The sequence below is a fragment of the Eulemur rufifrons genome, chromosome 28 (assembly GCF_041146395.1).
Source record: "Eulemur rufifrons isolate Redbay chromosome 28, OSU_ERuf_1, whole genome shotgun sequence".
Lineage (NCBI taxonomy): Eukaryota > Metazoa > Chordata > Mammalia > Primates > Lemuridae > Eulemur > Eulemur rufifrons.
The window spans coordinates 70,370,656-70,492,551 of record NC_091010.1 but is presented as its reverse complement, the minus strand read 5'-3'; the positions used below and the strand labels follow the sequence as shown (position 1 = coordinate 70,492,551).

General features: G+C 54.2%; 2 protein-coding genes, 1 long non-coding RNA gene and 1 other non-coding gene across 5 annotated transcripts; 2 read left to right on the top strand and 2 right to left on the bottom strand.

Annotated features, from left to right (window-relative positions):
- Positions 1-8,642: 8,642 nt before the first annotated feature.
- Positions 8,643-8,744, top strand: LOC138376714 (U6 spliceosomal RNA). Its single transcript, XR_011231697.1, has one exon. It is a non-coding gene; the product is annotated as a U6 spliceosomal RNA (small nuclear RNA).
- A 2,111-nt stretch (positions 8,745-10,855) lies between these two features.
- BNIP3 (BCL2 interacting protein 3) lies at positions 10,856-26,946 on the top strand. The gene is made up of 6 exons (XM_069460087.1): positions 10,856-11,092; positions 18,094-18,244; positions 21,920-22,004; positions 23,301-23,407; positions 23,480-23,629; positions 26,132-26,946. Exons 1-6 carry the CDS (start codon positions 11,047-11,049, stop codon positions 26,175-26,177), a joined length of 585 nt encoding a protein of 194 aa, XP_069316188.1. The 5' UTR covers positions 10,856-11,046; the 3' UTR covers positions 26,178-26,946.
- Positions 26,947-31,018: 4,072 nt separating this feature from the next.
- Positions 31,019-32,823, bottom strand: LOC138376407 (uncharacterized). Its single transcript, XR_011231664.1, has 3 exons — positions 32,558-32,823; positions 31,410-31,527; positions 31,019-31,060 (listed from the first exon to the last, which is right to left on the bottom strand). It is a non-coding gene; the product is annotated as an uncharacterized lncRNA (long non-coding RNA).
- A 1,913-nt stretch (positions 32,824-34,736) lies between these two features.
- On the bottom strand, positions 34,737-72,335 carry PPP2R2D (protein phosphatase 2 regulatory subunit Bdelta). 2 transcript variants are annotated; one of them, XM_069460325.1, is made up of 9 exons: positions 72,192-72,335; positions 72,001-72,093; positions 50,652-50,749; positions 45,819-45,984; positions 45,299-45,417; positions 41,941-42,118; positions 40,376-40,540; positions 38,180-38,441; positions 34,737-35,092 (listed from the first exon to the last, which is right to left on the bottom strand). In XM_069460325.1, the coding sequence occupies exons 1-9, from the start codon at positions 72,196-72,198 to the stop codon at positions 34,813-34,815; spliced, it is 1,368 nt and encodes a 455-aa protein (XP_069316426.1). In that variant the 5' UTR covers positions 72,199-72,335; the 3' UTR covers positions 34,737-34,812. The 2 variants fall into 2 exon arrangements, with proteins under 2 accessions (XP_069316426.1, XP_069316427.1); XM_069460326.1 differs by having other exon boundaries at positions 45,305-45,417.
- Positions 72,336-121,896: the final 49,561 nt, after the last annotated feature.

Below are 121,896 nucleotides of genomic sequence, written 5' to 3'. Positions count from 1 at the left end.
CGTGAAAACGACGCCCTGTCTTCCTTTCAGGCCTCTGCGGAGATTGCCGTGTCCTGGCCTGTGTGACATCCAGACTCCCAGCTTTATTCTGAGTCGGACCCTCTCCCCTCCTGCAGCCAGGCCCCCGCGCCCAGAAACGGGGTGGGACAGGCTTCTTCCTCTTTCCTCGCCGCCCCTGCCCGCTTGCCCCCAGCCACGGCGCCGGGCCTCTGCAGGGTCAGAGTCGGGGAGCGGCAGGGGCCTGGGAAGGTCCCCGTGCCTACGAGCCACCTGGGCTCAGGCGGTGACCAACGCTGACTGCCCTTCTTGGGCCACCTTTTCGGGGTCTTTGGGGGCTCCTCTGCCTTTGCAGGAATCCCTACAACCTCGTTCTGTTTTGCCCTTGCAGGTGCCCCTTCAGCACGTTCTAGACAACCCCAGGCCGGGCCCCACCACACAGGGTCCATCCGGGCCCCGGAAATGAGCCCAACCTGCCGGCAGGGCCGCCCTGCTCACCATGCACACTCAGCTCTGCCCACCGTGTGCCGTGGCAGGCAGAGTTTGGGGCATAGGGGACAAGGGGATGCAGCGTGTTCCCAGCGGGGACTAAAAATCCTAAGCCCCACACCCAACTGAAAGGACCCCATCTTGGCCAACGGGACCCCAGAGAAACCTTTAAACTGACTTCCCAGCCACGAGGGATGGGAGGTCAGACAGGCCTCCTTGCGCTGCCTCCTTCGTTAGCTGCCACCAGGCTGTCCTCCCTACGGGCTCACAGAGCAGCCTTTGGGGGGGTTTGCTACCCGCTGACTTCAACCAACCGCTGACGCTGCTGCTCCCTTTTTGTGGTTTCAGACAACTGGCCAGCGTTCCTTCCTGGTGAGAGACCATGGCCCACGGAGTGGTTCCGGCCAGTCCACGGAGGATGCACAGCGGGGGTCTCTGTGTCCTCTGCCTCGCCGTTTGACGTCGGACAGCCGAGCGCCCCACCCTCGGACGGTGCCAAGGCCGCCAGGTTTGGACATGGGCCCCAGGAAGCAGCACGAAGCTCAGCCATGCACGCGTGTTTCTCCTTTCATGGATATTCCCGCTCCTCCTGTAGCCCGTCAAACGTGTGTCGCGCCCAGAGGGCGGCTGATCTCACCTGCTCTTGGCTGCGCCTGCAGCGCTCTGCTTGCAGCGACGCGTAGCGGGAAGCCCGGAACGCAGGATGGAGGCTGCACCCGGGCCGCGGCTGTGGGGTGAGACTCGGGATGGAGGCCACACCCGGGCCGTGGCTGTGGGGTGAGACTCGGGATGGAGGCCGCACCCGGGCCGCGGCTGTGGGGTGAGACTCGGGATGGAGGCCGCGCCCGGGCCGCGGCTGTGGGGTGAGACTCGGGATGGAGGCCGCGCCCGGGCCGCGGCTGTGGGGTGAGACTCGGGATGGAGGCCGCGCCCGGGCCGCGGCTGTGGGGTGAGACTCGGGATGGAGGCCGCGCCCGGGCCGCGGCTGTGGGGTGAGACTCGGGATGGAGGCCGCGCCCGGGCCGTGGCTGTGGGGTGAGACTCGGGATGGAGGCTGCACCCGGGCTGCGGCTGTGGGGTGAGACTCGGGATGGAGGCCGCGCCCGGGCCGCGGCTGTGGGGTGAGACTCGGGATGGAGGCTGCACCCGGGCTGTGGCTGTGGGGTGAGACTCGGGATGGAGGCTGCGCCCGGGCCGCGGCTGTGGGGTGAGACTCGGGATGGAGGCTGCACCCGGGCCGCGGCTGTGGGGTGAGACTCGGGATGGAGGCTGCGCCCGGGCCGCGGCTGTGGGGTGAGACTCGGGATGGAGGCCGCGCCCGGGCCGCGGCTGTGGGGTGAGACTCGGGATGGAGGCTGCACCCGGGCCGTGGCTGTGGGGTGAGACTCGGGATGGAGGCCGCGCCCGGGCCGCGGCTGTGGGGTGAGACTCGGGATGGAGGCTGCACCCGGGCTGCGGCTGTGGGGTGAGACTCGGGATGGAGGCCGCGCCCGGGCCGTGGCTGTGGGGTGAGACTCGGGATGGAGGCTGCACCCGGGCTGTGGCTGTGGGGTGAGACTCGGGATGGAGGCTGCGCCCGGGCTGTGGCTGTGGGGTGAGACTCGGGATGGAGGCCGCGCCCGGGCCGTGGCTGTGGGGTGAGACTCGGGATGGAGGCCGCGCCCGGGCCGCGGCTGTGGGGTGAGACTCGGGATGGAGGCCGCGCCCGGGCCGTGGCTGTGGGGTGAGACTCGGGATGGAGGCCGCGCCCGGGCTGTGGCTGTGGGGTGAGACTCGGGATGGAGGCCGCGCCCGGGCCGCGGCTGTGGGGTGAGACTCGGGATGGAGGCTGCGCCCGGGCCGTGGCTGTGGGGTGAGACTCGGGATGGAGGCTGCGCCCGGGCCGTGGCTGTGGGGTGAGACTCGGGATGGAGGCCGCGCCCGGGCCGTGGCTGTGGGGTGAGACTCGGGATGGAGGCCGCGCCCGGGCCGCGGCTGTGGGGTGAGACTCGGGATGGAGGCCGCGCCCGGGCCGCGGCTGTGGGGTGAGACTCGGGATGGAGGCTGCGCCCGGGCCGCGGCTGTGGGGTGAGACTCGGGATGGAGGCTGCACCCGGGCTGTGGCTGTGGGGTGAGACTCGGGATGGAGGCCGCGCCCGGGCTGTGGCTGTGGGGTGAGACTCGGGATGGAGGCTGCGCCCGGGCCGTGGCTGTGGGGTGAGACTCGGGATGGAGGCTGCACCCGGGCCGTGGCTGTGGGGTGAGACTCGGGATGGAGGCTGCTCTGCGGGGCCGGATATTCTGACAGTTCAGGGAGAACGAGCGTTTCCCTGAATGTCTGTCGGGGGAGCCACCCGGACACCTTTGCTGTGTGGGCCCTGGGCTCTGGGTCCCCACATCGCAGCCCGTCCCTGGGCACAGGTGGCCGCGGCGCGGCTCCCAGGCTCAGGCTGGCTTTTGGCATCACACGTTCTGGGGGTCCCGAGGCTTAATTTTCTCCTCACGCCCCTTATTGAAAGTGTTATTTATCAGTTAAATTTTGAATTTCATGAAGACAATTCTGTAACTCAGTCCTTTTGCTTTAATTTTTATTAATTTTATAAAAATGCTGTAAAGTTGTTAATTTCTTTTATTTAGTTTTTTTCCCTAGTTTTCTTTTAGCCCTTTTCTTTGGCCAGATTTAGTTTATTTTTTTTTTTAACTTAAGCACCCAGTTTCTTTATTTTATATCTTTATATCTTTTCCTTAAGGTGCATTTAATGCTATGCATTTTCATGAGTAGCATTTAGTATATTATTTTAATAAATTGCCGGGCGCAGTGGCACACACCTGTAATCCCAGCTACCCAGGATGCTGAGGCTGGAGGATCCCTTGAGGCCAGGAGTTCAAGACCAGCCTGGACAACATATGAGACCCCATCTATAAAAAATAATTAAATAAATACATTTTATTTTTTTAGAACTGTTTTAGATTTACAGAAAAATTATGAATATACTACAGAGCATTCTCATACACCCCATATCCAGTTACCCTGTATTAACATCTTATATTCCTTTGGTACATTTGTTATAATTAACCAACATTGATATGTTATTAACTAAAGTCCATTTATTTTTCCAGATTTCAATGGTTTTTCCCTAATGTCCCTTTCCTGTCCCAGCGTACCATCCAGGATGCCACAGGACTCTTTTTTTTTTTTTTTGGAAACAGTCTCGCTCTGTTGCCCAGGCTGGAGTGCAGTGGTCTCATCACAGCTCACTGCAGCCTCCAACTCCTGGGCTCAAGTGACTTCCTGCCTCAGCCTCCCAGGTAGCTGGGACTGCAGGTGTTCGCCACCATGGCCAGCTAATTTCTCTATTTTTAGTAGAGACGGGGTCTCGCTCTTGCTCAGGCTGGTCTCCAACTCCTGACCTTGAGCAATCCTCCCACCTCGGCCTCCCAGAGTGCTAGGATTACAGGCGTGAGCCACCGCGCCCGGCCCCCAGGTGTCACTGAGTCACATATGTCCTCAGGCTCCTCTTGGCCCTGAGAGTTTCTCAGACTGTCCTTGTTTTCCATGACCTTGAGGTGTTTTGCAGGGTCCCCCTAGTGGGATCTGTCTGTTTTTTTCCTCAGGATGGGGCTGGGGTTACCGGTTTCTGGGAGGAGACCACAGGGCAAAGGCCCTCTAGTCCCATCTTGTCCACACGTCAACACGACCATGCCTGACGATGGTGGCCATGGTCCCCCCAGCTGGGACTGTCAGTGACCTTCCCCCTTCCACACTTTCCTCTCTGGAGAAAATAACCGCCCCGCCCTCACTTAAAGAGAAGTTACGCTCCCCCACCTAGAGGGAAGAGTGTTTTTTTTTTTAATTTTTTACTTTCAAAAAAAATTTTTTTTTTTTTTGAGACAAGAGTCTCACTCTTTTTGCCCTGGCTAGAGTGCCGTGGCATCAGCCTAGCTCACAGCAACCTCAAACTCCTGGGCTCAAGCGATCCTCCTGCCTCAGCCTCCCAGAGTAGCTGGGACTACAGGCGTGTGCCACCATGCCTGGCTAAGTTTTTATATATATATATATTTTTAGTTGTTCAGATAATTTCTTTCTATTTTTTACTAGAGACGGGGTCTCACTCTTGCTCAGGCTGGTCTCCAAATCCTGACCTCGAGCGATACTCCCGCCTTGGCCTCCCAGAGTGCTAGGATTACAGGCGTGAGCCACTGTGCCTGGCCAAGGGAGGAGTAGTTATATCAGTTATTTGGAATTTTTCTGCATGGGAGATTTATCTTTTTCTCTCTTTATTTACTTTTTCGATTATTTATATTATGATTAGACTCATGAAAATTCATTTTATACATTGGGTTATAATCTGGTACTATTTTATTTGTTGCTCAAATTGTTCCAGTTTAGCAACTGAGAGCCTTTCCATTGGCTCCTCGGTCCTCTTGGCAAACCCTCATCGTTAAGGATTTAATATATATATGTGTGTATATATATATATATATATTTTTTTTTTTTTTTTGAGACAGAGTCTCACTCTGTTGCCCAGGCTAGAGTGCCGTGGCGTCAGCCTAGCTCACAGCAACCTCAAACTCCTGGGCTCAAGTGATCCTTCTGCCTCAGCCTCCCGAGTAGCTGGGATTACAGGCATGTGCCACCATGCCCGGCTAATTTTTTCTATATATTTTTAGTTGTCCAGCTAATTTCTTTCTATTTTCTTTAGTAGAGATGGGGTCTCTTGGTCAGGCTGGTCTTGAACTCCTGACCTTGAGCCATCCTCCCCCACTTGGCCTCGCAGTGTGCTAGGATTACAGGCGTGAGCCACTGCGCCTGGCCCGGATTTAATGTATATTTTTAATCAAAATAATATATGCACATGATAAAAATCCAAGTAATACAGGTCACGAAGTGAGAGGTGAAGACGTGTTAACCTCACTACTAAGAGGCAACCATGTCTAACCATTTCTGGTTTCGGCTCTGGAGTCAGTGACCAACAGAACTGTAAAAAGCAGAGGCTGATGTGTTCTTTCCAGCTTTAGACAATATCATCTGACTCCTTGAAGCAAAGTGTCAGGATTAGCTCATTTCCCTATCTAGCCTAATTTTTGGTATTCAAATTAACACTTCTTCCTATTTCGTCCTTTCAAAAAACAGTCTTCCCAGATACCTGTTTCTTGCTGCACAGACCGTGGACAGCGTCTCTCAGAGCCTGCTGTCATGCAGCGGGGACCGTGCCCGGGCGTCCCTGCCACCTTTCTGAGGGGCAGCCTTGCAAAAATAGCAGAGAAACACCCAACCCCACAATTTCCCAGTCCCAGTTAAAGGCCAGTTCTGTGAGTTCTCTAACAGGCACCGCCGGGGTTCTGCTTTGCACAAGCTCTGAACGGACAGAAAGGAGATGTACATCTCTCTCTTTCAAAATTGCTTTTTGAGAATCTGCTTGTACAGAGTTTCTGAGCAAACAGCAGGAGAACGAGCTCCAGCCTCAACCACACCGGAGCACAGTCACATCTGCTGTGATGATCCCGACTCCAAGGAAGGGAACCAGCTCTTGGACTGGGACATCCTCATGGTCTGTTACCTACCTGCTGCCACCTTCGTCACCAGCTGACAGCATCACTATTTTTTTTCTCTCTTTCTCTGTCCCTGTAGAAGCAGCGAGGCGCTTGGCCTAGGCTGGCCTCTCCCTCCTGTTTCTTTGGGATGCGACGCCCTCTCCCTGCTCTCTTCCTTCCCCCACCCCTCCTCTGAGAAGATAAACTTTTTTTTACTTATATATCTTAATCTCTGCATGAGAAATCTTCCTCCACCCTAACACTTTCGTCCTAACACGAGCTCACCCCCTGCGCCCTGCCCTCCGCAAGGCGGGGGTGGGGGTGGGGTGGGGGGGTGGGGAGCAGGCTCTCCACTCACTCGGGGTCCGCACGGTGTCTCCCGGGGCACCCAGAGACTGTGGGGTGGGGGCGGGGCTCGGACACAGTCAGGGGGATCCATTTCTTCCCTAAAGCTGACCTGAGGGCAGCTTCCTCTGCCCCCTCGCCCTGCCCACAGCGGCCCTCTCCCGCCTTAGGTGAGAAAGGGGCTCTCGTCCCCCAGCAGCCTGCGGCCCTGCAGGTGGGACCTCCAGACGTGACTGGCGACGGGGGCGTTTGGAGCTGACAATGGGAGTGATCGTAGCAGTGGTCACAAGTCCTGCAGGTCCAGGATCCTCCCTGTCCAGGGTTCGACAAGCCGAGGACAGACCTACCACCTCCTCAGCTGGTTGGTCATGCACGTTTCCGGTGAAAGGTTCCTGTGCGATGTTTGTTCTTTTTTTTTTTTTTATTTTTTTTATTATTTTATTTTATTTTATTTTTTTTTTGAGACAGAGTCTCACTCTGTTGCCCAGGCTAGAGTGAGTGCCGTGGCGTCAGCCTAGCTCATAGCAACCTCAAACTCCTGAGCTCAAGCGATCCTCCTGCCTCAGCCTCCCGAGTAGCTGAGACTACAGGCATGCTAATTTTTTCTCTATATATTTTTAGCTGTCCATATAATTTCTTTCTATTTTTAGTAGAGACAGGGTCTCACTCTTGCTCAGGCTGGTCTCGAACTCCTGAGCTCAAACGATCCGCCCACCTGGGCCTCCCAGAGTGCTAGGATTACAGGCGTGAGCCACCGCGCCCGGCCTGCGCGATGTTTGGCATGTAACTTAGGGGCTCGGAAATGAAGTGTCACAACTGCTAAAACACAGACAGCTCCTTCCCTGTCACCTGTACGTGAGTAAGGTTTCTCAGGACCCACATCCGCAAAACGGGAAAACTAGGAATGAAAGATGCCAACCGCATCTCACTCCTAGTAACTGCTTCCCGGCGTCTCGGATTGTCATTTATTTCGCAGAACTGTGAAATGTTCATTATCAGAACACTAAGTCTATCAAAAAGAAATTTTTAAAGAATCTTAGAGTCCCAGGATATATTTTTTATTATATTTAAATGTATATCCATAGGCATTTGACAGAAATGATTGAATGATCAATAAAAGACTTTCTAAAATAAAAGATACTACATTATGATAAATTATATGGGCCGGGCGCAGTGGCTCGTGCCTGTAATCCCGGCACTCTGGGAGGCCGAGGCAGGTGGATCGTTTGAGCCCAGGAGTTTGAGACCAGCCTAAGCAAGAGCGAGACCCCCGTCTCTACTAAAAAAAAAAAAAAATACAAGGAAATTAGCTGGACAACTTAAAAATATATAGAAAAAATTAGCCGGGCATGGTGGCGCATGCCTGTAGTCCCAGCTACTCGGGAGGCTGAGGCAGGAGGATCGCTTGAGCCCAGGAGTTTGAGGTTGCTGTGAGCTAGGCTGACACCACGGCACTCCAGCGTGGGCAACAGAGTGAGACTCTGTCTTAAAAAAAACAAAACAAAACAAAACAAAACATAGGGGTGTGGGGTTGGAAAAATAAATAAAAATAAAAATATAATGAAAAAAATTATATGGAGACAGTATAAATTGAAATGTAGGTTCAAGAAGAAAAATGAAAGATGTAAAAGTTCCTGCTAAAGGATGATTACTTATGTGTAATTGGATGATGGGACTATCAAATGACTTTGGTATTTAGCAGCCATTGTGTATGTTTAAAAGTGTTACAAAAAGTTTTATTAAATGTTAATAATTACAATATGTGAGAAATAACATCATTTGCAAAGCAGTTACATTTATGAGGAAAAACCTAGATGTCTACTGAAAATACGGAAGAATTTTGAAAAATTCTTCCAGGAAATACGGGAGGAAAAAAGTTTGGTGACCACTGCTTTAGAAAGTGACAATTTTTGCAAGGTAGGGAAGGTGAGAGGGGTGAGCCAATGATTGTTTCTTTTCCGTTGCCCACTTCATGGTCCCTGGTTCCCTGACCCGACCTGGGGCTCCCCTGGAAAGGCCACTCCACCTCCCCCCACCTCCACTGGAAACACACAGGCCCTTTGAAGGTTGTGCCTGGGGCCTACTGGTGGGGTCCTCCCAGGGAAGGAAGTTGCTGGAAGTTATAGTGAAACCAGGGTACAGTAAGAGACATTTGCACTTAAACATTTCTGGGTAACTGCTGGAGAGACCTCGAGGGCCTATAAATCCATGTTTGGGCGAGCCGAGCAGGTTGCAGGATACTGTATTTCTATACACTGGCAATGAACAAGAATGTAAAATTTAACAATAGTATTTATGTGCTTGCTTCGGCAGCACATATACTAAAATTGGAATGATACAGAGAAGATTAGCATGGCCCCTGGGCAAGAATGACACAAAGACAAAACAGTAGTGTTTATAGTAGGGCCAGGCACGGTGCCTCATGCTGGAATCCCAGCACCGGGGGCCAAGGTGGGAGTACTGCTTGAGGCCAGGAGTTCTAGACCAGCCTGGGCAACACAATGAGACCTCTACAAAAAAATTATTTTAATTAGCCAGGTGTGGTGGTGTCTGTTGTCCCAGTTACTCCGGAGGCTAAGACAGAGAGGCTAAGACAGGGAGGATAAGACGGGAGGATAAGACGGGAGGATCGCGGGAGGATCGCTTGACAAAGGACTTGTATCTAGAAAAAACAAAGAACTCTTAGAACTAAACAATAAGACAACCCAGTTAAAAAATAGACAAAAGATTTGAATAAATGGCAAGTAAGTATATGAAAAGACGTCAACAATAGGGAAATGCCAATTAAAATCACAAAGAGATAAGAGTACACACCCGTCAGTGTGGCTAAAATGAAAAGGACTGAGGAGGCAGCGTGCAGGGTGTGGAGGAGCTGGGCCTCTCCCAGGCTGCTGGTGGGGCGTAAAATAGCACAAGCACTTTGGAAAACATTATGACGGTTTCTTACAAAGCTAAATGTACACCCACTGTATGATCCAGCCATTCCATTCTAGTATTTTTTTCATATCCAGGAGAAATGAAAGAGCATGTATATAGAAAGACTCGTACATGAATACTCACGGCAGCTTTGTTAGAGGCAAAAACTGAAAACATTCCAAATGTCCATCAACAGGCAAACACATAAACAAACGGTGGCACATCCCTACAACGGAATGTACTTCCACTGTACGGAAAACTTTCCTCCAGAGATGAGGTCACACTCTGTCGCCCAGGCTGGTCCTGAACTCCTGGGCTCCGGAGATCCTCCCATTGTGGAAACCACAGGGACTTCTGGCCTGGGTCCCCTTGCTTGCGGCACAGAATAGCCAGTTTCTGGGACAGTGAGGATGGCCAAGGGAGAAAGGAAGTTTTTTGTTTTTTTTTTGTTTTTAGTTCAGGATACTGCGGGGGGTACCAGCATTTTGGTTACATGAAATGCATTGCCTCGCTCAAGCCAGGGCCACGGCGTGTCCCTCCCCCACACAGTGTGCCCCGTCTCCATTAGCTGTGGGTTACCCACCGCCCCACCTCACGGGCACCCAGTGAGTATTACTGCCACTGAGCACCTCAGTATGGGTCAGCTGGTGCCAGTTTGATGGCGAGTACATGTGGTGCTTGTTTTTCCATTCTCGTGATACTTCACTTCGTAGAATGGGCTCCAGCTCCGTCCAGGGTAGTACAAGAGGTGCTAGATCAACATGCTTCCTTATAGCTGAGTAGAACTCCATGGTGTACAGATACCACACTTTATTAATCCACTCATGTATCGATGGGCACTTGGGTTGTGTCCACACCTTTGCAGTTGTGAATTGTGCTGCCATAAACACTCTAATGCAGATGTCTTTTCTGGTTTTTTTTTGAGACAGAGTCTCACTTTGTTGGCCAGGCTAGAGTGAGTGCCGTGGCATCAGCCCAGCTCACAGCAACCTCAGACTCCTGGGCTCAAGCGATCCTCCTGCCTCAGCCTCCCGAGTAGCTGGGACTACAGGCACCACCATGCCCGGCTAATTTTTTTATTATTATTTATTTGTTTATTTCAGCATATTATGGAAGTCCAAAAGTTTAGGTTACTTATATTGCCCTTGCCTCCGCTTCCCGCCCCCATCAGAGCTTCAAGCGTGTCCATCCCCTAGATGGGGCGCATCGCACTCGTTATGTATGTGTACACCCATCCCCTGCCTCCCAATGTTATTCCTAAATGTGCTCTTAGGTGATGATCAGTGAAACCAATTTGATGGTGACCGGCTAATTTTTTTCTATATTATATTTTTAGTTGTCCGGCTAATTTCTTTCTATTGTTTTAGTAGAGACAGGCTCTCGCTCTTGCTCAGGCTGGCCTCGAACCCCTGACCTCAGGCGACCGGCCCGCCTGGGCCTCCCACAGTGCTGGGATGACAGGCGCGGACCACCGCGCCCCGCCCCGCGCCCCTCCCTGCCCCGCGCACGCGCCGCACGTGCCACACGCGCCCCGCGTCCGCGCGCAAGCGCAGGCCCCGCCCCGCGGCCAATGGGCAGCGCCGCCGCCCCGCCCCCACCCCGTGTCGCCCGGCCCGGCGGGTCGCTCAGTGCTGGGCGCTCGGCCGCGGCGCTCGTGCTCCCCGCCGCGTCTCCCGCTGGGCTCCGTCCTCGTCTCCGCTGCGTCCTCGTCTCCCGCTGCGTGTCCCGCTCCGGACCGTCCCCGCTCCCCACCGTCCGCCTTCGAGGCGCAGCCGCCCCCGCGCCATGTCGCAGAGCGGGGCCCCGGGGCTGCAGGAGGAGAGTCTGCAGGGTGAGGCCGGGCGGGCCCGGGGTGGATTCGGGGACCCCGGGGGAGAAGCCGGGGATGCATCCGGGGGGATCCGGGACAGCTGGGCCGGTCCTCCCTTCCCCCGGGCGTGCGGGGTCCGGCGGCGGCGGCGGCGGGGTCTGGTCCGGGCCTGACGGCTGGGACCGGACCGCCCGGCGCTCGGCCCCTCTCGGCGCGGCCTGGGCCTCCGCTCTCTGGCCCGCCCTTCCCGGTCCGGCCCGGTCCGGCGGCCGCGCTCTGCGGTGCGGGGGACGCTGCGGGCGCGGCCGCTGCCCCTGCCCGTGCGGGGCGGCCCGAACCGCGCGCTCCGTGGCCCAAGGGGCAGAGCGCGGCCGTGGCGCCCCGTCCCGCCGCCCGGCCCTGCGACCCCGCCGGACCCGGGACCGCCCTTCGCGCGGCGGACGCAGGCCCGAGCCCGGCGGGCGGCGGCGGCGGGGGTGGGCGAGACGCGGCCGGGGGCGCCCGTCCCGGGGCCGGCCTGGAGGCGGCGGGAGGCCGCGGTGACCTTCGTGTTCTCGGGGCCGGGGGCGCCACGTGAAGCAGCGTCGGAGGGTGAATCTCTAACCTGTGAGGTTTTCTAGAACCTCCCACTCGGGTCAGCTCAGCCAGGTGCCGAGTTCACCGCTCAAAGTGAGATTTTACTGGGCGGCACCGGCCAGGCTAACGCAGCGCATAATGTCCGTTTTGCAAAACACAACCACATTTTAAAAAATCCTGTGCTTCAGGTTTTTCTCTTGAAATTTAAAGATTTACTAATTCCTTCTTTGAAATAGATTAAGGGAGGTTTTTTTTTGTTTTTCATAAAATGAGATCCAAAGAATGTTTTGTAAACTTGTCGTGTAAAGTCCCCTTTTTCGAGTTACCACGCTGGTTATGTCTCACGTCTGCCTGCGGCTCGCTCGGCTGGGTCTGGGAAGAGCCGCTGGGGCCAAGGGGTCACCCGGGCTGCTGAGTCACGGGGCCAGACGGCCGCCCTCGAGTCGGGGGCTTTCTGTTCCCGGGCTGTGACTCTGGAAAGTGGCTGCACACGCGGAAGGTGGGGAGGCTCCTGGGCCGTCCCAGCGTACGTGTGTCCCGAGTGTACGTGCGGCGGGGCACTTGCCCACTGTCACCCAGCGCGCAGGACGGGCCGCTTGTCACGTGGGGCCCGCAGCTGCCCTGCCAGGCCGAGTCCGGCTTGGATTCGTGGCTGAGGCAGCACTTGCCCTGTCTGCCTGGCTCTGGTTCTGCTGCGGCTTGTTTACCTCCGCACAGAGCCTTGGTGGCCCCTCCCACAGACGGTGCGGCAGAGGCGGCCTTTGCTTGCACCCCCTGGGGCCAAATGCTTTGCTGCCCCCGAGGAGTTCACAGCAAAATGGGTTGACTCTGTTCCCTCTTATCTCTTGATAATTTCAGAGTTGTTGCTAGGAGGATGCTTGTGTTGGCCTCCCCGCCCCCCCCCCCCCAGGCTGCATTGCTCCTCAAGTGCAGGCAGGAGGTCCAGGCTGTGGTGGTACCGCGTCCGGGGTGGAGGGCCACGTGGCTTCCCTGAGGACCCTCTGTCTTCAGCTCAAGGGTGGCAGTTGAATAAGGAGCTTGCACTCCACTCTGAGCTGCAGAGGTAATGATTTAAGCCCCTCCTTACTGCTGTATGTGCCACTGGTCAGATGGTTCTGTTGTCATAGGCAACCCCCACCCCCATGGGCACAGTCGTGTGAGGAGCGAAAACACTAGTATTGCTTTTGGAGGGGGGTGGGAGCATCATGCACTTTCAGGATTTGAATGGGTTTCAGACATTGAGATTCCAGCCCAACACCTGCATTTTACAGATGGTCACCGTGGAGTCCAGAGGTGAAGTGGAAAGAGGCCAGGAGCAGCGGTTAGGGAGAAATCAGGGACTCAGCTAAGGGCCATGGGGATGCCTGGAGCCCGAGTGACCGGACGCGGGAGCCCAGGGTCCAGGATCCCGGACTGCCTGGCAAAGGGGAGGTCCAGGGAAACTGAATCCTATTGGAAGCCAGGAACCTGGATTATCTGCCAGGTGACTAGATGCTGACAGTCACTTGACAGTCAAGCCTCTTTCGGTCCTCTCCCACCTGCCCTGAGAAGCTTTTAAATGTAAACACAGCAATTTCTGAACGCCCGTCCTCACAGAGGAAGACGCCCTTTCTGTGATTTCGGGGCGCCGGTTCCCTCAGGCTCAGCAGCTGGCGAGGCCTCAGGGATGCTGCTGGGTGTCTGCACCCCTCTTTCTGGCTTTCCTCCCTGGTGCCTGCAGGCCGTGTGTGGGACCCCCGCCATTCCCGGGGGCAGCGGGTTTCAGCCCTGGCCTCATGGCTAGAGCTTTTTCAGTGACTTGCCTGGGCTCCACCCCAGCATTCCGAATCAGCGGTTTGGGAGTGGGTGGGGCTGGACTTGGGGGGCCGTGGAAAAGTACCACAGGCGGTTCCCCCTTCCTAGCCCAGGGGAGATCTGCACCTCCGACTGGGGCATGTGGACGGCCTTGTGCACCAGGGCCCCGAGCTCATGCTCCACGCGGCTCATGCTCCAGGCGGCGCTCTGCTGGCTGTGGGCGGTGAGTTGGCGCTGGGGTGGAGGCCAGCGGTGAGGCTGTCTCAGTAGAGGCCGGAGGTCAGATGAATTTTTTTTTTAAAAACAAAATGTGAGCATAAATGGAAACTAAAATGGATTAAGAACTTAAAAGTGTTGGATTGTATTTGATTTCTAAGGCAGACCTATCACTTTTTTTCCGGAATGTGATTTAAGTATTCTTAGCCTAGGCTTTCTGCTAATCTCATCTACCTTGTTTGGAGGGGAGGTTAAGATTTACTTGCTGTGTATCTGGTTAGCAATGTAAATTTTAAGTGAGGAGGGGGACATACAAAAATTAGGGATGGGGGCCAGGGGCGGTCACTCATGCCTATGATCCTACCAGTCGAGGAGGCTAAGGCGGGAGGGTCGCTTGAGCTCAGGAGTTCGAGACCAGCCTGAGCAAGAATGAGGCTCCGTCTCTACTAAAAATAGAAAAATTAGCTGGGCAGGGTGGCGCACACCTATAGTCCCAGCTACTCTGGAGGCTGAGGCAGGAGGATCACCTGAGCCCTGGAGTTGGAGGCTGCAGTGAGCTGTGATGACACCACTGCATTCTGTCAGGGTGCCATTGAGTCGCTGTCTCAGGAAAAAAAAAAAAAAAAAGAAAAATCAGGAATGGGGGCTTTTCCTTGGATCAGCAACACCAGCAACTTTCTGGGCTCTGATTATATTGAAGTTATTTGAAATAAATTAGTTGTGATTATGAGGGAGTTTTCTAAGGTCACTAAGCACCTTTAATCCCCTTCTTTCTTACTTAAAAAGACGGATGATCCTAGTTAACTGCGGCATGTAGGTCCTGTAGCATATTTTAGCATACGTATAAGTGTTGACATTATACATTTTTTTTCATTTTCCAGGAAGTGTACTTTCCTACCCAGTTGTTGCAGGTTAATAATAAAACTCTTGTCCCTTAGTAAATCACTCCCTGGAATACAACTTTTGGACCCAAAGATTTTAGCTGCAGACAATCCAGAATGGGGTTTTTCTTTCTCAGGGATGCTTAGGACTCTATGATTTTATAATGGTTTTATAAACAGCGCTCTGCTGTGGCCAATGTGAGGGGATTAAGAGGCGGGGCCTTTAAGAGGTGGTCAGGCCACGGGGGCTCCTCCCTTGTGAGGGGGTTTGGGTCCCTCCTGCCACGTGAGGGCATAGCAGGAGGTGCCTTGGTCTTGGACTTCTTGGTTTCCAGAACTGTGAGAAATAAAGTTCTGTTCTGTGTAAGTGACCCGCTGTGTGGGATTCTGCCCCAGCAGCACAGGTGGATCACGGCAGGGCCGTGCTTGTGTCCCGGAGTCTCCAGTCGCCCCTGCGGGATGCGGTATGATTGGTCTTTGGTCCTAGCTCCTGGCGCAGAGTGCCTAAGCCCTGGGATTTCGGAGTGACGAGTGGACTCGTAAGGAGCCCCTTTGGAATACGCTATTCTGAGTGGGGCAGCGGGACAGTTGGCTGTTCTGAATTTTATCTTTTTTTTTTTTCTGAAATTTATTTTTAAGTGTAGTGTGGTTCTTACTTTATTATAAATGAGGAGTCAATTAAAATTACAATCATTTATCAAATAACCTATTCTTTTATCACTGAATTGATTTTCCACCTTTCCATACTGGGTTCTGTTTCTAGATTCTATCCCAGACTACTCAACCGTTTGCCTAAGCTATTGTAGTAATGCTAACTTACAATATAGTAGCTTTACAACGAGTTAACATTTTGGTTTTCAGTAAGTACAATCCAACTGTTGCACTAAAAGGAGGACTATGACATTTCTCGGTTGAGGTCAAAGACAACAGGATGTCCTCTGTAACGTGCAAGGCTCAGCACACAAATGTTAACTGTTGTTGTCTTAAAAATGAACACAGAGAAAAAGAATACTGGGCTTGAAAGGCTGGACTGTTCTCTTTACATGACCATTCCTAGTGTAGGGACTGGGGCAGCCGACCCAGTGCCCGTCCCCAGCACTGGTGTGGCAGACGGGGCGGGGCAGGGAGAGGGTCCGCAAAGTGCTGCCCCCAGGAACTCAGGAGTCAGTTCCCGTGTCGCAGGACGGACTTGGGAAGAAGGGCTGGGAAGCGAAGGCCGGCAAGGCGGCTCGGAGCAGAGCAGTTCCTTGTGAGGAGGCTGCGGAGGCCGGGGCGGTGCTGGCTCCCTCTGAAGGCGGCGTGCTGGCGTGCTGGCGTGCTGGGGCGCTGGGGTTCCCTAGTGTTCCGGGAGCCGGGTGGCAGTGCGGCCTCCCTCACTGCCGTGTCCTGGATTGTGTCTTTTAAACTGGCAAACATAAGTGCGGTGTTTTCCTGAGTTCCAGGGTTCTAGCAGATCATTGAACCCGAGGGGGCTTGTGAGAACCCCTGAATAAGTAGCTGCCCGCGCAGAGTGTGGGGACCTGGACGCCACGTTTCGGCTTTCGTCTGAGGTGGGGCAGTCTTGTGGCCCCGAGCCCTTCACTCGGGCATCTGCCGCTCACGCCGGGTGGTCAGGACCGAACTGCCGGACCTGCGGTTGGTGTGGAGAACGGGTGCCCGCACCTGGCGTCAGGAGGGGTGTGGCGGGAAGGACAACGCACCCCCAAACCCCACGTGTGTCAGACACCTTGAGGTCTGGGCAGCTGAACTCAGTGGACTGGGCCGGGCCGGACTCTGAGCCCAGATGGGGCCTAGAAGGAAGGAACGGCCGTGGCCCTGTGTGGGGAGGGCGGGTGCCAGCGAAGGGCTGTCACGGTTCGAGTTCTGTGACGCTGGTTCAGCGTGAGTGGCCTGCGCGGTCGAGAGCGTTTGCGAGGGTGCTGTTGTGTGCGGGCCTCGGGGGCAGCGCGGCCTGGGCTTCCCTCCGGGGACCCCCGGCCCTGCCTTCCCGGGCACTGGTGATGCGCTTCACGTCGGCCAGGACAGCGTGCGGCCATGCGAGAGGCTGAAGAGAAAGATCACATGTTCATTTGAAAATCTGTGTCACTGTTTTGCTAGCAGCTTACCGGGGCTCTTGATGGCGGCAGCTGCAAATCTCCATTTCATTCCGGGGCCTTCGCTGTGCTCGGCTCCGGTTAGTGAGGCGCATGCGGGTGGCGCCCTGGGGCCAGGCCGGGCGCCTCGCTGCCAGCGGACACGAGGGCTGCGGTTCCCCGCAGTTTCGTGGTGTCGCTCTGTGCCTGTTGGGTGAAGGACACACAGCAGCTCAGGGTGGTTATTGTACTTAATAACATTATAGTGAAACAAAATTAGTTCGCTCAGTTTTCCTAGCATGTGAGTCCTCTGGTCTCCTGCAGGCTGCCTGCACCCTCCCCCGCGGCGGCCACCTCCGGCGTCGCAGGGCCCCCTCCGGCGCCGCAGGGCCCCCTCCGGCGGAGCAGGGCCCCCTCCGGCGGAGCAGGGCCCCCTCCGGCGGAGCAGGGCCCCCTCCGGCGGAGCAGGGCCCCCTCCGGCGGAGCAGACCTGCCACGCAGCGGCGCTGTCCCGGCCCGGAGCGGACCGTGCACGTGTGCGGTGCTTCTGGCGGGAGGCGTGCGGAATCTGTTCCGTGGGTGGTGTGTCTGTTTCTGAGCACACGTAAAAATTAAATCCAGGTGCATTTTAAATCTAAATGTGAATGTCAAAGCAGTAGAGTTGTTTGAAAATATTAGGACATCCTCAGCTTAGGAAGAGATTGCTAAATTCGACTGAATTAAGGTCAAGAACTCTGTGTGTCAGAGGACACCAGAGTGAAGAGGCTCGCCAGGGCGAACGGAATGTACTTAAATGAAGAAAACCGAATCTGGGGACGTAGAGGAGGAAGACAGTGGAGAGGAATGAGGGATTTGAGCAGCCAGGTTCCAAAAGATGCATCCACGTGGCCAGTGCACAGAAAAAGTGTTCAGCTCTTGAGAAATCAGAAATGCCACGTAAGCCACACAAGACAAGCGTGGCGAGTGTGGGTCCCCCCCAGAGGTCTGTCTGGGGGTCCCGAGGGCAGCTCGCTCTCCACAGGCCGTTGCAGTCACAAGTGGCCTTGGCTCTGCTCAGAGCAGCAGGTCAGCCCGATTCCTGACGGACACACAGCGGTCACGAGTGACCCTCACAGGGCCAGGTGGCAAGGGAGAGTTTAGACCTTTTCAAGAAAGTGTTAAATCCCTTAAGCTTCTGTTCGAATTGGCCTTTTCTTTTAAAAGTTGAGCACAAGAAAGCGTCCTGGCGGATTCTGGTGGCTCAGCAGACTTGGGGAACGTTTGCTGGGGACAGAGCAGACACAGGTGCATTGTCTCAGCAGGGGCTCCCTCCTGTGCCCAGGGAGTGACAGCAGGCCAGTGACCGTCAGAAAAGGGCCGGGAGTGGGCGCGAGGGGGCCGTGTTGCTGTCGGTGCCTCAGGAGGTGGAAGGGTGGGCCGGGGTGGGTGAGGTCGGGTTCCGGAGTAGGTGGAAGCTCACTCTGCCCTGGTTTTGCCCCGCCAGGCTCCTGGGTGGAGCTGCACTTCAGCAACGGTGGCAACGGGAGCAGCGTGCCGGCCTCGGTGTCTCTCTATAATGGTGACATGGAGAAAATACTGCTGGACGCCCAGCATGAGTCCGGACGGAGCAGCTCCAAGAGCTCTCACTGTGACAGGTAGGTGTGAGTGTCACACTGCCCGTGTCCCCGAGCTCTCACTGTGACAGGTAGGTGAGTGTCACACTGCCCATGTCCCCGAGCTCTCACTGTGACAGGTAGGTGTGAGTGTCACACTGCCCGTGTCCCCGAGCTCTCACTGTGACAGGTAGGTGTGAGTGTCACACTGCCCATGTCCCCGAGCTCTCACTGTGACAGGTAGGTGTGTGTCACGCTGCCCGTGTCCCCAGGCTCTCACTGTGACAGGTAGGTGAGTGTCACACTGCCCGTGTCCCCGAGCTCTCACTGTGACAGGTAGGTGAGTGTCACACTGCCCGTGTCCCCGAGCTCTCACTGTGACAGGTAGGTGTGTGTCACACTGCCCGTGTCCCCGAGCTCTCACTGTGACAGGTAGGTGAGTGTCACACTGCCCGTGTCCCCGAGCTCTCACTGTGACAGGTAGATGTGAGTGTCACACTGCCCGTGTCCCCGAGCTCTCACTGTGACAGGGAGGTGTGAGTGTCACACTGCCCGTGTCCCCGAGCTCTCACTGTGACAGGTAGGTGTGAGTGTCACACTGCCCGTGTCCCCGAGCTCTCACTGTGACAGGTAGGTGTGAGTGTCACACTGCCCGTGTCCCCGAGCTCTCACTGTGACAGGTAGGTGTGTCACACTGCCCATGTCCCCAAGCTCTCACTGTGACAGGTAGATGTGTGTGTCACACTGCCCGTGTCCCCGAGCTCTCACTGTGACAGGTGGGTGTGAGTGTCACACTGCCCGTGTCCCCGAGCTCTCACTGTGACAGGTAGGTGTGAGTGTCACACTGCCCGTGTCCCCGAGCTCTCACTGTGACAGGTAGGTGTGAGTGTCACACTGCCCGTGTCCCCGAGCTCTCACTGTGACAGGTAGGTGAGTGTCACACTGCCCGTGTCCCCGAGCTCTCACTGTGACAGGTAGGTGTGAGTGTCACACTGCCCGTGTCCCCGAGCTCTCACTGTGACAGGTAGGTGTGTGTGTCACACTGCCCGTGTCCCCGAGCTCTCACTGTGACAGGTAGGTGTGAGTGTCACACTGCCCGTGTCCCCGAGCTCTCACTGTGACAGGTAGGTGTGAGTGTCACACTGCCCGTGTCCCCGAGCTCTCACTGTGACAGGTAGGTGTGAGTGTCACACTGCCCGTGTCCCCGAGCTCTCACTGTGACAGGTAGGTGTGTGTCACACTGCCCGTGTCCCCGAGCTCTCACTGTGACAGGTAGGTGTGAGTGTCACACTGCCCGTGTCCCCGAGCTCTCACTGTGACAGGTAGGTGTGAGTGTCACACTGCCCGTGTCCCCGAGCTCTCACTGTGACAGGTAGGTGTGAGTGTCACACTGCCCGTGTCCCCGAGCTCTCACTGTGACAGGTAGGTGTGAGTGTCACACTGCCCGTGTCCCCGAGCTCTCACTGTGACAGGTAGGTGTGAGTGTCACACTGCCCGTGTCCCCGAGCTCTCACTGTGACAGGGAGGTGTGAGTGTCACACTGCCCGTGTCCCCGAGCTCTCACTGTGACAGGGAGGTGTGAGTGTCACACTGCCCGTGTCCCCGAGCTCTCACTGTGACAGGGAGGTGTGAGTGTCACACTGCCCGTGTCCCCGAGCTCTCACTGTGACAGGGAGGTGTGAGTGTCACACTGCCCGTGTCCCCGAGCTCTCACTGTGACAGGGAGGTGTGAGTGTGTCACACTGCCCGTGTCCCCGAGCTCTCACTGTGACAGGTAGGTGTGAGTGTCACACTGCCCGTGTCCCCGAGCTCTCACTGTGACAGGGAGGTGTGAGTGTCACACTGCCCGTGTCCCCGAGCTCTCACTGTGACAGGTGGGTGTGAGTGTCACACTGCCCGTGTCCCCGAGCTCTCACTGTGACAGGTGGGTGTGAGTGTCACACTGCCCGTGTCCCCGAGCTCTCACTGTGACAGGTGGGTGTGAGTGTCACACTGCCCGTGTCCCCGAGCTCTCACTGTGACAGGTGGGTGTGAGTGTCACACTGCCCGTGTCCCCGAGCTCTCACTGTGACAGGTGGGTGTGAGTGTCACACTGCCCGTGTCCCCGAGCTCTCACTGTGACAGGTGGGTGTGAGTGTCACACTGCCCGTGTCCCCGAGCTCTCACTGTGACAGGTGGGTGTGAGTGTCACACTGCCCGTGTCCCCGAGCTCTCACTGTGACAGGTGGGTGTGAGTGTCACACTGCCCGTGTCCCCGAGCTCTCACTGTGACAGGTGGGTGTGAGTGTCACACTGCCCGTGTCCCCGAGCTCTCACTGTGACAGGTGGGTGTGAGTGTCACACTGCCCGTGTCCCCGAGCTCTCACTGTGACAGGTGGGTGTGAGTGTCACACTGCCCGTGTCCCCGAGCTCTCACTGTGACAGGTGGGTGTGAGTGTCACACTGCCCGTGTCCCCGAGCTCTCACTGTGACAGGTGGGTGTGAGTGTCACACTGCCCGTGTCCCCGAGCTCTCACTGTGACAGGGAGGTGTGAGTGTCACACTGCCCGTGTCCCCGAGCTCTCACTGTGACAGGGAGGTGTGAGTGTCACACTGCCCGTGTCCCCGAGCTCTCACTGTGACAGGGAGGTGTGAGTGTCACACTGCCCGTGTCCCCGAGCTCTCACTGTGACAGGGAGGTGTGAGTGTCACACTGCCCGTGTCCCCGAGCTCTCACTGTGACAGGTAGGTGTGAGTGTCACACTGCCCGTGTCCCCGAGCTCTCACTGTGACAGGTAGGTGTGAGTGTCACACTGCCCGTGTCCCCGAGCTCTCACTGTGACAGGTAGGTGTGAGTGTCACACTGCCCGTGTCCCCGAGCTCTCACTGTGACAGGTAGGTGTGAGTGTCACACTGCCCGTGTCCCCGAGCTCTCACTGTGACAGGTAGGTGTGAGTGTCACACTGCCCGTGTCCCCGAGCTCTCACTGTGACAGGTAGGTGTGAGTGTCACACTGCCCGTGTCCCCGAGCTCTCACTGTGACAGGTAGGTGTGTGTGTCACACTGCCCGTGTCCCCGAGCTCTCACTGTGACAGGTAGATGTGTGTGTCACACTGCCCGTGTCCCCGAGCTCTCACTGTGACAGGTAGATGTGTGTGTCACACTGCCCGTGTGCCCGAGCTCTCACTGTGACAGGGAGGTGTGAGCATCCTGAACCCTGCAGAGCTGTTGGACGGGGTGTGGGCCAGGTTCGGGGGTGTCCGCTGCTGCAGTCCTTGCCATCGGTGCGAGGACGTGACCTGGAGCTCTGTCTGTGGCAGGACACGTGAAAGCCCGGAGCAAACAGACAACAAACAGCCCCGTCCTGTCAGCCACCTTTGTAAAGTGGGTCACGTCCGCAGGGTTCCTGGTTAGCGGCACTTACGAGCGGAGCCCAGGCAACGTAGCTGAGTCAGTGGCCAAAGGTCAGGTGCTCTCGAGGGCTGTGTGACAGACCAGGGAGGCGGCAGGTGACAAAGCCAGCCACCTGCCAGCTGTTCTTGCCTCCTCCGTAGGAGATGCCTTCTGAAGGACCGGGGGACAGTTTGGGCCTGGCCTCACGCGGGGCAGAGGGAAGCCACGCAGGCGGGCGGGAGCCCTTCCCCATGGACAGTTCCCCTGCCTTTGGGGCTTTGGCTTCTGACGACAGCGTGTTAACATGACCTTCTGTGTTTGCGTTCTGTTCACGCCTTGCCAAAGCCCACCACGCTCACAGACGCCACAGGACATCAATAGAGCTTCCGAGACAGATTCCCACAGCATCGGAGAGAAAACCAGCTCGCAGGTGAGCGGGAAGGACACGGTGCAGCCGTGAGCGCCTGTGATCTCCTGGCACGGGCAACAGTGTTAAATGTAACTGAGCACACTGTGGCTTCCAGGGTGTCCCTGCCCTTTCTTTCTGGAACTGTGTGGGTGGGGACGTGGCAGCACCCGGCTTCACCCCCAGCTGGCCGGGGTGCCCAGGCGCAGCGTGGGCCCCTACCCTGCCTGCATCCAGGGCCTCGAGGGCCGTGGGGGTCCCTGGTGTCCGCAGCCTGAGCGAATGGGTGGCCGAGGGCCAGCGATTGGGTCGTGTGTCTCTCCCTCTTGGCGGTGGGCTGGGCAGAGTGGATTTCACTCTCTGTGAGCTGCTGGGGTCGGGCGTCACCTGCAGGTCGCGCAAGGCCATTCTGCCCTGAGGTGTGATGGAGGTGCCCTCCCCAGCAGGCCTGGCGCCTGCCCGCCGGGGTCACACCCAGCCTGCTAAGACGCGGTGCCGACGGCGCTCGGCCCGTTAGGCATCAGTAGCTCACAGCCTGGTCATCCCTGTGTGGTGGCTGCTCTGACGTGAACTCGTGTTTAACGGGCCTCACACGTCAGCCACTTAGGTGGTTGTGGGGCCACAAAACCTCCTGCAGACGGCAGTCCGAGGGAAAGTGTACCTGGCCTTTTGCCTTAATTTTTCAGGAGTTTTTCCTGCATTTATTTCCAAAGCTGTCTTAGGAAGTGTGGGCCCCTCGGGGCCAGCCCCTCCCTCCTCTGCTGGTTTTCCCTGGAGGCAGCCTTCGCCGGGGCCGCCTCATCCAGACTTTCTGGGGACGTCGCCCGGGCCCGCCAGGACTCCACAGGACTCCACAGGCCTCCGCGGTGCAGCAGGCCCCAGCTGTGGGCGCACCCGGGGTGTGGGGCCCAGGCCTGGCTTTGGTGCACCCAGATGTTGGGCAGGTTGGGTAATTAATTCTAGAGTGTTTTCACTATTTCAAACGATTTTTCTCCCGTTTTAAAAAGGAATTACATATGCAGGTATGGAATTGTGAAAATCCAGAAAAAGTAGAGGAAAAACACTTACAATCCCACATTTTAAAATGCCTTTTAATTAATATTCTGTCCTGTTACATACCTTGGAAAGTACAGCAGGAATTGTAGTTAGATAAATTTCTGTCTTTTCCTGCTACTTACCCCGAGAGCATCTTCAAACCTACAGGAGTGGCCCGCTGGGGTCTGGGTTTAGCTCGCTGGTCTGAAGCTCGGGTGGGAGGAGGGTGCTTTCTGGGGTGGATGGGATCCTTTAATCTGCTTAAATTGCTTTGCTTTGTCACAGTCTGAGGAGGATTACATTGAGAGAAAGAAAGAAGTAGAGAGCATCTTGAAGAAAAACTCAGATTGGATATGGGATTGGTCAAGTCGGCCAGAAAACATCCCCCCCAAGTGAGTGTTTTCGGGGTCTGGGGTCTGCCCGTGGCAGTGGGGTGCTGACCGACTCGGCGTGTCCCCACGCAGGGAGTTCCTCTTCAAGCACCCGAGGCGCACGGCCGCCCTCAGCATGAGGAACACGAGCGTCATGAAGAAAGGGGGCATATTCTCGGCCGAGTTCCTGAAGGTTTTCCTTCCGTCTCTGCTGCTCTCTCATCTGCTGGCCATTGGCTTGGGGTAGGTGACGGCACTGGCTCCTGGCGCAGCGTGCCTGGGGGCGGTTCTGTTCTCGGTGATTATTTTTAAATGTTCTAGTGAGGTCAGGGGTGAGTCAGGGTTGGTGTATTTTCACAAACATGCCCACGAGGTCACATCTGGGTCAGGGGCGGGAGTGGCTGCAGCTCCGGCAGGGCTACCCCTCCAGGGATCCCCACTGGGCGGCCGTGGCGAGGTGTCCCCAGAGGCGGCCGCCTGTCGTGGCCCGTCGTGTTGCGGGGCTGGAGCAGCAGCGCGGTGTCGATGTCCCTGTCCGTGTCGCGTGTGGTCTGGTCAGTCTGTCTGTGGGCTCCGCCTTGGACTGGCCCCGCCGACTGCGCGGAGGGTCTCGGTGACTCGCGGCTCCCGCTGTGGGGCAGGGTCGTTCTGTTTAGCTGCCACCAGTGTTGGAGCAAGTGAGGTTTCTGGTTTTCTGGCTTCTGCTACTAAGTAGCTCCGCAGAAAACACAGCGGGAGCCCAGGTGGGTGCGGCTGTGAAGACCTCGGTGGAGCCGATGCTGAGGGGCAGGGCAGGGAGCCCAGGGCACCCGGGGCCTCTCCTCGCCCACGCCCGTCTCCGTCTAGGCGGGGACCTCACCAGCCTGCTGTGCCGGGACAGGCGGGGATGCTGCCGTGGGCTCCTGGCCACCCTGGGCTTCTGGCCGGGGCAGAAGGAGGCGGGAGAGACAGCTGTAGCACAGCCGCCTCTCCCCAGTCAGCTCTGTGGCACGGGAGGCTGGCCTGTTCTCTGTCTCGGGGCACATGGGGTCTCTGCGCAGGCTACACCCAGCTCTGTAGCTCTGGGGGAGGTGACAGCATAGGCCCTTCCCGACCTCGGCTCTGGACCCCAGACCCAGGGGCTCCACACAGATGTCACCTTGTTCAAGATGGAGCTCAGTCCATTCGGTTTCCTGGGCCAGGCCCCGGGTGGGCCCTTGTCCCCAGTTTGTGCCCGTGGCTGTCCCTGGGCTTGTACCTGCTCTCACTGGCAGCCCCGTTGCCTTTACTGTGGCCAGAGCATCCGTGGCACCATGGAGTTTGTTAGAGGCTGGTCTCGAGAGCCTTTCCCAGAATGAGCAAGCAGATCTCTGTGTTTTAAACGTCCGGCTCAGGCCTCCTTTTCAGGGTGGAGCTCTGCAGCCCCTGCCAGTCTCAGAGCCTCATGGTGCCATCTGCGTACCGCCTCCTCCCACCCCAAGCCCTCAGCAGCCTCCCCAGTTAAAAGGCACGTCAGACTGATTAACATCTTACAGGGGAAGATCCGCCCCAGAAACCCCCTGGGCCGTGCTCTCCAGCCTAATTCCCGCTGCCCACGGCCTGGCCAGCCAGGCTGCTGTTCCCGTCCCCCTTCCTGGAGCCCATCCTGCCTCCCCGCGGGACGCCTGCTGCGTTAGCTCGAGCAGTGCCGTGGGAAGCGTCCCTGACACCCTGCGGCAGGGCTGGGGCACCTGGACTGCGAGGCGGGGCTTTAAAGACGGGCGCAAAGGCTCTGCACAGTGACCCACTGCAGGTTGGCTGGTCTTACACCTGCATTTAGCGCAGGGCACTGTGAGAACGCAGTTGGCTGTTTTTCTAAATTAGATTAATATAAAATACATTGATGAATAAAACACTTGATAAAAGATTACAGCTGGCCGGGCGCTGTGGCTCACGCCTGTAATCCTAGCACTCTGGGAGGCCGAGGCAGGTGGATCGTTTGAGCTCAGGAGTTCGAGACCAGCCTGAGCAAGAGCGAGACCCCGTCTCTACTAAAAAAAAAAAAAATAGAAATTATCTGGACAACTAAAAATATATATAGAAAAAATTAGCCAGGCATGCGAAATCTAGCCTGGCATGGTGGCACATACCTGTAGTCCCAGCTACTCAGGAGGCTGAGGCAGGAGGATCTCTTGAGCCCAGGAGTTGGAGGTTGCTGTGAGCTAGGCTGACGCCACGGCACTCTAGCCTGGGCAACAGAGCGAGACTCTGTCTCAAAAAAAAAAAAAAAATTACAGCTTTGTCACAAATTTCTTTTTTTTTTTTTTTTTGAGACAGAGTCTCACTCTGTTGCCCAGGCTAGAGTGAGTGCCGTGGCGTCAGCCTAGCTCACAGCAACCTCAAACTCCTGAGCTCAAGCGATCCTCCTGTCTCAGCCTCCCGAGTAGCTGGGACTACAGGCATGCGCCACCATGCCCGGCTAATTTTTTCTATATATATTTTTAGCTGTCCATATAATTTCTTTCTATTTTTAGTAGAGATGGGGTCTCGCTCTTGCTCAGGCTGGTCTCGAACTCCTGAGCTCAAACGATCCGCCCACCTCGGCCTCCCAGAGTGCTAGGATTACAGGCGTGAGCCACCGCGCCCGGCCACAAATTTCTTATAGTACGGATTGAATAGCCAGTCCCCTTCCATGAGCTATAACCACAGTGACTTCCTGTTTCTGCTGTGCAGAATCACTCAGGAATGGCAACACGACATTAACTACTAATTGCTTTTTCTGTTAAGGATCTATATCGGAAGGCGTCTGACGACCTCCACCAGCACCTTTTGATGAAGATTCGGAATCCGGCCTTGTTCACGCAGTGGGGATTTGTATCTGAGCTTGCGACATAGCTGACTCCTGGGTGGCGGCATAGCTTGTGTTCATTTGTTCTGTGAATGCTGCGTTTCTTTTAGTGAAATGAAAGAACAGACAGTAAAACCACGCTGGCCTGTAAGTGCACCTGTGGGATCAATTAATAAGCATGTCAGGCTGATCAATATCTACTGTAACAATTCGGTAGTCAATTTTATTTGGATATTAGATACTAAATATAAACAATTTTAATATACTAGTTATGATACATGTAGTATTTTAAAAATTACGTGTAACCTTAATTGAGTTAAAACACTTTCTATTTCAAAAGAATGGATAGCATTGATATTACAATTACTACTTTTAAGGGGTTTGTCTAAAATATTGTGGCCTTATATCTAACCTATTGTAGAACACACTGTCTGAGGGGACGCAGTTGTCTGTAAAGAAGACACGCAGCTGTGCCCATTGTTCTTAGGTAGTGACTAGAAATCGGGGACAGCTGCCCCGCCCTGGACAGTCCTGCTCTGACCTGGGCTGGCAGTGCAGGGACCGCAGCATCCGGGTGGCGGCGTCTGTCCGAGGCACCTGCTCTGCGTCTCGCAGTGCTCTGTCACCCTGGGCCGCTGGTTAACCTGTCGTTTGCTCTCAGCTCGTGTGCTCCTGAGTTCGCTTTATTCTGAGTAAATCTGTGTCTACTGCAAAAGACTGGAAAATGCAAAAAATAAACCTTTGCCAAATCCTTCAGAGACTGCTGTATTCACATATTGTTAAGAACCAAATGTCATAATCACTTCTTAATTAAACCAGGCCTGTCCTTCAGCATTACGTTCGTTATCTGGATATTCTGTAGCATGACTGTATCTGCCATTTTGTTTTACCTTTCCACACTTAATTCAGATGTGCTAAAATAAAATCTAACATTTTAATTTTTTATTAGGAGGGTCTTGCTTTGTTGCCCAGGCACATGTTGTTGCAGAGACAGGGATCTCGCTATGCTGCCCAGCCTGGTCTTGAACTCCTGGCCTCAAGTGATTAGCGGCCTTGACCTCCAAAAGTGCTAGGATTACAAGCACGATCCACCATGCCTGACCCTTAACATTTTAATTTTTCAAAAATCTCTATTTAGCTGTAAACGATTACCTTGGAAGCAGTAGTTTATAAGCCTTTCACTTGGAGAAAGCCGATAGAAATGGCACCAGAATTCTTAAATTTATCCTCACGATACTCCGTGAGGTCACATTGAATCACACTGGCCCAGCGAATTCCCTTTTGTTTCAGAGCCAGCGTGTGTCTCCCACCACACATAGGATGGGGTGTCGGTACCCACAGAGCTCCGAGGGTCCCTGCCCGCCTGTGGTGTGGGCGCCTGGGGCACGTGCCAGTCATGTCTGCCCCCTCCCTGGCGGCGTTGGCTGAGCTGACGGAGTGCTGTGGATAAGTGCGACGGGAGAGAAAGAATCAGGTTTTCTGGGGGATGTTTTTTGTTAGACTAACATCACGGTACACATTTTACTCATTTGAAATGAAACAAGCTCAATACATGTCTGTGCATACCTGTCTGTATCTATATTGTACATACAGTTATCTGTCAGGTAGGAAAACGGCAATACGATAGTTGAGCCTTTCTTGAATAGCGTTTGCAAAATCGCCTTTCTACTGTGAACACAAGTAACTGGCCACACCATTACTCACCTTATTCATTGAGTAGTTGGTTTACAAAATGTTTGACATAATCCAAACAATTTTGTCTCAGAAAGTTAACACTTGGCCACTACTTACCAGTAAGTGCAGTTTCCTGATGCAGTTTGCGCTGACCGCAGAGCACGAGCTGGCAGACTGCAGCACGTGACACCCACACCTGGCTGGGCGTGCACGTGGCTCTGGCCCTGGAGGGGGATTAGGCAGTGCCTTAAAGGCCACGTAAGTACTTTCCTTTGGGCCCAAAACCCACTTCTAGGAATTTACCCTCAAGATAAACCTATAAATTTTAAATTAAAGCTTTGAAACAACTGAAGTGGTCAAACATAGGAGAAAGACACTGCTGTGAGCTGCGGTTCTGCCACACCAGTGTGGTCCTGTGCAGCTGCTCGGCACGCCGAGGGGCAGTTCAGTGACCTGGGCGTGACGTCCAGGGTATGTATACCAAGTTTAAAAAAAGAGAGATAAGTGCAAAAAAGCATATGTATCCCCAACAAAAGGGAAATAGCATTTGGTGGCGGGTGTTTGGACAAACTTGGAGTTTTGAAACAGTCCCCCCTAATATTTTGACCTCACAGTGACATCTGTTACTCTGGATTACTTGGCCTGTAGGATAAGGAGGATGCAATGTGGCCCGGTTTCTGGGCCCACCTTGCCTGGCACTACTTCCCGTCTCTTGGGGGTGTTTGCTCTTGGAACCCAGCCTCCATGCGGGGAGGAAGCGAGGCGGCCCAGTGGAGAGGCCCACCTGGAGCCGACAGCAGCCAGCACACCCGCCAGCCCTGTGTGGCCATTTCTGAAGACCCCAGTGCTAGAAGGACAACCCTGGCGCACCCTGCCTGGAGTGGGGATGAGCCGGCCTTGCTGAGCCCCGCCCATGTGGCAGATTGGTGAACAAAAAAGGATTGTTTTAAGGAAAATAGTATCCTTTATGCAAAAAGGAAAAGGCTAAAGAAAATACTTATGCTCATTTGGGCCCAAAAAAGGGGCAGCAAATAAGCAAGAAATGACATTGGTTACCTACACAGGGTGGGTGGGGACGGGAAAATGAGAACAGGGTGAGAGTGTGACTTTTTGCATAACTGACTCTTAGAACCACAGTAATGCTTCACATACTGCTGAAATCAACAATTAAAACCATTTTGGGGGCCGGACGCGGTGGCTCACGCCTGTGATCCCAGCACTCTGGGAGGCCGAGGTGGGCGGATCGTTTGAGCTCAGGAGTTCGAGACCAGCCTGAGCAAGAGCGAGACCCCATCTCTACTAAAAATAGAAAGAAATTATATGGACAGCTAAAAATATATATAGAAAAAATTAGCCGGGCATGGTGGTGCATGCCTGTAGTCCCAGCTACTCGGGAGGCTGAGACAGGAGGATCGCTTGAGCTCAGGAGTTTGAGGTTGCTGTGAGCTAGGCTGACGCCACGGCACTCACTCTAGCCTGGGCAACAGAGTGAGACTCTGTCTCAAAAAAAAAAAAAAAACCATTTTGGGGAGAATCCAAAATAGAATCCAAGCAGTAAGGAACCCTACTAGAAATAATAAAACCACACTGGGGGTGGGGCGGCAAAGCACTGAACAACTGGAAAACAGCATTTGCTCTGGATACTATAAGGTTAAAGTAAAAATGAACTCTTGCTAGTAAGTTTGTTTTTTGGGTCAGCAACTATGAAACTGCATACTAACAGTAAGCAAATAAATATATTGTGGACAATGAGAGCCTGGTTTCTCCCTGCTGGACAAAGGGGTCGAAGTGTGGGGGTGGGGGTGGAAGGCTGGAGCGAGGCCTGTGGTGGTGCTGGGTTGGCCACAACCTGTGGTTTGAAGAACAGGTGTGTGCGGTCACGGGGCAAGGGGGCAGTGGCCCTCCAGGAGCAGTGAGCGCTGCCGGCCCCAGCCTCCTGCCCTCCAATCCCGCTCTCCAATAAAGGAACCAGGGTGCATCTGGTGCCCGAAAGCGAGGAAGTGCTCAGAAAATGGCGTATTCAGAGATGCAGGAGCCGGTGCACCGTGGAAGAGCTCCCAGTGGCCCAAGCTGGGACAGCTCGAGTAACAATCACGATAGCAACTCTTGTAGCCATGGACTAAAGCAGGCATCCATGAGTCCACACTGACAGGTAACCAAATAAATGTGGGGAAAGGGATGGTTCCTCCCAACAATTCAAACTACAGATACGGAACAATGGGACGTCACTAGGCAGACACTACGGTGCCTGCTGACTCACCAAAGGGACTGGGGAACAGGACGTCAGGGAAGAGGCTGGGGAGCCGCCGTCCACCTCCCGCCTTGACGGACAGAAGCCAGGTCTCTTCTGCGTTCCTGGCAAAATGCATAAGCGCAGTTTAATCACAAAGTATCAGGCCAACCTAAATTGAGGAAAATTATACAAAGTAACTGTCCGCACTTTTCAAAAGTATCCAGGAAGGGACTGGAAGACGAAGACAGATGTGACCCCTGGGGACGCCACGAGGGACCCAGTCTCTGGGTCTCAGGTCCACGGGCAGAGACTGTTGGACACGTCAGCGACTCGCCTCAAGGACGTGGGGAAAACGCACAGCCAGAGCCGAGGCGCCACGTGCAGCATCGCGGACTGGCACCGTCAGGAGAGTTTTCAAACCACCAAATGGAAAATGAAAATTGAACACGTCACCATGTCACTCGCTCGACGAGACTGGGATCACTAATCCCAGGTTTCATTTACGCACGATACCGTCAACAACATGGAGTTGAAAACTTGAGCTTTCTTAGGACAATGTTGCGCCCACGACCCCGCTTTCCTCTCCATGTGACGACGCCCGTTTTAGCTGTCACTGCGAGCCACTTGGTAGAATTTAGTATGTGTCACCTGACGGCTACACTTATGTTTGAAGGGACTAGTTTCTGTTATATGAAAAAAGCATTAAGGTGTTCTAGGTAAAGATGTCTGTGCTCAGTCACTGTGCAGGTCGACTGCGGGCGCGGAGCTCCAGGCACCCCCGCTCCCTGCGCGGCAGCCAGCCTTCGGGCCAGCGTCCTTGCTGCTGCTTTTCAAATCCTCCTACGCCGGGCGCGGTGGCTCACGCCTGTGATCCCAGCACTCTGGGAGGCCGAGGCGGGAGGATGGCATGGCTGAGCTCAGGAGTTCGACACCAGCCTGAGCAAGAGCGAGACCCCTGTGTCTGTAAAAAAAAAAAAAAAATAAATAAAAACAATTAGAGTAAAGGCCAACATTAAAAAAAAAAAAAAAAATCCTCCTCCTCATTCTGGGAGGGCAGGGGGTGTGTGGAAATGCAGAGGCAGGAAATGGAATTAAAGACGGCTAGGAGGAGATTGGGCGGGAGTCTGTTAGTCTTAAGGTAACTTGAAAAAACCCCAAAGCGGCCGGCGCAGTGGCTCACGCCTGTAATCCCAGCACTTCAGGAGGTGAGGCGGGTGGACCACTTAGGAGTTCTAGGCCGGCCTAGGCATAGCGAGACCCTATTTCTACAAAAAATTTTTTAAAAATTAGCCAGGTGTGGTGGTGCTTACCTGCAGTACCAGTTACTTGGGAAGCTGAGGCAGAAGCATCACTTGAGCCCAGGAGTTTGAAGGTGCAGTGAGCTACGATGACGCCACGGCACTCTAGTACAGGTGACAGAGCGAGACCCTGTCTCAAAAACAAAAAAACCAAAAAGGACATCCAGGTTGTGTTCCTGTCCTGTGTGACCTCAAACAGCAGCCAGGGTGACACCACCACCTGCCCTGGACAGAGTCGCGGCTGCAGTACCCTCAGGTCTAGGTAACGGCGGAGCTGCCGGCAGCGCTGACAGCTACAGCCTGGACCACAGGCCACCCCTTCCTCACAACTTCAGGGGGGCCACAGCTCCCCGAAGGTCAGGGTCAAGTCCATGGCCTGCGTGAGCCCCCGCATCCTGTGTGCCGCTGCGCCACGGAGGCCCAGCTGTGTGCCGCGGCGGGTCCATCTGTAACCACAGCCAGACTGGCCCAGCGCCCGAGAGCAGAAAGCACCCGGGAGCCCAACCCCACGGCCCCCTGGCCCGGCCCCTGGTGCCGCGCCTTCCCCCTTCCCCACAGCCGTCCACACTTGGCCAGGGCACCCCCTGCAGACGCCCACGGTGGGAGAGCAGGGCTGGGTGTCTCTGCAGCGAGGGCAGGCGCCGAGGAGGGGGAGGCAGGGGTGGCCAGGCCGCAGGCGAGCTGTGGCCTGGCGCTGGCAGGCGGGTCCGAGGGCCCCTCCAACTCCACGCCTGGGTGCAGGTGCTCGCCCCACCTGAAGGCCAGGGACTGCCGTCTCAGCTGCCTGTGGCACCAGCTCCCACCTGACTCCTGGGCCTTCCTGGCACAGCACTGACGACACTGCTCCTGATGGAGACCATCCCCACTTGACACCCGCCACCCGGTCTGAGGGCAAAACCCGTCTCAGGGCAGCGCCCAGCACACGACAGGCCCTTCCTGCGCCTTCGCCCACAGCAGCTGGGGGGATGGATCCCCGGCCACGCCCACGGGGCTGGTCCACGGACGGACACGTTTAAGAGGGAAAAGGTGTAAGTGCCAGTCTGACACCCTTCTCATCCCCCTGTGAGACCAACAGCTGCTCCTGAGAAAGCAACAGGGCAACACGCAGTCCTCTGGGCCGGGCGGGTCCAGCCTCAGCCCATAGGGAACCGGACACTCACCGACTGACCAGGTGCGACACGGCTCTGGGAGTCCTGGTGTTGAAAGCCATCAGCTCCCACGGGAAGGACAGACGGACTTGCCGTTAGCTGCGCTCCAGCTCACCAGTGCCTGCGACCTGCGACTCTGGAAACCAGCCTGGAGGCCTGTCTCGTAACGGCACAGTGACCCGGCTCACAGCAGCAAATGCACGTCAGCTCTGCGTACGGATGAAGCTGACTCGCCAGGCCAGGCCATTAGCCCAGGGACCACCAAAGCGTGATGTGAAACTGAAAAAATTTCTGTAACTTTAAGCAGGAAAAGAAGAGAAAGTTTCAGAACAAGAAAAATGACATTTTGTATGCCTGAATATAAAAAAACTGAAAAATATAGCATTCTTACCTCATTGGGATAGAAAAAGGTTTACGTGGAATCAGAACATAAAAAGGAGAACAAGGTAGAAACTTCCATATCTTTTAAAAGTGTGTTATTTCTCAGAAGTGAACGCTGCTTTCGCCGACACGGAACTGCCGAGGAGAGCTCCCCGGAACCTCCCACGGACCAGGGAGAGCCACAAACGGCAGGGCCCTGGCCGGCGGCTTCCCGGAGTAGAGACGCCGGGAAGGTGCACACCGGGCCCGTGCGATCATGCCCAGCCCAAGTGCCACCAGGAGCCACCCGGGCACACTCACCTTCCGCTCTGCCCTGCTGAGGTGCACAGCTTAGTTTTCTATTAGTGGGAAACATGTTCTCAAGGAGAGATGGAAAAAGTGTCCAAATACACAGTGAAAATCCAGTTAAACATTTAAAATTTATTCAATTTTTTGGTCAAAATAGTTGAACAACTATATACAATCCCATTTTACTAGAATTGTTTCTTAAGGACCAGGGCTGACCAATGCTTAAGTAACTGTTCCACTCAGACTTGGTCTGTGTGTCACAACCAATACACAGTATAAGAATTATTTTTAAGTTAAAATAAAGGTACTTTTAGATTCTCAGTTTCTAACAATGTGAACTAAAGTGGCATTCTGTTAACAGTAATTCAGGGTGATGACATTTTTTTTTTTTGCACATTCGTATCATCAGTAATCAAAATACACCTTCATTCCAACGACGGCCAGGAGCCCCCTCCACCTCCTGGAGGACACGGACCAGGCTCGAGACAGACCCCACGGAAGCGAGCGCTGGTCACTGCCCATTGGTGCACTGCTGTGTCCGTCCCGGGGAATCCCGAGGTCTGCTATCACAGACACTACTTGTAAAATAAACCACCAAGACACTGGTGGCATCACATAATAAAATTGTTTAATTTTGCTGGTCTGAACTGCAATGTGAAATTTTGCATGCATATAATTTTAGCAATGCTTAAAAAGTTATATCCCCCCAAAGTACTTTAAAAGGCTTAGAAAGCAAGCCCGTCTTCCCCTGTAGTGAACTGGAGGCCTGCTTTACACCAGGCATTAATTTTACAGCAGCAGTTCTGTCCCCTTCCTTGCAGTTTTGTTTCTCAGAGGTGGCCTCAGTTATGGCTTTTCCCAGACCTTACCTGGTGCATCAGATGGACTGTTTTGACAGAAACAAAACAAAAGTTTGGCAGTCTGGGGACAGACGCACTCAGAGTCTGAAGCGCTGCACATGCTGTACCATCCTGCCACAGGACAGAAGCTCTCCAAATCGTTCCAAAGAATAATCCTGCACAATTTTATTATATGCAATTAAAGCAAATAAAAAGACGATACTTATGTTTGGATTTAAAAACACTTTGTATAGTGTGTTGTTTTTATTAAGTGGTTACACCAGAGGTGTGGCGGCAGACAGCGGGCGGGGAAGCTGCCGAGCCCGGCACGCACGGTGAGCCCGGTGGACAGCGTCACCCGTCCCACGCGAAGGCCCCAGAGCGACCGCAGAGAGGAGGTGGGGACAGGGCGGGGAGAGATCTGACAATAACTTTTCTCGTGGACGTTAGGCTTTTGGTCTATAACTGAAAAGGAAGGCTCAGACGTAAATAAATACACGTATCTCGAGTCATGGCCTTTACGGAGCGACGGCCGTCAACACTGCCTCGAGGGGCTTCCGCCGGAGCAGCAGCGCCCAGCCCGCCGCGCTGGGCACAGCCCCGCCGCGACTCCAGCCAGGGCCGCTTCTCGCCGGCGCCGTGCAGGGCGGGAGCGAGCGCGTCACTGTTGGTGATGGAGCGGACAATGATGCCTTTTCTCTGACAGAAAAACGACCGGCTTGACTATGCAAGGTGAGACTTGGTCCTCGAGTGAGTGCTCTAGTTGACTTTGTCCTGGAATATATACAAGTTATTGGTGGCAGCTACAGCAATAATGTTCTCCAGGGGGTGCCAGGCTGTGTGAAGGATCTTCTTATTGAAGTCCAGACTGTCCACACTAATCTCGTCTTTCTTTCTCTTACCCCCTGTACACACTTTCCGAGGCTTCAGGCTGGCACGGGGCTTGCTGTTCTCTCTCGAAGCTTCCAGGGTGACGTCCCTCCGCGCGTTTCTGTCAAACATTCTGAAGAAGTTGTTGTAGGACCCAGTCATGATAGCACTGTCCAAAACGAGAAAAAGCAACACAAGTTACACGAGGCAGGCAGCAGGCCCAGACCCCACCACCTGGACGCACAGCGGGGACCGGGCCTTGGTGCCCCCACTCCCAACCCCAAGCATTTTCAGAGATAAGGAACGGCAACAACACAGGCAGGAGAGAAGTGCAGTCAAGAGTCTCACTGAACTTCACATATCATCATATCAGTAAGAATTTCACAGAGTAAGAAAAAATGGATTCATCTTTTTTTTTAAAGACAGGGTCTCATTCTGTCACCCAGGCTGGAGTGCAGTGTCGTCTTCATAACTCACCGCAACCTCAGATTCCTGGGCTCAGGTGATTGTCCTGCCTCAGCCCCCTGAGTAGCTGGGACTGCAGGCGGGCGCCACTGTACCCAGCTGATTTTTCCATTTTCTGTAGAGATGGAGACTCGCTATGTTGCCCAGACTGGTCTCAAACTCCTGGCCTCAAGTGATCCTCCTGCCTCAGCCTCCCAAAGTGCTTGGATTACAGGCGTGAGCCACAGCACATTCTCCTCCATGTTTCTCAACATTTGATATTTTCCGTATCTACGGTGCTCTGGTCTGCATTTCTTCTGATTTTCCTTTAAGTTCACTAATTCAAGATCCCGTTAACCAAAACTGATCTGCTGCTAAACACACGAAGTGATTTTCATCTATTGTATTTTTCATTTCTAAAAGTTCTATTTGATACCTTTTCAAATCTCCTAGGTCATTTTTATTTTACTTGTTCGTTTGTTTGTTTTTCAGACAGGATCTCACTGTCGCTCAGGCTAGAGTGCAGTGGTGTCATCCCAGCTCACAGCAACCTCAAACTCCTGGGCTCAAGTGACCCTCCTGGCTCAGCCTCCTGTGTAGCTGGGACTACAGGTGCCACCACCACGCCTGGCTTATTTCTTTCTACTTTTAGTAGAGATGGGGTCTCGCTCTTGCTCAGGCTGGCCTCAAACTCCTGAGCTCAAGCAGTCCTCCCGCCTCAGCCTCCCAGAGTGCTGGGATGACAAGCGTGGGCCACCGCGCCCGGTCTCCTAGGTCATTTTTAATGGTCTTGTGGTTCCTTGCTCAGGTTTTTGGTTTCTTCCTTTACGCTGTAAATACATCAAAGCACTCTTACTTTATACCCTATAACTTACACATCTGAACTCTCAAAGGTTAAGTTCTGTTATGGTTTCTGCTGACTCACTCATGGTGACTTTTTCCTACACGTGCTCGGTAATTTTGACCCGTGAGCTCATATTTAACTGATTTTCATTCTTCTGAGGAATCCAGAGACTTGGGTGTGCTGGGAGGAGCAACCCACCACGGGGCCAAGAAGCTCTGCATGTTCTCGTGGTGTTTGCCATGGCGCCACTCCTGAGTGCCCTCGACCTGGGCCGCTTCTCAGGGCTGTTTCCAGCGAGCAACCTTGAGGCGAGGTAACGCCCCGCTCTGGCCCAAGTGGCCCCGCGCTCACCGCTCACTGTAAAAGCAGTGGGTTCTCTCAGCGTGCGTCTGCTGCAACGCCAACCCCATGCTTGCACGGCACCTGCCTGGCCCCCGTGGGGAGCCCGTGCCAACACGGACCCCGGGACGCAGCGTGTGCGGCCGACCTCCAGGCAGCCCTGCAGGCAGCACGCCAGTCTGCACACCCGGGAGCCGTCCCTCGGCATGCCCAGCACACGGCCCACGTGGAGGCTCCAGGTCCCCGGATGGCGCAGCCAGTGCAAAGGCGAACTCCACGTCCTTGTGAGAGTGCTGCAGCTGCCCACCTAGGAGTCCGGCCATCCCAGTCCAAGGTCTCCGACAGGCAGATGTGCCAATGTCCCCGACTCCACCTTCTCTCATTCCGCCTCCACACCCCATGTGGGCCTGAGGCCGTAACTGCACAGCTGGGCTGCGAGAACCCAGGTGGCGGGTTCCTGTATTGGCTGGTGCCCCAGGCTGGCCCAGGGCTTCCGAGTTTGCCCTGCGGTTTCCACTCCCTGTTTCTGGCCATTGTGGAACTTTCCCTGCTGACGCGTGGGCCCGCGTGAGCATCTGAGGAGACCCTTGTGCCATATCCTGCGAACCCAGATGTTCGTGCCACAGGGGTTTCAGAACGTCTAGCTGCTCGCTCACTGCCAGTAGCAGACTCCTCTGCTCAGTTCCATTCCAAACAAAAATGCTTTTTCTCTCGAGAAGGGGTCTCGCTGTCACCCAGGCTGGAGCGCAGTGGCGTCAGCACAGCTCCTGGCGGCCTTGAACTCTTGGGCTCAAGAGCTCCTCCTGCCTCAGCCTCGCTTGTAGCTGGGACTACAGGCGCCACCACCACAACTGGCTAACCTTTTTTTAGAGATAGGGTCTTGTTATGTTGCCCAGGCTGGTCTCAAACTCCTGGCCTCAAGTCATCCTCTCGCCTCGGCCTCCCAAAGTGCGGGGATTATAGGCATGAGCCACCTTCCCTGGCCAAAACAAAAATTCTATATAAAAATGATACAAGATAATTTCCTTCCATTATCTGAAATGTAATCTTTTTGTGTAACATTAAAGACACAAGTCTCAACAGCACTAGTAATATTATCTTTAAAGAACGTGTACAAAACAACTCATCAGGGCGGCATAACCATCGCATGGTGGATGACATCAGCACCTGAGACCAGCCTTCTCGACTTCCCGTCCGCACGCGGCAGGGCGGGCTCCCCCGCTGCTTCCGTGTGCAGGGAAGGGCGGACGGAAACGAGCCTTCCAGTGACGCCAGTCACGTCCCTCCTCCCTCCCTCTCCCTCTCCTCGGGCATAATAAAAAATAATAAACTATCTTCCATTCACTGAGCATTTTAAAAATAGCCGACATGTACGTAGTGTCACGCTTATTGTCTAAACACAGAGGGAATCAGGAGCTACGTGAGAAACTTACTCAGAAACCCTGTTTCCTCCCCTTCCGTACCACCACCAGGCAAACAGAGGCCTGGAAACAACTCCCAGCAGCACCCCTCCTCCCGCAGCGCGGACCACAGCTCGCCCCAGCGACTGTCCCCTCTGGGCACGGGGCGGCCCTGAGGCCCAGTGGGCCAAGCCGGCAGCTCTGGGTGGCGTGCCCGTGTAGCCCTTACCTATCGGAACCGTTCCAGCAACACTCAAACTTGTCGAAGATGCAGTCGTTTTCGTACAGAGAACAGAGCTTGCTGCGCAGGTACTCGTGGACCTGGTGGGTCTCCACCGGCCTGCTCTCCATGTTGAGGTCCCACACCTTCACAGACAGGTAGTCCCTGGTCATCATGTACCGGCCACTGTGGCTGAACTTCACGTCGGATATGGACGAGATGATTTCTGAGAAGAAGGACCTACTGCTAGGATCTTCTGGTTCTTCAAAAACTGAAAAACAAAATGAAATATTTTCAGCTTCTGTTTAAAAATCAGAGAATAATTCATTTAAAAGCTCAAGTAGGATGTGGCCCCCGCACTGAGACTCCGGAAGGGCCCAGCTACGTCTTCTGATCTTTGGCTTCGGTGGGTCCGAGGTTCAGACGAGCCGTTCCAGCGCCAGGCACCACAGAGGACAGGCCCGAAGCACGAACACCGAATCTCACCCAGGTGCTGAACCGGAACCCCTGGGCAAGGTCCTGGCGGCCGCCATCTGAGAAGGCTCCTCAGGGCATCCTGGTGCAGCCCCGGTTCAGGGCCACTGTGTCACCGTGCAGATGTCTTCAGGCCCCCACGGCAGCAGGCCTGAGCATGGGACGGTCTAGCCCGTGTAAGGCCACAGCAAGAGGGAAGCAGGGTCGTGTGATCTGCAGATGCACGCACAGGCCTCTGGGAAGGGGCGGCCGGCGGCCGGCGAGGGTCTGCTGGGGTGGTCCGCTGGCCACCGCCGGTTGACAGGGGGTCTGTCCGCAACCCTGAACGGTCACGTTCCAGTAAACAAAACCGAATTCCCATTTTCAGAAAGACCTGGCACTTCCTGAGCAGACCCTGCTGCCTGCTGCAGCTTTGCTCTCTCCGAGGTACCTTGACACAGTTCCCGCCACCTGTGCCCTGGCTCCCAGCACACCGTCCTGTCCCAGAGCTCAGGAAATCCCAGCCCAGGGGACACGCGCTTCCTTTACCGTAGGCTGCTTTAGCTTCCCCTCCTGTGTCACCCACACGAATCCACAGACCCTCCTTTGCCATGTCGCAGCAACCTGTCTGTCAGCTGTTTCTGAAGTTAACTTGAAGCCAGCTGTCTACTCTGGATGTGAGGGTGACCTGGCCGTGACAGGTCACCCCACTGGGTGCTGGGGCTGACTGGGCCGATCAGGTGACAGGCAGGTGTCCCCGTCCTCCCTCACCGCTCCACGTGTGCAGCTGCGGAGCGCAGGCGGCCGTCCCCGGCAGCGGGGCTGCTCTTCCGTCAGGGTGAGCTGAGCCGCCCCGCTGGCACCTCCAAACAAGCGCTCAAATACATTACTCTGATGACAAGGAAAACTGCTGGAACCTAGAAGTGTTTACACAAGGCCAACTGTTATAAACACTTATTCCTCACTGCAGGGATTCTAACAGAACTACAGAATTCTTAGAAACCCCCGTAGTTCCAGGGAAGGAGCCAGGCACAGAGGTTGCTGAGCACCGGTCAGCGAGTGCTGACCCAGCACCCAGCCGGGGCGGGGCTGGTGCCGCTGCAGGCGACAGGGGGCTCCAGAGCGGCCGCTAGGGACGTCCTTGAGAGAAGTGCCACAGGACGTGGGTCCGCCAGTCAGCAGGGGGAAGGGCCAGCAACGTTTCCAGGACACACGTCCCATGTCACCAGCACACACAGACAATGTACTATAAAGTGGAGCCTGTTCTTCACGGCTAAAAATACAAAAAAAACCAAAACTTCCCTCACCTAGAAGGAGCTCAAGGCTCAGCGGATTAAACTGCTAGACCTTCAGCTTAGGGAACTGGCTTCCAACCCACGAAAGCCCCCTATGAGCAGAGTTCGTCCTAACAGCTGAAAACGGCCACAGGTTAAACACGTACTAGCGGCCTTAGCCCAGGTCCTCATGACAAAGCTGGAGGCAAAAACGGTTCCTGGCTGGTCTCGGTGCCGACGCCCTCTGATGAGGCTCTGGGAGACGCAGACCCGCTGGCACCAGACCACGGCCCGACACTGCTGAGCCTGCGGGAGCGGGACCGAGTGCCACTGTGGACACAGCCACACTGGGGCGTATCCGGCAAAGGCGGGGCGCCCTACGCTCGCCAGGTCTATGGGGAACAGGAAGACACCGCGGGTCAGTGTCTGGAAAGCACAAGGATCCGAGGGAGGGGTCCGGAAGGCGCTGGGCACTTACACTTGGAGTGCCTGTCGCACAGGGCGGAGGAGCGCATGTCGCACAGCCGCACGGTGCCCTTGCTGCTGCTGTAGACCAGCACGTTGCACTGGTGCGGGTGGAACTCCGCCGCCGTGATCACCTCCGTCAGCTCCTCCATGTTCGCCGGCTTAATGTCGACGATGTCTGCAAGCGCAGGTTAAGGCCCGGCGCGCAGCCGTTTTTAACTGGCCCACGTTCAGGCACATGAAATGCGACGTGGGACAATCCATGCGGGGGGTTGAGCGATGAGGTAAAGGCCGATTAGACGCGCTGGGCTCCAAGGGAGCAGCCGGTAAGCGGACTGAGACGGCACGCTAATCAGACTCCAGGCACGCGCCTGGCTGGGGGCAGCGCCACAGACGCGAGCACGGCTTCCATCCTGTCACTGCTCCACCCCTACAGAACACCCCCACTAGCAAGACAGCACGAACGTGACGCTATTCAACATAAATGAGAAAAGCGCCGCCACCCTCGCCAAATCCCGTCCTCCTCTATGTAATCCCAGACACAGGAACAACACTGCCAGACGCCAAGCGTGTGCTATGCCAAGCACTGACGTCAGAGCTCGCTCGGAGCAGTCAGAGCAACGCCAGCAAAGGAGGCGGCCACATACAGAAAACATCCAACTGCAAAGACAGGGAAGGGCAGAGTTCAGCTGCGGGCTGATAGGAGCAGCAGGGCCCGGTTTTACCCTTCCAGCTGCCACAGCTGAGATCAGCGAACCGTGGGAGACTGAAGCTCGTCACTGGCCCCGGGGGGCCTGCAGACACACAGGTGACCCCACTGCCGCCCAGCTTGCGGGCTGGGGCGTGTCTAGCCCCGCGAGGGAGGGGAACCCAGGTGAGCTGAGACAGAGCTGAGAGTCCAGGAAGCTGAGGCTACTGGAGTCCACAGGGCTGAGTGCCAGAGAGCTGCTCCGAGAGCAAGGACCCAAGACCTCCAGGAGGCTCGGGGGTGGGGGTGTGGGTGGGGGGCTGAGCAGCTCCGAGCCCACAAGGCACAGCTGGGCAGCATCTGGACAGTGAGGCAGGAAGGCAAGAAGCACGAGGCACAGGCGGGCGACAGCAGGCAGAGCAGGACTGAGGCCGGGCTAGAAAGCAGCTCTGTGAGGGGACCGGGACTGCAGACCCCGCAGGGCCACAGAAGGCTGCACGGTCCTTCCACAAACAGCCGCGTCTCGGGCTGGTAACCAGGGGTCGTTCTCATTTAACCCAGTATCTTCAATTTCATTAGCAAATTTAGGGGGGGAAAAAAGCAATATTGATTTTTAAAAATATACCCTATTTAAAACTGCCTTTGATTAAACCAGGCAGGCAGTGGACTTCAGGTAATTTCCATTATACAGACAACTTTTCCCAAAGGCAGAAAAAAGTTAAACTCTCAGGGACAAACGCTTTAAATCACAGAAAACTTGCATCACAAGCCACTGTGCAGCAAACTGTATTTCAAAGCTACTTTAAAATATTTACTCTGAGACGGAGGAGGATAACGCACGTGGGTACGACCTACGTGAAGAGCCCCCCAGGGAAAACGCCGAAGGATACTGAAGCTTCTGTCTGTGATTTCTAAATGCCATAGGTTAATTCTCAGGTCATCTGCAGAGAGATACGTTTCATGATCACTATTTACCGAAATGGAATTTATATGATACGTGTGAGCATTTGCAAAAATTCGTCGTGGACTTGCTTCTACCATAAGGTCCATGGGCTTCAATATTGGGACCTAGAAAATGGAAGGAAATAGGAATTCAAAACAAGGATCACAAGAGATTAAACCAGAACAGTTATAGTAGACAACAAGAAGGGACAAATCTACATTCATAGTTAAGTGATAATTTTGTGGCGACAGTACCGCCAATAGCGAGCTAACAGAGCTGTGAAACAGGCCACAGCGTGGATACTGTCTGTTGCAAGTCCTTCCTCCTTGCTTCCTGCTGCAGAGGAGGAGCCGGCACCTGAGAGGCTGCCCCAGGTGCTGGGGCCAAAGGGCACAGCTTCCCTCCCTGCGTGTCCCCCACGGCCACAGCCCAGTCCTCCTGGGAGGCGCAGTGGAGACCCCCTCTTTGTCCCCTCTCCTTGTAGCTGGAGGCACAGACCTTCTCTCCCCTGACTAGTGTCTGCTTCTCCGCACAGAACCGTGCACCCCCGACAGGTGCAGGCTGGGCAGAGCAGGCAGGGCCCTGGGGACGGCAGGGCCCTGGGCGCCATTTCTCCACCTGGTGCTGGCTTCATGGCGTGTCCAGTCTGTGAACACTCACCGAGCCGGCCACTTACAGGGTGGGTGCGTTTTTGGATATGTGTTATATACTATACTTCGTTAAAGGTTAAAAAAACAAGTACAAGGTGCCCCCCCCCCCAAATCTCTGTGGTCAGGGAGGCTCCCCAGGGACCAGCCGTCTACGCCGCGATGGAGACGGTGGAGAGGGTGCTGGCTGGAGGGCACCTGGGCCAGATGCAGAGGTAAGAGGCCAGCTGTGAGGAAACGTCATTATGTGAAAAGAAGGACAAAGGCCTGCGTCTACTGTCCAGCTGCATGAAAAGCATAAGCTCTCAAATTAAAAGATAACAGCATTCTCTTTGTTGTTTCTGTTATCAGAAACCAAAAGGGAGAGCCTCGAAAGGGAGGAAGAACTCTCCCAGCTGAGTCCTCTCTGGCCGAGTTCTGTGACAATGAGCGGGGAGCGTGCACGGCGACTTCTTCTCGCACTTTGGCCCAGCTCGAGCTAGCCACGGCCCTGGCTTCTGCAGAGCAAGAACGTCACGCCCGCCACAGCGCGCCAACACATGGCAGCTGGAGACTGACAACAGAGAGTTCTTCTTTTCATCATAACCTTTTTCTGACACTAAAATGATTTAAAAGAAAAAAAATCTAAATAGCAAACTTTCTAACTCCTACCCAGTTAAGTTCAGATAAATTAATGGCCCATTCTGACCTTTCAGAGAGGCAAGAACTCAAATGCAGACCTAAGTCAAGGTTCAGAATCACCGGGCCTGCGACCGCTCCCCCACACGCCAGTGCTTGCGCGCGCCTTCACTCTGGCCCTCGTTACATGGGTTTTATTTAGGCTAAGCCTATAAACGCAGCCTTGAATAAAGCCAGGATTGAGCCTAATAAGGAACAAGTTTTCCAAAGTGAGCACGTAAGCTCATGGGGTGTCGGAAGGGTCTGATTGGGAGGAACCCGGGTTCCGGAGACGGGGGCGTGTGCGTGGCATGTGCATGGCGTGCGCATGCACTCGGGTGGGAGGGCTGGCCGTGGGAGAGAGCGCACGCCTGAGGCACCCGAGGTCTCACCTGTTTATTGCACCTCGGTCTGGCACCAGCACCCCCCCTGTTGGGAACTGCAGAACTAGCGTGACTGTCACCAATGCACAGGTGCAGAAGCAGCAGCACCGTGTCTTAGAAATCACCAAATTTTGGATCAAAACATCTCGGATCAAATTAGGGTGCTATGAACTGGATCTGGGCAAACGACACAGCGTCTCTCGGCTCCAATGAGCTCACCGGAGATGTGGCAACAGCAACACAAGAGGTCTGAGGCGGCCACTCCTCCCGGGCAACACTCGCCCTACTGCACCCCACACGGCAGCGCTCAGGAAATGGTATCAGAACAGACCAGGCGCATGCTGGGTCCAGCGCGAACCCCCAGGCCACCTGTGCGGGGCAGGCACCGGGAGAGGCTTCTGTGACCCTGCAGCATCCTCAGCTGCTACACTTTGGCCTGTGCTCACCCACCCGTGCTTGGCTTGATAAACAACTGTTTCCAAACACACTAGCAGCACTCCCTGGGACACGGTGGGGTTTTCTTCCAGGGACACCCGTGCACAAGGTGCTGTGCCGCCCGCAGCCTTGCCCGTGGGGCTCTCTGGCGTCTCACCGAGCCCAGAGTGCTGAACATGATTTAAGACACCATCAGGGGTGTGTACCACCAGGTCAATTATGAGACAACGAGATTTTAAGTTTTACGTAATTTCACAGATGCTAAAATGTGGAAAAAATCTAGGTATTAGAATTGATGAAACGTGCTCATTTCATTCACTGCACTAAGGGTACCAAAAAGAGAGGGAAGAATTTTAAATATTTTTTGTAGAGACAGGGTCTCGCTCTGTCACCCAGGCTGGAGTGCAGTGGCGCCATCATAGCTCACTGCAGCCTCCAGCTCCTGGGCTCCAGGGATCCTCCTATCTCAGCCTCCTCAGTAGCTGGGAGTAGGGGCACGCGCCACCACAACCAGCTACTTTTACTTTTTGTAAAGATGGGGTCTATGTTTTCCCAGGCTGGTCTCGCACTCCTGGCCTCAAGTGATCCTCCTGCCTCAGCCTCCCAAAGTGCTGGATTATAGGTGTGAGCCACTGCGCCCAGCCAGGGCTGAAAAATTTAATAATTAAAAATGAGTAACAATGCTCACGGGCTGAAAGGCAAAGCATTCTGAAGCGCCTGCCTCTCCTAAACTGACTCAGGAAACTCCACAAAGACCACCACTACTGAACCTTGGTGGTCCACAGTTCATCTGTCAACTTGCAACGTGTGCTATGTCACCTGGGAAGTGCTCTGAATTCTGCCTGAACCTCAACCTGCCCAGGTGCTGTTCCGAACCTCCAGAGTGAAGGGTGCTTGCTGCATTCAGAAAGATTTCTGTTGCAGAATTAAATGTGCATTTTCCCCTTAGTATTGCTGTATTTTCTGAGGCTAATGTGTAGCTCTCTGCCTTTGTGAAAATACGAGAAACCCCTGCTTTACACACACGGATGCAGAAATGATTATTATTACAAACAACATTCACGAATCAAGAAGGCAGATCACACGTTATTTCACTTAGCAGCATTCTCTAAGGAGCAGATTTTAAAAGCATCTTTCCTGATTAATTTCTTAAAAGTACTGGACAGTTTAAAGAAAAGGCAACGTGTACCCGCAGTGCTGTGATTCTAAATGGATCTCGAAGTCGTCCATCTTCATCCTTCAAGTTATAACCTTCTGCTCTTTTATCCCGTTCACTTATTTTCCATAATTTTATAGTTTTATCTGAAAACAAAAACCCCATTCTCCATATTAAAAGAAAAACCATAACATTCATCACTATTATTTGTGTAGTATATTAGAAAACTGTGTGGCCCTAAGTGGGTGTACAAGCTATGCGGTCTTTGGACATGAATATTTCCAGGTGAACATTTTGCTCTGCACAATAAACAACGATGTGGAAACACACACAGAGTAATGTAATTCTGGGGGTGCATGTGGGGTTTTTGTTGCACAGTTTGAATTTTCAATGTATCACTTGCTACCCTAGGTAATAGTTTACCCTCCCCTCAAAGTTTAAAGCAGAAATAACATCCAGAATGGGTTAAAATAAAAAGGAAGCCATACACACAGAAAATTAAAAATAAAAAATTAAATTAAATAGTTACTTAAAAAGCAATTCTTACCATTTGTAGAGAGTAGAAAATGAGCAGCATTCTGTTGTGGTAACCACCGAATTTTATTAATTTTTTCCTCAATTTCTAAACTTTTCAAATAGTCAAACTCTGGTTCATGACTTTGAAAGGTACTGTAAACATTATATTCTCCCCTAGAATGCGGGCAGCTTTTGTTCTGCAAGGAAACATGACAGGTGTTTTAATGAACAAAGCACAGCGCAGAGGAAATTTTACGACTATCAATCTGAGTATCAAATGACCACACGCATTCTTAAAAGTAAAAAAAAAAAAAAAACAAAACCTGGCTCAAAAAATAAAAAACCTCAAACAGATGAAACTCAGTTTAACATACTGGGAAAAAAGCAAAAATGAAGGCCCATCTCCCAGCCCTGCTACTCCACTTCTAGGTATCCTCCCACTCTAGGGTGGGGCCTGCCAATGTGTCCCGACGTGGTGAGCACAGTGCCACTGGCACAGCCAAGCTCACGTGCACAGGCGGGCCCTGGCCGTCCTCGCACCGCCTGGCAGAGGGGGCAGCTGCGAAAGGGGCCGGGTGGCCTGCGGAGGCGGCGACATCGGCGCTCCGGCCCTGGAGACACAGCGTCTGAGGGGCCCAATCTGGAGAAGAGCCGGCACAGGCCCGCGAGGGGCCACCCGCAGCGACGTGGCTGCCCCAGCCCTGCAGTGGCCAACCCCACCGCACACACGCCAGCCAGAGGGGACGGGAAACAGCCACAGGGCCGCGCCAGGACTGCTGCGGAACAAGTGAGCACGCAGACCCACCGCGCTGCAGCAGAGGTTGGCTGCACGGCGACACCAGAGCACGGCACTGCTGAGACAGCAAGTCCCCGTGTCACAGTACAAGCAGAAAAACATGCTTGGGAAGACATACGCCATCGTCAAAACAACGGGCAATCTGGGAAGGCAGACGGAGGATAAACAAGACGGGGAGGAAGTCGCCGCGTGAAACAGGGAGGGCGCGACGCGAGCTCCGTCTGCGTGCCACTCTCCTTTCACAAGGGGCACCTGTTAATCTCCAGAATCTTCTGTATGTCTGCAATGAAAATTTCTATGAAGTATTAGGTATTTCATAATTAAAAACTAAGAATACCAGTACTTTGTCTAACGCTTGCTCTATAATCAATACCTAAAATGTTACAATTTTTTTTAAGAGACTCGCTCTGTGGCCCAGGCTGGAGTGCACGGTGCGACCACAGCTCACGGCAGCCTCAGCTCCTGGGCTCAGGATCCTCCTGCAACAGTCTCCCAAGCAGCTGGGACTACAGGTGTGCCCCACCACACCCAGCTAATTATTTTACAATTTTTTTTGTAGAGATGGGGTCTCACTATATTGCCTAGGCTGGCCTCGAACTGTGGCCTCAAGTGATCCTCCCGCCTTGGCTGCCAAAGTGCTAGGACTATAGGGGTGAGCTACTGTGCCCAGCATAAAATCTTACGTTTTCAGCACTTTACTATGTATGCCAAGGAAACTGAACTAAACAAACCTTTATGTCTAGATAGATGCTTCCTTGTATTTCTGAATTAGGATCAAATATCATGAGAAGACATCCCAAAAAACTACTCATATCTCTCCACTGCATTAAAATTTTTTTTTTTTTTTTTTTTTTTAAAGACAGGGTCTTGCTCTGTCGCCCAGGGTAGCGTGCACTGGCCTCATCACAGCTCACTGCAGCCTCAAACTCCTGGGCTCAAGTGATCCTCCTTCCTCAGCCTCCCGAGTAGCTGGCACTAGGCATGTGCCACCACGCCCGGCCTGCGTTACATTTTTATGTGTTGTACATTCCTTGAAAGTAAGAGTTCAGTGGCAGGAGCCTGAAGCCCTTTGCTCCTGAGTTCCCCGAGTGTGTGGTGTGGTGCTGATGCCATCTAAACTGTGCCACCTCCTGACCACCCCACTCCCTTCCACACAAGGGCACAGTACACTGTCCAAAAGACCTAACTCGAAAGGGAGAAAAACGAAACTGAATTATTTACAAAGAAAAGTCTGTAGCGTCAAGTTAGTCCGATGCCTAAGACATTCCTCCAGCAAGAAAGAAGAGCAGAATATAAACAACTGAGTCAAATGCCCAAGTCACAGTGCTGCCTGTACCGCCCAGGCCACTGTCCCCACGAGCCGGACAGTCTCCACGCTGTAGGCTCGTCTCCCTCCACTAACTGCTCCCAGCTCCCCTCCAGACCCCCAAACCCCCAGTCGCCCCCTGCGTTCTCCAACACCCCGGGGTCTCATGGCGCTGCCCTACCTCGGGAGAGGGATTCTGAGGGAAGCCGCCACCCGAGCCCCTGGGGGCAGGGCAGCAAACAGGGCAGGGCAGACGGGAAGCTCGCTCTGTTCCTGGACATGCCGACTTCTAATTTCACTGGACGAACTTTCAAACAGACCTGATTCTGTGCCCGGGGGTGGGGTGGGGTGGGGGCAGGTCTTTGGGGTTCCAGCGCAGATCAGATCACAGAGCCAAGGTCGGAGGGGCAGGGGTCGCGGGGCTCTGTTTGCCTTAGTTGTACAACCGGGTCTCCCTTTAAAACTTAACATGGACAGAGGGTTCCTGCCACTCAAAACTGGAAAAGCTCGAAAAATCACACTGCTAACTATGCTTCCTATCTCCTGTCTTCTGCACAGCCGGAACTTTCCAAGGCATCTCTACGGACCTAACTCCTTAACCTCACGTCCTGCACGTTCCGCCGCCCAGCGAGCGGCCACTCCTCTGAGGCAGGCGCTGCACCTGTTCGCCCCGTGAAGCCCCCGAAACCCGGGCGCAGCCTGGCAGAGCTGCGGTGGCTGGACTGGCAGCAGCTCCCGCTTCCTGGTGCTGCTGCAGCGCCAACAGCCTCTCCAGCCGCGGCTGAGAATGCGCGCTCACACCCCTACCCACACGGGAAATCCAAGTCCGCGGCGAGACACATGCAGAGCAACCAGTAGCATATTCAAAAAGTAGACTATGAAAGCCCCTCTTCTGTTAACCAAAATATGAAGAAAAAAAAAAATTGCCTGGGGGCTTATCAAGTTGCAAGTGACCAGGTTTAATACATTTAAACTTTAAGGACCTATTCTCATATAAATCTGTCATTTCATGTAACGAATGAATACATCCTAAATAAACACTGAAAACTCTATCATACCCAACATAGTTTAGAACAAGGTGCTTGACTTTTATCATAGTCTATTTTATATTTGGGACTAGTATTTTAAGGTTTAAGCAATGATCCAAAAAACCAAGAAAAATTTCACTTTTATCCTAAGACCTGCTAGGGCAAGGGACGAGTATCTTCCATAGGTATCACCACAATGCCCAACATTTTCACGGAGCTCAAAGTGAAGTCTTCAATTTAAGACAGCTATGGCTCAGCAATTTGTTAAATATTCTTTCTGCTGAAAGTAATATTTAAACAATACCACCTATTTTTACTTCTGTTGAGAAAAGTAAGATATATGGTTCTTAAGAAGTAGCATTGTGTGATATTCTACCTCTGGGATAAGAATGCAAAATTATAAATGTATCCAATTATCTGTGAGGACATAGAAAGATCAATGATAATATATAATAAATACTGTTCACAAAAGAATTTCTCACCATCCCAAATCAGAGAAAATAGGATTTTAAAAACTCTTTAGGCCAGGTGTGGTGGCTCATGCCTGCAATCCTAGCACTTTGGGAGGCCGAGGTGGGAGGATCGCTTGAGCCCAGGAGCTAGAGGTCGTAGTGGGCTGTAACCGTGCCACTGCACTCCAGCCAGGGCGACAGAGCAAGACCCTGTCTCAAAAAAAAAAAAAAAAACCACAAACAAACAACAACAAACAACACTCTGCTTACATGGACATGATCAAGATGGAGCTGCCACAGGCGTGTTTCGATGGCGAGGTCCACCAGCACCCCACCCCATCAGTCTTCCCCAGGGGCCCAGGGACGGCCCCCCAGAGCCCTCACACCCTGCTCTCAGGGAAGGGCCAGCACTTGCTGTGCACAGGAGGTCTACATGGACGGGGACAAGGGCCTGCTGGCCTCTGAACCAGAGTTTTACTGCAAAATTTAGAGTCTACAATTTGGAGATGAAAAAGCAGCTGCCCCTCAATCTGCTAGGAAATGCAGAGAGAGGAAGAACGCAGGACCGTATTACAATTTGTTAGGGAAAAACAAGACAGATCCGTGACGGAGCCCCAGGCCTGGCTGCCCTCGCCCGGCACCCTGGCCTTCACAGATGGTACTTGCCTCATCACTCGTTACGAACTCCGAGCAGGCTCGCCAGAAATAAGCAGGGGTGTTGGGTTGGCAAGGACTGGCTCTATTGCCCACTCTCTTATGCATAACTGAGAAAGAACCGACCCCCTCCAAAAGAAATGACCTACGAGCCGGTGCTCAAGAGTGACAGTCATCTGTGGGCTCCTTCCCCTAGGGACAGGGGAAGCCTTGGGAGTGCCGCTCACCTCTCCCCTCTCCCTGGGTTGGGGTGGGGGAAGAATTCCCTGCAAGAAGTGCTCTGGGAGCCACTTCAGTAATTACCGAAGGGAGGCAAACAAATTCAGAACACCAGCGCCCTACAGCCTCCAGCTGTTCCTCACTGGAACCCGGGGGCAGGGCAAGGACTCCCCCCTACTCTGAAGAGGAAGGCCCCGGAGACCTCAGGGAGCGGAAAGGCCAGAGCTGAGGCACAGACCTTCTCACTCGTCCCTGAGATGTCCCTGAAAGAAGACTCTGCCTGGTTAATGTGGTACAACTGGACCTAAATGGAATCAGACACTAAGAAATTGATTTTGCTTCCTTCCTTCAAAGTGATATGAGAAAGGATGAATTATTTCATTTGGTTTGTGGATTGTAAATTACTGACCTCTTGTTCCCGCTGAAAAATAACAACTCTGCCGCCCTTGTCGCCTGTTGCAAGAAGATCTCCAGAGTAATTAAATTCAACGGTTGAAATGATGTCAGCTGTCAATAAAATACAGAGGCAATTTACCAGATTATGTTTTTGGGAGGAGTTACAATGAATATCAATTTAAAAGGATCAAAAGAAAAACACATATAAAACTTTCTCCCCAAATAAAGCAACATTTCTGTGGCAAACCTGTAACTACCAAGTTGCCACCTGTTGGTTCTGGTGTAGAGAATCTACCAGCACACGGAGATTTACTCCACTGAGCCAGTGCCTGGTGCCCTGACGCTCCAGGGCTTATCTAGACTGGGCTGTGCTCATATAAGGATAAAGTGTAGACATTTAGAAAATTAATTTTTAAAAGAAAAAAGAGAAAAAAATTGGTCCTAGAAGAATGTTGCCTGATTTTATAATGCATACCTAATGTTAACTTTTAAAATAAATCTGATTCTTACATAATAATGTTTTAATATTCTATGCAATAACTTTTGTTGGCTTCTGCACAAAATAGTATTTTAGAGCTGGGTGTGGTTGTGTGCCTGTGGTCCCAGCTACTCAGGAGGCTGAGGCAGGAGGATCTTTTGCGCCCAGGAGTTTGAATCCAGCCTGGGTTACATGGTGAGACCCTGTCTCTTAAAAAAGAAAAAAAAAAAAAAAAAAAAATATATATATATATATATATATGTATAAATATATATATTTTATATACAACTTCCATTTTGTTGTCTGGATAAAGTTACTCCCATTGATAACGACATTGTTACCAAGTGAGACAACTGTTAGCAAGAAACTTGAGATTTCTGACACCTTAACACAAAGATACCTGGACACCAGCTCACTGGAGGTAAAGACCACAGGGAACAAAAACAACAAAACTAAGCACTGAAAAGTCCTTAGGTACGCTGAGGCTAGCCCTTTGGTTTCAAGGGAACGCATCTGGATTTATGATAGAAGTTAATAAATCAAGAAAAATATCCAGGTCTGTGACTTGGACAAAGATTTTATATTGTTAAGAAAAGGTTCCACGATGCAGCTGGAGGAAGCTGGCTTCCCTGTAGCCCAGCTGGTTGTGTGCTGACCCAAGGAGGGCACGGCATGGGCACAGTCCCTGAGGGGCTGGCCGGAGCTTGTCCTAACACGACCGGAGCCTTCGCCTTAGTCAGCAGTGCCAGCAAGTCTCGGGCATGGCGGGGTCACTACAGACCCACCCCCTGGTGGGCACCAACTCGAAGGGCACCTCGCAGAGTGATCACGCTGCACACCCAAGGCCCACAGCATCATTGAAGCTGGAAGTTTTTAAAGACAGAAACTGCTAAATGGCTACTGTAAACAATTTGTCTACCAACAAGAAATGGACCCCAAAGTTGAAGCTCCTTGAAGAACTCCCCCAAAAGTGGCCACACTAGAACGCAATTCTTAAAGGTCTGCACAGATGTTTTGGTCACAGTCGTTGACAATGACTCCATCGGCACGTGCGGAACAAGCTCTCCTGGCACCGGGCTGCTCGCAAGCTCCACCCGAACAGAACCCACGGCCTGGAATTTCCTTCTTTCAAAAAATCTTTAGTTAGACTTGGAAAAAGGATTAGGCTGCTTCTTATTAGAAGTGTCACTCTATAGTACTCAAAATAACCTAATTGGCTTAAATGAAACTAAAGTATTCTGTATTGGATTAAAAGAGACAAAATCGATGTCATTTATACCCAAAGAATGTACAATATTATACAATTAGTGGTATTCTAGCTCTGTCAGTGGTTTTCAAACTCAATTAAAATGAACTAATCATTTAAAAGAGAAACTCCCGTAACTGCCAGTGCTAAGAAATAATTTTCATTAAGCTACGTAAATATGTATGAACCTAAAATTAGAAATACACTCTGTGGGCCGGGCGCGGTGGCTCACGCCTGTAATCCTAGCACTCTGGGAGGTCGAGGCGGGAGGATCGCTTGAGGTCAGGAGTTCGAGACCAGCCTGAGCAAGAGTGAGACCCCATCTCTACTGAAAAATAGAAAGAAATTATATGGACAACTAAAAATATACAGAAAAAATTGGCCGGGTATGGTGGCACATGTCTGTGGTCCCAGCTACTCTGGAGGCTGAGGCAGGAGGATTGCTTGAGCCCAGGAGGCTGAGGTTGCTGTGAGCGAGGCTGATGCCACGGCACTCTAGCCCGGGCAACAGAGCGAGGCTCTGTCTCAAAAAAAAAAAAAGAAAAGAAAAGAAAGAAATACACTCTGTAGAGCTTAGATAAGCTCTAAAACCAAAATAAAAGTACAAACTAAAAGCCAACAAAATTACAAAACCAACAAAATTTAAATTATCAACGTCAACTGAATCTGATGGCCATTACTGTAAGATCCAGACTGACCATAAAAGTACAAATCTGGCACGGAGGTGCCAAGCCGAGTACTTTGAAACTACCATGAACTTCACAAGGACTCAATTCTGCCTCCATCTTTCTGCTGGGGCAGGGGGATCCCCGCCCACAGCACAGCCTGGTATGGCCACGTGGCACCAGGCCTGTCTCGGCCAGAGGCTCCACTGTGGTGGCCACACCACTTGCCGAGGCTCTCTGCTACAGGGGGTCATGTGGCCGATGCAGACAGCCGGTGCGACAAGGTTAGAGCACCGTCGAGAGGCCCCCTCAGACTTCCCAGGGATGGGGGGGAGGGCTTATCTCCTTTCCTTCCCACTCCCCCAGGGGTCTCCTTCCCGCTCCCCCAGGGGTCTCCTTCTCGCTCCCCCAGGGGTCTCCTTCCCGCTCCCCCAGGGGTCAGAAGGAAACTGGAAACGCATCTGTGTGAGGCGGCTTCGGCGCAGCCAGCAAGGAGCTGGCACAGGGACGCGGGAAGTCTGAGCTGCTGGGTCCCCACCCGTGCCATCCCATCTTTCACTTCCCAAACTCTGTCCCGGGCTGCAGCGCACCCACCACCCCAGCACTCCTCCCCGAAACGCCACAGCCCGGGAGGAAGGACCTCCATATTCAAACATCTGGGGTCCTCAAAGACATGACCAACCACAGTGAAGCCCTCCTGCTGGAAAGCCCTCTGCTCAGAGAAGTCACCAGAACAAAGGAGGAACCCGAGGAAAGACAGTAGGTCAACAGTGTCTGAGAAATGACAATTAACGTCCCCAGGGAGCTGACAGCTAATGAGTCATGACATCCCCATGCTGGGATGTACTGGCTGAGGAGCCGGGTGCTGTTCTCAGCAGGCCCGATCCCTGCACCAACCCAGGTAAGCTTCCCAGCAGCCCCAGGACGCCGGGCTACTGTCATCCCTCCTGATGCAGAGGGGACAGGTGCTGCACTGTGCCCCACGTGCCACAGCGGCAAGCCCCGGGGGTGACGGGGCAGGACGCAGGCTCCCGCGGGTCTACCCCATCGCAGGCCAGCCCATGGGTACACTACTAGGAAGGACAAAGGAAGAGAAGCTCAACCTGAAATTCACACAGCAACAACAACAAACCCTCAAGACCTCTTCCAAAGGGAAGCAAAACAGAGCAGACAACAGGGAGGAAGGACGAGATGGGCTCTGGTGCCCGTCACCAGCGGACAAGATGGGAAAGAACAGAGAAAACGGAGGAACAAGGACCCAAGAGCTAAGGCGAGCGTCCCGTTGGGCCGCGGTGCACGGTCCCCAGGCTGGAAGGCCCACTGCCCGCCAGCGGAACCAGCCAGCAGGCCCAGGCCCAGGAAATCTAACCACAAAGGGTTAAAAAGGAGATTCCAAAAATTTCCAGAGAAAACCAGCAGGTCACATACAAAAGGAAGGGATTCAGATGGCATCACAAAGGTTGCAGGAAAAACGATGGGCAGAGTATCAACCACTCTCAAAATTCTGAGAAAAAATTAACTTGGAGTTCTGTACCTAGATAAATGTCCAATCGAGTTTGAGGGAGGAGTAAGAATGTTCTCAAACATGCACAGAGACAAAACAAACTCTCTCAGGAAACCACTGGGAGATGCTACTTGGCAAAATGAAAAAAAAACTGAGAGAGTGGAAGATCAGGGATCTGACTTCCAAAGAACGGTGAAGACGGCCCTGGGGCAGGAGCCTGCAGCCTGCAGGACCCGAGGGCACCGCCCGTGCAGGAATAAACACAATGTGGCTCACATCCACACGATGGAATGTTACCCATCCAAGAAAGGAACGAAGCGCCCGTCCACGGTACGACAGGATGAGCCCTGAGCACACCGTGCTGGCTGGACGTAGCCAGACATAAAAGGCCACCTACTATGTGACTTCATTTATATGAAATGTCAAGAATAGGCAAATCCACAGAAACAAAGTAAATCAGTGGCTGCCGGGGAGTGGAGTGAGGAGGAAATGGGGGTGACTGCTAAGGGGTTTGTCTAGGGGGCGATGGAAATGTCCTATAATTAGACAGTGCTGAGGGCTGCACAACCCTGTGAACTTACTAAACAAAATCCAACTACATCCTTAGAAGGGTGAGCTTTATGCTCCATCAGTTACGTCTCAGTGAAGCCGTTATAAATAAGTACACCACAGAAAAGAACAGATCAAGTCATTAAGAAAGCCTTACAACTTATAACCTTTCCCAAGTATATTCTAAAAGTAGACCAAATTATTTCAAAATTTTTAATAACAAAAATCTGCTATAAATTTGTTTTTAACAAGATTCTTTTTTTTTTTTTTTTTTTTTTGAGACAGAGTCTCACTCTGCTGCTCGGGCTAGAGTGCCGTGGCGTCAGCCTAGCTCACAGCAACCTCAAACTCCTGGGCTCAAGCAATCCTCCTGCCTCAGCCTCCCGAGTAGCTGGGACTACAGGCATGTGCCACCATGCTTGGCTAATTTTTCTATATATATATTTTTAGCTGTCCATATAATTTATTTCTATTTTTAGTAGAGACGGGGGTCTCGCTCTTGCTCAGGCTGGTCTCGAACTCCTGACCTTGAGCGATCCTCCCACCTTGGCCTCCCAGAGTGCTAGGACTATAGGCGTGAGCCACCACGCCTGGCCTCATTTTTCTATTTAAACCTAAAGGGACTCTGTTTTCTTTTTGGCTACTTTACTTCCCTTTTTTTTTTTTTTTTAAAAGAAACAGATAACATTGTATGTTATAACATATATAACATGATGTCTGGAAGTATATACACATTGTAGAATGGTTAACTCTAGCTAATTAACAAAGCGCATCACCTCACACAACTCATTTTTGTGCTGAGCGCACGTAACATCCATTCCCTTTGCATTTTTCAAGAATATGTCACCACTGACAGTCACCCTGCTGTACAAGACGGCTACTTTACTTCCTGCAAGCCTGTAGGTGAGGAGACCATTGCAGCGGAGGAAGACGGTGAATGTTTTATTGTGTTTTGTTCGGAAAATTAGCGTTTACATCATTGCATAACCAGAAGTCTTATCTAACTAATTTTAGTAGATTTCAAAATTTAGGAAACCAACATTTAACCTCTGCCATTAAAGCCCAACAAAGATTTAACCACTCTTTTCAAGGGAAGTATGATTTATTCAGAATATTCCATGCTATTTCTCCTACCCTATGCTGAAAAATGAAAATGTCTTAATCCAAAGGCTGTCTGGCTGAACATATTAACCTATCTCTAAAACACATTAAATGCCCTAAATTACAACTAAGCGATTCACACCTAATTTTACGCTTAGACATTGTTTTAGCAAGTAAGAACTGTGTGAGCCTTGGCGGTCTGACCTACAGGCAAGCCCACCACAGGGCAGCGTCTCTGCAGCACAACCGTCAACACACCAGGCTCTGTGGAAAACCAGGAATCCACTTTCCAGCTGAGCAACACCTTGCCTGAAACTGACTCCAGTCCACCTCTGTGCACTGCAGCCAGAGCAATTTTTATTTTAAACACAAATCCGATCCTGCTATTTGAACCCTCACTGCCCTCTGCTAGGACCAAACCCCTCATTTTACTCCCCCATTGCTTTCCAGGCCTCACGTGGCTTCTGGACCTGTCCCTCCCATGTTCTCCCCTCTGCCGCCCCTCCTGCCCCTCCCCCCGGCCATGCCCGGCCTCCACCATTCACATCTGAGCTCAGGGGTGCTGAGTCCAAGGGAGTCTCTGACGCCTTCCAGAGCCCTCATCAGAATGCAACTGAGAAACCAGCTAATTGCTGAGGTCTTAGGAGCCTGTGTGCTGCACAGCAGCCTCTGTGCTCACGGCACCTTCTGGGACACACCTGCAGGGGAGGATTCGCTCCCTGGGCGCTCACTGCTGGTCGGCAAAGCCTCATCTTGTAGGTCCCCTCCCCTGTTGCAGATCTAGACATGTAACAACAAATACAGATGTTTTTCAGGTATTTCAGACTCAAAGTAGCAAGAAGATAGTTTCCCCTCACTATAAAAAAAGACATCATTTTGGGAATTTGTATCAAAAGGGGAAGAATATATCTCAAACTTTGGGAAATGACCTTTAAACATGGCCCATCTTATTAGCAAAACAAGGCCGCTAATGTTTCTCTCCCAGTAACTGTTTCCTGAAGCTCCATCTTTGATTAGCATTTGTCAGGAACACACACAACCCTGAGATTCCTCCTTATGCTAAATAAACACAGTTAAGTACATTTAAAGACACATGCAAGAACCCCACAGATATTTCTAAGTTATAGAAATTCTAAAATAGGTAAGATTGTCAAGTAAGTTATACATTTATCAGGTAAATGATAAAACAAGTTTTATCAACGTTAAGCAAACAATAATAACCCGCGGCCCACCCCCCCCCTTTTGTAATTATTTACTTTAGAAAAAACTGTACAAGTTCCTTTTGACTGGGTCAATTTACTCCATGCATACAAATAATTCAATTTCCAACTAGCTTTTCAGGAATACATCTATTATGAGTAAAATTTTCAAAGGTACATTCAATGACTAAAAGCAACATAAATGAAAAAAGTATGTTAGAAATACATCTCTTACTTCAAAAAATTCATTTCTGCCATAAAAAGGAATGAAATTCTGACACATGCGATAACATGGATGGACGCTGAAAACATCATGGGTAATGTGAAGTAAGTCAGATGCAGATGGACAAATACCCTATGATTCCACTCACACGAGGTCCCTGAGAACAGGCAAATGCACAGAGACAGAAAGTAGAATGGCGTTTGCCACGAGTTGGAGGAGGGGAGAAGGTAAAGTTATTATTTAATGGGTACAAAGTTTTGGGCACAGATAGTGGTGATGGTTACTCAACACTGTGAACACATTTAACACCACTGAACTGTACACTTATGAATGGTTAACATAATAAATATTATGCTATGTATATTTTATCACAATTAAAAAAAATATTCCATGGCTCACGCCTATAGTCCTAGCACTTTGGGAGATTAAGGTGTGAGGATCACTTGAAGTCAGAAGTTAGAGACCCCATCTCTACAAAAAAAATTTTTTAATTGGTCAGATGTAGTGGTTTATACACCTGTAGTCTCAGCTACCTGGGAGGCCGATGGAGGAGGATCACTTGTGCCCAGGAGTTTGAAGCTACAGAGAACTACGATTGTGCCACTGAACTCCGGCCAGGGCAGCAGAGCAAGACCTTGTTTCTAAAAAATAAATAAATAAAAAAATAAACGATAAAGAAGAAAATTTAAATTATTTTAAAAAATATTCCCAAGGCCAGGCATGGTGGCTCACGCCTGTAATCCTAGCACTCTGGGAGGCTGAGGCAGGTGGATCCTTTGAGCTCAGGAGTTCGAGATTAGTCTGAGCAAGAGTGAGACTCTGTCTCTACTAAAAAAAATAGAAAGAAATTATATGGACAACTAAAAATATATATAGAAAAAATTAGCCGGGCATGGTGGTGCATGCCTGTAGTCCCAGCTACTCGGGAGGCTGAGGCAGGAGGATCGCTTGAGCCCAGGAGTCTGAGGTTGCTGTGAGCTAGGCTGATGCTATGGCACTCTAGCCTGGGCAACAGAGTGAGACTCTGTCTCAAAAAAATAAATAAAAGATAAAAAAAAATCCCCAGAACCAAAAAAAATCCAAGTCTATGCTAGCCTGAGTGTTACATTTCTCTCTTGAAACAGCCCCAACAATCCTAAGTTATCAGAACAAAGATACAAACTCGGGAGCCAAGTCCTTGAGGGGGGTGTGCTCTCTCCTTCACGGAGGTCATCAGGGCCAATGGGCAGGGAGGGGTCTGTCGACTTTTTAAGTAGCTCCAGCAGTAATTGTCAACATATTTCTGAAGCAACAATTTATATGATTACTATTTTAGCTAGTGACACAGTTCACCCTGACCAGCACTTTAAAGAGTATATAGAAAGCCCTAAGCAGATAATTTCATGACTCAAATCCCTTTACTACTGAATTTTGTATTTTTAATGGACAATAAGCACACTGAGAATGGTTCAAGTAGAAATATTCTCACTCTGTTTCCAGTTAAGATCATCATTACACACCTGAACTTAACCAGGGTTCTATGCCAGAAAATTAACGACAGCTCTAGTTAATACTACCTCAAGGATTATCTCTGGTATTTCAGACACCTTCAGCAACTGATACCTTCCCTTCTGGTATCATAAGCAAAGTCAAAATCTAAGAAATGTGACCTGTGACATGCAACTAAATCCTTAGGGTCTGACAAGCAAGGGAGTGGGAGGCAGAGCAGCTGCGGCAGCACTGGGGACGGCACATTCAGCTCTGCCTGGCGGGAGTCTGCAAGGCAACCCGCATCCCCCTGGACAAGAACGCAGCAGAGGCGGGCTGTGCGCACTCTCCCAGAAGCTGGGCTAGCGAGGGGCAAAGTTCAGGCAGTGGAACCACGGTTATTGTAGTTTGTACTTCAAATAAGACAGCTGTAAGCTGCTGAAAACATGGCGTTTATTATTATTCATACTACCACGCTAATTAATTTAATTATTTATTCTAAAAGCAACCCACAGGGTTTATTAAAACGTGAAGTGGCAAGTGACTGAGACTGCACAGAGGACCCTGCGAGCGGCAGGAACGAAGCCAAGCAGCAGCCCCAGGTGTAACAGAGTCAGGGACGTTTACGAACGCACTGAACCACACCGGGCATTAATTCCCCCTTCTTGATAATCGTTATTAGCTGGGTTTCTGTTTTGCCTTGTTTTAAATCCAGTTGTGGTACCAGAGCTTTTGGAACGAATACGCTTTTATGGATCTTTACTTTGCCATTCTAGATACCTAGAGCAGAATAATTAAGACTGAAAAAAAGTTTCAGGCATTTTCAAACATGACAAAATGGCAGCCTAAACAGTTTAAATTTAAGAAAACCAGAGCATGACACAAAGCGCAATGGTGAACCCGCACCGAGTTAGCATGAGGGGTTCACAAGCAGCGACAAGGGAAACCCCTCCTCTGACTTCCAGCCTCCTGTCCTTAACGGGTCCTTTTCTCCGCATTTCTATGAAACCACGCACCCTGAGTGTGGAACGGTAAACACAGATGTGTGCAGAGTAAAAGCAAACTCCCTGCTTTGTGCCAGCCTGACGTGCCACCCCCCACAGGCACTCCCTGCCCTGCCGACGGCGGGTATAGCCACACCTGGTCTCACATGGACCACTGTCCTGCAAGCTGCTTTTCACCCAGTGTGTCACAGACGACTTTCCAACGGGCACAGAACCCCTTTGGCCCACAATGTGTGTGAGCCGTGACACATTCAGTCGCTTCACTACTTTTCAGCATCTCGGTTTCCATGCTTTACTGCTGCAGTGCACATCTTTGTGAACGCGGCATGTTCCTGCAGGATTCCTACAAGTGAACCCTCGAGCCTCAACCCTTGCTTAAAGTTTGATCGATAAATGCTAAACTGCCCTCCAAGATACGGGTGCAGAGACACTCTTTCCAGAAATATAATGCAAAAGCAGAGCCTCGTCACCGCTTTAATTAGAACGTCTTTGCTTATTAGTGCAGTTTCTTGGTAACTTATTGTAACTCTCTCAGCCACTCCCCTTTTTAAACGAATAACCCATCAGATGTGGTTAAAAATGTGGACCTCTCACCTGGGTTTTTTTCACCCAAATGTTTCCACTAAGACACTTCCCACGTGCAGCGCTGTGCCAGGCACTGTGAACGGCATAGAAAAAGAAACACGCCCGAGTCCTCCCACAACTGCACTCCTATTTCAGGTGTGGTTTCATCATCTCTGCAGATCTAGACAGAAGCAGCTGAGTCTGTTTCATGCTCTGGGGTAGTCCAGAACCCTGACCAAGATTCCTGTGAATTCTCCAGGACTGTCTGTTTTCACGGTGCCCCTGCCTCTGAGCGCCGAACTCCGGACACTGCAGCCATGCGCCACGTCAACGACCTTTCGGTCAACGACAGTCCACGTACAGGACGGTGTCGCAAGGATTCTAAGGGAGCAGGCTGCGGCACCTGGGTGTGTGTGAGCGCTCTCTGCTGCTGCAGGACGAGGACAGCACCGGACTCCTGCTCAGAACGCATCCCTGGCAGTGCGCAGCACGACTATGCTCAGCGCAGTCCGTGAGCTGCTCTGTCCCACACACCGGCCCTCAGCTCTTTTTATTTTCAACAGCAGCAACGACAACAAAAAATCTAGTAAAAGATTCACGTGCAGTAGATTCAACTGAATTCTGGGGAGGAGAATGTGGAATGGGAGCAGAAGAATTAAAATTCAAGGTTAATACTAAATAAAGATCTCAAAGAGATTAATATTCATAATGTATAAAGAGCTTTTACAAACTATTTTTTTTTTATTATTTTTTGAGACAGGGTCTCATTCTGTTGCCCAGGCTGGAGAGCAGTGGTGTGATAATAATCACTGTAACCTCGAACTCCTGGGCGCAAGCGATCCTCCCTCGTCAGCCTCCTGAGTAGCTGGGACTATAGGCTTGTGCCACCACGCCCAGCTATTTTATTTTTTGTAGAGATGGGTCTGGCTATTTTGGCCAGGCTGGTCTTGAACTCCTGGGCCTCAAATGATCCTCCCACCTGAGCCTCCAAAATGCTGGGATGACAGGCCTGAGCCACCACCTCAGTTACACAACTGGTACGGAAATGCAAATCACAGCATTAGATTTACCACTCACATAGCTCAAGTAAAGGGACTTATGTTCTCAGTAAGAGTAGGGGGAAGGGGGACCTTTGGGGAAGTTTTAAGTTGCCACCACCTTTTGGAGGGCAGTTTGGCAGCATGTAAAGGCCCGTGCATCGGCTTCTGACACCGTGTGCCCACTCCCGGATGCCCACCACCCACAATGCCTGCACAGGGGCGCACGGAGGGACGAACTCTACCGCATCGTCAGTAATAGCAAACACGGGACAGGTAGATAAGTGAGGCAATACCATGCAGCCAGCAAAAGGACAAGACAGAGCCACATACGAAGGCAGCCTAATTGCAAATATTTAAATATGGGCTCTGGACTCATAGTGCATGGATGGAAATCATGACTGCAGCACCCACTAGCTCTGAGACCTTCACCAAGTGACTGAACCTTCCCAAGATTCCATTTTCTCGTTTGTAAAATGAAGGCAATACAGTAGCACGCACATCTCCAGGGGCTGGGCCAGAGTCCAGTGAGTTCAAGCACACACACAGCAGAAAGCCTGGTTTGTTCTAAGGTCTCAAATTAATACTGTTAATGAAAAAAAGCAGGTTGCAAAACAGTTTTTAAAATAAAATTCCACGTTTGTCAAATAAAAAACTATTGCTTATGCACAAACTAAATTTTAAACTGTAAACGATTAGGTAAACACACAGGGCATGGCCTAAACAGAGACACAGATGTAAGGGCAGTGACGCTGGGTGAGGACTGCAGGACAAGGAGGGGACGAGAGGGGCCTCACCACACGCTCCTGATACATCCGCATCATTTGATTTTCTTTAAATAATAAACACTCTTTTTGTATTCTGAGAGAAAAACAATAAAACCCAGTGCAGATGAGAGGGGGCCGTTATCCTGCCCTGGGATATTCCCACTGCTAACAGCTTGCCTTAGAGCAGCAGGTCTCTAAGGGTGGTCTCCAGACCCGAGAGTCCCCAAGAACCTCTGGGGGGGTGGCACGAGGTCAAAACTATGTTTATAATAAGACTAATACATTATCTGTCATTGTCACTGTGCTGTCATTTCCACGGGTGAGCAGAAGCAGGGGTGGGTGGAACTGCGGGCACCTCAGCACAAGTCCTGGCACAGCACCTAAGGCGCTGGCAGTCACTGTATTCTTCACACCCTGCGCATGCAGGAAAAAAAAAAGAAAAAGGAAACCAGTTTTACTTAGAAAGGCCTTTGATGAACAGTTAAAATAATTTTATTTAATTCCATGTCTTTTAGCATTCTTTGTGGCCAAATGGGCAGTGTGTGGAAAGTGTCTCTGCTGCATCCCGAGCCCGACAGCTGTCTCAGGAGAAGCACACGCAGTTTCTCCTGCTATGCTCTCCCGGCACACTTCCAGCACCAGGTGTGTGGGGATTCCTCCCCACCAGCTGGGAGTCTGCCAATTCGGTTCCATCCCAAGTGTCAGACCCCACTGAGGCTCACTCAGTCCCACGAGACTGTCCCCACTTCTGACGCCAACTGCAAGCCCAGCTGTTTCACCAGCGCTTCTGACACCGGCTGTACCTCAGGGCTCCCCCAAGCCCCTCCTCGAGTTCCATGAATCTGCTGGAGTGGCTCACACACCTCCAGTAAACATCCATGTGGATACTACACAGGACACAGAGGAAGAGATGCACAGGACGAGGTGTGGGGAAGGGACACAGGGCTCCCCCCATGCCCTCTGCAGGCCAGCACCCTCCAAACACTCCCACAGGTTCAGCCACCCGGAAGTTCTTCGAACCCCGCCCTGTATAGGCACAACTGATTAAATCATTGGCCACTGGTGATCAGTTTAACCTTCAGCCCTAGAGGCTGGGGCAGGGTGGAGCTGAAAATCCCAACCCTCCATTCCAGCCTAGGTCTTTCTGGTAACCAGGTCACCAGCCATCAGGCAACTCATTGGCACACACAAAGACACTTACCACTGAAGACCCCAAGAGTCTTAGGAGTTGTGTGTCAGGAAATGAAGGCAAACACCAAATATACATTTCACAATATAAACTATTAATAAAATTAAAATCCTAACCCCCCCCCCCCAAACTAAACAAACCCCATCTTAGCCAAAGGCTTAAAAGTGAGTTCTAGGCCATGATGGGAAGGGAGGTTGGACATGCCTCCTTGTCCCCCTCCCTTTTGGAGTTTAGCCACACCAGCATCAATGTCAAACCAGAGATCCTGAGACTAACTAAACAGACTCTTTGTGACAACGGCACTCTATTACAAACAGGACCCGAGGCCATGCCAGGCAAAGGTTAAGGCAGGCCTTACAAACCCTAAAGTCTCATTAAATGGGGTTTTTTATTAATCTGGTGTAATGTGGCATACTTTCCGCCCTGACTCTGGTCCAGCATCACATGACAGATGGCAGACCCCCTAACTCAAGCTTCCTCTCTACCGACTCCAAGTCTTCAGACAAAGCTTTGTTTCTTTAACCAATTACAAAGCAAAGAATCTCTAAATCGACCTGTATGTCCCCCCTTCGAGATTTTTCACCTTTCTGGGCCAAACCAACATATACCTTCTGTGTACTGATGTATGATCGTACCTGCAATTTCTGTTTCCCTAAAACGCACACAACCCAGACTGTAACCCGACAGCCTCCAGACCACTTACTCAAGGCCTCTTGGCTTTGCGGATTCCTGGGCCACGGTCACTCACAGTGATTCAAAATAAACCTCTTCAAATTATTTTATAGAGTTTAATGCTTTTCTGTTAACAACATCATATAAGCTGAACTAGCCATTTTTTTTTTCATGGAATGCCATTTTTCTTTGAAAGAATGACCGATCAACTTTGGTTATCAAGAATTTGGTGGCCAGGGGCGGTGGCTCAGCCCTGTAGTCCTAGCACTTTAGGAGGCTGAGGCGGGAGGATTGCTTGAGGCCAGGAGTTTGAGATCAGCCTGGGCAAAAGCAAGACCCTGCCTCTACAAAAAAATACAAAAATTAGCCCGGTGTGGTGCCATTCACCTGTAGTCCCAGCTACTCAGGAGGCTGAGGCAGGAGGATCACCTGAGTCCAGGAGTCTGAGGTTGCTGTGAGCTATGATGACACTACTGCCAGGGTGACAAGGTGAGACTCTCCCTGTCTCAAAAACAAAAAAATCCCCCATAGATTCTAATGTAACAGGGCATAAAAAGTTCATTGATTCCAAAGTGCAACTAAACTTGAACAAAAAACCAGCCACCTACCCAGTTATGTTGTATCGCTAAAGTACAGTTATCTGAAAAGGCCAGCGGTCACGCCTCCCTTCTCTAACTACATGTTTAAGTGTTCGGCCACACTTTCTTTACTTATTTCAATAAGGCAATTGTAACAGATTGAATTCGGAAGCAGGTCTGAGAATCCAGCTGTCATCTACTCAGCCATGTATTTTTAAAGGGTTTGCAAAAGTGTAAAACAATGGCACTCTTCTAGCTAAATCTTTGTTTTTCATTAAAAATGATAACATGTAGATTATTTCTGTTATTTTAAAGTGAAATAATAAATATTTTAGGTTGTTCTAACTTCAACTATAGTAAATATCGATAGAGCTCACACAAAAGTTCTCTGGATCCTCCGTAATTATTACAAGTATAAATGTGAGGCTGAGGCAGGAGGACGGCTTGAGCCATCTGAGGCTGCAGTGGGCCATGATGATGCCACCGCTCTCTAGGTAGGGCGACAGAGCGAGATGTCTCCAAAAACCAACCAACCAACCAACCAACCAACCAACACAGAGGATGCAAGTGTTCCAGAGCCAACCGTGCAGAGTGGGGTCAGCATCCTGCACCTGAGGGCAGATCTGGCGGCCGCCCACAGCCTGTTTCCAGGCGGGGCTGGCCCAGCAGGCCCACCACCCACCCTGCACGGCCCCCAGCTGCTTTCCTGCTGCAAGGACAAGGCGAGCTCAGAAGTTGTAATAGGGATGGACTGGCTACTATTTGGCCCTTTATAAGAAAGTCTGAGCTGAGCCCCCTTTCCGGCCTTTATCACGGCAGAACTCCCCGATGGGCTGCTGCCTTCGTTCTCACCTGCTACTGCCCATGCTCTGAAGGCCAGAGTGACGTTCCTAAAAACATAAGCGGATGTCACTTCTCTGCTCAGGACCTTGAAGGCTCACGATCACTCAAAGCGAGTCCTCAGGGCAGTGTTCAGGCCTTACTCATCACCCTCTGGCTGCCGCCATCCTCCCGCCTCATGACCACCCTCCTGGCTCTGCCGGAGGACAGTGTCCAGCACGGACCGCCCACAACGCACCACGCTCTCTCTAGCCTCCCCTCGGAGCCCTCTCCCCCCCCAGGACATTCTTCTCCCCTCCACTCCCTACCCAGTCTGTGCACGAGGCACTTCTGTCACATTCCTCAACGTCCCTTGTCCCAGCTACGGTGCAGTGACCCTCCTGCTTGATGTCTGTCTGAACAGGGAGCTTCCTGAGGGTAGGAACTGGCTCTCTCTTGGCAACACCCAGCACTAGCAGCCCTTCAGAACACTGCTGCGAGCTCTGTAGATGCACTACGCTGAGAGCTTGCCCCTAAAACACTTCATTTTTCTCAGCCCGGCTCCCTGGGGTGGAACAGAGTCAGCTACTCTATTATGCAAGAGTCTCTTAAGACAACAACATCTGAACAGTTTACCAGTTACTGTGTTTCTATCTGCCAGAGCTTTCTGCACCTTGTCTGCAGTCTTCGCAGCAACCCTGTCTGTAATGGTCGCAGATACAGTACCCCTGTTTCACAGCCGAGGAACAGAAGGGAAGTAGCTTGCCAAGCCAACACACAGCCAGTAAGGGAGAAGAATGGGATCTGTACCAAATTCCATCTGCACAGCGCCTTTCCATCTATCGTGACTCCCCATCCCCGATCAGCACCACGCTGAAGAGACAAGCCTAACGCACGCGATAAAATCAGGGAACCAGAGGCAGAACACAGCCACCTGCTACACAACACGGTGCGCTGAGTGAAACGAAGGCTCCGAGTCTGAGAACACCGGACGCCAAGTGCGGCTGGAGCTGTGATTCAAAGAAAGTGGAAGATGAGATGGAGTCAGGATTGGTAGGGTATGGAGAACAGACAGGAAATAAAAACAATATTCTAGGTTGGGAAAGAAACAGGAGCAAAGATCAAGGGATGCGAATAATCACTGAACAGTAACAAAAAAACCAAGAGGCTGAGCCCAGTGGAAAGGATCTGGGGTAAGCCAAGAGAAGAGAGAGGTCAGGAAAAAAACAAAAACTGTTATTTTTGTATTTATATATAGCTGAAACCAAACCCAAACACCTTAAAATACACAGAATTAATTAACAGTTGTCTCTAGCACCGGAACAGCACTTTACAGGTTATAAAAACACTGCACATTGTTTGATCTTAACAAAATTTTCTAATCTCACTTCTATTAGTAGATACGCAAGCTGCGGCTCGGAAAGGGGCCTTCTGAGCTGATAAACAGCAAATGAACTGAACCCTGAACTTCCCTCAAAACCACTAACTGTTTAAAATCAGGAATTACAAAAATCAAGAAATCTTAAGAAAGGCAGAATCTCCCTATGAAGTGCTCTCATAAAAACTGCAAGAATGTTACTAGACCGTGAGCCTATCTAATGGCCTTCCCCGCGGATGCGTTCCTGGAGGCCTTTTCCAATGGCACAGGTGTGATGGACATTCTACGAGGAAATGCAGAAATCAGTCTGCGAGTCATGCAAACCACCTGACACCACATCCCACTGAGAGTTAAAAAAAAAGAAGCTAGGGGAGGAGGAGGGGAAAAAAAAGAGTAAAAAAAAAAAATAAAAAATCAATGATAAATACCAAACGCCCGTTGTCTCCACACAAAAGAAATCAATCACAACACTCTAAAATAATGACTATGACTGAAAAGTTTTACATTCACCAATACTGTATTTCATTGATTCTAAGTATATTTTCCCTAATTTTAATATCTTTGAAATCAGATGTATCTTGTAGTCAATGAAACACAACAAATTCCTGGTACCGATGCCCAAGTCCCCTTACTTTTTGTTAGCCCCCACCTTAAATGTTTCTTTCACAAATACCTATGCAAACCCCTGAGAAAGGCTTATCCTACCAGATACCCCACTACTCACGTTACTTATGTAACTCCCCAGATTCAAGCTTGACTTAAGCAGACAAACCTTTAGTTTTGTTTAGTATTATTTCTTTAGAAAAAGGTCAATATCTAATTCAAAGCAGTAGATTAAGTCAAGGATTAAGAAACTGATTAAAGCAAAATCATCACAGAAAAAGTCAAAGTACTTAAAACTACAAACTCAGACGAAAGGAGCCAGCTGTCACGGAGCTGCGCAGAGCCACGCGAAACCAGGTTCAGCAGGAGCCCCTCCCACTGCTTCTCCGTAACACGCGAGACCCAAGGCTTCCCTGCAAGCCGGCAGACCGCAATCGCGTTCAAAGAAAATCCACAGGCGAGGGCAGCGCAGCACTCGTTTGGCATGCTGATGTTTTAGTTATTTATTGTGTCTGTGATATTCTTCAAATATTTTGAGAATTGCTTGGAAAATAATGCTGTTCTTGCACCCTTGTTACTCATCTCATATCATTTTGACAGGTACCTTCCTTTAAAGGAATTTCATTTTCATTTGCTTGAAAGACATTTGCATGCAATTCTTGGCAATGAGATCTTCACTGAGCTTTAGGACACCTCTGTCCCAAGGCTGGGCAGCCAATGGTCACTGAAGCAGGACGGCACACAGGGCTCTGGAGTCATTCTGCAAGACTTCCAACCCTGGCCCTGCCACACATTGGCTGCAAGACCAAGTTAATGGCTCTCTGTGCCTTCATTTTCAGATTGGGAAGAACGATATTTTCTGCCTCCCCAGGTGCCGTGGAGATTAAATTAACCGACACAGGCAGCACACCTGGGGCATCTCTGGCATGTAACAAGCCCTCAACAACTGTTAGCTATTGTGATCTTCTTGCTGGGTTCCCGGTAAGGGCTGGGGGAAGGGGGGAAACACTCAGGCTTCAAGCTTGAGGGGCTCACAGAGACAGCCAGCCAGGGATGGGAGCAGCCGTGTGACATGTGCAGAAGACATCATCTGCTGGAAGTGTGTTCCAGGAGAGGGAGCAGCAGCAGGGTGAACGGGACTACACAACATGCATGAAAAATCTGCACAAATGTTCAACAACTTCCAAAAAAGTGGTCACCATTTAGAACCATTTTGGATGTACGAGCTAGCAAACAAACAGCTTTTCTTCTCACTTCCTCGGAAGCTCCCCTGGTTTTGCTATTTTGCTCACCTAGTCCACCTTCCAGGAGAGGCAAGTCACCACTTACTGCTGCTCATACACCTGGTCACCAGCAGGACAGTTAGTAATTTCCTTGTGAGCTCAGCTCTACTCCCACTTGCAGGGAGATGGGAAATCTGATGGCAAGTGGAATCATAACTCTTAGTATGATGGTTGACCTAATCCACAGCAAAACTCAATTCTAAAAAAATAAAAAAGCATCAAAATTTTACACAGTCCAGTATTTGCATCTAGAGTTATGATTCGGGCCCCCAAAATTATTCATTTTAAAAACAAAAAGAAAATCAGAACAAAAACCAAAGGCTTTTTCCATGTTACTCCACGACCTTCAAAGCCAGGCGTGCCTACCCTTCCCTTGCACCAGCCTGTGTGCACCAGGCACTGTCCCCAGTGAAGTCCCAGCCTCAACCTCTAAGGCACTTTGTTTTTCTTTTGAGATAAGAGTATCGCCCTGTCACCCTGGGTAGAGTGCAGTGGCGTCATCACAGTTCACTGCAACCTCCAACTCCTGGGCTTAAGCGAGCCTCCTGCCTCAGCCTCCTGAGTAGCTGGGACTATAGGCATGCGACACCATGCCTGGCTAACTTTTTCTATATGTTTTTAGTTGTCCAAATAATTTCTTTCTTTTCTTTTTTTTTTTTTAGTAGAGACGGGGTCTGGCACTCCTGAGTTCAAACGATCCGCCCACCTCGGCCTCCCAGAGTGCTAGGATTATTGGCGTGAGCCACCACGCCCAGCCTGGTTCTTGTTGCTTAACATTCCTTAGTTACTAACAATTATTTTTCCCTTCATCATCAACTCTGTGGTAATAACACAATGCAAACTAACAATATCACAACCATTTGACAAAAAGGTGAAGAGTTTTAAGTGTGTTAATCCCAGAGGATTCCTATGGCCAAAGTGTATGTGGATTAATATAAAAAGCTTTGAATATACACAATAATCACAAAACACATGGGGTGCTTACCACAAAGCAATGTTATAAAAAGGATGACAATCTGAAATACCAGATTATATTCAAAATTTTAGATTTATTCAAAACTTTACTTAAAATAGGGGTTTAAAATTGCAAAAAGTTCCAATCAGTTTAATTCAGAGAACAAAGTATTTCTGTCCAGATTTTTTTAAGGGAAAGAATTCTATTTTCCTAAGTGTAATGTTACACTTTAGTTAGATTTAAATTTTAATTCCTTCAGCTTATCAAAAATTTCAAAAAAAAACAAACAAACAAAAAAAAGAGTACAGAAACCAGAAATTAATAAGGGCATTAAGGCCTCCTACCTCCCTACCTCTAAACAAACATTTTCTTTACTTGCCATAGAAATCACACCTGAGTAAGGGTGAACTATCACCCACTTGGCACACGCAAAATGAAACAAAAACAGGCCCGGAGCGGTAGCTCACGCCTGTAATCCTAGCACTCTGGGAGGCCAAGGCGGGAGGACTGCATGAGGTCAGGAGTTCCAGACCAGCCTGAGCAACAGCGAGACCCCATCTCTACTGAAAAAAAAATAATATAGAAAAAATTAGCCAGGCATGGTGGTGCATGCCTGTGGTCCCAGCTACTCGGGAGGCTGAGGCAGCAGGATCGCTTGAGGCCAGGAGTATGAGGTTGCTGTGAGCTAGGCTGATGCCATAGCACTCTAGCCTGGGCAACAGAGTGAGACTCTGTCTCAAAAAAACCCCCACAAAACCAAATGAAACAAAAACGTAATATATTTTAAATATAAAAGAAACAATCAATAAACTATTTAGGTTATATAAAAATGATCTTGTTTCAATCTCAAACCATATGCACCTTTACAAATTCCTCAGAGCAGTTTTACTTGCTCAATAACCTGGGTACTGTTTGTCCCTGGGCCAAGGATCTGCAGATGTCCTCGAGAGTCATGCGTCAACCCAGACACTGCCAAGGGAAGGTCCAGGGCCAAGGAGGAGGGAGTAAAAGGTCACGGGAGGGGCCAAGGTGCAGGACAGCGGACCAGACATGTGACCAGAGGCTGTTAGTAACCTTAGGCAGGGGAGGTGTATTTGGTGCAAAACCAAATGATTTTTAAGAAGAGGTTAAAGATTTACAATGTTCAGTAAGATGTACCAACAACGAAAAAAGTCACTATGACGCCAGATCTGAAATGTTAAACTCGTGAGTCTCTAAGAATAAGTTCCACACTCAATAATGCACCAGGAAACGAACACAGCTTTTTAACTTTAAGATGACACATAGGTTCACCTGGAGCTGGGGCAGGAGACACTCCCAGGGTCCCTGCCCATCATCCTTAAACTCTGCTTGGCTCATGTAAGGCTATGATTACGGAGACAAACAACCATCTTAAAGCAATACGATAAGGTTCAAGACTAAAATCTGGAGTAGGGACTTTAAAACATACCAGTGGAGAAGCAGAAAGACTTCATAGCAAAATTCAAGAATTTCAGAAGCTTAGAAAGTAACCTGAAGAATCAAGTAGTCCAACTCTCTTTCTGAAGATGAAGACACTGAGGCAAACAGCCTGCTCCAGACCACACAGGTGACTAGGACAGAGCTCCGAGTTCGAGGCGCCCTCCCATCCTCCGCAGCTATTGTGCTCCTTTTCCTCCGCACAGCCAGCCCGACTGTTTCCTGCGTCCCCAATGTCTGCAGCTGTTTCCTCGGATCCGCCCAATGCAGGAGGCACCGGAGAGCCCCAGGCCTGGGCTCGGAGGGCTCGAGGCCCGCGCAGTCCCGCAGCCAGCCCGCCGGTGACCTTGGTGGCTTACATAAGCCCTCGCCCACGGGACGGGCTCGCCTGCGCCCCGACCCCCACGAGCACCGCCGCAGCGGAGCCGCCGCCTGCTTCCCCTTCCGCCGGCCTCCCCTCCTGCCGTCCTCCCCTCCAGCCGTCCTCCCGCCAGCCTCTCCTCCCACCGGCCTCCTGCCGTCCTCCTATCCCGCCGGGCTCCCGTCCCGCCCGCCCGGCCAACCTCTCGCCGGCCTCCCGTCCCGCGGGCGGCCGGGCGGGGCCGGAGCGGCGCGGGCCTTACCTTCGGCCACGTCCTCGTCTATGGCCCCCTTGACCTGCGAGAAGCACCACTGGAAGTCGTTGCCGCCCGCGGGGCAGCCGCCGCCTCCGGCTCCTGCAAACACAACGGGGCGGTCAGGCCGGCCACAGCCGTCCGCCGCGGCCCCCGCCCGCCCCCGTCCCCGTCCCCGCCGGCCCGCGCGGGCCCCTCACCTGCCATGGCAGCCGGCGGCGGGACGCGCGGGACTGGCGCGCCGACCCGGGCTGACCAGGGAGGCGGCCGCCGCACCGCAGCCGCCCAGCTCTCGGCCCCGGCCGCCACCGCCGCCGGGGAGGGATTTTTTTTCCCTTTTCAAAATGGCGCCCAATGCCCGTCGCCCCGCTGGATGACGTCATCCCCCTCCGCCTCCTCGGATGGGCTGCGGGAGGGGCGGCCGCGGAGGCTGCTGGGTGGTGCCGACTGCGCCTGCGCGAGCCGCCCCCAAAACCTCTGGGTCGGGCGTCGCTTCGGTCCGGGGAGGGTGCGCTTCAGGGAGCGACCGAGGGAGCCCGAGGTGGCGGGCGGAGGCGGCTACCTCGGCCCTCGGTGGGCTCCAGCAACCAGGTGTGCGCCCGGCGCTCTCCTGAAGACCAGCGCCGCCTGCCGCTCGCTCCTCTCCGGAGGCTCCAGGAGGGCTTTCCCGGCCGGCTGACACCAGCCGGGCCGACCCCGCCCCCAGCCCGCCCCTCGGCCAATGGGAGTGTGGGCCCTCCCGGAGCAGCCAATGGAGGGCGTGCTCGGCGGCAGCGGGCGGGACATCCGGGCCGGCCGCACCTGGAGCGCGCGGCACCTGAGCGCGTCCTCCCGCCGATCGCCCCGCCCGACTGCCGGAGGCCGGGCAGGTCCCTGTCCACCTTTGCCAGCGGCCCCTGCTCAGAGCTCACCATCGCCCACCAAATGGCTACTTCAGGGGTTCCTGGGGCTCCCAGCACAGGCTCAGGAAACGCGGCCGATCGTTTTCACATTTGCGGGTGCGTAGGGAGGGGCCGCGGGCGCTCCCGGGGTCACCGCAGGGCCAAGTCCCGATAAACCCTTGCAAGTCAGCAATACAGTAGGTCGAAAACGCGGTGAGTACCCCGGTAAGCCCATCGTGAGGTCGACAATCGCAGACCCAGCCATCGTAAATCCGGCACCGTGTTCACCTGTGGGGTGATGTCGGTCTCACAACTCTCAGGGGCAGTGTGAAGTTGGCGGCGACCACCCCGCACCACCGCGACAGTCGCTCCGCAGATGTCCTTTATGGCCCGCTCCTGCCCCGGGCTGCGCACTGCCCACAGTCCTGGGCGCGTGGCGGTGAGCAGAGCAGACAGCCCTCTGCCCGGTGGAGCTCACATTTCAGCGGGGGAGACAGAAAGAAAGAAAAACGTGATAAGTCAGATGGAACTGGAGAGAAAAGCGGAGAAGGAGGGACAGGAATGTGTACCGGGAGGGCCGGCGTTTTAAACCTGGTGATCCGGTGAGGTCTCAGGGAGACGAGGGAGCAAGCCGTGCGGAAGCCTGGCAAGGGCTGTGCAGGAAGTGGGAACAGCAGGTGCAAAGACAGGAGGCAGGACCTCCTGGCATGTTGAAGAACATCTGGAAGTGGTGTGGGGGAGAATGAGTGGAGAGGAGTCTAGGGATCAGAGTGACGGCGGGAGGCCAGAGGGAGAGGACAGACGGTGGGCAGGCCATTTCAAGGACCTGGGCTCCGGGTGAGGTAGGCTGTGGTGCTGTGAGCAGAGGGTCAAGACTGATTGGGCTTCAATAGGGTTGCTGTGGCCACTCTGCTGAGAAGCCAAGGGGAGAGGCAGGGAGACCAATGAGGTGGCCAGCAGGGTTGTCTGGGCGAGGGGATGAGGGTGCACATGTTGTGAGTGTGGTATGGTGTGGTGAGAACCAGTCCAAAGCAGGGCCAGGCCTTTGGGGTGGAATTCATGCAGTGTGGAAGAAGGGACTGCACCCCGGTGGTCTGAGCACCTGGAAGGAAGGGGTTTCCAGGCCCTAAGATGGGAAGGGCTGCAGAAGGAATGGGTGTGGGGGTGCAGACTGCCCAGAGGTTGGCTCTAAACTTGAGCTGTTAGCACAGGCTGTTGCATGGGCGAGTCTGGGGCACACAGGGAAGTCAGCGTCAGAGTGTGAAATCCGGAGCACTTAGGGGCCATTTCAAAGCAGGAGAATGGGTGAGATCCCCTCAGGAGGGAGGGTAGATAGGGACAGGACCAAGGAGAGAGCCGTGAAGGCGGAGGAGACAGAGGAGAGGCAGCCTGTCTGTGGGATCCTGGACAGCCAGGGGCAGGTGGGGCTGGGAGCTCCGTGGAGATGGGAGGGCGTGGCCGGCTCTCAGACACCGTGGGAAGAGTGCTGAGGATGGGCCATTGTTTGTAGCTACCAGGAGGCCATTACTGATGGGGACAGAGCAGGGACTGTGAGTGGATGCACACAAGTTTGGGGAGGGTTTCAGAGAGAGTGGCAGGAGAGTGTCAACAGAAAAGAACCCAAACTCCGTAAAATAATTTAAAGAGGTTTATTCTGAGCCAAGTATGAGCGACCATGGCTCAGAGCCATGCCCAAGAAGCCTTGAGCAAGTGGTCTTGACATGGTTGGCTTACCGTTTGGTTTTATACATTTCAAGGGGACAGGAATTACATGTAAAGTCATAAATCAATACACGGAAGGGGTACATTGGTTTGGCCTGAAAGGGTGGGACATCTAGAAGTGAGGGATTACAGGTTATAGGTGGGTTTACAGAGTCTTTGATTTGTAATTGGTTAAAGAAATGAAACTTTGTCTAAAAGCTTGGAATGTTTTAAGTTGCGATAAGGAAGTCTGCTAATCAGAGACAAGCCACCAGACATACACCCAGACTCAAGTGATCTGTTAAGTAAATGGATGACCCGCAGGTGGAGTTCAAGCTTTGTCTTGCACGGCCTTAGACCTGGTAATGAGTTACAAAGAATATCTCCAAGAAGGGAGGGGGCATGACGAGGCGTGTCTGATCTCCCTTCTCATGGCCAGCAACTCAGCTTTTGGGTATTTCTGGGGTCCCCTTGGCCAAGAGGGGGTCCATTCAGTTGGCTAGGGGGGCTTAAGATTTTATTTTAGTTCACGATAGGAATTAGAAGAAGAGCAGAGAAATCAGTCTGTAATCTCCTTTTTAAAATGTAGATTTAGCCAGTCAGCCCAGGAATGCAATTGAGACACTGAACGAATTTTTTTTTGCCCCGCCCCCTCCCCCAAGACACTGAACGAATTATCAGGTGCTCTTATATATAATTGCTTTAGTGTTTGTTAAAGATACATGTTTGCAAACGATGGCAAGATAATTAGTTTTAGTTTAGAATGTATTTTTTGGTTAACTAGATACCATTGAATTAAATTTTTTACCCACCACTGAATTAAATTTTTGTTACTAAACATCCTACAATGCAAAATTAAAATTAAAAAATAACAAGATGTAGCCCACAAAGGTAACATTGTTGAAAATAGTGAGCTGCTTTCCTTGTGTCCCACTGCGCATTGGCTGACCAGCGAGAGGTTTATCCTATTTCTCTTATGATGCTAGCAACTTTGAGTGTCTCAGTGAGTTACTCCGTTTGAATTCTAACTGGTGTTTTCAGGTCCCTGGGTATTGCAAGACAATTTTCCTTTCTAAATTGTGTTTTTGATCTCACAGCTGTATTGTGAAATGCTGGTGTGCATTAGAATCTGGCCTACTGTGGTTGTATAAGGGAGTAGTACTCAGTAAAGAGAAGGAACAAGCTACTGACACAGACAACAGGGATGACTCTCAGGTTACAGGAATGAAAGGAGCCAGACAAGCACAAGCTGCCTGATTCCATCTGTTTTATGACGGCTACTCTGTGTGTCAGCTTGGCTAGGCACAGTGCCAAAACTAACCTCCGTGTTGCTATGAAGGTGTTCTGTAGATCTGCAGTCCCCAACCCCCGGGCCATGCACCAGTACAGGCCCCGGTACTGGTCCGTGACCTGTTAGGAACTGGGCCGCACAGCAGGAGGTGAGTGGCAGGTGCGAGTGAAGCTTCCTCTGTATTTACAGCCACTCCCCATGGCTCGCATCACTGCATAAGCTCCGCCTCCTGTCAGATCAGCGGCATTAGATTCTCATAGGGAGGCTGAGGCAGGAGGATGGTTTGAGCCCAGGGGTTTGAGGCTGCAGAGAGCTATGATGATGCCACTACCACTGCACTCCAGCCTGGGTGACAGACTGAGACCTTGTCTCAAAAAAAAAGGTTGAAAAAAATCACAGAGGGGCAGACCCTGTTAATTATTCTTTCCCTGAATACCTTTATTTTTTTTTTAATTTCTTTAATTTATCTAGATTTCAACTTATAAATATTTAAAATACCAAATGTGTATTATTTCAAGTTCAGATTTAGTAGCGAGCTCAGACTTACCACAGATGTACCTTACTGTAGGGTGTGCAATCTTCCCACGTAAAATATACCAAATTTAGAAACGTGGCCAAGTGAGCGGGTCCTGGCCTGCCCTTCCGGTGCCGGTGACAGCAGGAAGCCCCGGGCCCAGCTTCCCCAGCCCGTTTGCTTTGACCTGGCCACCCAGGCAAGGCCGCTGTGTGGCAGGGTGCAGCTGCGGGCCAGTGTCCCAGGCTTTTTACACCCCGCTGCCCCCTGCCTCTGGAGTGCAGCAAGACAGCAAACTCATCCCGCTGTTTCTCCTTACTCTGGCCCAAAAGGCTTAGATCCTGGTATGTTTCTCAATGCTGAAGGAAGGGGAGAAAGGAGGGAAGGAAGGAAGGAGCAGAACAGAGGAAGTTAGGAGGGAGGGAAAGCTATGATAAGTCCTGTTTTGCTGAATTTAGAAGGAAAACCCCACAGTACACCTGCTCCTGTCTCCTGGGCCTTTCTTCCCTGACCCTGGGGCATTTGCTTATTCCCCCCACCCCCAACTCATTCCTAAAAACAATCTTTACATGATGAAGTGAATGAGGAAGAGAGAACAAGAGAAATGCTCATCTGTGTGTGGTCAGCAGAATACTGGGCCTCCAGCTGTCTGTGCCCCAGTGCCCAGACTGTGGCTGTGTCATGTTGCATGGCAAAAGGGACTTTGCAGATGGGATCGAGGTGACAGACTTCAGCATCAGGCTGGGTTATCCCTGTGGGTCCGAGGAGTGTTTAAAAGCAGAGAACTTTCTCCAGCTGGAGTCAGAGAGGTGCAAGGCCTTCGACTTGCAGTGCTGGAGGCCGTGTGGACACAGGAGAAGGAATGTCGGCAGCTCTAGGAGCCAAGACCAGCCCCAGCTGAGAGCCGGCAAGGAGACAGAAACCAAATTAATCCAGACAACGACCTGAAAGAGCTCGGAAGGAGATTCATTACAACAGCTCTGCTGACGCCTGGATTCCGATTCCGGCCTCCTGTGACTTGGCGCAGAGGACCAGCTGAGCAAACTGCCCAGACGTCCAACCTACAGAACTGTGAGGTAGTAAATGGGTGGTGTTGTAAGCCGTTAAGATTGTGATCTGTTATGGCCGCAAAAGAAATACAAGGTGTATGAGCAGAAACAGATGCACTTTTGTGTGCTCACGCATCTTGCTGCTGCTTGCTGTGGGGCCAGGTGCTTGGTCCAGCTGCCGGTTCCCGCTGGTGCACTGATGCCGTGGTGGCGAGTGAGCAGCCGGCTGCTGACTGCACTGGCATGCACTCAGCAGAGGTGTGCGGCCCCTCTGCGCGCCCAGCAGGCGTAGGTGTGAAGGGGGCCGACCTGCGCTCTCAGCAGCACCGTGGACTCCCCAAGAGTCCAGAGCAGCACTGGGCACTTTTCGTGCTCATCACTGAATGCTCACAAAACCCTATGAGCTAAGTATTGTCCCATTTGTCAGATGATGAGATAGAGGCTTAGATTAAATAAGGTGCACATGGCTTCACCATCACCAAGAATCGGAGCCCAGTTCCAGCTAAATTCTAACCTCAAGCCTGGAGCACTTAACCTCGAGTCTAGCTATTATAAAACATGAAACAACGTGGGAGATTTTGCCCCAGAGCCCACCCCCCCGTGTGTCTACGGGGCTCTGATGGCCTGCGGGCTTGACGCCAACGCTGAACTGAACTGTAGAATGAGGCAATGGTTTGTCGTCTGATGTCTGCAGGATGACAAATGCAAACCCACTGGCACATGTAACGCGTGCACACCTGCTTTGTTGCGGGGAGGCCTCCCACGTGTGCTGGGCCCGGTGGGGTGCAAGAGTGCTGCAGGGGCGCAAGGACACCGCTGATGACCAGAGAAGGATCAGCAAGACTGACGTCCCACCCTCCTCCGTGCCTGTGGTCACTGTCAGAGATTTAGTCGAACAAAGGAGAAGGCAGTGATCACTTCTAAGCAGACGATGCTTCGCAAGAGGGTGTTAGAGCATGTGGGATTCCAGCAGGCACAGAGGCAGACACTCTGGGCAAAGAAAACCGCACATGCAGCTTGGAGAACTGTGAAAATACTAGTAAGAATCTAGGGTAAAGTTTCATGAATTTTTAAAAAACCGATACTATACCCTAATTGCTTTTTAAAATTAATAGACTTTATTTTCTAGAGCAGCTGTAGGTTTACAGAAAATTGAGCATCAGTACAGAGAGTTCCCATAACCCCTCCCTCCACACACACACTGCAGATTCTGCTGCGACTAACACGCTGTGGTGGTGTGGAACATTTGCTATGATTGATGAACCCATACCGAGATCATATTGTTAACTGAAGTCCACAGTTTACATTAGGGTTCACCACGGTGTTGTACATGCTGTGGGTTTTGACAGATGCATCATGTCACGTGTCCGCATTACAGTACCATACAGAATCACTTCTCTGTCCTAAATTTCCTGCGCTCTGTGTGTTCAACCCTCACTGCCTCCCCCAGCACCTGGAAACCATTGATTTTTTTTTTTTTTCAGAGACAGGGTCTCGTGCTGTTGCCCAGGCTGGAGTGCAGTGGAGTCATCATAGCTCACTGGAACGTGGAGCTCCTGGGCTCAGGTGATCTTCCCACCTCAGCCTCCTGAGTGGCTAGGGCTAAAACTGTGCACCACCACACCTGGCTAATTTTTTTTTTTTAATTTAGAATTATTAATATATATATACATATATATATGTTTATTTATTTTTTGAGACAGAGTCTCGCTTTGTTGCCCGGGCTAGAGTGAGTGCCGTGGCATCAGCCTAGCTCACAGCAACCTCAAACTCCTGGGCTTAAGCGATCCTACCGCCTCAGCCTCCCGAGTAGCTGGGACTACAGGCATGCGCCACCAAGCCTGGCTAATTTTTCTATATATATTTTAGTTGGCCAGATAATTTCTTTCTATTTTTAGTAGAGATGGGGTCTCGCTCTTGCTCAGGCTGGTCTCAAACTCCTGACCTCGAGCGATCCACCCGCCTCGGCCTCCCAGACTGCTAGGATTACAGGCGTGAGCCACCGCGTCTGGCCCACACCTGGCTAATTTTTAAAGTTTTTGTAGAGATGGGGTCTTGCTGTGTTGCCCAGGCTGGTCTCGAACTCCTGGCCTCATGCCTCCCACCTTGGCCTCCCAAAGTGCTGGGATTATAGGCATGAGCCACCGTGCCTGGCCCATTGGTCTTTTGATGGTCTCCATAGTTTGGACTTTTCCAGAATGTCATATGGTTGAAATATACAAGTGTGCAGTCTTTGGAGACTGACATCCTTTTACTAAGCAGTATGCATTTAAAGTTCGTCTGTGTCTCTTCATGGCTTGATCATGCATTTACTTTTATTGCTGAATAATACCTATTGCACGGATGTACGATGGTTTGTTTATCCATTCATGGAGGACATCTTTGTTACCTTGATTTTTGGTGGTTATAAATAAAGTTGCTATAAGCAGTCATGTTCAGGTTGCTGCATGGACGGGAGTTTCCAACTCACTTGGATAAATACCTAGGCGTGTGATTGCTGGGTCATATGGCGAGAGCGTGTTTAGCTTTGCAAGAAACTGCCCAACTATCTTCCAAGTGGCCGTGCTGTGTCACATTCGCACTGGCTATGCGTGAGAGTTCCCGTTGCTGCTGCTCCTCACTAGCATTCGCTATTGTCAGATTTCTTGGGATTTTAGCCATTTTAGCAGGTGTGCAGTGTTGTTTCAGTTCACAACTGCCTAATGACATAGGACGTCGAGCATCTTTTCATGTTTATCTCCGTCTGTATGTCTTCATCTGTGAGGTTCAGATCTCTTGCAGGGCCCTCCCCCCACAGTGACATCAACTCAGCAGAGAAAGGTTAACTGAGGACGGAAGCTTCTTTTGATGCAGGGGGGTGTCCAGTATGTTTAAAGGTTTTCACGGAGCTGGTTAAGTCGTGGAGCCAATGCAGGGCGGCCCCGCCTTCTGGCTGGCCCCCCTCCCACGCTCCCGTCCCGGAGTCTCTGCACACTTGCTCTGGAATCCGGCCCCTCCGAGGATACCGTTTCTTCAGAGTATACATCGTTTCACATGTGCACTTACATGCACGTGCACACGCACGCCCACGCACACCCCTCACACCTTCCAGGCGCGGCTGGAGAGACCATGTCCACAGTTAGCATTTTAGACACAAGGAAAACACAGGGCTGAGGGGTTGGTGGCTGATGCACCAATAGCACCTCCCCTAAAGCAGAACCTACAAGAACTGTGAGGGTGTTTTGGAGGCCGGGGAGGCCTGGTCAGCTGGGAGGGGCTTTCCCCCTCACCTCTCGCCCTGCCCTGGAGGCTGGGCCCGGAGCAGCTGCCAGCAAAGGTTCTGGGCAGCCGGGTCGGCCTCTGCCCTGGAGAGCCTGGTCTTCAGGCGGCTGGCTGACTTCCGGGCCCCTGTTTCCTGGCCCAGGACCGTGGCCACCTCTAGGGCAGTGGGAGGGACGCCTGGAGCAAACGTGAGGGTGCCCCCGAGGCAGGGCGGGGACCCCTCACTCAGAGTGACTGGCCTGGCAGTGCCGGAACATCCTCGCCCCAACAAGCAAGCACCGGGGACAGGCCCACACTCCCCTGGCCCTCGGGATGGGGTGAGCTCAGGGCGTGAGTTATGGCTGTTGTAACTAACTACTTGCTGCAAAGGCGGTGGCTTAAATCAACACAGATTTATTAACCTACCGTTCTGGAGGTTGGAAGTCCAAAGCTGAGGTGTCGAGGACTGTGTTTCTGCTGGAGGCTCCGAGGGCGTCATTTCCTGGCCTTTTCCAGCTTCCGGGTGCCGGGCTGTTCCTAGCTTCTGGCCGCACGGCACGCTGAGCTCTGCCTCCACCGTCTCGTCTCTGAGGCTCTGGCCCCTCCCGCCTCCTCGTGTCAGGGCCCTTGTGATGACGTGGGGCCCACCGGGTCAGCCGGGACAGTCTCCCCATCTCAGACCCTTCTGCTGACCGGTCTGCAAAGCCCCCTGAGCCACGCCAGGGATGTAGTCACAGGTTCTGGCAATTAGGACGTGGAACCCCTGGGCCCGCCCTTCCCACCACATCCAGTGGGATCCACCGGCCTCATCGCTCCTGCGCTGGCTGTTGGGACCCCAGGGCCTGGCCTGCCTGTCAGGAGACATCAGGGTGTGGGTGGCACACAGAGAGGACCCCCTGCCACGGTGGTGGGGAGGGGGCAGCATCACCAGGCCAGTGTGTGAGACACGGGGACTCGTCCTAGAAACGCAGGAAGGCACCAGAAACACAGAGGCGCCTGCGCTGGGTGCGAGGAGACCGCTCACGGCGGGCGCGCCTGGGACCGTGGGTGCTCCTGGCCACTAGGCCGCACACAGCAGGCTCCCTGCTGGGCACAGCCGCCCCTGCCAGGGGACTGGCCTCCGCCCCGCCCCACGCGGCCGCTGAGCCAGACGAGTGGCTAATTACGGCAGGGTTTGCACAGCATGAGGGAGCGCCGCAACGTGGTGACTTCTAGGAGCCGCACGTGCCCCCAGCTTAGCCCCGCAGGGCTCCCCATGTGCGCACGCGTGTTTGCTGGTGGTGGTCCGCGTTGCTCCGGCCGCCCATGCCCTTCTCCTGTCCTCTCTAAGGGGCATGCTCTACCCTGGGGCCCCTGGGGGTGCAGGCAGGGAGCATTTGCACCCTTCTACAGCCCAGGTTGGGGTGACAGTGCTTCCGGAAAGGCCACTGGACCCCCCAGTACAACGGGGGCAGGGCTGGGGGGTGGCGGGGAGAACAGGCGTCCCCCGAGGGCTCTGCGCCAGGTCCTGGCTTCTCTGCTCAGCATGTCGTAGCTCGGTCTTGTCAAGGGCCACGAGTGCCGCACTGCAGCTTGGATGCTTTTACATACATGAGCTCACACAGCCACGGAGACACCGCTAAACATGGAAGAAGCTGTATTAATATTAATATTAATATTAATATCTCCACTCACAGGCGGAGCTTCTGAAGGCCACATGGCAAGTCCTCAACCGGGCAATGACTCACGTGCACTCTGTGTGGCTTCCAGCTCTGGTCTTGGTCCCAGGCCGTGCTGGCATGTGTGAGTGTGGCGGGGGCTGGGCTGACCCCGAAGGAGCACGGAGTGAAGCCCTCTCTGCCACCGGATCTTTGACGCCAGTGTGGGGGCCAGGGTGGGGCTTGAGTGACCTGGGCTTTGGGCTGGCTGAGCCAGCGTGTGGGTGACCCTGGGTGTACCTGTCACCTCCTGGGTTTCATATTTTCCATTAGCCAGATTAGGGGCGTGGATAACTTGGGATGGCTTTGGTTAGTCTGGAATAACTTGGGGTAGTTTGGGATGGCTCGGGGTAGCTCCGGACAGTTTGGGATGGCTCATGCTGTGCAGGAGTGAGGCTTGGTAAGTCTGAGATTCATCACGTGTGAGCTGAGACGCCAAGTCCCCAGAGCAGCCTCTCTGTTTTGGTCTGTTTGGGCATCAGCGCTCAGGACAGGGCTGGGGTACACCTTGAGGGCAGAATCCTGGAGGCCCCCTGTGGGTGGAGGTGGTGGCCTGAGCTGCAGGGACCGATCATCCACCGCCCCAGGCAATGCGCCAGCAGAGGCTGCCCTGCACCAGGAACAGACGCTGGGGGGGGGGCAGGGCGTGGGCTGGGGGAGGCAGGAGGCGGGGCCTGCTGACCCAGCCTGGGCAGTGGCCCAAGGTGGGGGCTCCTGCCATGCTGTGGGGGTTGGGAGAGAGCTTAGCCAGGGCAGGGCTGGCAGCTGGGGCTCTCGACAGCCTGGTGAGCGGGGAAGGGCAAGGATGAGTCCGTGCCCTTTGCAGAGGCTCGGGGGGACAGGCAACCTGGCCTGCCTTGCACAGCTCACAGCCAGGGAGCGACAAACATGGGCTGGAATTGAGTCTGGTGATCGCAGGGTGGCCGCACTCTGCTCCGTCTCACTCCCGGTCTCTGCTTACACACAAACCCGGCACCCTGGCCACCCCTCAGACACACCCGGAGCTTAAAAGATAGATTCTGAGTGGGGGAGGGAGGTGGTTATGCTCAGATTTTTTTTTTTTTGAGATAGGGTCTTGCTCTGTCGCCCAGGCTGGAGTGCAGTGGGCAATCACAACTCACTGTCGAACTCCTGGGCAGCCTCCTAAGTACCAGCCTCCTAAGTAGCTGGTACTATAGGCGAGCGCCACCAAGCCTAGCAATTTTTTTTTTTTTTTTAGAGATGGGGTCTCACTATGTTGTCCAGGCTGGTCTCGAATTCTGGCCTCCTGCCTTGGCCTCACAAAACACTGGGATTATAGGTGTGAGACACTGTGCCTGGCCTTATTCTCGGATATTTTGATTTAGGGGTGGAGTGAGGCTTGGCTGTCTTTATTTTGAGAAAGCTTTCTAGGTGATTTTAATGACCAGGCTCCCAGGCCAGTATCTGGGGACTGGACATTTGCAGGGGGTGGAGGAGGAAGGTCCTGGCCAGGGCCTCCCGCTGGCAGCCCTGCAGGGCGGGTGGAGCCGGCCATCCCAGCGTGACTGACCCACCCTGTGAACCCCACAACCACTCACCTCCTCCTGTTTGCATCCTAGTGTCCTGGCGAGGACTCCCTGCGAGGTTTTTCTGTCTCTTGGTCGAGCCTGTGGGAAAGATGCCTTTCCAGCCAGTGAGGGGAGCCCGGGAAGGAGTGCCCCAGGGAGTCCCGGGTAGGCGGGGCTGCTGCTGCCGCCTTGTGCCTGGGGTCTGTTTTAACCTGTGGGACAAGACTCATAGCCTCAGCAACGACTGTCTAAGGAAGGAGCTTTTTATTCTCCCAGGTCCCTAGAAGCAGGAGGTACGGAAAGCCATGCGGGGCCACCGGGGAAGAGGTGAGAGGGGAGACCTTGAGCAAGAGCCTCTGTCATGGTCTCCACGGGAAGGCACAGGCAAGGCCGGAAACGGTTCAGGACTGGCTAGTTTGCATGACTCCTGCGGGCTCGGGGCAGGGGCTGCCCCTAGTTGTCTGGCACCTGCCCTGGAGTGAGTGGGGCAGGGGGACAGTGGCCCTGAGTGTGGCAGCTGGTGTGGACTCTGGACTGGCCGGTTTGCATGTGCAAGGCCCCCTGCAGGTGAGTTGCTTGGTGTCTCCAGGAACTGGCCAGCCCGGGGAGGGCCAGTCCCTCCAGGGTCAGCAAGGCCCCAGATGCCAGAGCTTCAAATGTAGAAACTGGACAGTGTATTCGTTACACGGACCCCACGAGACATTGGAGAGTGCAGGTGGCCCTGGGCGGAGAGGGCGTTTCTGCATGGTCACACCAGTAACATCTGGGGGCTTCTCCACTCTGCATTTTGGAGCAAAAGACAGGCTGGGGGCCCCCAGGTGGTCAGAGCCCGCGTCTCTGTGCAGCCACGAGCAGCCAGGGCTGTGAGCAGCCCCACTTCCCCCGGGGAAGATCTTTCCTCTCTAAACCCGACACGCACCTGCATCTGCGCATTTCTCCGTATTTCTGGAACACTGTTAGCTATTCGATGTTTCTTATTTTAAATCAGATATTTAAAAGTGAGAAAAACACTTGCTCATTTTAAGTGCTTTTTAAAAAAAAGAAATAATTCACAGATGGGGATAACTTCATTTTAAAAATAAAAATAATTAGCTTCACAATATTCCACAGTATGGTTTGTTCTGTAAATTATAAAAATTAAGGTAGATCTAAAGCAGCGTAGAGCCTGGATGTCAGCAAAAGGCACAGAACTGAAGGTGCAGACACAGTTCAGAGTGCCTTGTAATTTTCCTTCACAGGGAGCCTATTTGAATTTAAATTATGCACAATAAATGTCAAGTCTTCCCCCATTTATCTTAGTGACATAGGAATTCTGTACATTGAAAAAAGGTCTTTGTACATCCCAGTCTCCTTAACAATGTGGCTCTTCTCATCTCGTGGGAGGAAGTGTCACCCTGATTGATAAGATGACTTCTAGATGCTGTAGCAGCTGCTTGTTCCGGGAAGAAGGGGCTCCCCCGGCCTGGGACGATGCTCCTGGCACACCTGTCTTTTCTATCTGCTCAGACTCTGCTCCCTGCCTGAGAGCCAGCTGCCTTCAGGGATGTGCCCCGTCAGGGGGAGCACAGCTATGGGGGAGCACATCTACAGGGGAGCACCTACGGGGGGAGCACATGTACAGGGGGAGCACACCTACAGGGGAGCACCTACAGGGGAACACACCTACAGGGGAGCGCGTCTACAGGGGAGCACATCTACAGGCGGAGCACACCTACAGGGGGAGCGCACCTACAGGGGAGCACCTACAGGGGAGCACAGCTACAGGGGAGCACAGCTACAGGGGAGCACCTATAGGGGAGCACCTACAGGGGGAGCACACCTACAGGGGAGCACCTACAGGGGGAGCACAGCTACAGGGGAGCACATCTACAGGGGAGCGCCTCTACAGGGGAGTGCACCTACAGGGGAGCACACCTACAGGGGAGCACAGCTACAGGGGAGCACCTACAGGGGAACACACCTACAGGGGAGCGCGTCTACAGGGGAGCACATCTACAGGCGGAGCACACCTACAGGGGGAGCGCACCTACAGGGGAGCACCTACAGGGGAGCACAGCTACAGGGGAGCACAGCTACAGGGGAGCACCTATAGGGGAGCACCTACAGGGGGAGCACACCTACAGGGGAGCACCTACAGGGGGAGCACAGCTACAGGGGAGCACATCTACAGGGGAGCGCCTCTACAGGGGAGTGCACCTACAGGGGAGCACACCTACAGGGGAGCACAGCTACAGGGGAGCGCACCTACAGGGGAGCACCTACAGGGGAGCGCACCTACAGGGGAGCACCTACAGGGGAGCGCAGCTACAGGGGAGCACACCTACAGGGGGAGCACACTTACAGGGGAGCACCTACAGGGGAGCACACCTACAGGGGAGCACACCTACAGGGGAGCACCTAAAGGGGAGCACCTACAGGGGAGCGCAGCTACAGGGGAGCACCTACAGGGGAGCACCTACAGGGGAGCGCCTCTACAGGGGAGCACAGCTACAGGGGAGCACCTAAAGGGGAGCGCACCTACAGGAGAGCACAGCTATAGGGGGAGCACAGCTACAGGGGAGCACAGCTACAGGGGAACACACCCACAGGGGAGCACAGCTACAGGGGGAGCACACCTACAGGGGAGCACCTACAGGGGAACACACCTACAGGGGAGCACAGCTACAGGGGGAGCACACCTACAGGGGAGCACCTACAGGGGAGCACACCTACAGGGGAGCGACTCATTTCAGGGGCCTGTCACTGAGTCTCATGTCAATCAATTCAAACAAAGGGAATAAGAAATGCAAGAACGTGCCCTTCCCAACTTGATCCCAGAGCCACCCCACAGTACTGGCTCCGGGACTGTCTCAGGTCGCCTGAGCTCTAAAAACAAGTCCCCGAGTGTGAGTGAGAGCTTAGGGCGGGGACACCTGGGACTCACTCTGCAAATGGAGTGAAGCCGGAGGTGACTCTGGCCCCGGCGAGCCCCTTTCGCGAGCGGGCGAGTAGAGCCGTCCCGGCGGCGTGGCCGAGCTGGGACACTGGGACAACGGCCACCCAGCTCCGCGTCCCGGCTCAGCGTGGGGCCGTGAGCGCGGGTCCCACCCGGGTCCGCTGCGACCCTGACGAACGACCACTCTGGCTCTGCCCACCGTGGGAGTTATGAGGTCAAAGAAAATAAATGACAGCTCCCCCAAACTGTGACCTACCGCCTAAATGTGACCGGTTCTCGCTGTTGATCTTTGCAGAGGCGGGAAATCCTGCTGCGGCCGGGCCCGCCCGGTGCTGCGGCGCCGCTGCCCTCTGCTGCCCCCTGCCGGCCGGGCCGGGAAGCGGCGCGGAGTGGGGGTGGGGTGGGGGTCCGGGCCTGGGGCGGGGGACGGGGGTCGGGCCAGGGGTTCGGGTCCGGGGACCGGGAGGCGGCGGCACGTGGGTGCACCACTGGTCCGGAACCGAAAGCCCGCCGAGCCCAGCCGGCCGACTCGCGCGGTGTCGACGCTCTCCCACCCCTGGACCCCCGGCAGGGCCGCGGGGCGGCTCGGGTGTTGGGCGCGCGCACTGAGACAGGCGCGCTCCGAGACCCTGTCGCGCGTCCGACTGGTCGTTAGCCGGGCTCTGCCCTCGGCCTGGCCCGCGGGGTGCACAGGGTCGCACACCCGGTGGCGCCAGCCCTGGCGGCTGAGCAGACCTGGCACTGCCCTCGGGGCCACGGACGTGCTGCGGCTGTGTGTGGGCCCCGCAGGGCGGGCAGGGCTGGTCTTCGTGTCCCTGATTCCGGGAGAGCCCTGGCTGGCCCTGCCTGCGAGTGCCGTGTTTTCACACATCCTGGGGGGCACGTGCAGCCCACACGTGCCCTGTGGCTTATTTAGTACATGTTTTAGAAACGGGGTCTTGCTCTGTGGCCAGGCTGGAGTGCAGTGGCACAATCATGGCTCACTGCAGCCTCCAACTCCTGGGCTGGAGCCATCCTCCTGCCTTGGCCTCCAGAGTAGCTGGCACTACGGGTGCACCGCCATGCCCAGCCTTTTAAAAATCAAGTCCAGACTCCAGAGGAGAAGGCAGGAGCTTCCTCCCCCATTGTGGAGTGTGGTCTGGGGCTGAGTGGCCTGGGCAGGTGGCTGTGTCTTCCCCTCCAGGACGGCCCATAAGGGACTTCTCTCTAGGAAGCCCTTCTCCCCCGGGACCACTGCCCCACGCCTGGGTGCATGTGGCGGAAACACAGCCCGGTTCCATCCAGGGCCCAGCGGTGGCTGCAGTCCTTCCCGTGGGCGGCGGAGGAGCTGCTGCGGTTGCTGAGAGCGCGGGTGGCCACAGGACAGGCACAGGTGCAACCACACAAGGTAGATGCAGACCTGCAAGTTAATCCCACCAGTGTGGCCGTGGGCACTCACCATACACGGGTGACACAACCACACACAGAGAACACACACCGCACACACCCCCATACACAGACAACACACACATGCAACACACCACACCTGTATACACACACACACACACACACACACACGCCCTCCTCCTGGCTCTGTTCACGGGCGTGTCCCAGAAGCCATGCCTGCCCCGTAGCACGAGCACCTGTGCCTGGAGCTGGTTGTTACGTCAGACCCACTGAAAGGAGCAGGCCCCCGCCCAGACCTGGGCAGAGCGAGCCTGCCGTGCGCCGGGAGGCAGCGGAGGGAGGAATCGGTGTCCTGCCAGCCCGGGAGGCTGTCTCCGTGGAAGGTGCAGGCTGGGACCAGGGTGCTATCTCCACAGGAGGCAGACGGGAAATCTGGGGTGGCGGCACCTGCACCCCTGGACCGACATTGTGAGGCTGCCAGGGGCTGGCTGGTGGGGCACAGTCCTGGCCAGGACCCTCGAGCCCCCATAGTGACATCACAGGCCCCCTCTGCAGCGCCCAGGACCCCCCAGCCCTCCCCTTGCCCAGGGGTCCCTTTACTGTCAGGGCCCCCACGCTGCAGCCCCTCGGCCACTCGAGCCTTTCCTGGGCCTTCCCTTTACCCGCACAGTTGGATCTAATTGGCCTTAAAAAAATGCCTTTCTAAAGTGGATGTAAACATTAGATCCTATACGCTGGGCACTGTAATACCTTGTTGGGCTTGGTTGTGTACACCCTTTGCGGCAGGTGGTGTAGACAGCCCTAAATAATTCAGAAAACTCCCACTCACCCGTAGACTCGGTGGTCGGAAGCTGGAAGCTGGGGTGCTGCAAACCCAACTTCGAGAAACACGTCTGCGCTCCCTGGGCCAGTGTGTCCTCGCTGGGGGCTCAGGGGTGCCTGAGAGCAGAACCGCCCGCGCCCTCCTCCGTCGCGCTGCCAGGGTGGCGCCGGGTAGACGGCAGACACACCACGTGGGTTCAGCAGGAACTTAACAGGCAACCGTGAGCAGCGCTGTGAAGACGCGACACAGGGTGGCGCTCTTGCACCTCGCTTTACAGCCGGGGCCGACGCTCTGCTGAAGGGGACTTTGATCTTTACTGAACTGTTGCTAATTTGCCTGCAGCGGGAACCGGAGAGTCTGAAAGGAGATACAGTGTTGCCGGAGTTTATCTTTCCCCAGTCGGCGCTTCCCTCCTCCTCCTCCTTTTCCATCTTGGTCTCGTTCTGACGGTCACGTTTAAGAGAGGGGCACACAGGCACTTGCTGTCACCCTGTGAGGGAGAGAAAGGGGAGACAAAGGGATGGCTCCCCTGATGGACTGGGGGGGCCCAACTTAGACCCCCAGGCAGGGGGTCGCCCTGGACCTGGTGCCGGTGCCGGGGGCTGCGCTGTGAATGCGTGGACTTGGCCACACCTACCGGACGTGGGGACTCCAGGGCCAGCCGGCTCCGCACACGCCTGTCACCCTGGGTGGGCAAGAAAGGACGTGCCGCCCCACATGTAGGGGCGTGGCCACGCTGAGGCCCCGAGGCCCCACCTGGGACTTGCCCCACATGGGACACACGGGGAGCGAGAGTGAGGGTGTCCTTGCCTGTCCTTCACGGTGCGACCTGGGCTGGTGAGGTCTGGGCCTCTCCAGTGGGATTGCTCCCCGCTGTCCCGGGGTGTCCCGGGAGCCCACAGCGTGTTCAGATAAAAATGATGTATCTTCCTTGAGCACAGATCTTACTCCACGATAACCATTCTTTTTTATATTAAAATGAATGAGTATTTTATAGATAGTGAGATATTGCATTAAAAATAGTGAATAAAACTTGTAGGATATTTTCTTCGTGTGGCCAGGACTTGCCTCTGTGTTTGGGAAAGTTCCCGCAGCCCTGGCGGGTGTCACCCTGCCTGGCCGGGCCACCGGGCCCTGCCTTTACTCCCTCCCTGGGGGATCTTGGAGCCTCCGGCTGGTGTGATCAGCTGGCGACAGCTCTGGGCTCCGCTTCAGGGCAACGCTGGTCCCCGCCCGGCTCCTTCTGTCCCACCAGGCTGGAGAGGGGCTTGGCTTTAGCCCCTCAGACCTTTTGAACTACACCAACGTCTGCTGTTTATTCAAGACGTGACAATCTGAGCGTGTTGAAGTTTTTATCTGGGAATCAATTTGGATTTCAGTCTTTCCTGGGGCTCATTTTTACCTTTTAAAGATGATCGCTATGCCGCGTCGGGGAAAGAAAGGGTGACATTGCTGAGTGTGAGCAGAGCTTTGGATGGTGGCAGGCAGGACCGCGGGCGCCCGCGGGGCTCATGGCACAGCACCGGCCACTGCTAGACCTGTGCCTGTCACGGGGGGAGCAGCGCCTTGAACGTGCTGCTTCTCAGGTGCGTCCACGTGTGTGTGAGTGTTAGAGAGCAAAGGCGCACGAGCGCAAAGCTGTCCCGTGGCCGGCCCTGCCACACGCCTTTCCGTTGCTCACCTCCCCCTCCCCCGCTGCAGGGTGCGGGGAGTGATGCCTCACGTGTGTATCGCCATAAACTGAATGTGCTTATTTTGGACAACATTAAAATGTTCATCAGCTCTGACTTTTAAAGTATTAGTTGAATTAGCAGTACTGCAATTTTTTCCTTCAACAGACTAAAAGCCATATTGATTATTTAGTCTGCTCAACATAATTGCGAGGTAAGGTCTTAAATATAGCTTATTAACACTTTTAATAGGATGCAAAAAAGAAAATTTCAGCTGAGATAAAATTCTGGCATAATAAGAGGAGCAATTATGAAGGTTTTAGGAGGTGAAAAGTCAATTCTGTGTCTTACATTGAGGATGCTGGAGGTTTAATTAGTAAACGTGGATTTGTGTCATCTGAGATTCCTCACCAGCGGGGGGACAGCAGTGCCTTTCTCCCGGGCCAGCCTTCCGAGGCCGCCCGCGGCGTTCCTGGGACACGACCCTGGCTGCGGCTTATTTGCAGCTCACACATTGTGCAGCTTTCGGGAAAAGTCTGCTGAGCGTGTGGGCGGAAGGGAGAGCGCTCTGGAGTTTCTGCTCTTGCTGCTGAAGCTGCTCAGCGCTTCAGGGTGGTGGGGGAGACTCGACAGTTGATCCTCGAGGGCAGCAGTCCCCAACCTTTTTGGCACCAGGGACCAGTTTCATGGAAGACAATTTTTCCACGGACCTGGGTTAGGGGGGATGGTTTTGGGATGATTCAAGCACATTACATTTATTGTGCACTTTATTTCTATTATTATTACATTGTAACATATAATGAGGTAATGATACAACTCACCATAACGCAGAATCTAATGCCGCTGATCTGACAGGAGGCGGAGCTTATGCAGTGACGTGCGTGATGGGGAGTGGCTGCAGATACAGATGAAGCTTCTCTGCTTGCTCACCTGCTGCTCACCTCCTGCCGTGAGCCCGGTTCCTAACAGGCCACGGATCCGTAATGGTCCACGGCCCGGGGTTTGGGGACCGCAGCTCTAGAGGGCCTTGGTTCCCACACTGGGGAAAGTGACCTTGAGGTCAGGGTCAGAGTGTCACCCCTCGGAGAGCTCTGTGAACAGAACTGCCTGCCAGGATGGACTGGTTCAGCCTCTGCTGTCCCATGGTGGCCACCAGCCACACAGAGCTCCCAAGCACGGGAACTGTGGCTAGTGTGGCTGATGAACTACATTTTAAATTTTATTTAGTTATAATTAATTTTAATTTAAATGTAGTAGCCACACATGGCTGGTGGTTACTGTGGGGAAAGTGCAGCTCTAGCAGGAGGCTCAGAGCTCATCTCCCTTTTCATAGAAGAGCAGGAAGGCTCGGCAGCTACAGGCCTGCGTTTCCCCTCCCGCCATCATGCATGCTGGGATCATCCCAGGATCAGGGTGGGGCTGGGTAGTGCTGTGCATGCTGGGAGTCCCAGGATCAAGGTGGGGCTGGGTAGCGCTGTGCATGCTGGGAGAATCCCAGGATCAGGGTGGGGCTGGGTAGCGCTGTGCATGCTGGGAGAATCCCAGCATCAGGGTGGGGATGGGTAGTGCTGTGCATGCTGGGAGAATCCCGGGATCAGGGTTGGGCTGGGTAGTGCTGTGCATGCTGGGAGAATCCCAGGATCAGGGTTGGGCTGGGTAGTGCTGTGCATGCTGGGAGAATCCCGGGATCAGGGTGGGGCTGGGTAGCGCTGTGCATGCTGGGAGAATCCCGGGATCAGGGTGGGGCTGGGTAGTGCTGTGCATGCTGGGAGAATCCCGGGATCAGGGTGGGGCTGGGTAGCGCTGTGCATGCTGGGAGTCCCAGGATCAGGGTGGGGCTGGGTAACGCTGTGCATGCTGGGAGTCCCAGGATCAGGGTGGGGCTGGGTAATGCTGTGCATGCTGGGAGAATCCTGGAATCAGGTGGGGCTGGGTAGCACTGTGCATGCTGGGAGAATCCCGGGATCAGGGTTGGGCTGGGTAGTGCTGTGTATGCTGGGAGAATCCCGGGATCAGGGTGGGGCTGGGTAGCGCTGTGCATGCTGGGAGAATCCCAGGATCAGGGTGGGGCTGGGTAGCGCTGTGCGTGCTGGGAGAATCCCGGGATCAGGTGGGGCTGGGTAGCGCTGTGCGTGCTGGGAGCATGGCACTGCCCGGGTGGGCAGGTGGGAGGCAGATGGCTACCGTATGACTCCCACCTCCATGTTGGCAAGTCCACCTTTCCTAGACCCCCTCCTTTAATTCTTCACATGAATCAGTTTCCGTTTATCTCCATCACGGCAAGTATTACTGCAAACCACAGGTGGCTCACGTCCCCATACGCTTCCCCAGGCCTCGCAGGAGCAGTGGCATCTCTCTATGGCCAGGGACAGGACTTTACACTCCTTCATGGGACATAAAACCCACCTACTAAAGGCTGCTCCAAAAGCCTTTTGCTTGTACCAGTCTATTTTTTGTACTAAAGTCCCTAGTTGACGAGTTCACAGAGGTTTCCCAGGGGTGCAGAGCCCCCTACTATGGCCAAGCAGAGACCTAGAGCAGCACCGCCAACCACTCTGCAAACGCTCTTACGGACTCTATTTGGCTGTGAGCTCAAAATGTGTTGTGTCATAACTATGGGATAGTTTAATATAATCAAGTTAAACTTTTAGTTTATTATTGTTAGGACATGAAATAATGTTTCTTCTTTCTTGTGGCCAGATTGTAGTTATTATCTACGATGGTTAACCTTGCGCACAGACGGGACCCTCAGCTCCCTCTTGCTCACGTTTCTTCCCTGTGGCTCCAGAGGCTTTAAGAAGACCCGAGCCTGGGGCCTCCACTGCCCTGCGCTCCCCCGCGATCTCCCAGTTTTGAGGGGCTCTTCCTCTAGTAAGCTGGGAGTCACGGATCAGCCTCAGGAGCCGGCTCTCGTAGCATTTGAATTGGGCTGAACCCAGGTGCCAGGGCTCACAGGGGCTTGGCATGGATGACAGTGACCTGTGGCCCTGGGTGGCGGTGGCCAGTGCCACTCACAGTCTGCTGAGGCCACACCTTGCCTGTCTGATCAGTCCTGACGGCAAAACATCTGGGCTTGGTCTAGGAGCATTCAATGGACTCACCCTGAACTTTTTTGTTCCGTAGTTTTTTTATTGTGGTAAAATATACATAACATAAAATACCCTTTTAGCCATTTTTAGCTGTGTGGTTCAGTGGCATTAAGTATACTTCTGTGTGCCACCACCACCATCTCCAGAACTCTTTCCATCTTGCAAGACTGAAACTCTGTGCCCATTAAACAATAACTCCTTCCCCCTTCCCTAGCCCCTGGCGCCCACCGTTCTACTTTCTGTCGCTGTGACTCTGACCATTCTGGGGAACTCACGAGCGCAGAATCCTACAGTATTTGTCTTTATGTGACTGGCTGCTGCCCTTAGCATAGGTCTCCCGGGCTCGTCCATGTGTAGTGTGTGTCAGAATTTCCTGTCGTTTTAAGGCTGAGTCACGTTCCACTGCGTGCACAGACCTCGTTTGTGCCTCCCCTCCTCCGCCAGCGGACACTGGGGTGATGGCTGCTGCGAGCGGGGGTGTGCAGACACCCGAGACCCTGCGTGCGGCTCTCTCGGGTGCACCCAGATGCATTTGCTGGGTGACACGGCGGTTCCAGTTCTCATCGTTTGAGGAGCCTCCACGTCGTTTTCTGGAGCAGCCGCACAATTCTGCGTTCCCTCGGCAGTGCACCGGGTTCCGATTCCCCAGCATTGTCATGGATGCTTGTTATTTTCTGATTTTTGGTAGCAGCCACCCCGACAGGTGTGAGGTGCCTCGTGAGATTTTGGCTTCCTTGCCTTAGTGATCAGCGATGCTCATCACTCTCCGTGTGCTCATTGGCCATTTGTATGTCTTCTTTGGAGAAATGTCTATGTAAGTCCTTTGCCCATTTTTGAATTGGTTGTTTATTTTTTGTTGTTGGCCCACTTGGAACTTCAAACCCACCTTAAAACCTACGCTGCAGTTCTGACGCCTGCAAGAAACCCGAGCCAGCTTTGCTCAGCGAGGTCAGGGAACACTTGAGGAACACGGGCCGGGTGCGGTGGGGCGCGGTGCTTCTTGGGGACGTGCTGGAGACTTGCTCGGATGCTCGACTGCAGCTGCCGAGGCGGCCCTGGCGCGGCGTCCAGGAACAGATCACGGAAGGGCCTGCTCTGCTGTCAGCAGCAGTGACTCCTTGTACTGTCCCGAGCTTCAAGACAAGAATTCGGCTGATGGAGTGGGAGTCATTAGTGTTCTTTTACTGCAGGAAAGATCAAATCCCAACCTAATTATTTGTAAAAGTGAAGTTTTTCCCCCCTGAAAATTGCCAGCTTTTCATAATTGGTGCGCGAGGCATCCTCCGTCTCGGGACGGGCGACTCAGGACGGCTGCCTAATCAGCCGCGCAGGCTCCGCGGCGGGGGCGCCTGGGGCAGGGCTGTCGTGGAAATGGGAAACACCTAAACGAGTGATCCCGGGTCATTATTTAATCAGGGCAGAGACTGGGAGCTAATAACAGCTCCAGGAGAAGGATTTAATGAGGAGAGAAAAGGCGAGGACTGATGCGGAGGTCAGCAAAACCGCGGGAGCCGCCTGGAATCGCTAATGAGCGCGAGTGTCCTGATCCGCTCTGCTCAGAAGCACCTTCAATTACGGAATGCGGGTAGCTAATTTGTTAAGAAATAATAATAATAACCCTGACAGTCACTCCGTTCCTGGCGGTTGGCAAAGCCCTCCTGCACACGCTGTGTTTGGACCTTGCCGACGCCCCTGGGGTGGGGGTCGCGGGCCGGCCCGACCCCGAGAGCCTGTCCAGGCCCAGAGCCCAGTGTGGTCGTTAGGCCTCAGCACCGCTGTGGCCCTCGCACCCTGGCGTGGCCACCGCCAGCCCCTTGGCCCCACCGAGCCTCACGGTGTCTGTGCAGATGAAGCCAAGCTTAGCAAAGGTGGGCTTTTGCTCAAGACCACCCATGGAGTAGGTGGCGGAACTGTCGCCTGCACCCTGGGGGAAAGGAGGGGCCTGGCATGGATTTACCGGGCAGTGTTTTGGTGCCCCTCTCAGGCATCGGTGGGATCCGGCCATGGGAAGGGCACCCAGAGACTCCTGGAGCTGGCTGGAGGCAGGTGGGGTCTGGGGACAGCAGTGGCACTTCTGCCTGGCCTCAGATGACCATCTGGCACATGGGCCCCGAGGTCCACCCTGAGCTCCCGCTGCTTCTCCAGCCCAAGGCCCGGTGTCTGGTCACTCCAGCCGGGCACCATCGCCAACATGAGCTTTTCATAAGAAGGCCAAGCTCATGCTTCTAGGCAGACACCGGACCAGAAGGTCCTGGAACGGCAGGGCCCCGAGGAGCTCCAGCCAATGGAGGTGACATCTGCTAGCAGGAGCCTTGCTCCGGCTGGCCGTGCTAGGTTCCCACACTGGCAACCTGTGTGTTCCGACCTTTTTTGCAGAACAGCCTCCTGGGTCAGGAAGGCCTGGACAGGCCGGGTGTGGTGGCTCACGCCTGTAATCCTAGCACTCTGGGAGGCCGAGGTGGGTGGATCGCTCGAGGTCAGGAGTTCGAGACCAGCCTGAGCAAGAGTGAGACCCCGTCTCTACTAAAAATAGAAAGAAATTATATGGACAACTAAAATATATATATACAAAAAATTAGCCGGGCATGGTGGTGCATGCCTGTAGTCCCAGCTACTCGGGAGGCTGAGGCAGTAGGATCGCTTAAGCCCAGGAGTTTGAGGTTGCTGTGAGCTAGACTGATGCCACGGCACTCACTCTAGCCTGGGCAACAGAGTGAGACTCTGTCTCAAAAAAAAAAAAAAAAAAAAAAAAGGAAGGCCTGGACAGTGGCTCGTCACATGTGTGGTGGGTGGGGCCCGACCGGGCTGCAGAGACACCTGCCCGGCGTTGACGCCTTGAAGCGGAGAGCCAGGGAGGGCGGCCCTGCTCCGGCCCTAACACCCGGCCACACGTTGCCCGAGAGAAAGCTTAACCGGTTTCTCATTTTTAAATTTCAGCTCACTGAAACGTGGTTTTTTTCTTTCCATGTTTGGAGAATGTTAAACTTCTGTTCCCGAGCTTGGTCTCCAATTGGGGGTTTTGCTGTGTCCCTGGCAGAGCTGAGACCCTCGGCAGAAAACCTGTGGACAAAGCAATTAGGAGAAGATCTCAGTGACGTGGTCAGACGTGGAGTCACGGGAGGTGTGTGGTCACCCAGAGATGGCATTCTGCCAAAATCCCGGAGTCTGCTCCAAACAGGGTGAACTTAGAAATGCTATTTTAATTTTAAATGTAAGAATCCCATTGCTTTTGCAGCAGGACATACTTTCCAGATATTAGCCCCACATTAAGTGTAGCCCACACATCAGTGGGCATCAGATGAGTGAGCCATACAGCCCTGAGGAGCAGCAGCTGGGCGCGGTGGCCGTGGTGGCTTCCTGGGGCTCTACAGACCCGCCCGGGCTCTGCTGTGACGGCGGTCAGTCCTCCCTGCGGGGAAGGGGGTCCTGAGCCCCCTCCTCCGCAGAGCACAGGCGGAAGGTCCACCTGGGACAGGACACAGGGCCAGGACTTCGAGTCCTGCTCGCTCATCCCGAGTGGGGAGGAGGAGCTGTCCCCAAGTGCCACGGAGCTGTGATGACAGTTTGCACAGCATGCTGGTAGAGAACAAAGCATCCCTGAGAAAACTGCTAACAACCCTCACACTTGATCTTTAACCCAGCGTGTGAAGCAGAGACCCTGCGCTCTCTGTGACCAGCAGCAGGGGACGGAGAGGAGGCTCTGGGCCCACAGGCCAGACCCGGTCAGAAGCCCCGGGACCCTCAGGACACAAACCGTGGGCTTCGGAAGGCTCCAGACGGATCAGCCTCTTCCTGGCTGTGCTCCCGGGGCTCCCGCTGTCTTCCCCGGGCGGGAGGGGGCAGGGTGCTGCCGGGGAGGTGCAGACCCAGAGCTCTGAGTCCAGCTGGGAGCTTTGCCGCGGTGGAATCTGGGTCTCACCTCCAGGGGCTTCCCTTGTGCGCCAGGGACCTTTTCATTCCTTCCTTCCGCCCCAGGGAGGCACCGCTGGGTGTGGTCGTGGGCGGGGCCTGGCGTCCAGGGCAGGACGAAGCCTGAACAGGTGTTTCCATTTGATGAAGGCAGCCGTTTCCGAGAGGATCCTGGTTCCAGAGAACTCCCGACTCCCGTGGCCACAGCCGTCCTTGTGACTCCCTTCCCTGGAGAGCGCAGGTCCCCGGCGAGGGAGGGTCCTGCCAGGTGTCGGCTTGAACCCACTTCAGAACTGCAGGGAACGAGGCCGGGTTGAAATGGTCCATTATGCAGGGGTTCAGGATGAAACCGGGGAGGCATTCGAGACAAGTGACCCGGACTCGTATTTGTGTTTTCACTTCCTTCAAGACGCGTGCCCTCTGCCCCGGACAGCGAGAGTGGTGCTGTTACACGGACACGCCGGGCCCCCCAGTGTGCAGCCCGTGGGCTTTGGGCTGCGCACGCCCCGCAGGCTCTCCGCGGGGTCTGTTGGAAGCGATCCGTTTTGAGTCCCTTTTTCCCTTTTCACGAAAGGTGCGAGACGTGTGTGTGGGTTCAGCTTTTTGCGTGTGGGCACCCGACTGTCCCAGCACCATTTGCTGAAATGACCGTCCTCCTTCGAACTGGGTTTGCCCCTTTGTGGAAAACCAGCTGACAACATTGGCGTCAGTCTCTGTCAGGGCTCTGTGTTCCGTCACTGGCGTGTGTGTCTGTTCTCTGGCCAACGTCAGGCTGCCTCGGCCACCGCAGCTACGTGGTAACTCCTGAGTGGGGTGGGGTGAGTCCTCCGAATCGTCTTTCTTCAGAAGCGGCTATGGTAGGCTTCGGCCTTTCCGCCTGCACGTTACAACCAATTCCTCAATATTTGTAAAATGGCTTGCTGTGGTTTTGATTGGAATTGCATTGACTCTATAGATCAAGTTGGGTAGAACTGATATCTCAACAATATTAAGACTTCCCATCGATTCCCACAAACGTTTCTCCGTTCATTTAGACCTTGGCTTTTTCTCCCCAGTGTTTCGTGGTCTCTCGCGAGTGTCCGGGCTCACGCCTGAGCTGCCTGACCTGACCTCACGCCCGCCCTGGCTGGCGTGGGGCCCACCGGCCTCTGCCTTTGGACCTGCCCATGGGTTCCATTCGTCTCTGAGTTCTGACCCAGTGCTGGTCCTCTGACGCCGTCCGCCTGTCTGCCCCGCCCAGCCCGCCTCCGGAACTGAGCTCTTACTTCTGGATTCTTCTGCACGGAGCTGATTGCTGGGGCTTCCTCGTTCCCGCTCTGCCCACACCAGGGCTGCGATGGTCGTTCAGACTCGGCCTGAATCCAAAGCCCTTTGGGGGCCTGTGAGGCCCCGAGCAGCTTCCCCCTGCCCGGCTCCTCCCCACCATGCTGGCCTCCTGGCTGTCCCTGCAGCCCACATGGCCCCAGGGCCCCAGGGCCTTTGCACCTGCTCCCCTGCCTGGACCGGCCTCTGGTGTGCGTGGCTGTTCCTCACATGTTCTTGGAGACCTCGCTCAAATCTCCTTCTCAGAGGCCGTCCCAGCACCTGCATGCGGCTGTGACCTCTTCCCCTCCCCACCCCGCTGCTTCAACCATTAATTTCTCTACAAAGCCCTTGTCACTTCCAGAACGCCCCGCCCCATGCTTTTCTTATTTTTCTCGTTTATCTCCCTACCCGCAAGTGTAAACCTCACGGGAAAGGATGCTGGACTCTGCTGCCCGTTCCTTCCCTGGCCCAGAACGGGGCCTGGCCCACAGCAGGTCACCTCAGCCAGGGCCCCTCCCTCCCCCTCCCCCCCCTCCACTCAGCCTCGGTGAGCTCTGGGGGTGGGGGCTGGGCAGGGCCATGCTGAGGAGCAGGGGGCGCCCCGGGCACCTGAGCCTGGCACTGGCTGCTGCACCCTGGGCTGTCTCCACTCCTCCTGCTTCCTGCCACGCTGCTGAGCTTCTGACAGGAAGCCGTGTGTGGTCTTCCCTGATGTCCCCAAGTTCCAGGGCAGGAATTGGACCTCACCCCCAGGGACACCTCAGAGCTCCCCCCACTGTGCTGTCCCAGGAAGCCGTGCAGCCCCACCGGCTCTTCGCTGTCCTCCGGCAGCCACTTTGTGCAGCGAGGCCTGGTCCCTGCTGTGGGGGCCCAGTGAGGCCGCTCCGACTTCATGGGCGCCCACGGGCCAGGCGGCCCATCCCGGAAGACACGGAGCCCGGAGCCCCCCACCCCTCGTGTGCCTCCCACAAGCTGTGGGACCATCTTCACCCGCTGGGAACGTGCACCTTCCCTCGGCAGCTGAGCTCTTGGTTGGCGGGTCCGTCCCCAGCCCCCCGCGGCTGCTGCAGACTCTGACCATCTCTGACAGCAGAGCCCAGCGGGGAGGGGGAAGGACAGCCTTTGAAAGGTGGGATCTCATCAGTGACTTTCGGCAACTCTTGAGCAAGAACGAAACCCACAGGTATTTTTTGGATGGATTCAGGGAGAAACCAATTAAAATGGTGATTCCTGTCTGCCCTTATCTCTGGCATTTACAGACTGGAGTCTCAGCCAGCCATGGGGAGGCGGGGTCTGGGCGGAGCCCCCTCCTCTGGCCTCATGCCTGGCAGGAGCTGTGGAGAGAAGGGCTGTAGGGGCGCTGTCCCCTGTCCCCCGGGCCATCGAGGCCTCGGCTCTGCTCAGAGGCAGGATGCTCCCTCAGGGGGGCTGCAGGCTGCGTTTGGCAATGTGTCCCCAGCCCTGACTGGCAGGGAGGGAGGCTGGAGCCCGTGGCTTGTGTGTGAGTCCCGGGAGCTGCTGTAACAAGTGACCGTGAACAGCAGTAATCTGTCCTCACAGTCCTGGAGGCCGGAAGCCCTAAGTCCACGTGTCCGCAGGGCGCGGCCCCCTGGGCTCTGGGAGGGGCCCTGGGGTGAGTCTGTGCACAGACAGGGAGGGGCCAGCTCCTTCCCCGGCCGCGGGAACGGGGCGCCTTCCCTGGGCGGGCGGCAGGGGGCGGCGTCGGGGCTCCGTCTGGGTCTGCCGAGTGCCGGGGATCAAAGCCGGCGCCCCGGGAAGCTTCCCAGAGACGCCGCCCTCCTGGGAAGGCTCCCGAGACTCCCCTGGGCAAAGGCAGGGCAGGGAGGGCTTCTGTTCTAGAACAGTCTGTGTGGGGGCATTTTGGAGGCAGTGTGCTCCAGGCCACCTTTGGAAGGCGGGGGTGACGCTCGTCATCCTGAGCGACGTCTCTCCATTCCCCTGAGGACCAGACTGGGACCTTCCGCGTCTGACGAGCTGCAGGGTCATCCCCGAGGACTCCGGGGGGTCACCTGTCCCTGCTGGGTTCCTGCTGGGGTGGTGACACGCCACTGTGGGTGCCTTCGAAAATACGTGCATTGAACACACTCTTGGAAATAGCAAAAAATCGTATATTATAATAGTAAAAAATGGAGAACTCTGAAAAACGTCAAGAGAACAGTAAAGTTCACGGACGATTTTCCCCTGGAGGTCACCGCCGCTGCTCTTGGGTTGTATGTCCTTCCAGATTTTGTAAAAAACCTTACAGAAAAGATCATCTGATAACACTACCCGAATATGCTTTTTCCCTTTAACAATATATTGTGCACGTTTTTATACCAAGAATCACGGATTTGCCACATCACCTTTAATGGCTGTGCTGCAGGGCCCGGAGGTGCCTGGCGGGTGCCACTGTTTCTCTTGGTGGCCTCGAGAGCCCGTGCTCGGGGCCCCTCAGACACGGCCGGCGAGTGGGTATTTAACATGTGCCCAGCACCTGGCCTGAGCAGTGAGCTTGTCACAATTGTCCACACGCATGCTGGTGCCTTTCTCTGAGCATTTCCAGAAGAGAAATTTCGGGGGTGGGACGGTGGGGCCGAGTGGGTGCCATATTTGAAGGAAACGTTTGTATTTGGAAGCGTCTCTCACCACAGGTCTGTGTGTGGCTGTGCCACGCCAGCCCGGGGGACACAGGCTCAGTCTGCCCAGTGGGGACAGGCGTGTCCTGGTCTTCCGTGAGCCACGCGTCAGCCCCTGGGGCATGTGAAGCTTGTAGATGTGGCCTGAGCCACTAAAGGGAAGAAGTGACACAGGCTGGCGTGGAGAGAGGGGAGCCCTGATAGATGTCAGTGCACCCTGACCTCCCTCCGTGAACCGATTCTGAAATCCTCGTACGGATGATCGAGGTTGCGGAGCTGTCAGGGCAGACCCTGCTCCCTGCTCCCGGGCTGCTGCGAAACCAGCGGGGGGACTGCTGTGGTTGGACACTTGGGCTGCTTTCAAGAAACTGGGGACAGCACTGCAGTGGCTGTCCTTAGGGATAAATCTTTGTGAACATTCATTCTACTTTTCCAACTTAATTTTTACTTTTACCAAAGCACTATAAGTGCATGGTTTAAACAGCCTCACGGGTGCCAAGACTCTGGACGGCCTCCCTGCTGCCCCCAGCCCAGCCCTCCCTGGGGGTGGCCCCTGGACCACGCTGCGGCGTCTTTAGGCCTTTGTGCATTTTTCATCCGATGAGGCGTCCCCCTCCTGGTTCTCCGGCCCACGGCTCCAGCCTGGCACCTGCTCTTGGGTACGCTGCTGTCTCCGGACTTTGCCGCCACCGTCTCTGGGAAGTTCTTTCGCCTCTGCCCTGTGCCAGGCTCTGCGTCCTAGACCCTCCTTCCCTCCCTGCCTCGCTCGTCTCACCCCTTCCCTGGGTGGAGCTCGGCTCCCAGAGCTTCCTGAGAAGGGATGCACGGAGGTGGCTGGAGGAGTCCTTGCAGGGGTGAAATTGTCATCCTTCTACTGCCATGTCCACACAACTGGAAGTCTGGGCTGGAAGTTATCCGTTGAACGCTTGCTTGTTGAATTATTTGTTGAAGATTCCAGGTTGACAATGAAGATGTAGCTGTTGTCTTTTAACTTCCAGGGATGCTGTCGAGAATTTCAATGTCACTCTGATTCCAGTTCCTTGCTTTTGTTTGCGTTTGCATTTTGTTATTTTTGGAAGCTTTTAGTCACTTCTTGCTATTGTTGGAACAAGCCGTTAGAGCAGGCGGCCCCGGGGGGTGGGGGGTGGGCTCTGGATCTGCCGGGACTGACGCCCCCCCTGGGCTCCTCGCCGGGGGCCTCCGACGATGTCACGGCCACAGGTCAGCAGATGAGAGTCTCTCCACAAACGTCAGCTCTTTGCTCCGTGGATCACACGTGAGGGCTACGTCGTGGCAACGTGTTTTGTCCCCAAGGCACTTCAGCAGGACGCCATTAATGGCCTTCTCAGGCCGTGAGGGTCTCGTGTGCGGGCGTTTGGCCAGAGGTCTGTCTGCTTTGCTTCGGGGTCAGACAGCTCTAACGCTCGCAAGAAGCAATCGCTGCTCTGTCACAGAGACCGAGTGTTTGAGGTCAAGTGTTTATTTTTCTCTGTGGTCTGGCTTGTCCGAGTCATCTCAGACCCACGTGCCACAGGTATGACCTCACAGGGACCGCTCTCCATGCAGCCTGCGCTCTGAATCCTTCCCGGGACACCCGAGCTGGTGAGGAGGGTCCTGACCGCAGGGAGGCAGGGAGGGCTGGCGCGGCTCTCACGGAGGCCCTCAGGGGCTGCGGGGAGGGTGTCGGGACGTTCCCTGCCGGGATGTGGGAGGCCGAGGGTAGAGTCTCTCTGGATCTCGTCCAGGTCCCCCAGGGCGCGTCACGCGCCGCCTTCAGAAAACGGATGGCCCGGAGGAACGCAGCTGAGACAGAAAGTTGGCTTCCCGCTCCCGGATGCTTAAATGAAAACTTATGAAATAATAAGCTACACAACATAAAACAAAACGTCTCCCATTTACTAGTAATTAAATGCTTAAACATTTAAATTATCCATATCTCATGTTTATCAAACTGCTAGTAGCCTTAAGGCTGTAAAAACATGCGTTTCTCAAGTTTCCCAGATGTTTCATGGCGTCGAGATGTGAGTCTCGAGTTGCCAATTAAACCTCCCCGCGGTGGAGCGGCTGACACTCGAGCATCAGCGCCAGCTCGCCGCAAACCGATGACATCAACGTTTCCATTATTAAGAAAGTAAATCTCCTTCTTCCAGAACAAAGACACCAATACCATGTTTTTTGCTAGAAAAATGATGTGGGAAGACGGCCTCCGGAGACCGTCTGTCACACAGCCTGGAAGGAGCGTGTCTCGGTGAGCTATTGCAGCAAACCTTCTCCAGACAGAACACAGCGCACACCACCCGCCACGCCGTGGGAAGGGCAGCGCGCACGAGCCACCTGGCCCCTCAGCGAGAAACCGCCAGGGCTCCTCCAGAAGAGGAGGATAAAAGAGCAGGAATCCTGAGAAACCCACCGAAGGGTGTGTCGTCCCCCAGCAGCCCGTGAACTGGTCCAAGTTCAGAACAGGGTGTGGAGGGGAGGCCATGGAGCGGAGGCTGTGCAAGGGTGGGGATGGAAGGGAGGTCATGGAGGGGAGGCTGAGGAGGGAGGCTGTAGAGATGAGGCCGTGGAGGTGAGGCCGTGGAGGGAGGCCGTGGAGGAGAGGCCGTGGAGGGAGGCCGTGGAGGAGAGGCCGTGGAGGGAGGCCGTGGAGGAGAGGCCGTGGAGGGAGGCCGTGGAGGTGAGGCCGTGGAGGGAGGCCATGGAGGAGAGGCCGTGGAGGGAGGCCGTGGAGGGAGGCTGTGGAGAGGAGGCCGTGGAGGGGAGGCTGTGGAGGGAGGCCGTGGAGGGGAGGCCGTGGAGGGGAGGCCGTGGAGGGGAGGCCATGGAGGGAGGCCGTGGAGGGGAGGCCGTGGAGGGGAGGCTGTGGCAGGCAGGCAGTGGCAGCGATGTCTGTGGAGGGGTGGCCGTGGGCGGCCCCCTGTGCTGGCGTACTGCACTGGGGCTGTATCTGAGCCCGGCCTTGCGGGCGCCACACCAGCTGTGTGTCGTGGGCGAGAACAGACCACCGTTACCAGCCGGTATGTGGGTGTCTGCGTCTCAGCATCCACACTGTGCTCTGCCGCTGGGCCCCACAGATCGCGAGGGCCGGCCTGGCTCCTGCCCGGTTCAACGCTTGGCGGCCTGGCCCACGTCGTGTGCCACGGGAGGCAGATGGCAGGGCAGGGGAAGAGGGCCCGGGGACCCGCCTCTTGTGTGCTCGGCCCAGGACCTCCCTGTGTCCCCGCCCAGCCTCTGCGGCCTCGTCTGCAGCAGACAGACACGGAAGGAGCCCTGAACACCCATGTGCCTCACACATACACACTACACATACAGAGCACACACAAACATACATACACACCATAGGCACACACATACACACACGAGACACACACCATACACACACCGTGCACACCCACACACATACACACACACCCCACACACACATCCACATCAGGCGCTGGGAGTTGGGGCACGGCCGTGTCTCCCTGTACCTGCCTCTTGTGCAGTCAGTGTCCAGGTCACCTGCACGTCCCAGGAGCTCGTGCTGCCCGTGCGCCAGGCAGGGCGGTGGCTGCGGGCTGTGGGGCTCGCCTGACGTGGAGGCTGGAAGGGGAGGACCCGGCTCAGCTGCCCCCTCTGTGAAGGCTGAGCCCCTTTGCTTACCCGGGACAGCTGATTTGTCCCCGAGAAGGTTGACGGAGACCTACCTTCCCCCCTGCTGCTGGCCCCACGGGGACCAGGGGGCACGAGCCGCAGCACAGCGTGACTTCGGTGCCCACAGCTGCAGACAACGTCCGTGTGGCAGACCGCGGCGGGCTTGCGGCTGGAGGGCCAAACCATGGCGGAAGCCGCGTCTGAACGGGAGTGGCCGGGAACGAGGCGGGGGACAAGCTTTCCCGGGGCTGCCTTTGCCTTTGCGGTGTGAGCTCAGAGAAAGGAGCAGGCGTGTGACATTTGAGAGTTACGCGTTTGGAAAGCCGGTGTCCTCCAACAAAAGAACCGTGTTTTACAAACTTGGCCTTCTTGCTGATGCACTTTACCCAAGCTCATAAATCCAGCTCGTCAGAGAAAAGGCCAAGTGAGAACACGCCATTTCAGGCATTTAGTGAGTCCTTAAGTCAGCTGGCTTAGCCCACGTGCCACGCGTGGCTTGCCATAAATCTTCCCCTTCATGACTGCTGGCCGGAGCTTCCTACCAGCCGTGACGTGCAGGGATGGAAACTGAGGCTCGGGAGTCAGAGAGGCTGCATGGGGCAGACCCTCGCAGGCCACAGGGCTGCCCACGTGGCCCCGGGAGTGTGGTTTCCAGGGACAGTGCAAGAAAACCCCCCCAGCTCACTGTGCCATCCACGTATCTTCTTTGGCAAAGTCTCTGTTTAAATCTTTTGCCATTAAAAACCCTGGGTTGTTAGATTTCTTATGATTGAGTTAGAGGTACTTATATATTCTGGATATAAGTTCTTTAACAGACATAGGATTTTAAAATATTTTCTCCCAGGCTCTGATTTGCCCTCTTGTTCTTCTGAACAGTGTCTTTCAAAGAGCAGAAACTCTCAGTTTTGGTGAAGTCCAATTTATCAACTTGTTAGAGATCATGCTTTCAATGTCCCCTTCAAGAACTCTTTGCTTAAGCCCAAAAGTTAGATTTTCTCCTCTCTTTTAAGAGTACTACAGATTTTCATTTTAAATTTAAGCCGACAATCTATTTCAAGTTAATTTTTGTATGAGGCGTAAGATGTAGATTGAGGTCTATTGCCTTTGCATATGAATGTCCAAGTGTTCCAGGAACATTTGTTGAACAGATAATTCTTTCCCCAGTGAATTTTCTTCGCTGTTTTGTAAAAATCAATCGACCACAGTTGTGTAGGTCTGGTTTTGGGCTCTGTTGGTTCCACTGATCGACGTGTCCATCCTTTCACCAGTGTTACGCTGTCTAAATCCTTGTCGGTTTTTAGTAAGTAAAAAGTCCGACAATGCAAGTCTGCCAACTTTGTTCTTTTTTTCAAAAATAGTTTGACTTACAGTTCTTTTGCCTTACCATATAAACTTTAGAAGCAGCTTCTGCATGTCTATAAGAAATCCTTCTGAGAGTTTATTTGGTATTGTGTTTAATTTATAGATCATTATGGGAAGAATTGACATCTTAACTAAATTGAAAGTTCCAATCCATGAACGATGTAGGTCTTTCTCTTTATTTAGGCCTTCTTTGATTTTTTTTTTTTTTCCCACAAGCATTTTGTAGCCTTTGGTCTGTAGATTTTTACTAATTTTGTTAGTTATTCCTACTTATATCATTTTTTTGAGCTATAAATAAATGGCATTGTTTTTGAAATTTCCTTTTGTAATTGTTCATTGACACTATATTAAAGACAGTTGTTTTTTGCATGTTAAGGTTATATTCTGTAAGGAACTTTATAGCTCATATATAGGTGCTGGGACTTTTTGTTTTGTAGACTTGTTGGGATTTTCTACATGGGCAATTGTGTTATCTGTGCATAGGGACAGTTTTATTTCTTTCTAATCCATGTGCCTTTTAATTTCTTTTTCATGCCTTACTGAATTGGTTAGGATCCAGGATGATGTTGAGCAAGGATGGCAAAATAAAGGGACGACATCTGGCCCAATCTTACAGCCAAACCATTGAGTTAAAAAAATTAAACAAAAAAATTAAAATAACCCATGCGTCAAAGAGAGAGTCTCAAAGAAGACTAGAAAATATTTTTGAATTAAATAAAAATTAAAATACAACATATTAAAATCTGTGGGATGCATCTGACACAACGTTTAAAGGAGATGTCAGTGTGTTAACTGCAAACTTAAAAAAGAAAAAGCATCGGACCAACAATCTAAGCTCCCACTGTAGGAAACTGAAAAAATAAAGAGCAAAATAAGCCCAAAGCAAGAAGAAAGAAGGGAAAAATTACAGATAAGAGCAGAAATCAGTGATTTTTAAAACAGAAAAATAATACAAAAAAAAAAATGAAGCCAAAAACTGATCCTTTGGAAACATCAATAAAATTGATAAACTTCTAGCCAGTCTGACCAAGAAAAAAAGAAGAAAGACACAAATTACCATTCCTGGGAATGGAGGAGGGGCTGTCACTGTGGCCTCACAGACGTCAAACCGTGGAACCGAGAGGGGAGCTGCGAAACAGCTCTGGGCACAGAAATTCAACAGTTTGTATGCAATTGACCAGTTTCTTCAAAAACACAAATTACCAGAACTCACTCAAGGAGCAACAGATAATCTAAATCACCCTAAATATATTAAAGAAGTTGATTTGTGGGAAGGGGGAGGCAGGCCCACCCGATAAAGGAAACCCCAGGGCGGTCTGGCCTCGCCGGTGAATTCCACCAAACACTTGAGGAAGAAATACTGCCACAACCCGTGACCTCGTCCAGGAAACAGAAGAAGAGTTAACCCTCCCCAGCTTATTTTTGTGAGGCCAGCATCACCCTAATGTCAATATCAGACAAAACAGGACAAGAAAAGAAAACACTACAGACCAGTGTTCCTCATGAACACAGACACAAGATCCTCAACCAAACGTCGGCAAGTTGAATCCAGCAATATGCAGAAAGAGTAACAGCTCCCAGTCAGCTGGTTAATGCTGGGAATGCTGAGTTGATTTAGTGCATGTGAATTAATCAAGGAAATCCACCATATTAGTAAACTAAAAAATAAAAACCACCCGATCTTGTACATCAAAGCAGAAAAAACATTTGGCAAAATTCAACACTTTCAGTAAGAAGAGAAAAGAACTTCTTTACCTGACAAAGACCATCGGGACACCATGCATAGTGTTGTTGCTTCTCACTGATGGTGAGCAGCGCCGGTCCTCTCCCTGCCGCCCTGCGCCCGAGCTCCACGACGGTTCCCGCCCAGCGCACTCGGTCCACCGGCCAGGGCACCAGGTGTCCCCTCTGGCTTGTTCCCAGCTCCCCAGACCGGCCCGAGTGCCTCCCGCGGGGCTCGGCCGGAGCAGGTGCGCGGGGAGCGCCTGGGGCCACACCGGCGCTGCTTCCAGTTGAGTACGTGGCACTTCAAGGAAACGTGGTTTATGAGGAAGTGCATTTTTACCATTTCCCTTCATTGATGGCAAGCCATCCTGGCTTCCTCTTTAGGGAAGGTACACAAACCCAGTGAAAACAATATTATTAAATTCTCCCTAAATCCTGTTCTTTCCAGAAAGCTGGAAGCCGGCACCCTTTGTTGGAAGACAGATTGGCAAGAGTCAGAGGGCGCAAGCAGAGACCTGCTCCTTGAGGAAGCAGATCTTAGGGAGAAGTCAGGGCTGTGTGACGTGTCCGTGTCCCCCTGGAGTCCGTGTCCATGGCACCAAGGCCGGCAGGGACAGTGAGCCTCGCGAGGCCATCACAGCCTCGGGAGGGTCCGAGGGGCTCCTGCCTCCTGCTGGCTCCGAAGCTCTTCCGTGTCTGTGCGGACGGGGGCTGTGTCCACCCAGGCCCCTGCCGGGGTTCACGAGGGCCGGCCCTGGTGTGCTGGGCGCACGGTGCCCAGGGAGGTCAGGTAGGGTAAGCAGGGACCCCGCAGTGTGAGTGACTGTGTGCGCGGGGGCCGGTGCCCAGACCCTGCGCCCCACACCGGCCATTGGCCTGACGTCCCCTCAGTCCCCTGCACTCGATGGCGCCTTTGGTGGCGACTGTACCTAAAACTGTCGTGTGCCCTGAACACATTTTCTGTAGAGTGACGATTGCGTCACATGTCTTTGATGGCAGAACACACAGCATCAAGGACTGCGCCGAGATTCATGCAAACCTTCTCCTCTTGGTGGGCAGACAGTCGTCCTCATTTCCAGGCGGGCCCTCGACACCTGGTGACTGGGATCCGCTTTGCGCGGGGGCCGCAGTGGGAAGTGGTGCTGGCGGGAGAGAGTCCGGTCCCAGGACACGGGTGCGGCGTGAGCAGGAGCATCTCAGGGCGGGTTCTGCTGGGACGGCCGTGGGGCTCCGCCAGGCGTGGGGGTGACGTCATTCCTGAGGAGGGCATGGGGGTGCTGACGAACGTGGTTTGGGAGGTGACACCTCGAGCCACATGGCATCTCCTGCCGTGGATTCCACTCTGAGGAGGGGTCCTGGCGGCCTTGGGGGGCTCCCTGGTGTGGCGCCGCGTGGGGAGGGGGCGGTGCCTCCTCCAAATCCCAGGCTCAGGTGGGCGGGATTGCTCCCAGCTGTCCCCACGAACGCTGAGGCCAGAACGCTGGGTGCTCCTGGGGTGGCACCGTGGGCTGCTGGCGCTGTCCCCGTGGAAGGACGGCCTCAGGCATGTCCCAGGCCCCAGTGAAGGTGCAACAGGGCAGGAGCCTGCAGGGCGCCGTCGGCCTCAGCATTGGGAGCCGCTGTCCCGGCCGCTTGCTGGCTTCCGCTATTGCTGTTTTCCATGGGGGTGGGGCTGGCGACCTGAGACCCAAGGCAGGACGTCCACGCGGGGCACAGCCCTGGCATCATGGCCAGACCTGGCCTGTGGCCCGTCCACCCCTCTCGGGTTCCTCAGGAAGGAGCCGGCCCCGGAGGGACTCTCTCTAGCGGGGGGTGTGCGTCCTGCGGGGAGGACGAAGTGGCCCCAGAGCGCCAGGCTGGGAAGGGTTTTCCTCTCGGTGGCTCATTCCTGCAGGAGCAGGACAGGGCCGGGCTGGGCGACTGCTCCAGGGCTGACGTCGGTGTGCGTGGGACGCACCTGGTCAGGGGCAGCGGAGGACAGGCTTGTGTCGCGGGAGTGGGAGCTCCGAGAGCCATCCAAGACTCCTCTACCCCCTTTCCCTGACGACGTCCCAGTGGGGAAACTCCTTCAGTTCAGTTCCAGCGAGATGAATGGCAGCCGGGAGCCGCCCCAGGCCCTGGCTGGAGGGCTGCGACTGCCCAGCGGCCGGGAGGCCTGGCTGTGAGACCTGCTACCGCCTTTTCACGGAGGCCCGGCCCCCCGCGGCAGTGGCTGAGCACGGCAGCGGCACCGAGGCAGGCCAGGCATTCCTGGGAGACGCAGACACCTCTGATGGTGACTGTGGCCCCGTCCCCTAGAACTGCACGGGGTCAAGACGTCCCCCGGCCCCCTTCCTCACCTCTCCCTGGGGACTGGCCCCAGCACAGTTTGCTGTGGGCTCACCCTGCCCCGGTTCCCTCACAGTGTCCCCCAGGATGCACCGGGGTCTGCTTCTCGGGGGGCCCCGACTGATACAGAAGACGCCGTGTAGCTCCCCGCGAGGAGGAGCACACATGCGCGTGCAGAACAGAGCCCCGTGCTGAAGGCCTCAGGCCTGGGGTCGGCTGTCGCTGCAGAATAATGCGGCCCGCGATGCGTGGTCCACTGCCCGTGTCCTCCGGGGCAGCCCCTCCCAGGGCCAAGAGCAGGGCGTGGTGGCCACGCCCAATGGGGGTGGGGCCGGGTGCAGACCCCAGAACGAGGAGGCGGAGGCTGTGAGGCTGACCCTGCTCCGCCCGCTCGGTGCCCCCAGAAACCGGCTGAGCGGGACGTGAACCTGGGTCTGGGGCAGCGAGTTCACTGCGCTTCACACGTCGAGACCCAGTGGCGGGACAGTCGGGACGTCTGATCCGCACTCACAGAGCTCGCTACGCTCCAGGTGACTCTGCGTTGAAACTCGCGAGGCTGCGCCCCCCGCGTGGGTGGGTGTGGGTGGCCCCGCGACCGAGCCTCGATGGGGGTCCCGGCTGCGACGTGCGCAGCTCTGCTTCAAGCCCGAAACCTCAGCTGACTGATTGACTTTCCTCCTTGCAGACTCTTCCTTTTTACTCTCTCTTATTTCTGTGCTTGTGAAGTGGGGATGGTGCACACGGAGGCCTCTGGCTTCCCGGTGTTTACCTGCCGCGGCTGCGGAGGAAACAGCTGCTGCTTTGGAAGTAGACAGCGGCCACCGCTCAGAATGAAAATGAACCTTTTCAGAACAAGCCCAGACGCCTCCTGACACCCACACCGCAGACGCATCTCCCTCCGCTGCAGAAGCAGATCCCACCCGTCGCTGCGGTTTCACAAAGCACTCGGGCCTGGGCCGGGCAGGTGACACTGCGTGGGCTCTGGGCTGCGTGGGACCTGAGCCTGTGGTCCCTGGGCCACTGTCCCTGCGCAATAGCCGCCCTCTGTCTGATAAACACGCAAGGAGCTCACTGTGAGCCGAAGCCGCTCTGAGCGCTGCGGGGCTGCTCACGCCCGCACTCCTCCCAACACTCCTGGCGTGAAGGTCTTATTGCCTCCACTTTACAGAGGGGGCAACTGAGGGACAGAGCGGTCCCAGAACTGGCAGGGGCAGGGACTCCTTCCTCTTTACGGCAGATGCCAAGGCCGGAAAGCGAGAGCCACGCAGGGCGCAGGTGTCCGGGTAACCGGGCTTCCCTTTGTGACGACAGTAACGATGATGATCGCAGTAACACCAGTCACATGACTTTGTGCATCTGAAAGTCCTCTTATACACACGGTGCTGTGGGCTAGCAAGCGTGCAGTAGTGTTGTCTAAATACAACGTATATACCTGAATTAAAAATACTTTATTGCTAAAAAAATGCTAATGGTCTTCTGAGCCTTCGTTGAGTCACAGTCTTCTTGCGGGCGGAGGGTCTTCCCTCCACGTGCTGGCCGCTGAGTGTGGGCGGCTGTGGCTGTTTCTTACATAAGACAAAAGTGGAGTTTGCAGCACCAATTGGCTCTTTTCATGAAAGATTTCTCTGTAGCGTTTGATGCTACTTGATAGCATTTTACCCACAGGCGAACTTCTTTCAAAATTGGAGTCGAACCTCTCAAACCCTGCTGCTGCTTGGTCCGCTAGGTTGATGTAATATTCTGAATCCTTTGTTGTCTTTTCAACACTGTTCACGGCCGCTTCCCCAGGAGCAGGTTCCAGCTCAAAAACCCACTCTGCTCATCCAGGAGAGGCAACTCCTCACCTGTTCATGTCCTGTCCCGAGACTGCAGCAATTCAGTCCCATCTTCAGGCTCCACTTCCGGCTCTAGTTCTCTTGCCGTTTCCACCACATCTGCGGTTCCTTCCTCCACTGAGGTCTCGAACCCTCAAAGTCCTCCACGAGGGTTGGAATCCACATCTTCCAGACTCCTGTTCATGTTGATAGCTTGACCTCCTCCCATGAGTCAGGAATGTTCTTAATGGCGTCTAGAATGGTGAGTCCTTTCCAGGAGGTTTTCAACTTACTTCGCCCAGATCCGTCAGAGGAATCACTAACTATGGCAGCCATAGCTTATGAAATTGTATTTCTGAAACGATAAGACTTGAAGGTCAAAATTCCTCCTTGCTCCATGGGCTGCAGATTAGATGTGTCAGCAGATGTTAAAAACAACATCCATCTCCTTGCACTTCTCCATCAGAGCTCCGGGGTGACCAGGTGCATTGTCAGTGGGCAATAATATTTTGAAAGGCATCTTTTTTCTGAGCAGTGGGTCTCAGCAGTGGGCTTAGAACGTCCAGTGAACCCTGCTGTGAACCGATGTGCCGTCTCCAGGCTTTGCGGTTCCGTCCACAGAGCTCAGGCCGAGTGGAGTTAGCATCATGCGTAAGGGCCCTGGGAATCTCAGGGTGGTCAACGAGCACTGGCTTCAACTCAAAGTCACGGCTGCCTTAGCCCTAACAGGAGAGTCAGCCTGTCCTTTGAAGCTTTGAAGCCAGGCGCTGACTTCTCCTCTCGAGCTAGGACAGTCCTAGGTGGCACCTTCTTGCAATGGGAGGCCGTTTCCTCTGCACTGAGACTCAGTTGTCAGCGTAGCTGCCTTCGTCAGATCTCCTGGGCCCCTGGCTGCGGCGTCTCCATCAGCACCTGCTGCTGCACCTGTGCCGTCTTGCTGTGGAGACGGCTTCTTCCCTTGGGCCTCAGGCACCCACCTCTGCCGGCTCCAAACTTTCCTCTGCAGCTTCCTCTCCTCTCTCGGCCTCCGTAGCCCTGAAGGGTCAGGGCCTTGCTCTGGACTCGGCTTTGCTTAAGGGAACCTTGTGTCTGGTTTGATCTCTGTCCAGACCGCTCAGCCTCTCTCCACATCAGCAGCCAGGCTGTTCACCTTCTCACCGTTCAGCGTTCGCTGGAGCAGCACCTGAGTCTCCTTCCAGAACTTCTGCTTTGCGCCCGCAGCCGGCTGTTTGGTGCGGGAGGCCCAGCTTGGGCCTGTCTTGGCCTTCGACGTGTCTTCCTCACCAAGCGCAATCATTTCTAGCTTTTGATCTAAAGGAGGGACGTGGGACTCTTCCTTCCACTTGCACAGGGAGAGGCCACTGTGGGGTCAGTGATTGTCCTAATTTCAGTGCTGTCGTGTCTCAGGGGACAGGGAGCCCGAGGAGAGGGAGGGAGTTGAGGAAACGCCCCGCGGGTGGAGCAGGCAGAACACACAACATCCATCGACTAAGCTCGCGTCTTATGTGGGTGCGGTTCGTGGTGCCCAAAACCATTACGGTGGTGATGTCGAGGATCAGTGGCCACAGGTCACCATAGCAGATATGACGATAATGATGAACTCCGAAATATTCGAGAACTACCGAAACGTGACCTGGAGACAGGAAGTGGCCCTGGCTGCGGGAAGGTGGTGCCGACAAGCTTGGCCAACGCCGGTGGCCGCAAACCTTCGACCTGTGAAAAGCACAGTGTCTGTGAAGAGCAGTGACTGTGGGGCCGTGAGACGCAGTGGGACCAGGTGCGCCTGCCGTGCTGTTTGGGCTGGTGGGAGGCGCGGTCCTGGCGGCCAGGCCGGCACGTAGGCAGCTTTGGAGGACGGTTACTGGGCCCAGTCGTCCCAGCTGTTCCCACGTCGGTGAGGCCACTCTGGTCCTCCCGCCCGGCCTCCCTGCCCGTCGATGGCCCCACGATCCTGGGGGGCCGGGAAAGGCGGAGGAGGAGGAGCAGCCGGAGGCGGCCTGTGCGGGTCCCACCTGTCCCCGGCAGGGAGGCTCCCGCGGTGCTCGCACGTTGGGTGCTCGGGTACCTGCATCTGTCACTCGGTTTCTAACCCCTGTTGCAAAGTCACCTACACGGAGCTGAACGGCTCTGCCTTTGGTGCCAGCAGACGTGCCTTCCCCGACTGCGGACCTGGGACGCGGTGAAGCCAGGCTCCGCCATCGCGGCTTGTGGAATCCTGTTCGGAAAACCGGCCCTTACGGCTATTCAAACGCTGCTCCTGCCCGGAGCAGGAGACTGTCAGGAGTCACCGCGCAGGGCTGCGCCCCCGGGTTCCCCGTGTGCAGGGTCTGCTCCTGCGGGACGCGCAGAGCAGGGCGTGTCCACACGCAGACGCTGTTAGGAGCAGAGAGACAAACTGCGACGACACCTTTGTCGTTTCTCTGCATCTGTGACCTGAGCCCAGCCGTGAGCTGCTCTTCCGCAGGGGCCGTTCTGACACTCACGGGGTCTGGGACGGGCTGCGTGCGGGTCGCTTCTGGGCGCAGCCGGAGCACAGCGCGGGACAGACCGGGAGCGGCCAAGCAAACGTTCTCTCTGCTGGGTTCCAGCACAATCTTCTAAAATTCCTCACCGTGTCATGGTGACGTATTTAAATAAAAGAAATCTTTGGTTAAAGTAACCTGTACCCCGTCTTGTCACTTAAATGCTCTCAAACATCTGATGTTCCTGAGTCACCTGGGTGCGTCCCCTGCGGCTGCCAGAGCGTGCTGTGCCCCCAGGACAGGCCGTTGGCAGCCGCGGGGCAGCGTCTTCCTTCAGAATCCCCGGCTCCGTCCTGCGCGCGAGCCCTGCGTGGGGAGGCTGCCGTTATCTGTGCACATGTCTGTCCCCCGGCTGCGAGGGGACACCGGACAGTGACTCCGTGCAGGGATGCGGAACGTGTGAAGTGCCTTTAGGTGCAGCAGAAGCACGGGGTCCTCACGACCACCAGGGAGACTCCTGCTGCTGGCGGCGGGGCTGGGGCCGTGTCAGCCGCTGCCCAGGGCTGTGCTGTGGGGCCGGAGGTCTCTGCAAACACGAGGGCGGAGAAGCCGCGGACGGGCTGCTGGAGCTTCGAGTCTTGTCTAAATCCTGCAGCTGAGAGACCCTGGATGCCCCTGGCTGAGAGCTGATGTCGTCTCCCCCACACAGAGCTGTGCTGGGGGGCTGCTGCCCAGGTCACGGCTCCCTGGTGGGCACCTGAGAGCGTGGTGTGTCAGGCATCCTGTCTGCAGGTACAAAGCTGGGAGTTTTTCTTGGTTTCACTGGAGTAGACGGTGTCTCCTGCCCCTGGGGTCCTGGCAGCCCCACTCCCTCCCTGGGTGAGCTCTGGGCAGGGCCAGGGGGGAGGAGGAGGAAGAGGAGGAGGAAGAGGCGGAGGAAGAGGAGGGGGAGGAGGAGGCCCCTAGACCCACACTTCTCTAGGTGTGGGCTGCACCCCTTGGGGACCCTGCGACCCTCTCAGGGGTTCCAGAAGGTTAAAACTACATCCATAGTACCAGCAGGACGTTATCTGATGTGACCATGGTGTTGACCTTGCACCGATGGGCAAAAGCTGCCCCCAGAGCGGTGACACCGCCGTGCCTGTGCAGGAACCCGGCGGCCGGGCCGTGTGGGCAGCGTGGTCTCCCTGTGTCACATGCTCAGTGCTGAGCAAAGCCAGGCCACTTACCAGCTTTGATGGAGCAGTAAAAGTGTCACTTTTCTCAGTCTCAACGCTGACAACGCGTCTTGTCGGTATTCTGTCCAGAAAACACGGAACACACATCCAGGGCTTCTGCCAACACGCCGTGCGCTGCAGCCTCGAGGAGAGAACGGTGCTGTGGTTTGAGTCGCCAGCTGAACTTGCTGTTTTTTTCTTAATCAAACACCACTTTTACTTGAAAGAATGACAGAAAAACTGCAGTTATCCAGGCTTCAATATTTGACAGATATTTTCTCAAAAATGAGCAAAGTGAACTTGTCACGTTGAGAAAAACAACTGACAGTGTTTGTTGCTAATGATGAAATTTGACCTTTCAGACAAAAATTAGAATTTTGAATAACTGTTATTTGTCAGTGTGAGTCTGACGGCTTCCCAGTGCTTGACAGCGTTTTTGGGGGATTAGTGGTGATTTGAACAAATGTGGCTTTTTGATACTGGATGAGGAAACATGTCAACACGTGGAGCCAGTGTTTCCAAACGACAGCGCGTGGTGTCCGAGGAATCGCGCTCACGGGCGAGGGAGCCGCCCCTCCAGTGCCAGACGGACCCGCGGAGCTCAGCGCCGGAAGAGGGACGGTCCTCTGACGCCGTGTGCGCTTCCGCAGCTAACCCGCAACACGCCCCGCTGTGGAGTTTGACGCCAAAGACCGTCCGCGCCCGTCTGAAAGGGCCTTGGTGATTCCCGTCCCTTTTCTAACCACGCGTCTGGGTGACGAAGTTTTCTCCAAACGCTACAACCAAAATAACATATCATACAACACCGAATACAAAACCAGTTAGGAGAATCTAAATGTCCTCTATTAAGCCAGAAATCAAAGAGATTTATACATATTTATTTACATGCATTATGTCGTGTACATGTACATATAGAAATAGACACAAAATGTTGCCCTTCTCACTACATTCTTTTTGATTCGAAAAATCTAGTTATTTTTTCACAAACATATGTAATGTTAACACATAATGGGTTTTAATTTCATTTTAAATGAATCAGTAAACACTTAAAATCCTGTCAGCGTTACTGTTTCTTTTTTTTTTTTTTTAGAGACGGAGTCTCGCTCTTGCTCAGGCTGGTCTCGAACTCCTGACCTTGAACGATCCTCCCGCCTCGGCCTCCCAGAGTGCTAGGATTACAGGCGTGAGCCACCGCGCCCGGCCTAGCGTTACTGTTTAACACAGTATCTACTGACGGACCTGAGGCGCGTGGGCAGCAGGTCTGTGGAGTCCTCAGAGATGGCTACGAGGGTGAAGCTTGGGAGCGTGGTCTGGGGTCACCCTGCTCAGCCCGGGGGTGGTGGCCGACCTCTCAGACACAGTGTTCTTGGGGACAGGGCCTGAACCCCTCCCCTGCCAGTTCGTGCAGGTCTCCACAGACCCGACTGCAGGTGCCACCAGAGCCCGGGCTCCGGCCGTGTTGGGAGACGCTGCCTTGGGCACACGGTCCTCTGAGTGTCTCTCCCCCTCGGAGGGAAGGAGATTAAGTGCCGGTAGGTGGACTGGCCGTGACTCTTGATGGCTTTGTTTGGCTTTGGCTGCCACACATGCCAAAAATTAAAGGCTTGATAAATATAATTTTAAAGGATAACATCAAATAAAGCATCACTGTTGTCAATTATGTTTAAATATGCTCTGTTTACAAAACCAACTGTGCTACACACAAAGCAAATAACGCCCTGAGTGGGCCATGCTAACGTAATCACCCGATCAATTATTAATACAAACCTTCCAGTAAGAATCTCTAAATGTGGCCGCCTGGGCATGTTTACAACGTGCTACACGTGTGCACACATGTACTGAGGGGAGGGGTCGGGGACTGTGGTCCCTCCTAGTCACTTCCTGGGGGCTTTCAGAGCGGCCGTTTACACCCACGGTGGCCGGCGCACCCCCCGTCTGTGCAAACCTCCCTGGGCAGCCGTGGAGACCAGATGAAAGAGGATCCTTCTTACCAAGCCCTTTGACACGAGCGGGGCACAGAGACCCAGGCTGGGGGGCGAGGACGAGGAGGTCGACGCCTGCAGTTGAGAGAAGCGTCTCCCAGGGACCCAGGCAGCCGAGGCCGCTGGTCCTCCGACAGCCGCCCCTCTCTGCACAGCCCCAGACCCCTGTGGGCCCCCGAGTCTCAGAATGCACCAGAACCCGCCCAGGACCGAGACCAGCTGCTCGGCCTCCACCGCCTGTACCCGAGAGCCAGCGTGGCGTCAGGCCACGTTGCACGCCAGGGTCTCGCTCTCCCAAAGTGCCTTGGTGGGGGTTGGCTGGATTTAAACATCTTTTTCTTTCTTTTTTTTTTTTTTTTTGTCTTTGAATGATTTTTCCCCCTAAGCTGGGAGGCATAACTGTCTCAGTGAGACGCCCGCCTCTGGGGGCTCCTACTGCCGGGGGCTGCTGGGCTGGGGGCCGCGTCTCTCCCCAGTGAGCGGGATCTTGGTAGTTTCTGGGGGGTAGAAGCATTTCTGGAGGGAGGTGGCGGGCTCTGTTGTCTTCCTCCGGGAGGGGCCTTGCAAGTCCCACACGACCTCACGAACGAGCTCAGTGAAGAGGCCCGGTTCACTCCTGACCATGCCCGGGTGCTAAGGGGTGTGGGGGGACAGGGCCAGAATCGTCCTGAGACGCCCCTCCCCCTCCGGGGCTCCCGAGTCCATTTCCGTCTCAACTGTCGACTTTTCTGCGAGCCCGTGCGGAGGGGCAGGTGCATGGTCCGCACGGGGACGTGTGTCCCCTCACAGGCACCCCCCAAGTGCGAGAGCCCCTCCTGCTGAGCTTGTGCAACGAGCCGGCACCCCCAAAGGCCTTTCATGCCGGTGGACGTGTCCAAGTCACCCACTCTGCAGCTGCGTGGGACAACAGCGTGCCCTTTAGGGACACAGCCCCGGGCTGGGGACCTCTGGGCCCTTCGGAACCAGGTACGGCTGAGCTACTTTGTCCAGCAGGTGGTTACCCAGGCTGCTGTCGGGCACCGAAGAGTCGGCCACACACACAAGATTCTGCAGACCACGTCCGCCAGCTCCCACGCGGGAAGACCCGGCGTTTCTGCCCCGTCCCAGCCCGGGAGCCCCTGCCCACAGCCGGGGGCTGAGCAGGGGGTGGAGGGCAGGGGTGTCTGGGGAAACCGAGGCCACCCACAGAGCCGGCACGGACCAGAGATTTACCGGGTGCCGACCCAGTGCAGGTGCAGGGCAGGCAACCAGTACCCCATAGGTCAGGTTTCTGCCCTCACAGACCCCACGTTGCTGTGGCTGTGAGTTAGTGCGATGCGCCTCTCAGACCCGACCGCAGGGAGGAGACCAGCCGGGGCCCCGAGCTGCGCCTGGCAGCCCTCTCTCTCCGCATCTGCTCAGCCGGCGGCTGGGCGTGGCGGCTCCTCTCACGGTAGCTTGATGGCGGCTCCTCTCAGCATTACTGCGGCAGTCTCAGACCCCTGCCTGGCCGTTTGTCCTTCCCTGTCCATCCCAGGTGGACAGGACAGGGCCCTGCTCCCGCGGAGGGTCCGACATCACTCGTGACCTCCTGCCGCCTGGGTTCCGCCCGTGGAAGGCTGTTCCTGCCCCAGGTGTAGCTCCCCCGACTGCGGTTTTGGTGGTTGGTTTTCATGTGACAGGACAATCCCTGAACAGAGACAGGCAGTGGCTCCCGGCGTCTTTGTGGACGTGAAGCTGGAGTGAGTAAACAGAAATGGTTTTTGTAAATCAAATCTACAGTGATGGTTTTTAATCACCCGGCCTTGCAGCCAAGGCAGAACTGTGTCCCCAGGGCCTCTGTCTGAACAACAGGTGACATTTCCCGGGTGCCACTTGGCCAGCATTTTATTTGCTTTAAAAGAATCAAATCAATATTGTATGCATGAAATATGGTCATTCCCGAATCATACATAATTCAAACTTTTCCGAAGGAAAGGTCTTAAATCTTCAGGATGGATCTGAGCCACTTGCTCTCCTTGGCTGGAACTCGTGGAGCGGAACGGGCGAGTGCGGCCAGGACGAAGGCGAAGCGCGTGACCGCTGTCCCCTGGGGTTGCTTCCTGGGGCATCGCCCAGGTGGGCCGGGGGGCCCGTGGGGAGAGCCTCCTGCCTGGGCGCTGCCCACCCAGGGTGTCCTCCAGCCGCAGGGAGAGGCCGGGGCGTCTGTTCCCTGCGGAGAGAAGGGGCAGGGGGCTCAGAGACCGGAAGGGGACGGGCCCTGCGTGGCCTTTCTTCTTCGGTTCACCGTGTCTGTCGCGCCTGCTGTGGGGACCGCTGTGCCTGTCCAGCGCCGGGCGCGAGCTCGCACTGGAAGAGCCACATTCCGAGTCGCCAGCCTCTGCCCTCAGGCTCGTCACGCGGGGCGGCAGGAGGGGTGCGGGGCGTGTGCCTTCCTGGCTGGTCACACCAGCGTCGCCCCAGAGGCGGCTCCTGTGTGCCTTCCTGGCTGGTCACACCAGCGTCGCCCCAGAGGCGGCTCCTCCCCGCCGTGCGGTGGGACTCAGCGTCTCCCACACCTTCCAGCCCCTCCCGCCTCCTCAGGGGTCTGGACGCCGGTGCCTCAGGGACCCAGCCCCCTCCCTTTGCTCCCCGGCCGCTGGGATGGGACTGCGGCCCCGTCTCTGCCACGCCGCCCTGGAGCCCGTTATCCCGGCCCTGGGTCTCGTTCTCTCCGTGACAATACGTGTGTGGTCTCTGCTTTCCCCACTGAACGCTGACTGAGGCGGGTCCTAGGGACCCTGCACTGAGCAAGCAGCAGGGTGACCATCCCTGAAGTGACCGGCGGAGCAGAGGGGCTTTCAGGGAGGTGTAGGGGAGGGGTGGTGGGATCAGGTCACCCCAGGTCGTCTGGGGGCTGTTGGCCAAGGCGGGGGACCTGGGAGAGAGCAGCACAGCACCCGCGGGGGGAGGGTGCTTCCCAGAGGGCCCCAGCAGGGAGAGGGCGAGCCCAGAGCCCGGCGGGAGCCCTGTGAGTGGTGAGCGGCCTGTCGGCACTTACGGCCAGAAAGGAAAAGGGCTGCGGACGAAACCTGTGGCGGAGCTTTGTCCCCCCGACGCGCAGGCTGAAGTCCCAACCCCGGGACCTCAGACTGTGACCGTATGGGGGGGCAGGGCCTTTACAGAGGTGATTAGGGTACAGCGAGGTCACGTGGGCGGCCCCCAATCCAGCATGACCGGTGTCCTTGAGAGGAGGTGCGACACAGACGCAGGCAGAGGGACGACCCTGTGAGGACGCAGGAGAAGGGGCGTCCGCAGCCCAGCAGGGAGGCATCAGGACTCCGGACCCTGCAGGACTCCGGACGTGTGTTTCGGCCGTCGGGGCTGCGGGTCTGTGGTGTCTGTTCCGCAGCCCCGGCAGGGAGGCAGATCCTACGGGAGGCGGCGGGAGGACGGTCCCAGGAGCACGGCCGAGTGTGGCCAAGAGGGGAGGCAGCCGCCCAGGAGGCTCCCGGACCTCGGGGGACGAGGGCTGCCCCAGGCGGCCTGTGGTCATGGATGGGAGGGGAGGACGGGAGGTTTGGCGAGGCTGAGGGTGAGGCTGGGGGAGGAAGGGGAGGCCGCCAGTCCATGACGCCCTCGGGACACCCGGGCGCAGCCGGGGAGGGCAGGTGAGGCCATGCCCGCTGGGTGGGCAAGGGCTCCCTCCTTAAAATTTTCTTTTTAAAATATTTAAATCTTTAAAGAAATTGGATATATGATATGTGCA

What these genes read in the sequence shown, in the direction of transcription:
- BNIP3 (XM_069460087.1), top strand. Translation starts at nt 11,047, where the DNA reads ATGTCGCAGAGCGGGGCCCCGGGGCTGCAGGAGGAGAGTCTGCAGG. An exon ending in GAGAGAAAACCAGCTCGCAG is followed by an intron (nt 22,005 to 23,300) that starts GTGAGCGGGAAG and finishes GCTTTGTCACAG; the next exon opens with TCTGAGGAGGATTACATTGA. An exon ending in CCAGAAAACATCCCCCCCAA is followed by an intron (nt 23,408 to 23,479) that starts GTGAGTGTTTTC and finishes GTCCCCACGCAG; the next exon opens with GGAGTTCCTCTTCAAGCACC.
- PPP2R2D (XM_069460325.1), bottom strand. An exon ending in AGACGAGGACGTGGCCGAAG is followed by an intron (nt 50,750 to 72,000) that starts GTAAGGCCCGCG and finishes TTTTATTGACAG; the next exon opens with CTGACATCATTTCAACCGTT. An exon ending in AATCACAGACAGAAGCTTCA is followed by an intron (nt 40,541 to 41,940) that starts GTATCCTTCGGC and finishes CTGCGCTTGCAG; the next exon opens with ACATCGTCGACATTAAGCCG.